The sequence below is a fragment of the Urocampus carinirostris genome, chromosome 11 (assembly GCF_059441175.1).
Source record: "Urocampus carinirostris isolate Australia breed hairy pipefish chromosome 11, RoL_Ucar_1.0, whole genome shotgun sequence".
NCBI classification, from domain to species: domain Eukaryota; kingdom Metazoa; phylum Chordata; class Actinopteri; order Syngnathiformes; family Syngnathidae; genus Urocampus; species Urocampus carinirostris.
Genome location: NC_142359.1, coordinates 39,783,578 through 39,907,937, shown reverse-complemented (window position 1 = coordinate 39,907,937; position 124,360 = coordinate 39,783,578). Strand labels below are relative to the sequence as shown.

At 39.7% G+C, this 124,360-nt stretch overlaps 5 protein-coding genes and 1 long non-coding RNA gene across 18 annotated transcripts; 3 read left to right on the top strand and 3 right to left on the bottom strand.

Moving 5' to 3' along the window:
• The first annotated feature begins 8,372 nt into the window (after positions 1-8,372).
• On the top strand, positions 8,373-45,260 carry fbh1 (F-box DNA helicase 1). Of its 3 annotated transcripts, XM_088347238.1 has the most exons (21): positions 8,373-8,550; positions 8,619-8,768; positions 9,938-10,344; positions 11,185-11,321; positions 11,402-11,549; positions 11,632-11,813; positions 17,867-17,941; positions 18,047-18,138; positions 22,800-22,968; positions 23,042-23,255; positions 23,339-23,426; positions 26,212-26,307; positions 26,381-26,517; positions 28,545-28,641; positions 30,022-30,188; positions 32,052-32,124; positions 32,190-32,384; positions 39,665-39,790; positions 43,824-43,930; positions 44,488-44,622; positions 44,688-45,260. In XM_088347238.1, the coding sequence occupies exons 1-21, from the start codon at positions 8,532-8,534 to the stop codon at positions 44,847-44,849; spliced, it is 2,976 nt and encodes a 991-aa protein (XP_088203364.1). In that variant the 5' UTR covers positions 8,373-8,531; the 3' UTR covers positions 44,850-45,260. The 3 variants fall into 3 exon arrangements, with proteins under 3 accessions (XP_088203364.1, XP_088203365.1, XP_088203366.1); XM_088347239.1 differs by lacking the exon at positions 39,665-39,790; XM_088347240.1 differs by lacking the exons at positions 8,373-8,550; positions 8,619-8,768; positions 9,938-10,344 and adding an exon at positions 10,510-10,608.
• Positions 22,749-45,001, bottom strand: LOC148357355 (uncharacterized). Of its 3 annotated transcripts, XR_015851989.1 has the most exons (5): positions 44,760-45,001; positions 44,446-44,618; positions 41,578-41,829; positions 23,060-23,213; positions 22,749-22,947 (listed from the first exon to the last, which is right to left on the bottom strand). It is a non-coding gene; the product is annotated as an uncharacterized LOC148357355 (long non-coding RNA). The 3 variants fall into 3 exon arrangements; XR_015851990.1 differs by lacking the exons at positions 22,749-22,947; positions 23,060-23,213 and adding an exon at positions 32,722-33,242 and having other exon boundaries at positions 44,760-44,992; XR_015851988.1 differs by lacking the exons at positions 22,749-22,947; positions 23,060-23,213 and having other exon boundaries at positions 41,291-41,829; positions 44,760-44,984.
• A 5,472-nt stretch (positions 45,261-50,732) lies between the features above and the next one.
• On the bottom strand, positions 50,733-65,326 carry il15ra (interleukin 15 receptor subunit alpha). 6 transcript variants are annotated; one of them, XM_088347230.1, is made up of 7 exons: positions 64,946-65,326; positions 63,220-63,414; positions 63,056-63,145; positions 61,007-61,093; positions 58,725-58,809; positions 55,333-55,438; positions 50,733-53,598 (listed from the first exon to the last, which is right to left on the bottom strand). In XM_088347230.1, the coding sequence occupies exons 1-6, from the start codon at positions 65,022-65,024 to the stop codon at positions 55,369-55,371; spliced, it is 606 nt and encodes a 201-aa protein (XP_088203356.1). In that variant the 5' UTR covers positions 65,025-65,326; the 3' UTR covers positions 50,733-53,598; positions 55,333-55,368. The 6 variants fall into 6 exon arrangements, with proteins under 6 accessions (XP_088203356.1, XP_088203357.1, XP_088203358.1 ...); XM_088347231.1 differs by having other exon boundaries at positions 55,341-55,438; XM_088347232.1 differs by lacking the exon at positions 58,725-58,809.
• rbm17 (RNA binding motif protein 17) lies at positions 65,303-83,106 on the top strand. Its single transcript, XM_088347229.1, has 13 exons — positions 65,303-65,465; positions 74,250-74,380; positions 74,449-74,565; positions 76,874-77,040; positions 77,116-77,225; positions 77,294-77,344; positions 79,546-79,684; positions 79,744-79,895; positions 79,981-80,025; positions 80,313-80,386; positions 80,473-80,571; positions 80,651-80,723; positions 82,884-83,106. The coding sequence occupies exons 2-13, from the start codon at positions 74,258-74,260 to the stop codon at positions 82,979-82,981; spliced, it is 1,248 nt and encodes a 415-aa protein (XP_088203355.1). The 5' UTR covers positions 65,303-65,465; positions 74,250-74,257; the 3' UTR covers positions 82,982-83,106.
• A 2,788-nt stretch (positions 83,107-85,894) lies between these two features.
• LOC148357351 (isovaleryl-CoA dehydrogenase, mitochondrial-like) lies at positions 85,895-87,313 on the bottom strand. The gene has a single exon (XM_088348467.1). The coding sequence runs from the start codon at positions 87,311-87,313 to the stop codon at positions 86,372-86,374; it is 942 nt and encodes a 313-aa protein (XP_088204593.1). The 3' UTR covers positions 85,895-86,371.
• A 1,433-nt stretch (positions 87,314-88,746) lies between these two features.
• pfkfb3 (6-phosphofructo-2-kinase/fructose-2,6-biphosphatase 3) lies at positions 88,747-115,101 on the top strand. 4 transcript variants are annotated; one of them, XR_015851965.1, is made up of 16 exons: positions 88,747-91,894; positions 98,717-98,845; positions 99,491-99,587; positions 101,316-101,382; positions 102,919-102,993; positions 103,063-103,119; positions 103,718-103,842; positions 106,095-106,302; positions 106,369-106,515; positions 106,589-106,693; positions 108,168-108,297; positions 109,515-109,642; positions 110,729-110,917; positions 111,044-111,066; positions 112,050-112,422; positions 113,608-115,101. XR_015851965.1 is itself a non-coding variant. In XM_088346860.1 (16 exons), the coding sequence occupies exons 2-16, from the start codon at positions 91,816-91,818 to the stop codon at positions 112,054-112,056; spliced, it is 1,566 nt and encodes a 521-aa protein (XP_088202986.1). In that variant the 5' UTR covers positions 88,747-89,021; positions 89,163-91,815; the 3' UTR covers positions 112,057-115,101. The 4 variants fall into 4 exon arrangements, 3 of the variants coding, with proteins under 3 accessions (XP_088202986.1, XP_088202987.1, XP_088202985.1); XM_088346860.1 differs by having other exon boundaries at positions 88,747-89,021; positions 89,163-91,894; positions 112,050-115,101; XM_088346861.1 differs by having other exon boundaries at positions 98,720-98,845; positions 112,050-115,101.
• Positions 115,102-124,360: the final 9,259 nt, after the last annotated feature.

Below are 124,360 nucleotides of genomic sequence, written 5' to 3'. Positions count from 1 at the left end.
TCTCCTGTCGCGGGAGCGCGCACACGTCACTCCTGTTACTACAACCACTTTTACCTCGTTTTATCTCACTTTTACATCACTTTTCGCGAACCTATATCCAAGACCACTTCGTATTGCATTTTTTGAGCAGGTAACGTGTTTATTTTGCCTTTTCCGACTCAAATCGCTCGTATTTAAACTGTTATGCACGCTACCATAAAGCTGATTATGCTGAAACGAAGTGTCAAACCAGGATAAGCGGTGTAGCTAATGAGATAGGAACTGTCAAACCATCAACAGATAAACGGGAGACGAACGTGTTTGATTTCTTCTCACAGTCAAACAAAGACGTAACACGTCGATAATTGTATTTTGTGTTTGACCTAAATGAATAGATCATCGTGTGCCTAATATTGTCACAGCAACCGTGTCATTTATTTTTTTCTAGTACAAATGATTCAACGTCAACCCAACAAATGTAAACAATGCTGGTGGGAGGGACCAGCCTGGCTGCAACAGCCTGGCTGCCGAGAAATGCACCCCCCATCTATCTCTGGCTATGAAGGTCGCAGGTCCATGAAATTTACCCTGGTTACTAATGGTGGGCCCATATTCTCACAGTGAAAAGCACACCTTGCTGGATGCAACTGAACCTGTTTTAGAGGGGGTGCGTTTTTGGTCGCATAAAACCCCTCAAGCAAGAATTATAATGTTGATTAATCAGGGAGGAATCATGTATATCTTTAATAACCAAATGGTCGAAGCATTTTTACTTAAATTATTTTATGACATTAAAAGGGACATTTAATACAAGAAAAAAACATGTGATCGTCTTCGTTAAAAGACTGCAAATAGGCAAGGAAAAAATAAGCAGTGTGAGAATAGTAATGTTTATTTGAAGAAATAAACTATGTAAACTCTTTTCTGAAGGAACCAAAACATAAATACTTTGTCTGGCAAAAAAGAAAGAGGAGGAATTTAAGCCATTAGTGTATTACAAATTAACAAATAATGTAGGCTATGTTTTGATACTGCAATCAATGTACAGTAATTAGTGATACATTTATAAAAAATAAAAGGTCTGAATTTTGATAACATTTTGAATCTCAAAATTAAAATAATGACATACACAATGAGGACAACTTCAAAGTCATGAACAGTATTTAAATTAAATGTTGACCTGTGGGCCTGTTGTCATGAGATTTCGGATGTTCATGACATGTACCTAAATTGGGATTTTATAAGGATGCCCTCTGACCATCAAGATGCTCATGTCAAAAAATGTCATATCAAATTGGTTATGTAATAACATGGATCTTGCCATCTTCATGGGTTGTGTATTAACTTTTAATTCCTAAAATACTAATCAAACTCTTTAGTTTGCAGAGAAGGTATTAAAAAGAGAAGATATCCCCATCAAAACCACCAAAAATGAAGTCAACAAGTTGAGACTAGATATAGCGACTTATCTACTTCAAGAATCAGGTGAGTGGCTTTTTTACAATATCCCAAAATGAAACTCTGTAGCTATTATTCCAGGTCACTGTGTATGCTGAATGGTTTAGTGTGCTAGCTTTCTTACTCTTGACCCACAACCCATAGCCTTGTTATTTTCTCCAATGCTATGTATTTTCTCGCTGCTGTCATGCACTTTACGGACAAATTTTCAACATGTTACCTAGTGTTTACTATGTTTGTGTACTTTAATGCTAAATGTAATTCACCCTGGTCATCCTGGAAGGGGGATAACCACTTATGAGGCCCCTTCTCAAGGTTTCTCTTTTTCCTCACGCTGAGGTTTTGAGTTCCTTGCCCGCATGTTGGTTTAAGATCAGGTACCGTAATTGTGTCATTGTAATCCTGTGCAGTCCTTTGAGACATTTTTTTGTGATTAAGGGCTAGATAAATAAATGTGACTTGACTGTTATTTGTTGTGTTATGTGTCAGAAAAGGTTTGGACCAGGGTGTGGACATTTCATTATTTTGTAGTCATTCTTGACCCTCCATTGGAGTGCTTTGTTGACTACTTCCAGTTATTGTTATATCAGTCGTCACTTTATATTCCAAAAGGCAAAACTTTAGCATACAGCTCTACAGTCTTACATGACAAATGCCCTGCATGTTCACCGGACATACAACATGGCGGCGCATGGATACATGCTTGCGGCTCGTTCTCCAGCTAATCTTCTATTTATTGCCGTTCTCTTGTCTTTTTTGCTTTCACTTTTGGACACATGTGTGGCCAAAAATACTTACAGTAGGGACGAACTTATTCGGTTGGGTGGGCGTCTAAATTTCGACTTTTCGGGCACTTTTTATACCGCCTATGATATACCGAGCGAACTTCAAAGAGACCCGGCATCCTTGTGGACGGCTATTCCGCTTAATAAACGACGTCAACGGCGCCGTAAGGACAGAAAACAGAAGCGTGGTTGCCGTGCAGGTAGATGTGTGAAGCGTGCAAAGTCTAAGCAGCAAGATGGACGCGAGGAAGGACGCGAGGATGTAACTAATTCCACCATTCATCCCTCGCCGGACAACCCACACGAAAAGCCACAAGAGCGGCAGCTTTTGAAGATTTCGACAAAGACTACAAAGAGTTCAGCTAAGTCAAATGATTCAGCAAAGCTGAAATTTGGTCTGTTAAATATTAGATCGCTTGCTCCAAAAGCTTTACTTGTTGATAACATTATTCGTGATTATAAACTTAACTGTATGGGTCTGTGTGAAACTTGGTTATGCCCGGATGAGTACTTAGCGCTAAATTATGCTTCTCCCCCAGACTACGAGAGTAGCCATATAGCACGCACGTTGAAAAGGGGTGGTGGTGTTGCGCTAATTTCTGAAAAATCGCTCAAATTTAATCCACGTACCTCTAATAATTACAAGGCGTTTGAGGCTCTTGTGATGCGGTCCTCTCTATTGTCAATTTATGTAATAACTATCTATCGTGCACCTGGGCCATACACAACTTTCTTAGACGAATTTGCTGAACTTTTGTCTGAACTAGTAACCTATGCAGACAAAATTATAATTATGGGAGACTTTAACATTCATATGAACTCCCCACTCAATTCACTTACTATTGCGTTTAGGTCTCTAATTGATGCATTTGGCTTTAATCAACTGGTTGATTTGCCAACCCATAAAAATGGGAACACGCTAGACTTGATTCTGACTCGAGGAGTTTTAACCTCAAACATTATGGTGTTACCGTGTACTACCGTTATCTCGGATCATTATCTAGTTACATTTGAGGTGCTAGCTAAGAGTAGTGTTAAAAAAGCTGAAGTATTTAGCGGACGCAATATAAGCACTGGCACAGTTTCTGAGCTCTTTGAACTCCTTCCTGGAGCAGTTGCGTCCTTTCCTACATACAATGGCTCGATTGACTCACTCATGAATGAGTTCAATACCACCTTGACTAGTGTGCTGGATTCAATAGCGCCCATAAAACTAAAATCACGTCCTAAAAGACGCACGCCTTGGTTTACTGATGAAACTAGAACCCTTAAACAAGAATGCAGGAAATTGGAAAGAAAATGGCGCGCTACCAAGCTTGAGGTTTTCCATCAAACCTGGTGTGACAGCTTGTTAAAGTATAAAGCGGCCCTTGCCTCTGCAAAATCGGCCTACCTTTCGAAGGTGATTGCGTCTCAAAAGAACAACCCCAAAGCCCTTTTTGACACTGTAGCATCGCTTACAAGGCAACAGACTATGGCAGATAGTTCGACACACTCTGCTCAGGACCTAATGGTCTTCTTTACTAAGAAGATTCAATGCATACAGGAAGAAATTGCTAAAGAAATTATTAATACCACACATATTAAAGGACTGAAATTTACAGATGCACGACAGGGTGGCTGCCTTGGGAAAATGGCCGGTTTTAGTGAACTGTCACTTGATGATCTCAAACAGGTGGTAAATGCGGCCAAACCGACAACTTGCCAGTTCGACCCGCTCCCAGGTTCACTTATTAAAAGTCTTTTTGGCGTCCTTGGACCTTCAGTTCTAAATATTATAAACATATCACTCTCCTCAGGTGTAGTTCCAGCAGCTTTTAAGTCCGCCGTTATTAAACCCACACTGAAACGACCCAACCTTGATCCAGAAATATTAAGTAATTACAGACCTGTGTCAAACCTACCTTTCCTCTCTAAAGTACTCGAAAAAGTAGTGGCACAGCAGCTGAATGCTTTCATATCCGAGAATAACCTTTTTGAATCCATGCAATCAGGATTCAGGGCTAACCACTCTACTGAGACAGTTCTGATCAAGGTAACAAATGATCTCCTAATGTCAATGGATTCTGGCGCTTCATCACTTTTGCTGCTGCTGGATCTTAGTGCTGCTTTTGACACAGTGCACCACAATATCCTACTAGAACGGTTGGAAAAATGGATTGGTCTCTCAGGAACCGTCCTCTCGTGGTTCAGATCCTACCTCTCAGATAGGATGCACTGTGTTAAATATGGTGAAATGACATCTGAGCCCTTTAATGTTACCTGCGGTGTTCCGCAGGGTTCAGTGCTTGGCCCCCTTCTTTTCAACATTTACATGCTTCCATTAGGTGACATTATTCGCAAGTACAATATCAGCTTCCACTGCTACGCAGACGACACTCAACTCTATCTTCCGTTGGAGGAATCTTCCACACTAAACTGTGGAAATTTGGAGGCCTGCCTCACTGAGATAAAAGAGTGGATGTCACTCAATTTCTTGCGTCTTAACTCTGAAAAGACCGAAATGTTAGTCATTGGTCCATCTAAATGCCGTGACTTATTCTCAAAAACTGCTGTGAACATAGACAAATGTCACATCACACAGAGTGACTCAGTTAAAAATTTAGGTGTCATATTTGACCCTGATCTAACCTTTGAGATGCATGTAAAGAAAATTACTAGAACCGCTTTCTTCCATCTTCGTAACATTGCCAAAATCCGTTCAATACTGTCTCAGTCTGATGCGGAAACTATAATTCATGCATTTGTTACCTCCAGTCTCGATTACTGTAATGCACTACTCTCCGGTCTCCCGAAGTCCAGAATCAAGTCTCTTCAGCTAGTACAAAATGCCGCAGCGAGGCTTTTAACTAGGACAAAAAAGTACGATCACATAACACCGATTTTGGCTAACTTGCACTGGCTCCCAGTTAGCCAAAGATGTGACTTCAAGGTTCTCTTAGTATTGTACAAAATCATACATGGACTTGCTCCCTCTTATCTTTCAGATCTGATCTGCCCCTATGTCCCGGTCCGAAGCCTACGATCTGAGAGTGCCGGTCTTCTGGTGATCCCGAGAGCAAAGAAGTGTTCTGCTGGTTCGAGAGCGTTCTCCATTCGGGCACCGGTGCTGTGGAATGCTCTTCCCCCTGAGATCCGATCTGCAACCTCAGTGGAAATGTTTAAATCTAAACTTAAAACTCACTTCTACTCCATTGCATATGAATAATAACCTACTCTTCTTGTCGGCTGAAAAATAGTCTGTGTAACATAGTGTACTAATCTGTGAAGCCCTTAGAGACTTATTGTGATTAAGGGCTATACAAATAAAAATGACTTGACTTGACATTTCAAGTGTTGATGTTTTGCAGACAGTGACATCTGTTTTTCTCCGGATATAAGATCTGCAACCTCAGGGTTAAAATAGTTTCGCACTTATTACATTACATGTACAAATGTTGCATTTTATATTGTAGATATTTTTTTAATTGTTCTTAAGCCTGCTTATTTGATTTTTTTTTTTTTGCCTATTTATCGGGATAGTCTTTTTTTTTCTCTTTGAGGTCATTATTACATGTTTTACCCTGGAGTGCCATGTCCAATCTCGTTGCATACCATGTTTCCCAACGTCTATTCTATTGATGTCTTTGGATATCTACCTTAAAGCGACATCTGATGCTTTTTTTTTTTCATGTTCAAGTTTGTGTTTTGGTTCCTCCAGAAAAGAGTTTAATAGTTTATTCCTTCAAATAAACATTACTATTCTCACACTGCTTATTTCTTCCTTGCCTATTTGCAGTCTTTTAACGAAGACTATCACATGTTTTTTTCTTGTATTAAATGTCCCTTTTAATGTCATAAATTAATTTAAGTAAAAATGATTCGACCATTTGGTTATTAAAGATATACATGATTCCTCCCTGATTAATCAACATTATAATTCTTGCTTGAGGGGTTTTATGCGACCAAAAACGCACCCCCTCTTAAAACAGGTTCAGTTGCATCCAGCAAGGTGTGCTTTTCACTGTGAGGATATGGGCCCACCACTAGTAACCAGGGTAAATTTCATGGACCTGTGACCTTCATAGCCAAAGATAGTTGGGGGGTGCATTTCTCGGCAGCCAGGCTGTTGCAGCCAGGCTGGTCCCTCCCACCAGCATTGTTTACATTTGTTAGGTTGACGTTGGATCATTTGTACTAGAAAAAAAAATAAATGTCACCGTTGCTGTGACAATGTTAGGCACACGATGATCTGTTTATTCAAGTCAAACACAAAATACAATTATCGACGTGTTACGTCTTCGTTTGACTATGAGAAGAAATCAAACACGTTCGTCTCCCGTTTATCTGTTGATGGTTTGACAGTTCCCATCTCATTAGCTACACCGCTTATCCTGGTTTGACACTTCGTTTCAGCATAATCAGCTTTATGGTAGCGTGCATAACAGTTTAAATACGAGCAATTTTAGTCGAAAAGGCAAAATAAACACGTTACCTGCTCAAAAGTGGTTTATATACAGTGTGCATTACCGTTCGATTACGTTCACAACAAATACAAAGAAGAAATGGTTTAAGTTGTATTACATTCCCAACAAATGCAAGACGAAGTGGTCTTGGATATATGTTCGCCCTTACATACCCGAAAAGTGATGTAAAAGTGAGATAAAACGAGGTAAAAGTGGATGCAATTCTCGGCGGGGGATGCAATTCTCGGCATAACACCTGTGGTGTGGATGGTGTGGTAGCTGTGATGGTGACCAGCTCTTCCACGGGACGTTCTACAGTGGCCTTTAGGTTGGGTGGAAAAAACAAGAATTACTTAATGCTGGTGTATTGTACAAAAACAACTGTGTATAGGATGCTCAACAAGTTGATGTGAGACAGGAAATTATAGGATGTGTTCTGGATAATTATTTGATAGTGAATAGATAGATAAAATTGACATGTTATTCTTATGGCTGTAAGAGCCTTCTATTGGCCAGCATCACATATGCTTTAGAAATGTCTCCACATTTGGACAACATTTTGAGAAGGTAATTAGTTTACTTAATATGTGTTTACAGAGAAGGCAGTGGACTATGTGATAGTAATTTGTTTCAATTGTATTTCCACGTGAAATTCGGAGACATTACTCATGATGCATGATGAAAACTGATCTCACATGAAAAGAATCATATTGTAAATAAAACACGACACCCGAAATTGTGTGCAGTAAACAAGCACATATATCCAGAATGTTATTCTGACTATGCTCCTTTAGCGACTGGCCATGTAGATGTAAAAGCACTCGTTTAAGATAAAAACAGGAATGTGCTGAACCGCGATTTTCTGCACAGTTATCCTACTTTACAGTTTGTAGCGTGAAGCGTTTTTTTTTTGGCAGCTCCCTCGGTAGATTTGTGCACTTCGTAAAGTGGCGATTTTGCAATGTTCATGTTTTAACGCGAAAATACGATTTTCTATTGCATTTACGTCTAACTAAGATATCTCAATATATTTCGTTGCAAATACATGCGTAGTTGTGGAAAACTACTTACATTTGTGCGGTTCCTTTCCAGGCATGTTTGTTGAAATTGAGAATTCGCAAAGCCTTCTGGGTAGTCACTTCGCTGCCATGTGAGGTAGACAGCTCCCTCGGCCTTATCACTTTTGAGAACTGTTATGCACTCTACCATAAAGCTTATTTCAGTATAAATAAATTTTAATACGAGCGATTTGAGTAGAAAAAGGCAAAATAAACATGTTACCTGCTCAAAAGTTATTTATATACGGTGTGCATTATCGTTCGATTACATTCACAACAAAAACAAAGACAGAATGGTTTAAATTGTATTACATTCCCAACAAATGCAAGACGAAGTGGTTTTGGTCATGTGTTCGCCATTACATTCGCGAAAAGTGATATAAAAGTGAGATAAAACGAGGTAAAAGTGGTTGTAGTAGCTCGGGGATGCAAATCTCGGCAGGAATGCATTTCTCGGCATAACACCGGCAGAATTAAAAAAGGAACTTAACCCAGAATTCATTCCCATACCTTTTAAAAAGTCCCCCTAGGAACTCGCTCACTGAACAATGGTTCCATGGGTGAATTATGTAAAACCCACTTACACCCCTTTGTTTATTAAATCATCCCTCCACATGGGGGCAGTATAGTTACTCGACGTCGATAAAGTATAAATAACTTTCTGTGGAGTCACATCCGTCAAAACAATAGCATGGTTTAATCTTGAAAAATATATCTTTCTTTTATATTCAAACATTTATTTGCAGTTTTCCATTAAATTTGGTTGTCAGGGTGATTAAACATTACTAAACATATGAAACACGATTATGGAAGTGGCTGTAAAAGGTAATTCACCAAATAAAGTATAATCCACTGTTTTGTGGTACATTTAATTGAATTGTTTGTTTTCTAAGGGAGGGCCAAAAGGAGGCATTTAAATGTGCAAGAACTGCAAAACTGCGAGTCAGGTCTTGAAGCTCTCACCAACCCCCAAAACTTAAGCAGAAGCCCAAGAAACGCTTCTAGTCTCATCCCGAGATCATCCACTAAACGACCGAAATGTGGTAAGGAAAGTACTGTATAATTTTTCACTATTTTTCTCACATTTTCCAATACTTGAATGGACGCACCATTAAAAAAATAACGAAAAAGATACACATGTCTAATTTATTTCAGGGTCAAGTTCCTACAGGTAATGAACGCTGCTTTTATGTATGAATCAGTGATGTGTGAGGATCGTACCTGATGAGGCACAGTCAAATGTACAATTAATTGAACATACATCGTATTCAGTATTTAATTGGCAGAGCAAGACAGCTTTATGTAAATTTTTGCACAGAAAAACATGGGTTATTGTTTTACCTTAACGTAGAAAAGAAGTCTATGCTCTAATCATTTTTATTAAAAGCACGAAAAAAGTCCATGCAATAAGAAAAATTTACTGGATAGCTTAACTTGCTTCTAACTTGCCTATACTATAGCTTGTTCTATTCTTAGGGCTAAGTTGTACACCAGATCACAATCCATTGCCTCTATTTCGGCCTCTGCCATCAGGCAAGATAATTCAATTAACGTACTCTTTTTGTCTATTTAAAGTTAAAAATATTTTATTAAGCATAATTTTATTTGGGCGGCGCAGTGGTTAGCGCGTGTGCGGCACAGTTCTAAGGTGTTGGGAACCTCTTGTGTGGGTTCAAATCCAGCTACCTGACTTACTGTGCGGAGTTTGTATGTTCTCCCCGTGCTTGCATGGGTTTCCTCCGGCACTCCGGTTTCCTCCCACATTCCAAAGACATGCTTTTCAGGTGGATTGACTAGTCCAAATTGTCCCTAGGTGTGAATGAGCGAGCGAGTTGTCTGTCCCTGTGTGCCCTGCGATTGGCTGGCAACCAGTTCAGGGTGTCCACTGCCCGATGATTATTGGGGTGGGCTCCAACACCCCCGTGACCCTACTGAGGATAAGCGGTGCAGCTAATGAGATGAGATGAGATTTTATTTGGCCATTTTAATAAAATCTCGTGAATAAAACATTTAGCTAGACCTCTACAGTTTAATCACTCTGTGACTAAAGAAAATAAAAAAACGTTTTTTATGGTAACAATCTTTTTTAGCTTAATCCATACACATTTTAGTCTCTCACAGAGTTGACAGGTATGAAAAAGGTGTGTAAAATCTACTCTGTAAATGAACATCTCTAACAAGTCACCTTACTCCAATCTTATAACAATAACAGGCCCCTGCGGTGCAGAAAGCAACTTGGCCACGTGCTCAAATGGACTCAATGGCCGACAAAGTTTTAGTTTTGATGAGGACTATGAGGAGGCATTTACCTCAGACTTTGAGGATGAACTGACAAACGAAGACATGGACTACTTTGAGGGAATAACGGCCAAAATGTTCGAAGACGAGTTCGACTGCAGTGAAAAGTTAGTAGACGAGGAGCCAGAAGTGGAAGTGATGCCTGATGCTGCTTACGGGCTCCTGGGAAGCAGCAGGGAACTTCTGCAGCCTCAGGGTTCTGTTGATGGCCTCCCGGAGGAGGTGCTTAGCCAGATCCTCAGTCTCCTTCCTGCTCGGGATCTTTACAGGAGTGCTGGACTTGTGTGCCATCGGTGGCGCAACATGATTGAGAATGCAAAGGTAAATTTAGTCCAACAAAACTTTTTAATAGTCTGGACATTGTATGTTTAAAGAGGACTCGCTCGGTTTTCACAGTTAATGGTGCCCAGAATCACCTGCGAAAAGTGAAACTCCGCGGAGTAGTGTTGCACCTTTGTTGGTGTGTTTTTTTTTTTTTTTTTTTTTTTTTTTTTTTGGGTGTTGGAGCTTCATTTGAGCGGACTTGCCGGCTTACTGACTGAGAATGGCAGGGAGAGAGACAGCGAGAGAACAAGTTGAAACTTAGTAGGTATTTTGAATTAGTTGGTGTTTTTTTAATGGATAAAATATTAAAACAAACATAAATAATTTATAATAAATCAAAAAATAAGAATACTGGGTGTTTCAAAAAAAAAATGTATCCTTTGAGATGTAAATATCACTTACAAGATAAAGGCAAATTAAATTAAAAATTATTGATGTTGAAGAACATACGATTTGTTCTTCCAAATCTGAATGAGAAATTCAAAAGCAAGTGGATAATGTGAACAATTTCACAAATGTTCAATATGTGCACAGCCTGAAACATGGCATAAGCCAAGTTGGTAATTCAGCTCCTACCAAACACGCTGAAGCATATCTTAACTGTAATAGTCTCCAGTGCCAAATAGATTCTCTACAATAGTTCTTCCAATTTTTTCATAAAGATGCTATTATTTGAAGTCATTTAAAGGAGATCAAGCCAAGTTATTAGACTGTGAAATTATATCGCATTTTACGAAACACCCCATTTATAGAAATTAATATAATGCAAAAAAATGGAAAGATGCAATTTTTAAAAATGCAAAAGAAAAAAACTGACAGCCCACTCACTATTTGCAGTTCATGCCCTTCAAGAAACAGTACTATCGCTACATGATGTTTGAAGACGTTACAGTGGCAGAGGTGACTGCTTCATTGATAAGGGGCGCCGTCATAAAGCCAAAAATGTCACAGCACGGTATCCGAAACATCGTGGTGTAAGTTTATTTTTCTGCTGAGTAAAGTTAATTTGGCCTGTTCTGCAAAAATTCAATCGAGGTTTTGTGTCCAAGCACAGGTTAATGGCGCAGCATAAGTTCAGCCAGAGGGTGAATCCGAGGGAAGTTCTGGAGCAGCTGAAGAAACATCGCTTTTTCCCTCATGCGGATGCCTCCATTCGGTCACACATTCGGAATGTACCCAAGTGCCCATCTCTGGAGATAGAGGTTCCTCTGACAAATTCCTACAATGTATTCATTATGCCCACTGTTTTCGAGCGTAACCGTAGCATGTGCCTGACTGCCAAAGGACCTAAACCCGTTTGCAGCTATGGCGGTGATATTACTCCTCAGCGAGAGTGTAGAAGACGTGCAGGTTTTGGTGATGCTGCTCAACAAGTGCATGTCGCACACTGCCCTCACCGAGTACCTCAGCCACATGGGCATGGTGCTGCTTGCCGCCACGAGAAACCACGTTAAGATCAGCGAGAGGTTTGGCATCCACCCAAAAGAAAATTATGCTGTAAAAAAGAAACCCGGGATACGACGACGCCCGTCTCTTACGCCTCAAAAAAGGCCTGTCTATTATTAGTCGATGTTATACAAAATGCTCGTATGCTTTTGATTTGCGTCATAAAATGCGAGTATGCTATTGGCTGAATTACCCCCCACTATCCCTTTCTCGTTCTTCATTCAGTTCAAAATCTTGTTTGCTTTGTAAATACGGAGCGTGGGCGCTGAAAAAAATGCAGAGGTCCCTGACTTTTTCTGTTCTACGGTTCGATTAAATGTCTGAAAATATTCTCGCGGCACGGCCCAATAATAACATGAACATTAATCGATCTATCTCTCTACCCTGGTCATATCCCTCGAGAGGGGTGACCGACAGATAGACAAACACATATACAAAAACAAAGAAAATAAGAAGGGAAAAAGTAGCAAAAAACACACACACAAATGCGTGAACACCCAAACAAGTTAAGCACCTTGGCACCTAAGTTGGTCATGCTTTCCTGCAGTGCACTCATAACACCATACATCCACGTCAATTGCGCCCTTCCTCTTGTTCTCTTTCAATTTACTTCTGCTCTGTAAATCCTCTTCAACATTTGCTCCTCATCCATCCTCTCCATGTGTTCAAACCAACCGAGTACTCTATTATCCACACGCTTGCTCAGTTCCACTATTACTCCAGTTCTGTCTCTCACAATTTCATTTCTCAATCCATCCAATCTTGTCACTCCTAACATACTGCTTAAACACTTCATCTCAACAACATTAAATTTCCTTCTCAAATCTGCGTTCAGGCTCCAAGTCTGTCAGTAAAATAACACTCTCATACAGTCCCCACTAATCATACATACTCATTCTCTTGTTGCTAATCACTCTCCTCAGAACACCCCAAACCTTGTTTTCTAGATTCACTCCACCAACTGCAGCCACATCACAACCCAAGTACCTAAAGCTTTTAACTTCTTCCAGCACCTTTCCATGCAACCTTATTTCCAACGACATGCCCACTCCATCACGTGAACACTTCATCACCTTACTCTTCCCAACATTCACACATAACATACGCCTATCACACACTCTTCCAAACTCCATTATCAACCTTCTCAATGTTTCCTCAGAATCAGCCACAAGCGCTGTGTCATCTGCAAACAACAACTGAGGCGTGTTCAGGAGAGTGAGTGATTGCTATCGCGAGCTATCGCTAGCTTCTGAACGGCCAGTGATTATTGAGCGCTCGCGTGCCCGAGTAATCACGGGAGAAAGACCGCTTACTTTGATTTCCAACATGGCGTCGACAGTGCAGAAGATGGAGGATCTCACCCTGACGAGTGCTGTTGGCGATGTAATATATTGTCTTACATTGCCTGGTAATGTTTGTGAACAATGCAAGACAGGTATGACCCTTCTACTGCGTTTAGGATAACCTTAACTGTGTCAATATGCGAATTGTCGCTCATATCAGCCAACTCGCTCAAAGCAAGCTGTAGAACGAAATCCATTGTACTGTCGTCGGCCATTTTGGATCAGTAAGGCAATCACAGTGAGCGATTACAAAACGTTCAGCAGTGCGCGGCAAGCGATTATCAAGAGACTACATGTCTGATCACTCTCCTGACTTACCTGCCACACCGTTCCACTTTTATCCATCATCTCTACACCTCTGCCAAATACTCTTGCATTCACTTCTCTCACCACACCATCCATGTACACATCAAACAGCCATGGTGACATAACACACCCCTGTCTCACACCAGTCAACACAGGGAACCACTCACTTGTCTCACTCCCTACTCTTACACATGCTCTGTTGTTCACATAAAAACTCTTCAATGCTTCCAACAACCTTCCACCCACTCCATACATTACCATCATCTGCCACAACACCTCTCTTTCAACTCTTGTCATATGCCTTTTCCGATCCATGAAAGCCAAATAAACATCCTTACCTTTTGCAAAATATTTCTCACAGAACTGCAAACACCTGATCCACACATCCTCCTCCTTTCCTGAAACCACTCTGCTCCTCCATCACCACCTCATCCATTCTTCCTCTCACTCTCTTAATCAAGACTCTTCCATACAGCTTACCAGCACGGACACGAAACTGATACCTCTCGAATTGCTACATTCATACTTATCACCTTTACCCCTATACTATGGGACCACACATGCACTACACCAATCAACAGGAATCACACCTCTTAAAAAGCATACATTCAACAAGAGTACTAACCAGTCAATCATAGCTGTGCCACCTTTCTTCAGGCATTCAGCAGTACAATCATCCAACCCAGGCGCCTTCCCTACTTTCATTTCTTTTCCGTGCCTCTTGCACCTCCCATATTTTCACAGATTTAAATCACCCTTATTCTCCCCAAAGCACCGATTCAAGTCAAGTCAAATTTATTTATATAGCCCTTAATCACTAAAATGTCTCAAAGGACTGCACAGCATTACAATGATACAATTACCTGATCTTAAACCAACATGCGGGCAAGGAACAACTCAAAACCTCAGCGTGAGGAAAAAGAGAAACCTTGAGAAGGGACCTCACAAGTTGTATCCCCCTTCCTGCACTACCGCCAACCAGCAATCTTCCGTCCTTTTCTTTCACTTTCTCTTCCTTTCCAGACTCGCTCTTTCTTACTCTTTTCACTTCTTTCCAGAACACTTTTCTCCTTTCCTCAAAGTTCACTCCTATCTTTCGACACCATTCATGCTGCTTCCACTACCACTTTTACCAACCTTTTCTTCACTTTATACTGTTCATACGCATCACCACTCTTATCTTGCAGCCACTCCTCAAAGGCACGTCTCTTCTTCTTTCTTCCTTTCCTAATACCTCGACCAACTTTTTTCATTCCACACATTTCTTTCGCACTCCTCAACAGTGCCTCTTTAACCCATTTCCATTCCATTTCCACACTCTCCACTTCTCTTTTAGTAATCCGTTCATACTCTTCCCCTATCCTCTCTTTAAACTCTTTCCTTTTCTGCCTTATTAAACTCTGACATTTTCACCTCTTCCCTCACACTCTTCTTATAACTAGCTCCCCCCGCCCCCGATCTATCTATTCTATTCTTCCACATGATGATCAAACATACCACTCATTTATCCTCGGTAAACATGCACATCCAACAATCTACTTAACATTCCTTTGCTAACCACTACATAATCCATCAGTGCTCTGTCCACCATCTCACCACCATCCACTCTGACAAAGGTATACTTCATGTCCCTCTTTTTAAACAATGTATTTGCAATCACCAACTCATTTTCCACACATAACTTAATCAATTTCTTCCCACTCTCATTTTGTCCTGGTACTCCATATCTACAAACGACATTTTTAACCATTCCGTCACCCACTCTTGCATTCAGGTCACCTAGTATTGCGCCTCGGCCGAGTCATACCTAATTGGTAAAATGGCGGCGCCCTCTGTTGGCTGCGGCTGCATCGGCTCGCTACAACGGGTCAGGTGTATCGACATTTCGTTCTGTGTACATTGTTACAAAGAATGACAATACAAAGGAAATTATTATTATAATTATTATTATTATTATTACCACTTTCTACTCTTCTTTCGCACTTGCAACACATTCGGAAAAATCCTTCCAGGACTCCTCACTTTCCTCAGCACTTCTTTCTAAACCAGGTCCATATGCACTTATAATCATCCATACTTCTACACCCCACTTTAACCTCACCCACATGAATCCAGAAGATATCTCTTTCCACTCCACCAGTTTTTCCTTTGCTTTCTGACTCACAAGCACAGCCACTCCTTCTCTAGCATGTCCACCCGTAACTCCAGACTTTCTACTATACATACCTCCAAGCTGTAATACACACTTTCCTTTCATCTTTTTTTCACTCAAGGCTAACACATCAAGCTTCTTTTTAGTCATCATCCTTCCGATTTCCTCTTTCTTCCACACAGTCGCTTTACTTCAGAATCCTCTCTTACATTTAGTGACCCTATAAGTAGTGATTGCGAGACTTTTTGGTCTCCTGCCCCCTTTCCTTTGCCTTGCTGTCTCTTAGGGAGTAGAGATCGAGAGGAGAGTCCCCTCGCTCCCTCCACTTTAGTCGCCTCGTACGACACGCAGCGGACCACGGTGGGAGAATTCTCACACCTCCCAGAGGGAGAGGGCCCCTCACCACAGTAATAATAAACATAAACCCCCCGGGTAATCTTTCGAAGTCAATTTTATTTGTCAATTTCCCTAGCATTACTAAATTACATTTCAACCTCTCCCATGTTCAGTTCTAACCCAAGATAATACTAAATAAAAAAAATACCTTTTGGCTAACACTGGAGTAATACAACTGGCATTTTAGACACGATATACAGTATAGTTTTCCAAGCAGCAGCAGTAATAGAAATAATATAAATAAATTAGGGTAAAATATAAAACATAAAATAGGTAAAAAAATAATAATACAATTAACAGGTGTGTGTAAATGAATATCCAGTCATGACTGTTCATTCCTTAGAGTTCAATAGTCTCCCTGCCTAAAAGGAAGTAAATTACGTAGGAAAAGGCATTTGATTTTGTCTCTCATATCACACTATTTTTACTTATGGTACTGGCTAGACAAATGTTGCAGATATACTGTATAGTCAAGAGGGTGTTTTCCCATCCAGTTTCATATACTCCACTTTTAATTCTACATCAAGGTTTGAATAAGCAGTGACAGAGGTCTGTAAAAACAATTTAAATTGAATTTATTACATGAACTTCAGAAACTTTTTGAAAAAAAATAATTCACAAATAAAATTACTTACTTCCGTTACATATTACAGCTAGGGTTAGCTGTTTCCTTTACTTATTTAGAGAGCATAGCATGAAATTGAATAAAAAAAGAAAGTTGTCCAGAAAGATGTAAATAAAGGCAAAACACACAACGAGGAAACAACTTTTTGATGAGTGTTCATCGTTTAAATTGTCGATAAATTATTTTAATCATGGCCCCACATATTCAACAACGTAGCATTCTGAGTAAAAATAGTGTGGTCATGAGATTCTAATGCCTTTTTCTTCTAATCTTCATCCCTGGTGGTCTAACTGTTTGGATTCAGTGTTCTCACTGCTGCAATAAGGGTTTGATTCCCATTGAACAAATGCTGTGAGCGATATTTTTCAATCATTGCTCAAATACTGTAATATACTACTGTAAAACCTAGCGTATAACCTGCAGCCATACATTGAGTTTGGGACAGCTTTACCTCAGGAGGTAAATAGCTCGTCTTGGGATCAAGAGGTCACAGGTTTGAATCCCGGCTCTTCTGTGATATATGTCAAAGTGTTTGTTGTATACGGGTTAATCAAAAAAAATGAGGCAACTCTTTTTTTCTTTTAAATAAGGAAACATTTTTTTTATTTCTGTGCATACCTGTACGTGTCCGAACACCGCAATACCCTTTTTCTCAATGAGTCCCAAAGCTTGCAGTGATTATAAAGGGGAAGAAAAAAACATAACCATTGAAACCAAACTTGCGATTATTAAGAAATTTGATGAAAGCACTTAAATCACTACCCTCGCTAAGTTGCATGGCCGTAACCCATCGACAATTAGGATTATTATTTAAAATAAGATGACTAAAGCAAGGAAATCATATGACAATTATCGCAAGTGCAAGTTTTAGAATCAAATTAATTTTTACTCTTCCGTTGGCGTCAAATCCCTCCTCCCCACTCGACCATCTCAAGTCACGTGACACCAAAGGTAAACAAATTACATGTACATTTTACTTGTACATACATGTTTATTTAATTATATATGCATAGATTATGGAGAAGTAGTAGATACTATATATGATTTTGTTATTTAAATGTTTTTAGATGTGGCATTGGCGTTGAGAACGCATTAGCTACGCATTACCATTTGTTTTTATCGCTCACACTATGGCAGTTTCACTTTGCAATCCCCACCTCAGAATAAATTCATGTTCTATCCCGGGATCTACTCTACAGTGTTTGCCTTTTATAGTCACTTTTACTAACACATTTGGAGTGTGCTTTCTAGGTTGCATTACAACATTTACTATGTTCTTCACCTGAGGGAGAATGGGCCCTTTTCTGTAAGCTGCCCAGTAAAAAGGTAAGACTAGGTTTTAATTTTTTTGTACTTAGTTGTGGGGGAGAATTTCTCAAGAGTCAATCAATGTTATTTTTGTTAGAGGCATTATTGATGTATCCCTTCCAGGGGCTCACGCATAAGTATGACCTCGGAACAGTTGCAAATCCTCAGCCACGACATTCAGAAAGACCAGTTGATGAAGATTGTTGCTTTTGCTGGTATGTTAACGATTCAGCATTTGAGGAAAAAACAAATCTGATAACTGTTGGGCAGACAGACGAGGTGAATAGTTAACGCACCAGTTTCCAAAGCAGGCACTGGTACTAGGCCTTGATTTTTCTAAATAAATCTTTACAATAAAAATTAATATCATATTTAAAATACAGAATAGTATTTTATACTTATTTGTACTAAATTTCAACTTTTGGGAATTTTTAAAACCTAATATTAGACGATAAAATGAAAACTAGCAATTATTTGTACATGCGTGTAGTAAATAAGAACTTTTCTGGATATTAAAAAAAACTACAAGTTTTTAAACTATGCTAGCCTAGCGCTAATGCTAATCATCAGAGTGCCCATCAAATGCTAAATGGAAATTATCTATTCTACTTTGTTTTTTTGAATTTTTGTCTTTATTGTCATTGATATTAATGTTCTGAGACATAGTATGCATTGAGATTAAGCATGGCACTCCAGGGTGAAACATGTAATGAAGACTTTAAAGAGAAAAAAGAGAAAAGGCTATCCAGGATTAAACACACAAACAAATATTTACAATGCTTAGAAAACTGGCCCAAGTTATAATAATATTAAAATGAAATAGAATACTGCATCGTAACAATTGTGCAATGAAAGGAAGTTTGTTTGTTTATGTTTATTTGTATTGCCCTTAATCACAAGGAGTCTCTAAGGGCTGCACAGACCACATACTATTATTACACCATCTCCTGATGTAAAACCTACATGAGGGCAAGGAAAAACTCAAAATCCTTATCATGAGGAAATCTTGAGAAGGGACTGCACATGAGGTAATCCCCCTTCCAGGATGACCAGGCTGCAATGGATGTTGTAATAGAAATAAATAATTAATACAATTAAGAAGTGCAATAACATTGAGCAGCAACAATGAAAAGAAAAAAAAAAAAAAAGTCACAAGGTATATCTTTTGAGTTCCGTGCAATAGTTTATATTTTCACAATTACTTTAAAAAAAAAAAAGTATTTATCTCTATTGTTTTTTTAATGATTAATTAATTATTGATTAAAAATAACAAAAGCCAAACCATTTTCATATAATAAATAATATTCAACGCAAAAACTGTGAAAAAGAAATTATTTTAATAACCGAAGCTTTGTTTCAATTTTGTGGGTGTACATCCTGTATGCACAGGACCACACTGCCCCTCAGAAGCCAATATGTGCAACAACCGGCAGAAGTTGTTTTCACCTGCTTAGTGGTATTAAGTAATCTCTTTTTGAATCATGGTTTACTTATCGCTGTTTCCCTACTTTTTTCGCTACAGATTTTCATTGTCTATTGTGTTCTGCATTCTGATTGGCTAAACAGTTTACCCACCCCTTTTCTGCCTGTGCCTGCCTTTGCGTCAATGACTTTGGGGCCTAAGTTGTACATGTACCTAAAACAGCTTGACGCACCTACATAACGTATGTGCGAATCTTTTTCAATTTAAAGTTTCTCTAAAATGCGTCATGTGAACAAAATGCTAAGGACCCACAAAAGTAACAAAAAACCAACAAAGTTGGACTTCTCCACCTGCTAAACTTGCTCTGGAGCAATTGGCTCTTTTGTGCTGCCTATCGGCTCCAATGGCGCTTTTTCAAAAATGTTTTCCGGTAATTTATATATACAGTACCGTATTTTCTAGAGGATAAGTCGCTCCAGAGTCTATGTTGCACCAGCCAAAAAATGCACTCAGAAGAAAAAAACATACACGTCGCACCTGGAGTACAAGTCACATTTTTGGGAAGATTTTTTTGGGAGAAATCCAACACAAAGACAGGTCATCTTGAAATGAAGTTTAAAATCCCTAATGCCCCTCATTAGCAGGTCGGCGCCTTGCATGGCTATTGGTGTGTGAGTGTGTGTGTGAATGGGTAAGTGTAAATTTCATTGTAAAGCGCTTTGGAAGGTCTTCATTGACTTGAAAATCGCTATATACTGGACTGTCTCAGAAAATTAGAATATTGTGATAAAGTTCTTTATTTTCTGTAATGCAATTAAAAAAACAAAAATGTCATACATTCTGGATTCATTACACATCAACTGAACTATTTCAAGCCTTTTATTATTTGAATATTGCTGATTTTGGCTTACAGCTGAAAAAAACTCAAAAATCCTATCTCAAAATATTAGAATACTTCCTCAGACCAAGTAAAAAAATAATTTTATAACAGCAAAACTAAATCAAACATTTGAAAATGTCCATTGATGCACTCAGTACTTGGTTGGGAATCCTTTTGCACGGATTACTGCATCAATCCGGCGTGGCATGGAGGCAATCAGCCTGTGGCATTGCTGAGGTGTTATTGATGCCCAGGATGCTTCGATAGCGGCCTTCAGCTCATTTGCATTTGTAGGTCTGGTGTCTTTCATCTTCTTCTTAACTATACCCCACAAATTCTCGATGGGGTTCAGGTCAGGGGAATTAGCAGGCCAATCAAGGACAGTGATGCCATGGTCAGTGCACCAGTTACTGGTGGTTTTGGCACTGTGGGCAGGTGCCAGATCATGCTGGAAAATGAAATACTCATCTCCATAGAGCTTTTCAGCAGATGGAAGCATGTAGTGCTCTAAAATCTCTTGGTACACAGTTGCATTTACTCTGGACTTGATGAAACACAGTGGACCAACACCAGCAGCTGACATGGCTCCCCAAACCATTGCTGACTGTGGGAACTTCACACTGGATTTCAAGCAACTTGGATTTTGCTCTTCTCCAGCCTGTCTCCAGACTCTGGCGCCTTGACTTCCAAATGAAATGCAAAACTTGCTTTCGTCTGAAAAGAGGACTTTGGACCACTCTGCAACTGTCCAGTGCTTCTTCTCCATAGCCCAAGTCAGACGCTTCTTCCGTTGTCTTGAGTTCAGAAGTGGCTTGACCATGGGAATACGGCTATTGTAGCCCATTTTCACGGACACGTCTGTGAACTGTGGCTTTTGATACCTGGACTCCAGCTTCAGCCCACTGTCTTTGAAGCTCCCTCAAATTCTGGAAGCGGCTCTTCTTCACAATTTTGTTAAGGCTGCGGTCATCTCTCTTGGTTGTGCAGCGTTTCCGGCCACATTTTTCCCTTCCAACAGACTTTTTGTGGATATGCTTTGAAACTGCACTCTGTGAACAGCCTGCTCTTTGAGAAATGTCTTTTTGTGTCTTACCCTCCTGATGGAGGGTATCAATGATGGTCCTCTGGACAGCAGTCAGATCAGCAGTCTTCCCCATACTTGTGATTTAGTTTACTGAACCAAGCTGAGTGTTTTTAAGGCTCAGGAAACCCTCGCAAGGTGTTTCGAGTTAATTAGATGATTCAGGTGATTAGTTGAATAGCCTACTTGTATACTTTTTCATGATATTCTAATATTTTGAGATAGGATTTTTGAGTTTTCTTAAGCTGTAAGCCAAATTCAGCAATATTAAAATAATAAAAGGCTTGAAATAGTTCAGTTGATGTGTAATGAATCCAGAATGTATGACATTTGTTTTTTAAATTGCATTACAGAAAATAAAGAACTTTATCACAATATTCTAATTTTCTGAGACAGTCCAGTATATGCAGACCATTTACCATTTAAAATAAAATATAAAAATTGTCCGCCTTCTTCAAATGACAACCCCCCCCCCCCTTAGCGTATATTTCACGCTGGGACTTTTTTAGCAACAACGAGGCAAGGTTCAAATGATCAACATGCGCCTAGTCCTCCCTCCTGCAATTTAATATGACTCTTTCAACATTTTGAGTTGTAGACCCTTGCCTAAAGAAAGGTAAAAGCAGTTTTCCATAACGTCCACATGATGGCGGTAAAATATAATGTGAAGTAAAAACATAGTGTCCTGAGATAATTTCAGGCTTTTAGTGCATTACATGCAGTATTTGTAAAAACATGTTCATAAAGTACTGTACTTTTATTTGTTAAAAAAATGCTTGAGCCTGTAACTTGGGTTTTTTCTTTGGTTTCATCTGCTGCTGCTTGCTCTCCGGGCTGCCTTTGACATGGTGGACCACAATATCTTACTAGATTTGCGGGAAAAATGGATTGTTCTCTCTGAAATTGTCCTCTCATATTTTAGATCATACTTCTCAGACAGGACCCATTGTGTTAGATACTGTAATATGATCTCTGAGCAGGTCTCAGTACTTGCTCCCCTTCTTTTCAGTATTTGTATGCTTTTGTTAGGTGGATATTATTATATATTATGCAGATGCCATTCAACTGTATTTGCCAATCGAAGAAACTGCTCCGTTAAGTTGTGAAAATTTAGAGGCCTGCCTCACTGAATTTTTGAGTTTTTCCTTGCCCTCATGTAGGTTTTACATCAGGAGATGTTTTAACTGTAGTCTTTAGTCTATACAGTCCTTTGAGACTTCTTGTGATTAAGGGCTATACAAATAAATGTGACTTAATTTGATATAGTATTTAATAAATATATATAGGTTTTTACTTTGTGGGTTTTGATATTGCAAGACCTTTCAAAAACAAGAGGTTACTGGAATGTCTTTTATTTTTATGTTTTTTTGAAAATCCCTCCTAAATTTACTGGATAGTTAATAAATGGGATTTGAAGTCACATTTAAAAGTAAGATGATGATTCAATCAATATTCAAGGCTTTATTATTTTCCATACTATTGTACATTGAAGGTACAGGAAAAACAACCACGCTAATCAAGTACGCGGAGCAGCGTCCGCACCTTCGCTTCCTGTACGTGGCCTTCAACAAATCTGTGGCCAGCGAAGCGTCGCAACGTTTCCCCATCAACGTGGCCTGCAAAACGGTCCACTCGCTGGCCTATGGAGATGTCGGAAAAACGTGAGAAAACCAAACGTTTTGAGAAGCCGTGTGTGGGCTCACATACTAACTCCTTTTTTTCTGTCTGACACAGGTATAAAAGGAAGCTCACCTTTAACCTGAATTCATTCTCAATCAGTATGGTCCTGCCCGAAGGCCGACGCGGCTTTGCCAAAGCCAAAGTGGTTGTTATGACCCTCAACAACTTCATGGCCTCCACTGATGACAGCATCAACGTGGGCCATGTGCCAGACGCACAAGTGAGTCTTCAGGGCCTCAGGACGGTTGTACAGAGAGATGAAAAACCGGTAAGAAACGCAGGACAAAAGGTCAGCTAGTTGAAGATAAAATGAAAATGACAGACATACCAAAAGTTTTTATGTATTTATAGTTGTATGTCCAAGATGCACAGAAAATTTGGACCAAAATGAAGGACCCCAATCAGACAGGCAAAAATGGTTACCTCATGACTCATGATGGTAAGTCAGTAAATATTTTATTTTTACAGGCTGATTTATTTTTATTTTCTGTTTTATATTCAATCACCATCTAACAATCATCCCAAGATGATCGGTCAACGAACAAAAGCTGTACACAAGTATGAAATCAAATTTAGGACAAGGGTAAAGGAGCCCTTTTCCTATCCCCATGTGGGTGGTTGGAATGTGATGCCGAGTGAGTGGGTGCAAGGGGTTTGGTGAGTCTCTGTGTTTAGAGCTGTTGAACAGGCCTTCCAAGAAGACAAAGACATTCTTGATCTTTAGCCAATGCTGTGAATACAGTATGCTCGTCTGCGTGACCCTGGCATGTGAACATGGACCCAGTAAAACAGCTGAGGATAATGACTGATTGGATGGCAGACTGGCGCCACTAAATCTTGCTTCAAAGCCAAGATATCTCGGCCCAGAACCTCGCCAAACAAACAACCACAACATCTTGATCAAGCTGATGTCATCTGAGCTGCAAAAAAGCAATATATGTGGGGGCTGGGCTCAGGCTCCAACCTGCTCTTTTGGTACACGTCCAATCTTATTCCACAAATCATGAGAACATGTAAAATTGTTTCAGGTTTCACGCTTTATAGGTTTTCGTTCGCATTAGACAATGCAGTGCCATCTAGTGGTCAAATATTACACACTGGGGCTTTAATATCCGATTGCAGTTAATTGGTACTTTACAACTGTAAGGATGAAAATTTATTGGATATACGTTAATTATCTTGCTAGCAAATGTCACATGAAGGATATGTAGTACCTGTGCTGTTAGGCAGACGGAAGCTATTGGATTACGTTAAGTTCTCGGTTTGCTGAGTGGTAAAATCAATAGAGAAAAATCCAGAGTCAAAATTAATTTGAACAAAAGCCATCAATTTAATGAACAATGTAGAAGACATCAGTAAAAGAACTCCCGTTTATGGTTTAAGGTATTAGATGAGAAATCATAGGACTGTTTGAGCTAGGTTTAGTAACCCTGCTTTATTTCTATTTCAGTTAAATGACCGGTCATCTACTCTAATTTCGGTTAATAACTTATTATTTGTCGCAAAATGTACATTTATGTGCACTGATTTAGAATCAATTTCAATCGAACTTGTGTTCAGAATTTTAAGGCACACACCTATGCACTTTAAATTTGAATGACAAATTAAATGAATGACAAGAAGGTTCATGAAATGAGCAAAAAAAAAACAAAAAACGAAATACCACTGTTTTTCCTATTTTTGAAATTCCAAACTCATGGGTATCGCTGGTTTCTCAAAGTTTATGAGTTCACAGTCAAAATCAAAGGAATAATCCAATTTTTACCGCAACCTCAATGCAGAGCTCTTTGATTAATCGGATCCTTGCTGGTATCTCGCCACTCGGATCACCAAGATTTCCAATCGTCCAAAGGCTCAAGGAATTTGTTGGAAGGCGAAAAGAACCCGAGTTTCAAAATTGGCCAACAAAAGAAATATAAGTATTTTCTTAAAGAAAAAATTTTGACAACATCAAGCCGTCAGCCGGCTATACATCAAGGGGCGACTACTTGTAGGCAGAGCTAGTTGTAAATTTACATAGAAACTAGTAAATCAAGTAACATTAAAATCAATCAACAGAGACAGCAAATATTAAAAGGAGACCTCAAATTTGATTTAAATGTTATAATCTGTTACCACAAGCAATGTCTTCTTTGTACATCATAAAGAAACGAAAACAAAACTCCCCAAAAGTAATCTATTTTGGGTTTTTGTTCTTATTGTCTCACACGGTCATCTGGTGGAGGAATTTTTTTTCTCCTAGCATTGTTTTGTTAACAATTGCAGATCCTGTCTGTTGTCTACATTTGGGTGCATGTTCTGCCCAGCGAGCAATGACGAACGACACTCTATTGGTTCTTGCTATGATGTCCATGATATTTTTAACATATTTCCTTACAAAACTCTGTTGAAACAGGGAATAAAAAAAATCATTGTTCGTGAATTAAAATGATTTATTGGATTTGTTGATTTAGTTATATGATCAGATAGATATTTACTGCAATGTGTTTCCTATTAAATTTTAATATTATATTTAAATGTTAAATTATCCTTTTTTTAATTCTATTCATCCATCCATCCATTATCTGCAACACTTATCCACAATAGGGAGGGTCGCGGGGGGCTGCACCCCATCCCAGCTGTCTTTGGGCAGTGGGCAGGGAACAGTCTGAACTGGTTGCCAGCCAATCACAGGGCACACAGTCAGACAACTCACTCGCTCATTCACACCTAGGGACAATTTGGACCGGCAAATAAACCTGATATGCGTGTTTTGGGAATGTGGGAGGAATCTGGAGTGCCCGGGAGAACATGCAAACCCCGCACAGGAAGGCCGGTAGCTGGATTTGATCCCATGACCTCAGAACCGTGCCGCGGAGGTGCTAACTACTCAGCCGCTTATTTATATCTAAATCGCCTTTTAAAGGGGTCATTGATTCTAACATAATCCTGTGTTGTGATGACCAATACCTTAAAACGAATCTGGTGTCGATCTCTAATATGGGTACAGTAGCCACTCTAGATACGAAATTGATTTGTTCCAGGATCAAGCTCGCATCTAGAACTTCTCAAATCTTGAACAAACTTTCCCTATAAGCAATAACTGATTAAAAAAAAGTTACCAGTAATCTCTACTGGTTTCCAGAAGCTGACTGTTTTGGGTACCAGTAAAAAAAAAAATGTTCCTCCTGAATATATGACCAACCTTTGCTTATTCTAGCACAAATCCGTATTTTCTTCTCCAGGTTACCTGAAGTTATGGCAGCTCCAAAAGCAAAATGTTCGCCTCTCCGATCAATACGACGTCATCCTCATCGACGAAGCCCAGGACTGCACCCCGAGTGTGTGCCTCTATCTCACACAATCATTTTCACCTTTTTATTTCTGATTATAGCTTCCTTCTAACTTTTTTAGCTGTCATGGACGTGCTGTTGATGCAGAGGTGTGGCAAAATCCTGGTTGGGGATCCCCACCAACAGATTTACACCTTTAAAGGGGCCATCAATGCTTTGCAGGCGGTAGAGCACACACATATCTTCTACCTAACACAGGTTTGATTATTTCATATTGATCAAATCGGATGTAATGTCAGGATGTCAAGGCAATAGGAGAAAGCAAAGAAAAAGTAAAAGAAAGAAAGAACAAACAAGAGAAAAGAGAAATAGTAAAGTCATTTGTATAGCTCTTAATGAGAAAAAAAACTCAAAGGGCTGCTATCGGTTAGTTAGTGTGTAAAAAGGGAAAAAGTGTGAAGCACATTATAGAGGGCTTTGGGAGGTCTTCATTGACTTGAAAAGCGCTGTATAAATGCAGACGATTTACATTCACAGACTACCATTACACCATCCCATAATCTGAAACCTACCTACATGAGTGCAAGGAAAACCTTAAAAATCTCAGCATGCGGAAGATGAAACAGTGGTTGGCAACACGCAGTGGTTGGCGTTTTTCCAAAAGTTTTTATACATTGAAAAAGATTGGGGAAGAGAATATATTTTTATTTTTATTGTTTGTGTAAGAGAATAAAAATGACACAAACACTTGTAACGTTTCCAGTTGTATAAAAATATATGGAATAGATATCACGTTTCAACAAGGTGCTGGTACAAGTTCACAAGCTCCGAGCTGAACTTATTGCTCCTCCTCTTTTCTTTCTGTCTCCACTGCCCTGAGCTCGGTGGCCCAAGCTTCGCCCCTTTTAAAAGGGAAGCATCACCTGGCAAGGCAGGTGGCTGTTTTCAACAAATGGACCCCAAAGAGAAATATAAATAAGGAGAACATGGGATTCAACGTTTCAAAGACCCGATTATTTGCATTCATTGCTATTGCGGATGGATTGCCTGAATGCTTGCTCTGTAAAGAGAAGTTATAAAGTAAAAAAAGTTAATGTAAATGGTAAATGGTCTGCATTTATATAGCACTTTCTAAGTCAATGAAGACCTCCCAAAGCGCTTTACAATGTGCTTCACACTTACCGATCACACACACACTCGCACACCAATAGGGAGTCAGCCATGCAAGGCGCCTAGAAAGAACTTTCCTGGGAAAGCATGTTATGCATTTTCCGGCAGAGTACCCAGTTGGAAGTGAGAGAAAAAGTGTGATTGCATCCCTTGTGGAGAAATTAAATAAGCACAAATATAGATTTAAAGAAGTGGATTGCATCTCCAAACTACACTACTGCCGCAAGTTTTGTTGCAACCCAGGAGATAAAAAAGCGGAGAAAACCATTCACTGGTGGTGACTTCACAAAGGAGTTATTCAATCAATAACAGAACTCCTATTTGCAGACATCAAGAACAAAAGTGAAACAATGCAGAAGACATGCCGCTCTTCACTGAGACAGTGAAGGAAAAAGCCATTAAAATGGCAAGCAACATCACCAAACAGTATATCATTCTGTGCAATAATACTCAATTCCCATTGATGTTTCCTGTGATGTAAGGTGTTTCTTTGTTGCATTTCTTTAATTTTTCAAAGCAATGAGACATACTTATAATTCAATAGGGCGGCATTAGCTTAGGAGGTAGAGTGCTCGTCTTGGGATCAAGAGATCGCAGGTTCGATTCCCGGCTCCTCCGTGTTATATGTCAAAGTGTCCTTGGGCAAGACACTGAATCCCTAATGCCTCCAATAAGCAGGTCGGCACCTTCCATGGCTGCATGGTCGCTATTAGTGTGTGAGTGTGTGTGTGAATGTGGAAGTGTGAAGCACATTGTAAAGCGCTTTGGGAGGTCATTGACTTGAATAAATGCAGACCATTTACATTAATATTGTAATGAAGTTAATCTTGAGGCGGTATCCTACAACAGAAAAATCACGTTCTGATTCATTATCCAGAGGATGGGCTGCATCCAAACTAGTCATTTTGATAGTAGGCTAACATAGCTAATATAGATACATAAATCATGCATTACATACTTTATGAGGTTCATAAAAGCCCTTTAGTTGTTGGCGTTCCTGACAAATTTGTTTGTTTTTTTTTGGTGCAATTTGCCTCTTTCAACATTTTGGGTTACCTACCACTTGGCCAGTTAGATGAACGTTACTAAATATCTAAGGCTTTTTTTGTACGCAGAGTTTTCGCTTTGGTGCTGAAATTGCCTACGTTGGGGCCAGCATTCTCACAGTATGCAAGGGAGTCCATAAAATTTTAGTCGGAGGCAGGCAGAAAGGTAAACATCACTTTTTCTCTCTTGTATACTGCATGTTTAATGTTTTTTTTTTATCTGCACAAGTGTCAAATGCATGGCCCTTTGGTAAAATGTGTCCCGCCACATCATTTTATGTGGCCTGCGAGAACAAGAGAAGAATGAGCTGTATCGCGTCAAACTATGACTATGTTTTTAATATCTCCACTGCATGTTGCCAAATCAAGGCGCCGCTGTAACTGTATTTGCTGACTACCATTAACAGGGTTCTTTGAAATCCTTGAAAATGCTTGAATTTTAATGCTAAGTTTTTAGGTTTGAAAATGGCTTGAATTATGCGTGCAGTGCTTGTAAATGCTTGAAATTGTTGGCATGTTTCTCGGCACTCTGACTCGATAGACCACGCATCAAATGAAGAATAATAAAACAATGCTGCTTATAAATGACATTGACACACCTTAGTTCAAACATAAGTTAAACTTAAGAAGAATTGACATTTTTTCCTCTACATAGTCATCCAGTGCAGTCAAAAAGAAAAGGAACAATAAAATTTGATACAACTTAATAGAGAGGCAGAAAACAAGAATGAAAATGGGGCACATAAACTCAGTTTCATTTTCAATGCCCCATTCAACGAATGATAGCTGCAGGTTTAATAATTGGCTTAGGATTTGTCAAATTTTCTGGTTCTTTTTCCTATAGGCAGCACTCAGTGACCTTAAACAACAGTGCTATCGATTGATTCACATTGGAATTTTTTATTTAATGGTACTGGAGGAATTGGAAAATTGGCTTTGAAAGTCTTTAAAAAGTACTTGAATTTGGCCATTAAAATTGTTTATGAACCCTCAATCAAAGAACATTTAGGAAACCCATCAGGATGTTATTTTATCTTAAATGAAAGTCGCATGCGTGTTGTTTGAGGAGGTATAAAAATAAAAAAAATAGCACCTGGATGTCTTTGCAAATATTTAAAGAAGCTTTAGCTCCTTTCAATTATAGACATGGCAAACATATTCATAGAAATATAAAAATAAAAAGCAGAAAGACTTTTAAATAACTTTATTAATCATTTAAATTCGTGTTTGTATGCTATTTTGTCACTTCGCAGTTTGCATGAGTGATTTTAAATTTTGCTTTGCTTTTTTCAACATCCACAATTGGTAAGCAATACAAGAGATTAAATCTTAGTAAAGGAAAAAATATTCAGGAACAAAACATCTCATTGTTTTCTAAACAAATATTTCAACTCTGAGTCATGATTTAATTCCGAAAAGCCTCCCAGCCCTTCACCTAAGGCACACTTTTTAATGCCATTTAATTTAATAGCCCAGCTCCAGTGAGAATGTTTTTTTTTACCATGTGGCCCCTGAGCTAAAAATAAGTTTGACACATGTGTGCTAGGTGGTGTATTTGATGAAAAATCAAGCCAGGCTCAACAGGATGTTTCTTCTGGCAAGAGCCCTAGCAAGGGAAATACGGCCCTCTTGTTCAGGTGCAATTACGGCCTCTTCAAGGAAGCTGTTCGGCTGATCGAAATGAACAAAGAGTGCAGCATCCACTTTGTGGGCGTGAGTCTCGTCTTTAATTGCATTAGAGTGAACTCTCACTTTTCCCAGTGTATCACTGGATTGCATTGTGCATGGTGTTCTGCATTCTTATTGGCAAAAGAGTCTCCTTTCTACCTTTTGTGTTAATTATTTTGTGGTTCAATTTGCCATATAACGGGATATAGAAACCTATAGCAATTAGCTAATGTATTCCAAAACCACAATACTCCAGATAAAAATATTCAATGAAATATAGTGAGTACTATGTATGTGTTATGGGTGGGTGAGTGGATCCGTTAACCACTAGGATCGTAGGGGCCCCATTTCTGTGGTGTGTCCTGGGCAAGTGCAGCCTGGTGGCACGATTCCCTCTCTAGGCCAACAAATGTTTCCACCCGGTCTCGATGTTTATATTATTAAATAACATTGTAAATATGCAATAATCCCTTAATTATTATGGTTAATGGGGGGTGGGGGGAGAACCTCCGTGATAAGTGAACATCCACAAGGTAGAAACCTGTTTTTTTTTTAAATTAAACAAACGCAATTTACAGGCTCAAGTATTTGTTTACTCAACAAAAGTTATATACATTTTCAACTTTTTTTAAACAACTTCTGTACTGTCAAAGTATAGTTTCAAAAATAATTTTGCAATTCTATTGGAAAACTTTATGAATTAGGGACCTGGTCCACTTCACATGATACATTATGTGAAGATGATGGAAAACTGCATTTAATTTATGGTTGTGTCCTACAAAAACCATATATCTTTTCATCATCAAACCTTCTTTTACAGTGCCAGGGAGCCACTAAACGCGCCAAAGAGCCGCATATGGCCCCTGAGCAGGTTTAGCGGGTGGAGAGGTCGAACTTTTTTTGCGATGGAAAGCTTCTTCCTTTGTTTAGCCAATCAGAATGACGGGCACAATACAGTGAACCAGCAATAACCGAAGTACAAAATACCAAGGTGTCTCTGTACACGTGTAACGGAATAAATTAAATTGTGTTTACCTTTTGTGTGACATGACTTGAGCTTGTCGAGTGGAAAAGCGGGTGGGAGCATGGGGGGAGACAAAAAATTAAAACTTCCGAGGTTCGCCCTTAGAATATTTCCTTGCTTTAATTGTTTCCTTATTTTTAATAATAGCCGTGATTGTCGATTGGTTAGGGCCATGCGATTTAGCAAGTGTAGTTATTTTTGTGCCCTTTTAGTGTTTTTGCTAATTTCATGGTTCTTTTCCGTGATTATCTTTTTTTTTGTTGTTTCTCCTTTAGCATCGCTGTAAGTCTTGGGATCCTTAGCGAATAAATACAGTATTAAAATACAGTCTTGTATTGCATACCGAACGAGATTCTGAACTGAATGAAGGAACAGAATGGCATTGTGGGAGGTAGTTCAGCCAAAAGGATCTGTTTTCCCTTAATGTTGTGACGCATCAATTATATTGCTGAATCGCAAAGACTTTACTAAGTACGTGCAATTCTGAACTTGAATAAGGAGAAAGGAATTGTGGGAGTTGGTTCAGCCGATAGCATTCCGGCGTTTCATGATGATTTGACGCAAACCAGTCGTAGACCAGCATTTTATACGAGCAGACTGGCCTGCTAGAACCTTAGACACTGCAAAGTTTGAATTTTACACATACTTAATGCACGCAAATAATAGTTGTTCATGTCATATAAAGAGGAAAATGCCGTAAAGAGATGGTGAAAAATCATCTTATTCTACACTGCAAAGTGAAAACATTAGGCGAAGTCGTCATATCCGGAGGTCTACTGCATAATAATATTTACAAAATTCAACCATTCTGGATGAACATTCTGAATGTGACAGACCTTATTTGGGGCTATATGAAGCAACGTAATATTTTTGAAACTTCACAGGGCTTGCAAAAAATCGGTCTGAACAAGATCGAGGACATTTGGTACCTCATGAAGGGCAAAGATAACCACAAATGTAAGGCTCAAATATTTGATTTTCTCCAAGAATCATTTTGCCATGACCACCATTCTCCGTTTCAGTAATCAAGGACCGACTCATCGCATCATTTGCCAAATTGAATCAAAAGTCTGTAGATGCCCTCAAGAACTACGCCCTGAACACCCCGGACCGTGACCTGGAAGCCAAGCTCACCATCGTAGCCAAATTCAAAAGTCGAATACCCGATCTGGTCATGCGCCTCAGGAGGCAGTCGGAGGAAAATGCTAAAAAAGCAGGTGTGAATTTTTTAGAATTGTTGGGGGGAGGAAAACGTACCATATTTTCTGCACTGTAAGGAACAGCATATTATAAGAGGCAGCCTGAAAACAATGTTCATATATATTTTGTTATACATAGGTTGACTGTACTATAGGGCGCATGAAATTGGGACTACAGTCATAGCTACCTTGTGTACGGTTGAGAAATCTTCCTATGCCTTAATACGCGTCGGAACCAGACCCGAGTAGCAGTAGTAAAGATGCCGACAGTTTACCAGGTTTAAAATAAAGTGTAACAGAAATAACTCAAAACAGAAAAATGGGAGTCTAAGTGCGCCGGAGCAAGGAATGGAGTCAAACAAAATTGTGCAACAAAATAGGTTGAGTAACAGAACTTATACAAAACTCAGAACCAGGCCTGGGAACTAGCGTAAGTATGCCATAAAAGATAACTTGATAAAATGCTTGAGAAGGGAATCTGCCAAACCACCTAACTGATTTCCCCCAGTAACAGAAAGTTGCAAACTATACTGTTCTAATCCAAAAACAGTGCAAGGGTGGCCATACACCATCTAACCTGGTGTGAATAACAAAGTAAATCCTAAAGTATGTATGTGTAGTAGTATCCATCTAATCTACCCCAGGGCCTGAGCTGGCCGTACCCACTCTACTGATTTGTGTATCTGATGGCTGAAAAAAAAGTCGACAAAAGAGAGGAGTGAACAAAAGAGAAGAGAGTGAACAACCTAATACAGGAAGCCATTACAGTATACCAAAAAGCTCATTGGTTACAGGTATAGGCAGGCAGTGGTGATTAATGGGTCAAACCAGGAAGTGAGGTTAAATGAGGTAGCAGCAAACTGAAGTCTTTAATATCTGAAAAATAAAAGCAGAGAAAACACATGCCATTCCAACCATTATCTGACTATTTACTCATGGTGCTAGCAACACTGATTTGCATAGTGCATTCTGAACAGTTAAACTGACTCTCCACTTCTTTACCTTTGCATCAATAACCTCTCGGTTCAATATGTATATATATGTATATATATATATATATATATATATATATACTGGACTGTCTCAGAAAATTAGAATATTGTGATAAAGTTCTTTATTTTCTGTAATGCAATTAAAAAAACAAAAATGTCATACATTCTGGATTCATTACACATCAACTGAACTATTTCAAGCCTTTTATGATTTGAATATTGCTGATTTTGGCTTACAGCTGAAAAAAACTCAAAAATCCTATCTCAAAATATTAGAATACTTCCTCAGACCAAGTAAAAAAAATAATTTTATAACAGCAAAACTAAATCAAACATTTGAAAATGTCCATTGATGCACTCAGTACTTGGTTGGGAATCCTTTTGCACGGATTACTGCATCAATCCGGCGTGGCATGGAGGCAATCAGCCTGTGGCATTGCTGAGGTGTTGTTGATGCCCAGGATGCTTCGATAGCGGCCTTCAGCTCATTTGCATTTGTAGGTCTGGTGTCTTTCATCTTCTTCTTAACTATACCCCACAAATTCTCGATGGGGTTCAGGTCAGGGGAATTAGCAGGCCAATCAAGGACAGTGATGCCATGGTCAGTGCACCAGTACTGGTGGTTTTGGCACTGTGGGCAGGTGCCAGATCATGCTGGAAAATGAAATACTCATCTCCATAGAGCTTTTCAGCAGATGGAAGCATGTAGTGCTCTAAAATCTCTTGGTACACAGTTGCATTTACTCTGGACTTGATGAAACACAGTGGACCAACACCAGCAGCTGACATGGCTCCCCAAACCATTGCTGACTGTGGTAACTTCACACTGGATTTCAAGCATCTTGGATTTTGCTCTTCTCCAGCCTTTCTCCAGACTCTGGCGCCTTGACTTCCAAATGAAATGCAAAACTTGCTTTCGTCTGAAAAGAGGACTTTGGACCACTGCAACTGTCCAGTGCTTCTTCTCCATAGCCCAAGTCAGACGCTTCTTCCGTTGTCTTGAGTTCAGAAGTGGCTTGACCATGGGAATACGGCTATTGTAGCCCATTTCCCGGACACGTCTGAACTGTGGCTTTTGATACCTGGACTCCAGCTTCAGCCCACTGTCTTTGAAGCTCCCTCAAATTCTGGAAGCGGCTCTTCTTCACAATTTTGTTAAAGCTGCGGTCATCTCTCTTGGTTGTGCAGCGTTTCCGGCCACATTTTTCCCTTCCAACAGACTTTTTGTGGATATGCTTTGAAACTGCACTCTGTGAACAGCCTGCTCTTTGAGAAATTTCTTTTTGTGTCTTACCCTCCTGATGGAGGGTATCAATGATGGTCCTCTGGACAGCAGTCAGATCAGCAGTCTTCCCCATACTTGTGATTTAGTTTACTGAACCAAGCTGAGTGCTTTTAAGGCTCAGGGAACCCTCGCAAGGTGTTTCGAGTTAATTAGATGATTCAGGTGATTAGTTGAATAGCCTACTTGTATACTTTTTCATGATATTCTAATATTTTGAGATAGGATTTTGGAGTTGTTTTTTTAATTGCATTACAGAAAATAAAGAACTTTATCACAATATTCTAATTTTCTGAGACAGTCCTGTATATATACTGGACTGTCTCAGAAAATTAGAATATTGTGATAAAGTTCTTTATTTTCTGTAATGCAATTAAAAAAACATTACAGGACTGTCTCAGAAAATTAGAATATTGTGATAAAGTTCTTTATTTTCTGTAATGCAATTAAAAAAACAAATGTCATACATTCTGGATTCATTACACATCAATTGAACTATTTCAAGCCTTTTATTATTTTAATATTGCTGAATTTGGCTTACAGCTTAAGAAAACTCAAAAATCCTAAGTATATATACAGGACTGTCTCAGAAAATTAGAATATTGTGATAAAGTTCTTTATTTTCTGTAATGCAATTAAAAAAACAACTCCAAAATCCTATCTCAAAATATTAGAATATCATGAAAAAGTATACAAGTAGGCTATTCAACTAATCACCTGAATCATCTAATTAACTCGAAACACCTTGCGAGGGTTTCCTGAGCCTTAAAAACACTCAGCTTGGTTCAGTAAACTAAATCACAAGTATGGGGAAGACTGCTGATCTGACTGCTGTCCAGAGGACCATCATTGATACCCTCCATCAGGAGGGTAAGACACAAAAAGAAATTTCTCAAAGAGCAGGCTTTTGACAGAGTGCAGTTTCAAAGCATATCCACAAAAAGTCTGTTGGAAGGGAAAAATGTGGCCGGAAACGCTGCACAACCAAGAGAGATGACCGCAGCCTTAACAAAATTGTGAAGAAGAGCCGCTTCCAGAATTTGGGGGAGCTTCAAAGACAGTGGGCTGAAGCTGGAGTCCAGGTATCAAAAGCCACAGTTCACAGACGTGTCCGGGAAATGGGCTACAATAGCCGTATTCCCATGGTCAAGCCACTTCTGAACTCAAGACAACGGAAGAAGCGTCTGACTTGGGCTATGGAGAAGAAGCACTGGACAGTTGCAGAGTGGTCCAAAGTCCTCTTTTCAGACGAAAGCAAGTTTTGCATTTCATTTGGAAGTCAAGGCGCCAGAGTCTGGAGAAAGGCTGGAGAGGAGCAAAATCCAAGTTGCTTGAAATCCAGTGTGAAGTTCCTACAGTCAGCAATGGTTTGGGGAGCCATGTCAGCTGCTGGTGTTGGTCCACTGTGTTTCATCAAGTCCAGAGTAAATGCAACTGTGTACCAAGAGATTTTAGAGCACTACATTCTTCCATCTGCTGAAAAGCTCTATGGAGATGAGGATTTCATTTTCCAGCATGATCTGGCACCTGCCCACAGTGCCAAAACCACCAGTAACTGGTGCACTGACCATGGCATCACTGTCCTTGATTGGCCTGCTAATTCCCCTGACCTGAACCCCATCGAGAATTTGTGGGGTATAGTTAAGAAGAAGATGAAAGACACCAGACCTAAAAATGCAAATGAGCTTGAAGGCCGCTATCGAAGCATCCTGGGCATCAATAACACCTCAGCAATGCCACAGGCTGATTGCCTCCATGCCACGCCGGATTGATGCCGTAATCCGTGCAAAAGGATTCCCAAACAAGTACTGAGTGCATCAATGGACATTTTTAAATGTTTGATTTAGTTTTGCTGTTATAAAATTATTTTATTACTTGGTCTGAGGAAGTATTCTAATATTTTGAGATAGGATTTTTGAGTTTTTTTTCAGCTGTAAGCAAAAATCAGCAATATTCAAATAATAAAATGCTTGAAATAGTTCAGTTGATGTGTAATAAATCCAGAATGTATGACATTTGTTTTTTTAATTGCATTACAGAAAATAAAGAACTTTATCACAATATTCTAATTTTCTGAGACAGTCCTGTATATATATATATATATATATATATATATACACACACAGGGCGGCACAGTGGTTGGCGCCTGTGCGGCACAGTTCTAAGGTCTTGGGAACCTCCTGTGTGGGTTCAAATCCAGCTACCGGCCTACCTGTGCGGAGTTTGTATGTTCTCCCGTGCTTGCGTGGGTTTCCTCCGGGCACTCCGGTTTCCTCCCACATTCCAAAGACATGTATTTCAGGTGGATTGGCCGGTCCAAATTGTCCCTAGGTGTGAATGAGCGAGCGAGTTGTCTGTCCCTGTGTGCCCTGCGATTGGCTGGCAACCAGTTCAGGGTGTCCCCTGCCCAGCGCCCGATGATTGCTGGGATGGGCTACAGCACCCCCACGACCCTACTGAGGATAAGCGGTGCAGCTAATGAGATGATATATATACACACACACACATACGTATCAATCTTCCCTCTAATTTTCCACGGGTCTGAGCGTTCACACAAATTCGGTGAGCAACGCTTGAAACAACAGTGAGCAACCATAATCCCAAGTGTGGCAAGATAATTAATTATCAAACACGTCCAAAACTTGACATCAAGTTACATTTTGCTGAGTTTCCGGCAATGCAAAATTATTTTTCTCTTGAATTAATTGACTCATGTACTATTGCAAAGGTTGTACGGCCTACAAACGTTGTTTGTTCTTACAATTCTTTCACAAGATATCCATTTCTTTTTATTTCCTGACATATTTTGTCGCATAATATTAACATTTTTGGGGGCTTATTTAGTCGGTTTTAAGATACAGAACTGTACTTAATCACATTTTTTAGTGGAAGTACAATGTTTGCAACAAGATTCACTTGATAAAATTGGAAATTATTTGAATGCAACAATCTTTTTCTTCCTTTTTCTGTGTTTTTTTTAAATTCCTTTAAAAAAAATCTCATTGTGTTTATTTTTTCCGAGCTGTTACTTTTTTCTTTTTGTTCTCTATTTACTTTTTTCCTACATTTTTTTCTGGCTTTTTTTCTAAATTTTTCCTTCTTTTTTCTCTTCCTTTTGTTTCCTTTTTTCTCAGCTTTTCACTAATTTTTCATTTTGATATTTTTTTCTTTTTTGTTCTATTCCCCCATTCATTTAAGTCATTTTGTGCATAATTTTACATAATATTTGGTCATGTTGGGATTAAAGAAGAAAAAACAACCCAAAGAGCCGTTTAGGACCCGAAAGAGCCGGTTCCTTTTAGTGAGCCGAGCCAAAGAAGCCGGTCCTTGACAAACTCTACTAACTTTACTCAACCTCGTTCTACTTCGACTTGACTTCAAAATACATGCATTTAGGACACAACGTCAGGGGAACCCGTGTATTTTTACCTTCATGTACTGTAACTTTGACTTAAGTTGCTTCTTAGTCATTTTGAGCCCTCATTTTTGTGCGCTGGCTAGATTTTCTTGTGCGCTGAGAATGTGCGAGCAGTGCGCAATTGCGCACGCGCGCAGCTTAGAGGGAACACTGATACGTATGTAAAATAACTTGTGTAGTATTTTTTGAAAGACTTTCTGTTTCCCCATTCTCAAACATTTATTGGTGAAGAAGTGGAGAGACATTTTAATCTGTCAGAATGCACTATGGAAACCAGTGTTCCTCTGGCACCTGGACTAAAAATAGCATGACAATGAGATAAGCTCTAATGCAGTGGTCATACCAGCTCGGTAGCCTAGATGGTAGGGCGCCCGCTCCGAGACTGGGAGGTCGCTGGTTCATGCCTCGGCCGAGTCATACCTAAGACTTACAACATTGGTACTCATTGCCTACCTGCTTGGTGCTTGGCATTAAGGGTTGGAATTGGGTGGTTTGGTCACCTAATCACTCCCAATACAGCAGTTGGGTCTAAAATGGCGGCGCACTGTTTGGCTGCGGCTGCATCGGCTCGGCTACAGTTTAACTGTACGGGTCAGGTGTATCGACATTTCGTTCTGTGTGCATGGTTACAAAGAATGACAATAAAAGTAAAAAAAAAAAAGGACAATTTTTGACCCAAAGAGCTATAATAGCAAAAATGTTTGGATTTTGGGGGGGGAAGAGAGCCGCACCATGACAAAAAAGCTGCCAAACCCGCTCTAAAGACAAATTCCTCAGCACATTTTATCTCACTGTGTGATGTTTGATGATTTTATAAAATTTAGGAAATAATTTAATGCCAGAGCCTGTGTACTATATCAATATACCGCAGTCACTTAAGAGGGTTGAGGCTCATTTTGACTGTCATTTTTGTCCTCAATAATGATTTCAAAACGAAGTGCGAGCAAAGTTCTTTTGTAAAAATGTCATAAAATACTTCAAACCAGAAACCCAAACCCTCTAGGTGCTTTGCGAGACCCTTGGGTATTTTAAGTTTAAAGTTTATTTTGTGGCTTTTCATCATAAAGTGTCTCAACAATGAACATAAATTGTTTCATGAGCGTCCATATAAAGGATTATTTCGCAATTTAAAGCCAAAACGGTGTTTGTCGGTGTGACACCATGACTGTAAACTGTCTTATATAGCCTGGACCGAACACTTTGAGCATCCAGTATTGTCACGGCTTTGCACGTGCGACTAATGGCTCCGTATTAAAAATGACAATAAATAATTGCGCATGTTATCTCTGAGAATTTTGAACTAATGAAGAGAGCCATAGGTTCCCGAGCCGTGGTCTACCCTGTCGTTTGTCATTTGTACCACTGGTGTCTAGTGGTAAAGGGGCGGCTCTCCCAATCAATCGTTGAACAATCATAGCTCAATTGTGTTATAGTATCGGAAAACCTTGAATGTTAACGCATACCAGTGATTACTGTATGTATTTCCAATCTTGTCCGCCATACTCGGCGGTATTTAAGGCACACAAGGCGCAAATTTCTGGCCGAATTGGTGTTTTTAGATGCGCCGTAATACATGGTGTTAATATTTTTGTTCTTTTTTTCCAAGACTTCATACTCTGTACGGTCCATAAAGCTAAAGGTCTGGAATTTGACATTGTGATGGTTGGTGACGACTTTGTCAACGTTCCAAGCTCAAGGCACAAAATCCACTACTACACTGACTTTGGATTTTGTAAGTTTTTGCTTCTGTTTTCAATATTTGAAAATTTTTGCATCTGACCATCGCTTGGTCGATTTTATTTCAAAGATGTGAGTTGAAATTTGAATAACAAATTATCGGTTTTGGAGGGCTGTATGTATTTGTGGCCAGGGAGACGGAAAACCGATACTTTAAGTTGATATTAATAACCAATAAGCAGGTAGGTGCCTTGCATGGCTGACTCCCTATTGGTGTGTGAGTGTGTGTGTGAATGGGAAAGTGTGAAGCACATTGTAAAGCGCTTTGGGAGGTCTTCATTGACTTCAAAAGTGCTCTATGAATGCAGACCATTTACCATTTATTACATTGTGGTGAAAAATACTGGCATAGAAAACCCATCACTTGACAGCATGTAGATACCAATATTTTAGATTTGATTAACCTAAAGCAATGGTTAGGTTTTTTTCCTTTTAATTTAAAACTATAGAAATATCCATCCATTATCTGCACCGCTTATCCTCGGTAGGGTCGCGGGTGTGCTGGAGCCCATCCCAGCTATCTCCGGGCAGTGGACACCCTGAACTGGTTGCCAGCCAGTCGCAGGGCACACAGAGACAGACAACTCACTCGCTCAGTCACACCTGAGGCAATTTGGACTGGCCAATTTACCTGACGTGCATGTTTTTGGAATGTGGGAGGAAACCGGAGTGCCCGGAGGAAACACATCCAAGCACGGGGAGAACATGCAAACTCCTCACAGGAGGGCAGGTAGCTGGATAGAAAGTTTTAATTTAAAAAAAGGACCATGCTCGCAGTGTAGGGAGTGATACTGTCATTTTATCAAGTAGAACCTTTTTGAGAAATGAAATTGTGAGAGACAGAACTGGAGTAGTCGTGGAACTGAGCAAGCGTGTTGATAAGAGAATACTCGGTTGGTTTGGACACATGGAGAGGATGGATGAGGAGCGAATGTTGAAGAGGATCTACAGAGCAAGTCAATGGAAGGAGACCAAGAGGAAGGCCGCGATTGACGTGGATGGATGGTGTTATGAGTGCACTGCAGGAAAAAGGTCTAAATATAATCGAAGCTAGAGCTCTTGTTGGTGATAGAAAGGAGTTGAGAGGTGATGTGAAAGGATAGTGGGATTGTGGACGCGTTCTTAAGGATGGGCTGGGCACCCGTATGATGCGGCAGGGGTAAACCAGTGAAAGCTGTCGGGCCCTGCTGTTGAACAAAAGAGTGTGTTGTGTCTCCCTGACCCGAGTGACATGGCCGCTCTCTGGTGTCCCATTCCATCTGGAGGGACGAAAGCATGACCAACTTGGGTGCTGAGGTGCCTAACTTGTTTGGGTGTTTGGGCTATTGGGTTGGCCATGGTCCCAAAAATTTTGTGTGGTTTTTTTGCTATTTATTTCCCTTTTATTTCCTTTGTTATTGTATGTGTGTGTCTTGCTGTCGGTCACCCCTCTTTAGGTATATGACCAAGGTAGATTGATAGATAGAACCTTTTTGAAAAGTTTTATTTTGTGCAAATCTGAAATCAAGAATCTCAAACGAAACTGAAGTAACAAAAATAGAGGCTTTTTTCCCCACATGTGTAAGAGTTCCAACTGCTTTTGTGGTCTATGAACGCACCGCACAAAATTGAGCAGTTTTTAATACTGATTGGCCGTCATATTAATTAAAAGTAACATACTGATATCTGCTTATATTCAATATCGGTACATATTGTATCATAAGGCTGATTATCGGTCAATCTGTAATTGTAACCTCCAGTTTCATTTTATTTTTTTAAATTCCCTGAGCTGGAATTCCCCACCTGATTCTTGTATCTGCCAATATGAGACCTTCTCTTAGTGTTCTTCTACTTTCATATCGATAAATGCACTATAACTGAATGCAGAGGCCAGCCTGGTACGGTGAGAGGTGTAGTCTGGGCTGACGGCCGGGGTCGGATGAGGAGGTCCGTCTCCCTTAACATGGAGGCGCAGCCATCTTTTTTTCCTTTGTGTGTCTCCAATCGGGCTGCGTGTGCGTCCTCAATCTGCGGCCATCCACCCAGAAAAAAAACCTGCCGGGATTTTCGGCACCAATAAATGTCAAGTCCAAAAATAAAATATTAGACTTGGCCCATTCGGTTGACCAAAGAAAACAGGCAAACGCAGGAAATACAGTTTGGAGGGACTACTGCAGAAGGAGAATGACCCGTCAGCGAATACAACGTGGCACCTCTGGCTGTCCGGATCTTTCTGACCACTTCCGGTTCAGTAGTGCGTATTCATTGAAAAGTCACGCATGCGCATTACATTACATACAATGGAAAAATACTTAAATGCGTGGAACTTTGAATGAGACTATAAATGTGTGTGTGTGCGCGTGTGTGTCTGAATGATTACTTGTGTATTAAAATAGAATAGAATAGAATATACTATTGTCATTGTTACAAAATGGGTTAACATATTGTGACAACGAAATTGGGCATGACACTCCAGTTTTACACATTCACAGTGAGGTATGAGCCAAGAAGATAAAGGAACAGAGAAGATAAGGTTATAAAACAAGGGGGATAAGGCTATAGTTATAATTTACATGGTATTTACACAAGAAATGTCGGCATGTGGGATGTTACATACAGTGTTATCGGGATACCATTGGTATCGTAAGGGTTGTGCAATATTGCATTTGGTGCAAAAGTCATCATAGTGCAAAAAAATAGCATGTGCCTTGGTGCAAACATAGTCATCATAGTGCAGAAAAAATAAATGGTCAGACATTGTGCAAGGTGAGCAGTAAACAAAGTGCAGTCGACATGTGCAAGAACATAGACATGAGTACCATTATATTCGTATGAGGTAGTGTTGGCAAGAGTTTAATATAAAAACGTGTGAATTTTATAGCAAGTTAATTTGTAACATGGGAGTCTGGGAAATACACAATAACTAAAAGTAGCTTACTTTACTACTGGTCATTCTGTAATTGGAAGTGAAGGTCCTATTCGCTTTTTTTTTCTAATTATTTGAGTTCTATTCCCTTAATCAGGGATGTCCAGCTCAGTTTGGCTCTAGGGCTGGATCAAGACTTTCTGTTCTGAGGCGGGCTGGAACAGTTCAAGATTGTCAACTTAAAATTTCAAACTTACGTAGTTTTTCAGTCTTCTGCTTTATCATTCAGACTACTTTAGTAGCTTACCCTACATTTCATATTCATGAATGCCAAGGGATTTTTTCCTAAGCAGAACACTTTTATTCAGAAATAATGGGGGAATAAACGACTTTTAGGTTTGGCATTGGATGTGTTAACTGGATTTTTACAATTGAGTGAATGCAGTTTTGCATCTGCACCATTGTATACAAGCTCAAGTGTAAGGTATGAAAAAATATAACTGTCAGACTGGTTTGAATTGAATAGCATACAAAATAAAAATTTTAGAACTGCATGGGCAATAAGATTTCACTACATCAAACTACTAGGCTGTGCATACTAAAACGGAGATTATGCCCTTTACTGTCCTCTAGCGGCCAGAGCCAGCATTTGTTTTCAATTTTCTTTACAAATAATAACTCAATAGAAATGTAGAGATTAGCTTTTTTTGACGCACTGTACTCTGAGGTTTATGGCGCATTAAATCATCCAGCAGGCCGGTCCTGCGAGCCTTATTTTTGATATGCCCGCCTTAGATGGAAAAGCTGATATCTACCAATTAGTTGTATCTAGGCGCCGTTTATCAACCTGGGTTGATAATCGGGCAATCTTTGATTGTACTTCAGGATTTTTTCATTCTTTTTATATTCTAAGGTAGTTTTTCCACGATTAAAAAGCTGAGACTGATATTCAAATATGTTGAGTTATCTGCACCGATTATCAACCCAGGCTGATTCTTGGTTGATCTTTAATTGTAACTCAAGATAAAAAATGTTTTCAATAATTCTCTGAGGTAGAGAACCCCACAGTGAAAAAAATACTGATAACTGTCAATAAGATGGATATCGGCACCAATTTTCGAACTGGGCTGAATATCAGTTGATTCTTAATTGTAACACAAGATCTTGTTTATTTAATTCTCAGCCCGAATCCCCGATGATGAGTGGAACCTGCTCTACGTGGCCGTGACACGTGCCAAAACAACACTAATCATCACAAAGAGCATCCGCCGCATTATCACCCAAACTGGTGTAAGAGAACATTACCTGCTGGATTCAAATAATCAAATTGGTTACCTTCTTGCAGGGTTCCTGCGGATCCTTGAAAAGTCTTAGAAGGCATTAAGAATAGAATATAATTTTTTATAGAATAGAATTAAATACATTATTCTAAAAATAAATCCTTATTTGGAATCAGAATGCCTGGAATCCAATTTAAGAAAGTCTTGAAAATGTTAACACATAAGATTTATATTTGTTTAAACTAAAAAGAGTTAGTAAAAAAAAAATCATTTTTGATTGAGGATCTATGATGTACTGCAAACATCCTTTTTAATGATTGTTTTCAAGGTCTAAAACCTAAGAAAGTGCTGTTTTTTACACGGAAAGTTTACAACTGGACCAAAACCGGATTTAAAAAATAAATATTTGTTTTATATTGCCTCAAATTGATGTTTATTTGGTTTTGTTTGTTTCAATTGCTTTTTATTCCATATGGTATTAAATTTGATTTCAAAAAGCATTAAAAAGTCTTGACTGTAACTTGCCTTAAGCTGTAGGAACCCTGTTCTTTCTTGTTTTGTCAACAGGAATACTTCTTGAAGTCGGTGATGGTGCCCGCACCGCTGAAAGCAGGAGAGACTCCGCCGTGTCTACTTTCCGCCTGTCCTAACTGTCTCACGCCTGGCGCTGCTTTCATGATGTGCAAGAGAAAGTTGACCTATGTGAGGATGTTCAAAAAGGATCCCGAGTAAAATTTGTTTTGAGATGGTATTTCTATTTAATGCAGACGACCGGCCGGTCCCAAGAGGGGGCGCTCTGCGAAAGGTGCGTGTGGACCCGCGTGGGCCCGATTGCTTACCTCATGACCGACGACGTGCTCTCTATGGCTGAAATTCCGGAGCGCTTCAACCAGCATTTATTCCATGTCCTTTTCCACGCTCCGTTCTGAATGGAGCGGCCTTTTATGTTTTTTTTTTTGTGAAATGAAATGATCTGTGAGTTTTCATTATTTCAGAACAAGATAGTTTTCCCCCGTATCAGTTCTTGGGGTCTAGCGCGCCTCTGTCAACCTGAGGGTGCCTTATCAGTTTGTAATAGGGACAGGTGTGTCCAAACACCCCACACCAGTCTCTAATTAGTCTGACCCTTCATAGGGACACTCTAAACCGAGCCTTTTGTTAGGGTGATCTTATTTTTTGTATTCATTTTCCACCGTCAAGATCCCCATCATCAATTTTGAAGATAATCATTTTTTTTCCAGTACCTTCTGCTTTCTAAGGTTTGTTTTTGGTTTGACAGTTTTTACCGTTTGTATGTTACTTTGTTGGGGATTTTGTTATTAAATGCCATCTGTTTTTGAGCACCTTGTCTTTTCCCTGTGCCTGGGTTTGGGTCCACTGCAAAATCACAATATCAGTGTTGTCACAAGACGCTGCATGTCAATGCTGAGGTCCCGCTCTTCAGAGTTGATAGATGAATACATATTAATAAAGCATGCAACAACATTTACCTGTCACATACATGTCAACTTGTACGTTTCCTCCGTAGATGTCCGGTTTTTGAGCATTTCAAATTGTGTTCGCCGTATCACAATTGCTGTAGAGGAAAAAAAATATGGGGTTTTTTTTTAACTGTTTTTTTTTCTGTTGGACCAGTCTCGTCTTACCCATTTCGGCTCTAATCTGGATCATCTCGGTCACTGATAGCAGATGACAACGTCAAAACGTTATCCTATAATAAGCAACACTAAATTTATTAGATGTGGGGAAAGAGCTAAGAAAGATGCTGAAATAATTGTTTATTTTGTAAATATAATAAACTTGTTTACAAAATTGATTATTGTTTTCATTCGACATCATGGATCACGACCCGGGAGCCAATTGTAGCCCACAGAATAAAAGAGTGAGACTGTCCTGTTCGATCACTGAAAATGAGAGCAAAAAGCACAACGGAAGAAGTCAAAATACGTAGGCTTACGTGACCAAAATGAACATTATTATTTTTAAAAGGAGGGGCAACAAAATTCTTACGAATTCGAAGAAAAAGGGGTCAAAAAAGAATAGAAAAAGGTAAAAGTAAAACTCAACAAAAAAAAAAAATATTAAATGAAAAGATAAAAAGAAATTATTATTTTTTTTAGTTATTTTTGTCTCTTATTCCGTTTTTTTCTTATGTTTACTTCTCCCCATGTTCCTTGTTTGCCTCTTTTTCTTATTTCTTCCCTATTTTTATAATTTAAAAATACCTTGTGCTTTCATTTTGCCTTTTTTGGTGAAATGCTGAGTAAAATATGAATAAAAAGGGGTGCTTTTTCCTCACTTTCAGTCTCCAAAGTTTGTAGTCTTCCAGGGTCTCATTTTTGGTTGCACTAAACATTACATCAACATCTAGTAGGAAAATATCAGACACTGTCTCTTTAAGGGCAGCCGAATATTTTTATCAGCGCTTTTTGTATGGAAAACCCAACCTCACCGGGACCCTAGCTTCAGCGGGTCAATTAAGTTTGAGACCCCTGTTTCACATGGTCTGTCTTGTGGAAAGACCGGTGCTTCTTGTTTTTGTAAGGATTCTTATCACTTTTAAGGGAAACTACAATAATTAATAAGGGGAGGTAAGGCTTAGGTTGACAGGTACATGTATGTAGTTTAAAAATATTAAAGTTTTACTTGAAACGTAATAAGAATTTGAAGAGTTTAAATGAATTGATATATACATACGTACACACACACACATATATATATATATATATATATATATATATATATATATACTGGACTGTCTCAGAAAATTAGAATATTGTGATAAAGTTCTTTATTTTCTGTAATGCAATTAAAAAAACAAAAATGTCATACATTCTGGATTCATTACACATCAACTGAACTATTTCAAGCCTTTTATTATTTGAATATTGCTGAATTTGGCTTACAGCTTAAGAAAACTCAAAAATCCTATCTCAAAATATTAGAATATCATGAAAAAGTATACAAGTAGGCTATTCAACTAATCACCTGAATCATCTAATTAACTCGAAACACCTTGCGAGGGTTTCCTGAGCCTTAAAAACACTCAGCTTGGTTCAGTAAACTAAATCACAAGTATGGGGAAGACTGCTGATCTGACTGCTGTCCAGAGGACCATCATTGATACCCTCCATCAGGAGGGTAAGACACAAAAAGAAATTTCTCAAAGAGCAGGCTGTTGACAGAGTGCAGTTTCAAAGCATATCCACAAAAAGTCTGTTGGAAGGGAAAAATGTGGCCGGAAACGCTGCACAACCAAGAGAGATGACCGCAGCCTTAACAAAATTGTGAAGAAGAGCCGCTTCCAGAATTTGGGGGAGCTTCAAAGACAGTGGGCTGAAGCTGGAGTCCAGGTATCAAAAGCCACAGTTCACAGACGTGTCCGGGAAATGGGCTACAATAGCCGTATTCCCATGGTCAAGCCACTTCTGAACTCAAGACAACGGAAGAAGCGTCTGACTTGGGCTATGGAGAAGAAGCACTGGACAGTTGCAGAGTGGTCCAAAGTCCTCTTTTCAGACGAAAGCAAGTTTTGCATTTCATTTGGAAGTCAAGGCGCCAGAGTCTGGAGAAAGGCTGGAGAGGAGCAAAATCCAAGTTGCTTGAAATCCAGTGTGAAGTTCCCACAGTCAGCAATGGTTTGGGGAGCCATGCCAGCTGCTGGTGTTGGTCCACTGTGTTTCATCAAGTCCAGAGTAAATGCAACTGTGTACCAAGAGATTTTAGAGCACTACATGCTTCCATCTGCTGAAAAGCTCTATGGAGATGAGGATTTCATTTTCCAGCATGATCTGGCACCTGCCCACAGTGCCAAAACCACCAGTAACTGGTGCACTGACCATGGCATCACTGTTCTTGATTGGCCTGCTAATTCCCCTGACCTGAACCCCATCGAGAATTTGTGGGGTATAGTTAAGAAGAAGATGAAAGACACCAGACCTACAAATGCAAATGAGCTGAAGGCCGCTATCGAAGCATCCTGGGCATCAATAAAACCTCAGCAATGCCACAGGCTGATTGCCTCCATGCCACGCCGGATTGATGCAGTAATCCGTGCAAAAGGATTCCCAACCAAGTACTGAGTGCATCAATGGACATTTTCAAATGTTTGATTTAGTTTTGCTGTTATAAAATTATTTTTTTACTTGGTCTGAGGAAGTATTCTAATATTTTGAGATAGGATTTTTGAGTTTTTTTCAGCTGTAAGCCAAAATCAGCAATACTCAAATAATAAAAGGCTTGAAATAGTTCAGTTGATGTGTAATGAATCCAGAATGTATGACATTTTTGTTTTTTTAATTGCATTACAGAAAATAAAGAACTTTATCACAATATTCTAATTTTCTTAGACAGTCCAGTATATATATATACACATGCATCCTGGAGGTGGGGTCCGCTGGCGAGCGCCTGGCCGGACCTTTGCTTACTGAGTCCGGCCGGGCACAGCCCGAAGGGACGACGTGGAACCCTCTTCCCATGGGCTTGCCTCCTGTAGATGGGGCCAAAGGGGTCGAGTGCGCAGAGAGCTGAGTAGCGGCCAAGGGAGGGGTCCTTGGCGCGACGATCCACGGCTACAGAAACTGGCTTTTGGGAGATAGAATGGAAGGAGCCCGAGTTGGTGTGTGTGGTTGAGTAATTCCAACTAGATATAGTCGGACTCACCTCCACGCACGGCTTGGGCTCGGGTACCCGTCCTCTCGAGAGGGGTTGGACTCTCTTCCACTCTGAGTTGCCCGTGGTGAGAGGCGCAGAGCCGGTGTGGGCATATTAGTTGCTCCACGGCTCAGCGCCTGTACGTTGGGATTCACCCCGGTAGACGAGAGGGTAGCCTCCCTCCGCCTTCGGGTGGGGGGACGGGTCCTGACTGTTGTTTGTGCTTGTACACCAAATAGCAGTTCAGAGTACCCACCCTTCTTGGAGTCCTTGAAGGGTGTGCTTGAGAACGCGCCCCCTGGGGACTCCGTCGTACTGCTGGGAGACTTCAACGCTTACGTGGGCAATGACAGTGAGACCTGGAGGGGCGTGATTGGGAAGAACGGCCCCCCTGACCTGAACTCCAGTGGTGTTTCGTCATTGGACTTCTGTGCCCGTCATGGTTTTTCCATAACAAACACCATGTTCGGACATAAGGGTGTCCATATGTGCACTTGGCACCAGGATACCCTAGGGCGTAGTTCGATGATCGACTTTGTCGTTGTTTCGTCGGACCTGCGGCCGCATGTTCTGGACACTTGGGTGAAGAGAGGGGCGGAGCTGTCAACTGATCACCACCTGGTGGTGAGTTGGCTCTGATGGTGGGGGAAGATGCCCGGCAGACCCAAGCGTGTTGAGAGTCTGTTGGGAACGGCTGGCAGAATCTCCTGTCAGAAGAAGTTTCATTTCATGCATCTGCCTCCAGAAGGTCAAGAAGTCATGGAACCCACGGATCAAGTTTGACTTTGAGTAACCTAAAAACCCATAGGTGGTCGAGAGCTTCCAGGCCTTTGTCGGCGGGAAGTTTCCTCTATTGCTCGCACTGGACGAAGATGTTGAAACCCTGACCACTAAATTATCAGAGACAATGAGTAAAACAGCCAAAGAAATTGTCGGAAGACACTGGAAGAAAATAAAGCTCTGGGTTAGGAAATTATCCAACAGTGCAACATGAGGCGAGAACTAAATAAGAAAAGAAACAGCCCTGGAGGAGCAGCCAACCAAGAAAATTAGAAAAAGCTTAACAGAAGTAAAGGAAAAATGGATCAAAGACCAATGCTTTGAGTTAGAAGAGTGCCTCAACAAGAACAATTCAAAGAAAACCTTCCAGAGTGTAAAATACCTCAAAAAAGACCTCACACAAACAAAACAGGAAAAAGTCAGCAGCATTCAGGATGGGGCAAGGAATAAGCCAACTGAAAAAAGAGATCATGAATAGACAGAACCCTGCTCCAAACTCTCCAACCACCTGACACAAGGAGTCTCTAAGGTCCTTAAGAATTCCGGCTAAGGGCAAAGTACAGTAACGACTTCCCTATCCTCAGAAGTAGAGGCAGCAATTAACTCACCAAAGAACAGAAAGTCTCCAGGAATCAACAACATTGCATCCGAACTCACACGAAATGGTGGTGAGCTAACTATAGACATCTTGACAAAGCTTTGCAGAAATATTTCTGGCATACAGGACGGTGGTCATCTGCATGGACAAAATCACTAGTAACTATGCTACCAAAGTAAGGAAACATTTAACTATGCTCCAACTACAGAACCATCAGTCTCATCAGTCATGCAAGAAAGGTTATGCTAAAGGTCCTTCTGAACAGACTGAAACCACCGGATGAAAACATCCTGGCCGAAGAACAGGGAGGTTTTAGGGAGGGAAGAAGCATCACAGTACAAATGTTTAATCCCTGCATCCCATGAGAGTGGCAAGCTGCTTCATGGGCCATTATGTGGAAGCAAATGGGCCAGAAAAAAAGCTGCATGCCAATGCAAACAGTGCAGTACTGATCAATGGTACCATTGGAGCGTGGTTTCGAATCACAGTTGGTGTGAGGCAAGGCTCCATTCTCTCTTCAGCTTTATTCAGCATCTCCCTGTCAGAAGCTCTGGAGTCAGATGAAAGTACAGTACAGTCAGTGTTTGGGGACACAACATCACTAACTTTCAATTTTCTGATGATATTGCCGGATTGGCAGCAGACGAACAGGAACTCAGAGATCTGGTCAATCGCTTGCGCCCTGTTTGGCTGCGGCTGCATCGGCTCGCTACAGTTTAACTGTACGGGTCAGGTGTATCGACATTTCGTTCTGTGTGCATTGTTACAAAGAATGACAATAAAAGTAAATTCTATTTTATTTCAAAGTATCAAGCCAGTATGGTATGGAAATCAGCACAGAAAAAACAAAAGTAACAACCAACAGTCCCCAAAGTATCAACACAAACAGACAGCTAGAACTGTCGTGATTGCCTAAGTGAAGTCACCTGGGGCAATCCTTTGGCGCGCTGGAGCGCACTTCCTGATTGGCTGACGTTCTCCACTTAAGCGGTCTGCGTCCAGAGATGGATGTCTGGGTATACTCTTTGTATCCCTGAGTGCTTCGCCAGACTTCAACGTACCCACGACTCCTCTTGCCTGATTCATGCCTGCTTTCCGTTTTTTGACCTGTTTTCCGTTCCACGTTTTGCGTCCTACTCTCCTGTCCCGGCCATCGACTTACCGCTTAGCTGTACTTTCTGTCCACCCGTCACGGAGCTGCCATTCCGCCCGAAGAGGCTGACGACCGACAAGCGTCGACGTCCCAAGCCAGCCCCAACTACTCTTTTCAATAAAAGCACTTTTGAAACTGACGCTATGGGATCCGAGAGTCCGTTCTGGTTCATGACAAGAACCTGTCACCAAATTTAAATATCTTGGATCATAAGAGGGGTCAGAACCAGAAATCATGGCCTGGAAAGCTAAAAGCTTGCAAAAAATGGACTCTCACAGCAAAACTGTAAAAGAAAATCCAGGACATGGAGATGCTCCAGGAAACGTCTCGGCATCAGTTACTAAGCCCAAGTGACAAACGAAATGGAGCACAACACATTAAAACCTACAAAGAACTGTTGTCGACTGTGCGCGGACAGAAACTTCAGTAGTATGGTCACGTCACAGGATCATCAGGACTGACCAAGATAATTTTCCAGGGCACAGTCCAGGGGGGAAGGAGACCAAAAACAAAATGGGCTGACAACATTAAGGAATGGACTGTTGCCAACTTTGCCACAACCCAAGACAGGCCAGGCACCATCAACAGTGGATAAGGCTGTCCAGAGTTGCTTCCTCATCAATGCCCTGGCGACCCATGCGGTTAAGAAAACCATGAATCATAATTGCATAATTTGAGTATGGGCCGCTAAACGTTATTCAATTAAACTACAACATTAGTACAATTTTATTTCGGTTTTTGTAGTTGTGAGTAGATCATTTTGACTTGGTCATTTTGTTTGTAGCTCACATGCAAAAGTGTGAGAACCCCTGTCCTAGTGTTTGTTTGTTTTTTGTTAACATTGTACATATTATGTCCTCATTAGGTAGTACAAAGAAATGTTTCAAATAACTTATTTTGTTTGATGAAGCTTTTTAAGATTGCATTGCAAAATAAATAATTGTCACAGACCAGAAACAGGACCCAATAGCGCTTGTTTACTCAGTTTTTATTAATAAAGAGGAAGAGTAAGGCTTGCTTCCACGATACGATGGTTGACGGACAAGAGTAGGTGGCTGGAGACGCGGAAGTAGCAATTCCGTGTCGAGCGAGGATGGTCGAAGATTGGCAGGAAATACAAGTCATTAGCTGGGACGGGAGAGCAAGGGCGGTATCAAGTTCGGAAACAAGGTCAGCAACAGGTGTCAGGCAGGTAGCGGGGCAAAACAGGTCGGATATCGGGAGGGCAGAACTGGGCAGAGTCAGGTCCGGAAACAGGTTGGCAACGGGTATCAGGCAGAGAAAAACAGGGCAGCAAAAGTGTCTGAACGTAAGAGCTTGCCCAGCTGGGAGCAACGGTTCGCAACGATCTGACAGGGATCTCTTGAAAGCCGGGGGTTTAAAAAGAGTCCATTGGCCAATCAGCTCGCAGGGCTGTTGGCGCCAATTGAGCAGTCACAGGTGCCCTGAATCGGCAATCATGACAATAATAAAATTAATCATAGTAAAAACCTTGCTTATAATTTAACAGATTTGTTGTTTTTTTTTATTTAAAAGAAACACAGAAAAGGGTAAAGAAAAAAAGGATTATTTTTATTCTAGAAAAATAAGATAAAAATGTTGTAATATCAAAAATGACGGTAAGATTATTAACCAAAATAAGTACCCTGTCTTACCTCGAGATCCACGGTGACCACAGACGATAAAAACTTTACGCTGTCAATTTGGGCAACGAGATAGTTTAGGCTTTGAAAATAAAAACATGAAACTGGTGCTTGGAATTCATTTCTAAACGTTTTCAACAGAAAATGTTCCCTCTCGATTTGTTTCAACTAAAAAGTGTGCCTTGGCTTTAAAAAGGTTGGTTAGGTTAGGTCCTACAGGAATAGTTCTATTGCCCTCACTAAAGGAGTGGAAGGGGGATGCGAAAGATGAAGTGGGTAGGATAACTAATTGGATTCTGCCTTATTTGAGAACACTAATACTCCACATGAGGGTATTAAGCTACAATGCAAGTTTTGTAATGTGGGAGAAAAAAACCCTAAGTACTTTGGGATAACCCCAAACAGACCATGCTAGATGTGTTGCTGCAGTCATGCATTCCACTGAGATGTTATCATCTGTCATTGCATAACAGCTAGAAAGAAAAAGCTCCTGCTAGAGGCCAAACTAAGATAGACATGTTAAAATTCCACAATTTAACAAACAAAATAACCACAAAACATAAAGAATATGTGTTTTAAAATATGTGATTTCTCAAATATAGGAATTCAATGGATGTTCTTGCTGTGGACATTAACAACCAAGAAGCACCTAATGACATGAGGCAAACTTGTAGGCCATTGGTCATTTTCACTTGCCAGCACATCGGGCTGTTGCTTATCTTGCGTCGGCCTCGTTGCCGCCTGGAAAACTGCATGGCATCTTTGGCATCCTGGGTGCATCATCATAGGACATTTTGAAAATGTTCTATTGACTCTTCCAACCGAAACCCACCAGGTCAACAATCCTTTTTCTGTATATGAAATGGAAAATGAAAACCTTAACATAAGCATACTTCTATATCTTTCAGGGTCAATTCAAAATTTAAAAAAAGTCCAAAGAGGTGATCAGAAGGTTGGAAAAAAAATATTTCATTGTTGACTAGGAGTAGTTTAAGCCCAAGCCTTCATAACATAGTAATAATAACATGTTAACAAATGGCATTTAAAAATTTAAAGAGTGGTTCCGGTAATGACAGTTGCAGTCCACACTTCCACACCCCAAAACTGTTATACAGTACATAAAGATGCTCCCTCAAACAAGAATAAGTCTCTCTAGGTATAAAATGATAATCTCGACATCAAATAGATGTAAAACAGAACTATATCATATAAGGCAGTTTGAGGATTTGGTTTGATAAATAAGCTGCAGCAGTCGCGAGTTTGTAATTCAAAGGATGCACTCGGCACAGTCTGAAGAACATTGCTGACATTATTATCAAGGACTCCTCTCACCCTGGGCGACCCTGTGGGGTGGCAATAGCTAAGGAGGTCTCGGGTTCGATTCCCGGCTCTTCCTATTAAAGTGTCGAAGTGTCCTTGGGGAAGACACTGCCCTCTATAAAGCGCTGATTTGTTATCAGTGTGCGAGTGTGTGTGAAGAGTAAAGTGCATTGTAGTTAAAGAGTGAAGTGCATTGTAAAGCCTTTTGGAGGTCCTCAATGACTGGTTGAAGTGCTATAAAAATGCAGTCCGTTTAACTTGTACCACCTCTGCTATAGCAGCAAATATCTTAAAGTCTCCAAATAGGGATATTTGATGTCTGACTAGGATGATATTTTTGAGCCTATTTTAACTCTACAACTAATAGTAATAACTTGCTAATAACACATTAGCAACATAGTAATAACATAAGTTGTTATTGGTAGCACTTTGGGCCAAACAGTTTCAAAAAGTATCTCTCAGCTTCAAAAAGGTTCATAACCTCTGCCTTAAAAGAAGGACTAACAGGCTCAGTTTCTTCATCACTGCCCTAAACAAGCAGGCAAGATTGTGAGAAAAAGAAATCTTACTTATGCATTATGCAAAATGTTTATTCAAATAATAACCTTTCTTCTGATTTTTGCACAATGTTGCTGCTAAATGTCATTGCACTATTTTTATTGCAATATTTTCTGATGCACTTACAGATCTGATTCACTTGTTTATCTATTCCAATATTCTTTTGTATCTTCATCTTTTCTTAAAGTCTATTACATTTTTATCCTGAAGAATCACGTCTAACCCTGCTGTAGACACCGTTTACTATTTTATATCAATGAAAAAAAAAAAACAATTCTAATCGCCAAGTGCCCCCCCCCTTCCAGGAAATTGTTTTAATGGTTGTCCTGAGACTAATCGTTCCCCAATAGTAGTAATAACCTAGTAATAACATAACATAGTACGGTAACAACATGATAACAAAAACATGCACCCTAAGTCACAAAAAACAGCTATCAGCTTCCAAAAGCTTTCGGAATGCTCAGCCAGCAAACAAATTCTGAAGACACGCTAACTATAAAAACTAGTAAACACAAGAAAGTATTTCATCACCTTGGACAACTTTCAGTAAATGTTTGGAGACATAACGCTTAAATTTGCTCGGTATGTGACCCGGTTGCTGTGTCTTGATGGCCTGCAGGTGTTCTACTGTGCGCGAAATACTGGGAATCATCTTCCTTGTGGTGATTTCACAAGGAAATGTTTTCTTTATTCACACATAAAACTACCTGCTTACACTTGTTGGTGCCTGCCTTTCAACAGTATCACATAGCTTCGTTAAGAGGAAAGACTTCTGCTGCTGTCTGCTGTAGATTGCTGGCTTGACGTCTTCTCCTGCAAGAAATAAATAAATCAATAAATGAGTGTGATTGCACAATTTCAAAACTAAACACACACACAAATAACCAAACTAAGTTAAAATTATATATACATATATATATATATATATATATATATATATATACACACACATATATATATATACATACACACACAGTGGAGAAAATAAGTATTTGAACACCCCGCTATTTTTCCATTTTTTCCACTTAGAAATCTTGGGGATGGCAGCACGGCGGCGCAGTGGTTAGCGCTTGTGCGGCACAGTTCATGTCATGGGAACCTGTCGTGGGTTCAAATCCAGCTCCAGACTTTCTGTGCGGAGTTTGTATGTTCTCCCCGTGCTTGCGTGGGTTTCCTCCGGGCACTCCGGTTTCCTCCCACGTTCCAAAAACATGCATTTCAGGTGAATTGGCTGGTCCAAATTGTCCCTAGGTGTGAAGGAGCGAATGAGTTGTCTGTCCCCGTGTGCCCTGCGATTGGCTGGCAACCAGTTCAGGGTGTCCCCTGCCCACTGCCCGAAGATGGCTGGGATGGGCTCCAGCCCCCCCGCGACCCTAATGAGGATAAGCGGTACGGCTAATGAGATGAGATGAGATGAGAAATCTTGGGGGGCGTCTGGAATTTTCATCGTAGGTGCATGTCCACTGTGACAGAGATAAACTAAAGAAAGAAATCCAGAAATCACAATGCATGATTTTTCTAATGATTCATTTGTGTGATATAGCTGCAAATAAGTAATGAACACCTGATAAAATGAATGTTAATGTTTGGTACGGTAGCCTTTGTTTGCTATTACAGAGGTCAAACATTTCCTGTAGTCTTTCACCAGGTTTGCGCACAATGCAGGGGGGATCTTGGCCCACTCCTCCACACAGATCTTCTCTAGATCAGTCAGGTTTCTGGGCTGTCGCTGAGAAACACGGAGTTTGAGCTCCTTCCAAAGATTTTCGATTGGGTTCAGGTATGGAGATTGGCTGGGCAGTGCTAGAACCTTGATATGCTTGTTACAGAGCCACTCCTTGGTTTTCCTCTCTGAGTGCTTCGGGTCATTGTCGCGTTGGAAGACCCAGCCACGACCCATCATCAATGCTCTGACTGAAGGAAGCAGGTTGTTCCCCAAAATCTTGCAATACACGGCTCCAGTCATTTTCTCTTCAAGGCAGTGGACTTGTCCTGTCCTGTGTGCAGTAAAACACCCCCAGGCATGATTCTACCAACCCCATGATTCACAAGGGATGGTGTTCTTCGGATTATACTCTTCATTATTCTTCCTCCAAACAGTGGAATTATGACCAAAAAGTTCTATTTTGGTCTCATCTGACCACGAAACCTTCTCCCATGTCTCCTCTGTATCATCCAAATGGTCATATGCAAACTTAAGATGGGCCTTAACATGTGCTGGTTTAAGCAGGGGAATCTTTCGTGCCATGCAAGATTTCAAACCATGACGTCTTAGTGCATTACCAACAGTAACCTTGGAAACGGTGGTCCCAGCTCTTTTTAGATCATTGACCAACTTCTTGTTGTGTAATTCCGGGCTGATTCCTCACCTTTCTTAGAACCATTGAGACCCCGAGAGGTTATATCTTGCATTGGGATCCACTGCGATTGAGATTGAACGTCATGTTTCGCTTCTTCCATTTCTAATGATTGCTCCAACATTGGACCTTTTTTCACCAAGCTGTTTGGCAAATGCTCCGTAGCACTTTCCAGCCTTGTAGAGGTGTACAATTTTGTCTGTGGTGTCTTTAGACAGCTCTTTGGTCTTCACCATGTTACAAGTTAAAGTCTCACTGATTGTATGGGGTGGACAGGTGTCTTTATACAGCTAACGACCGCAAACAGGGTTAGGGCAGACTAACAGGTCTTTCAGGGTCAGATTTCTAGATGATACACAGGCGTTCAAATACTTATTTGCAGCTGTATCACACAAATAAATTGTTAAAAAAAAATCATGCATTGTGATTTCTGCATTTTTTCTTTTAGTTTATCTCTCACACCTACGATGAAAATTTCACACCCCTCCACGAGTTTTATGTGGGAGAAATAGCAAAATAGTATGGTGTTCAAATACTTATTTTCTTCACTAAATATTTAAGTTAAGTAACTGTAACCTAAAACTGAAATGTGAAAAGGTTTTTTTAAACATTTTTGATTTATCTTGTAACAGTTTCAGTCTTAAATATGGAAATTTTAAGGAATTTCAAATTCATTCTGGGTTTGAAAAATGTAGGCTCTCCTCATTTCTACAGGTAACAGGGACAACTTCCCCTGTCATACAAAGCGTGTCTATCTTACGCTAGTGATATTTTTTAATGGTTGAAGTATGCTGAGTGTGGGTAAAGTGAGCAATTATTTTTACCATTATTATTACTTGTATAATTTCAGGGTGTCTTTTTGCAATATGACATTTGCTTTTTTTCAACCCAGTTTTGGGATGTTGTTTAAAACAAATTGCCTCAATTTGGGAGCTTGGTATGTTGCTTTTTTTCCTGTACTATTTTGTGTGGGTTTTAAACAGAACAACTACATTATTATGTGTAGTTTTAAATAAAATGATCTCATTGTGAGAGGATGATTTAAATTATTTAAAAAAAAAAAAATTGTATTTCACTAATTTTCTATTCAATTTATTTATTATTTGTATTCATATTCTATACTTTCTGTATTTTATACTATTTTATAATTTTCTTTTATCATTCACTCTTATACATGAAGAACACCTTTTTTTTTTGTTTACGGCTCCATTCAAATAAATGCATTAAAAAAAGGGTGTCCGATGAAATTTATTTGAAAATATTTTAATTTATTTTACCAGAGGACTAATCCTTTATATTATTTGTATTCACTTTTCTATATTACATTTCAGAGCAACTGACTATTTTTAGCAAATTAAAATGATCAATATTTAAGATTATGTTTTGCTATTATTCTATTTATTATGTATTATTTTTTAATGTTGATCCATATCATATTTATGTTTTGCATTGAAGGAATAAAACCAACCATTTCTTTTATCTTATGCTGAAAAAAAACACATCGCGACATATCTTAAAAAAAATGTGAGATTTTTCTTATCTTAAAAGCTTTTGAACTTTTTTACTCGATGCATAATCCCTCAACATTCATCATTGTCATCATACATGTTTATTAATAAATAACTGAGCAATATCTGCAAAAAACAAAAACAATTCTTGTTCCGAAAATATTTTCTTCAGCGAATATATTACATTTCATCATAATTCTGTTTTATTCAGCTAATGATCAACAATGTGATTACATTTTTCGAAGGAATCCGATTCCGATGAGCCCCGCAACGGCTACCGAGACGCTAGCGACAACCGCTATCGTGGTGACTCCAGGACCTGCCAGTGACAAAAACTAAAAATGAGGAAAAATATAGTGAAAGGGACAGTGTATATTATTTAGCTCCACCTAGTGGTAAGAAAAATCGTTATTGATTTAAATAATAAGCAAAAATATATGAACTAATATATAAACGCGCTTTTGTGAAAATAATCGTAGGTAAAGATCTTTTTTTTTAGCATGAACCTCATCTGGATAGAGCGGACATAATTGTGCGCCATCTTGCTTGTACAGGTAACCGCAAAACCAAAAACCTCATGATTGTTTTGGGTTGTGCAACAAAATACAGCGACACTTACAGGGTTCACACACCTTTTTCATGGCCTAATTCAAGCACTTTCAAGGACTTTCAAAGCTGCTTTTTAAGTCTGTCCAATACCAGGAAAGAAGAAATATGATGTAAATCATGTACTTTGCAGCTCCACAAATGTTCTGCAATTTACATATGCAATTTTTAGTCTTTTGTGTGCATTTATAGACATTGGGTTCTTTTAGATCTTGAGTGAATTGCAAATATATTTGTGGATCTGAACAATACGTGTGTAAATAGTTTTGAGACAAATCTCTCTCCAGAGAAGAGTTGGGTAAATGACAGTAAATGTACTGTAGCTTACATTTGCAGGAAGTTCCTCCCATTATATTGTATTAATGGGAAACGCTACCTTACCTAGCCAATTATAAAGATCAATAATTGATTCGTAATCCTTGCACAAATACACATTTCACAGTGTCCTGTAGAGGTGTAGGATGCACTTGACGCTTCATAGGACCATGCCATACAAACTAATGCCAACTACCGTTACTCATCAGGAAATAAATGCAATGGCAAAGCAAAGTCACCAGAGAGCAGTTTCGCCATCATTTTAAAGCAGACTTATTGTAAACATGGTAAGAATTTTAAGCATTTACAAGCGCCAAAACCAAGGAAACCAAACATCAAAGTTCAAGCATTTTTATGAATTTCAAGCACATTTACGAACTACACACTCTCCCTTTATGCTAAATTTTCTAATAGATGACTAGCATAATTATCCACAAACTAGTTTTTCATTAACTTACCGTACTTTGGAATGGCGGCACCAAGATATTTATTTTGTGTAGAGCAGGGGTCTGCAACCTGTGACACGCGTGCCAGCAGTGGTACGCAAGGGGTTAACCAGTGGCACGCGAGCGCACGGCAAAAATAATACAAATAATAATGATTTTTTTTAAGCGCATTTTTACCTGAAATTTAGACATTTTCAGTTGCGCGCTGTGTTTACGGTAGCACCCCTCCTCCTCTGCTTCGTGAGTGCGTGTCTGCGCCGCGCCTTGCAGAGGAGGAAAGATCTGTGTTTTAACGCAGCCACAGAAACACTGGCGCGAAAAAAATGAACGAAGCATGACGGCTCCTGCAGCGAAAAAATCTTGTTCTTTTCAGCCAGCGTGAACAAATGACTGGGGCTTTGTGCAAAAAAATGACCGTGCTGTTTGTGCATTATGCCTCGAAAGCGTTGTATCTCGCACATCAAGTGTTAGACGTGGCGAAACATGAACATGAATTCAAGGATAAGTATGACAAGGCGCAGACATTAAAACACGCTGTGTCCAGGTACGGCCAACAAACACAGACCCTAAATATCTCTGTCACTGCTAGAATCACCACCACTGAAGCAAGTTATCACATTGCTCACTGCATTGCAAAGTACAGAAAACAATTTATATCTGTGACCAAATCAGCTGTTATTTCTGTTGCACTTATTTTCAAGTAGCTTTCTGACTTGCTGCTGTTATTTCAAGTTTTGATATTTCCATTGATGAGTGGTATGGTAACTGTCCATATCACATGTTTCTGATTGTAGTTCATTGTTGATGAAGAATCGTTGATTCTGGTTAATTCTTGGGGTAAAAGATTGAAGTCATGGATGGCTACAGGCCTTTCCACATGTTGCTCACATCCATTTTTTAGTTTATTGATGAACAAGAATAGTGGAAGATTGGTCAGTTATACAATTTAAATGTATATCCATGTTGTATATCCGGACTGGTGTTATATTACAGCTCTGTTGGATATAAAAAAAAATGTTGTGCGAGCCATTGATCTTGATGTGGCACACTGATTTAGAAGAGAATTTGAAAGTGGCACTCCACACCGAAAAGATTGCTGACCCCTGGTGTAGAGGAAGATGTGGTAAGAATAATAGAAATCAAACTCACTGATTTGTGCAAGCGAATCTTTGTTTATTGGTGATTGTGCAAGATCCGACGTAGTTCCGTCATTCTCTACAATGGTGGTGACGGCAGCTACAGAATGAAAACGTTGATCGTCAGGGACACGAAGGGTAATAATAGTCAAGTCAAGTCATGTTTATTTGTATAGCCCTTAATCACAAAGAGTCTCAAAGGGCTGCACAGACCACAGATTGTCGCAAACCACAGACTATTATGACATCATCCCCCAATCTAAATCCTACATGAGGGCAAATAATACACAAATATTGTCAACATTTCTATTCTATAGCATATGAATAACCTATATTTTATTATTATATTTTTTATTAAATATATATATATATATATATATATATATATATATATATATATATATATATATGTATATATATGCATATATATATAAATATACACACACACACACATCGGAGATAAAAATTGGAAAACAAATAACAATGACTTGAAGAATCTTGAAATAATACCATCTTTATTGCTCAACAGTTTAAGGACATTTTGTTGTGTCTATACTATTCTACTACAACACATTTTCATGAAATGGATAAGGGATTCTAACACAAAACCTGTATTTTTCCGAAAATACACTGATCAAAATTAGAGAACACTTGAAGGTGCCTCCCGCTTAAAGATGTTTATCTACTACATGGTGATAATTTCCTTGATTACTTGTCAACCCCTATTTAACTGACATTCTAACTGCCATTTTCACTGACTTTGCCAAATGGTGGGCCATTCTAAAGTGACTGAAAGCCTCCGGCAGCAGGTTGTCCGGAAGAAAACCAGAGGAATGACCCTCTCAGCCACAGCATGACAAGTTGATTGTTCTGAATCTGTGATTTTAAGAATATTAAAACTGTACAAAACTTCAAAATCATCCAAGTCGCCCAAGAAGGCTGGTCATCCACAAAAGACAATGCAAGAGAGGACAGGTCACTGCGAAGGATGTCAATGTGTAATCATATATGCTCGCCAGTTTAATGTTGAACATGAGAGCATTTCAATTGAAGGCCCACACTGCAGTGACCAAACATCTCGTTAGCAAAATAAATAAAAAATAAAAAGTTAGACTGAGCTTTGTTGATAAGCATGTTGGTCTAGTGTTCACCTTAGTGATGAAGAAATTTTAATTTATTTGTGTCTGAAGGGAAGCAATGTTTGGCGACACATTGGAAAAAACCCAAAGTGTGTAAAAAAAAAAATAAGTCAGCGAAACGTGGAGGAGGAAGTGTCATGGTTTGCAGTATGTTTTTTCGGCACAAGTTAAGCCTCTCTTAAGTCTACATGGCCGAGTGAATGCAAATGTGTATCAGAGCTATCTTTAACAGTACATGGCCCCTTACTTGCGTTTTTTACAGGACAATGCTCCATGTCACATAGCAAAACGGATAAAGAATTTTCTTGAAGATGAAAATATTGAATTAATGGCATGGGCTGCTAGAGTCCTGATCTCAACCCAATAGAGAACCGCTGGAAAATCTTCAGTGACAAAGTAATGGTCAAGAAACCCACTACATCACCAAACTCTGAGGGAGGCTGGAAGAAGAATGGACCAAAATCACACTAGAGCAGACTGAGAGACTAGCGCCATCCTGTGGCCGCAGATGTGCTGAAGTCATTTACAGCAGAAGCCAGTACACTTCTTACTAATTGCTGACTGTTGTAACCTTTAGAATTTTTTTCCCAAGACATAGTCATTGTTGTTCTCTAAATTTGATCAGAGTGTTCTCTAAATTTGATCAGTGCACTTTTGTGTTGAAATGCCCTATCCATTTTGTGAAAAAGTGTTATAGGTGCATGGCATAGACACGATAAAATGTCCTGAAACTGTTGGGGAGTGAAAATTGTATTATTTCAAAATGTTCATTTTTTGTAAGTTGTCTAATTTTGATCTCCAGTATATATCCATCAATTATCTGCACCGCTTATCCTTATTAGGGTCGCAGGGGTGCTGGAGAACATCACAGCTATCTTCGGCAGTGGGAAGGGGACACCCTGAACTGGTTTTCAGCCGCTTACCTGTCTTTGGCCCGTTCCTCTTGGGTGTCTGGGTAGGCTCGCCCGGCCTGGTTCCATTGGAGGTGGGCACGGTGCCCCTGCTTGGGTCGGCTGTCAACACAATTATAAACATTTGTTGATTGTTTTGTGGTTTGAGCAGCTACTGGAGATCCTTTGACACTTACGTATACATTTGAGTTTGGGATCGGACCACTGCCAACTGCCGGGTTGGCATTTAATAAGGTTTGAGGTGCCCGCTTTCCTCACAAAACCTTTGAGGCAGGTGTAGCGATAAGTGTTGTTGGGCCTTTTGCAATCTTCCGGGGGAGAATCAGTCAGATCAACTTGAGGGATTCTGGAGCACGGGCATTCACTTTGGCCTAGGGAAGCACAATAACTTTTTTTCCCTACTGATAACCAATAAAATCCTGCTTCTGGAGCCCAATAGTGATTTTTCCAAAGGTTGCTGTCAATCTTAACCAGGGTTGGGTAGGGTTACTTTAACTTGATTACTTTCAATTACTTTTGGATTGCTCCAATACCAAATATGGTAATAAAAGACAAAAGAAACTAAATATGAATAAAATTATGACTCACAACAGCTTTCTCTCCCGGCTTTGATCTCTTTGATCTCCGGCAAAACTAACATAAAATGCGACAGTAACAAAATAAAAATAAATCCAAACAGCTTGCCAACATCATTTTTGCCGTTCCATGTATTCCGTTACTCCCCAAGCCTGCACAAAATTTAGTAATTGTATTCATATTTAGTTTCTTTTGTCTTTTATTAGCATATTTGGTATTGGAGTAATCCAAAAGTAATTGAAAGTAATAAAGTTAAAGTAACCCTACCCAACCCTGATCTTAACAAAATCAGTATTCATGCACAATCACGCACACCAGTGCAACACAAAAAGATAAAACACAACTCAATGTATTCGCTAAAATTCAGATACTTTTACAATCACCAAAGCCATACTGCATGCTCATTATAAAGAGGCAGAGAGAAGACACGACCAATTTCCCCTCTAAGCTGTGGATATTGCGCACTGCCCAGACCTTCCTCAGCGCACAATGAAATCTATCCTGCGCATTAAAACCAGGGCTTGAAATTGTAAAATTAATTCGCTAGAAAATTATATAATAGAGGCTTTTTACAAAAAATATAATTATTTTTGTATTTATTCTCATCTCATCTTATTAGCCGTACCGCTTATCCTCATTTTTTAATTTGTTTTCATCACTGAGCTATTAGAATATAGAGAGACAAGTGTGATTTTCTTTATCGCCTGCAACGTAGCTACGAGCCCTAACGTATTACGTCAATTTTGCCATGCAAGTTTCCGTCTTTTTTTAGAGAAGTGGCTTTTTCGGCTTGGGTCACTAAGAAGTCAACTCTTTCGGCTCCCAAACGACTATTTTTGTTGCGTTTATATTACCAAATACTATGTAACATTATACATGAAAAGACTTAAAAGAATGTTTTATTTTTTCTTGTTTTGTTTCATTTTTCTGGCATCCACTTTTCTTTGGGTGGCCAGATTGTATCTGTGGGTGGGCAGTGCCCACCCCTGCACCCCTCTGGTAACACCCCTGCCCATGCCTGAATGGCAATGGAACTGTACTGTAGGCCTCTAACAATGAGTCCAAATGGCAAAAATGTGGCTAGCGCCCACACTTCCCATTTAGGAGAAACGTCTGGCATTGAATGGGTGTTAATAACGTGTACGCCTGTTCACCGGTTTCTTTCAGGACTACACGTTTTACAGAATGCAACAGTCAAACACAGACAACATCTGTAATAGCTTAATAAATAAAATCAAACATTGCAGATTGAATTGCACTAAGAAAAAAAGGAACAAAAACATAAGAGGCACGTGGGAGCGAAGCGAATTCATGCCGGGTGCTTACCTACTTGGGGGCAGCGTACAGCGCCCAGCACGCACGTCACGGTCACAAACACTTGAAGGCAATATGAGCCCGAAGCCATCTGACAGCTCCAGCTGCAGATCGACTAGAATTTGCAACCGAATTTCCCTGCCTGCAAGCTCCCATCCTCCTCCTCGATGTCTTTACTTTCACTTTACTTACCTGCCACAAGAGAGATCCTCCTAAATTTCAAAAAAGTTAATCGTGTGCCTTTTGTAGTACCATATCTACAAAAATCTGTAATTTAAAGTTGAAGGGAAACGCGCAGTTCCTAAAAACAAAACGAAAACCAACAATTGTAAACATTGAAACTGTCTGATTGGGGAATCTTGAAGTCATCCGGCCTCTAGAGGGCGCAGCAAATTGAACCACGAGGTTGTCGCTCTATGTCGTTGACTGTCGTTTTTTTATCCTTCTGGGTTGCTGGAAAATGGCTTTTTGTCCAATGACCGGCTAACAAAACACTTTTCTCTTGTTTATAAAGTCTTATCTCTTAAACCTGGTAAGTCAAGTATTTATCTACACATTTCATTTTGATGTTTTATTCGAAACTTTGCGGGGAAGGGCCATGGTTGCATAATGTGTATAGATAACGTTCGTTAGCGATTAGCTTGTAGCCTGATGGTTACCTTTAATTATTTGAGATTTATTTATTAATCTCTTAGATTGATACACTATTTATACAAATGAAAGGCAAGGAAGGAAGAAAAGTGTAAATGAATGACAGGGTTTGTGCGGGTGCTCAAATCCCTGATAAATGCTTGTATTTTTTAAGGACTGAAAACTGCTTGGAGTTTGGATGAATTCCTTGTAAATGCTTGAAATTATTACAGTTTTTTTTCCAACAAGTCTGTTGGAAGATGACGCTGAACCCGCTCTCTTGTGGCTTCGCTTTGCCATTACATATCTTCTTCACTCGTGATTAATGGCAGCTGGCATTAGTTCGTACGGCATTGTCCTATTAAGCGTCATCATTCCCATTGGGCCACATCCAAAATGATGGGTGAATGCTACACCTTACGAGGCACTACAAATGGTGTATGAGTGCAACGATTATGTATTGATTATGGGCATTTCTGGGTTATACTAAAAATAAGGTAGCGTTTCCCAGCAGTAATTAATGATGGAAATACCTTCTTGCAACTGAAAATGTTAGCTGCATATTACTGTCATTTCTACCCAACACCTACATATGAGGGATTGTCTCCAAAATAAATATGTTTGTGATTTAACAGTACTCATGCTCTAAAAGTTATAGTTCTTAATAAATGCACACACACACACACACAAAATCAAAAATTGCCTATGTCAAGTCAAGTCATTTTTATTTGTATAGCCCTAAATCACGAAGAGTCTCAAAGGGCTTCACAGATTATTACACTATATTACACAGACTATTTTTTCAGCCGACGAGAAGAGTAGGTTATTCATATGCTATGGAGTAGAAGTGAGTTTTAAGTTTAGATTTAAACATTTCCACTGAGGTTGCAGATCGGATCTCAGGGGGAAGAGCATTCCACAGCACCGGTGCCCGGATGGAGAACGCTCTCGAACCAGCAGAACACTTCTTTGCTCTTGGGATCACCAGAAGACCGGCACTCTCAGATCGTAGGCTTCGGACCGGGACGTAGGGGCAAATCAGATCTGAAAGATAAGAGGGAGCAAGTCCATGTATGATTTTGTACAATACTAAGAGAACCTTGAAATCACATCTATGGCTAACTGGGAGCCAATGCAGGTTAGCCAAAATCGGTGTTATGTGATCGTACTTTTTTGTCCTAGTTAAAAGCCTCGCTGCGGCATTTTGTACCAGCTGAAGTGACTTGATTCTAGACTTCGGGAGACCAGAGAGTAGTGCATTACAGTAATCGAGACGGGAGGTGACAAACGCATGAATTATAATTTCCGCATCAGACTGAGACAGTATTGAACGGATTTTAGCAATGTTACGAAGATGAAAGAAAGCGGTTCTAGTAGTTTTCTTTACATGCATTTCAAAGGATAGATCAGGGTCAAATATGACACCTAAATTTTTAACTGAGTCACTCTGTGTGATGTGACATTTGTCAATGTTCACAGCAGTTTTTGAGAATATATCACGGCATTTAGATGGACCAATGACTAACATTTCGGTCTTTTCAGAGTTAAGACGCAAGAAATTGAGTGACATCCACTCTTTTATCTCAATGAGGCAGGCCTCCAAATTTCCACAGTTTAGTGTGTGAGATTCCTCCAACGGAAGATATAGTTGAGTGTCGTCTGCGTAGCAGTGGAAGCTGATATTGTACTTGCGAATAATATCACCTAATGGAAGCATGTAAATACTGAAAAGAAGGGGGCCAAGCACTGAACCCTGCGGAACACCGCAGGTAACATTAAAGGGCTCAGATGTCATTTCACCATATTTAACACAGTGCGTCCTATCTGAGAGGTAGGATCTGAACCACGAGAGGACGGTTCCTGAGAGACCAATCCATTTTTCCAACCGTTCTAGTAGGAAATTGTGGCGCACTGTGTCAAAAGCAGCACTAAGATCCAGCAGCAGCAAAAGTGATGAAGCGCCAGAATCCATTGCCAGTAGGAGATCATTTGTTACCTTGATCAGAGCTGTCTCAGTAGAGTGGTTAGCCCTGAATCCTGATTGCATGGATTCAAAAAGGTTATTCTCGGATATGAAAACATTTAGCTGCTGTGCCACTACTTTTTCAAGTACTTTAGAGAGGAAAGGTAGGTTTGACACAGGTCTATAATTACTTAAGATTTCTGGATCAAGGTTGGGTCTTTTCAGTGTGGGTTTAATAACGGCGGACTTAAAAGCTGCTGGAACTACACCTGAGTGATATGTTTATAATATTTAGAACTGAAGGTCCAAGGACGCCAAAAAGACTTTTAATAAGTGAACCTGGGAGCGGGTCGAACTGGCAAGTTGTCGGTTTGGCCGCATTCACCACCTGTTTGAGATCATCAAGTGACAGTTCACTAAAACGGGACAATTTCCCAGGACAGCCACCCTGTCGTGCATCTGTAGATTTCAGCCCTTTAGTATGTGTGGTATTAATAATTTCTTTAGCAATTTCTTCCTGTATGCATTGAATCTTCTTAGTAAAGAAGACCATTAAGTCATGAGCAGAGTGCATCGAACTATCTGCAGTAGTCTGTTGCCTTGTAAGCGATGCTACAGTTTCAAAAAGTGCTTTGGGATTGTTCTTTTGAGACGCAATCACCTTCGAAAGATAGGCCGATTTTGCAGAGGCAAGGGCCGCTTTATACTTTAACAAGCTGTCACACCATGTTTGATGGAAAACCTCAAGCTTGGTAGTGCGCCATTTTCTTTCCAATTTCCTGCATTCTTGTTTAAGGGTTCTAGTTTCATCAGTAAACCAAGGCGTGCGTCTTTTAGGACGTGATTTTAGCTTCATGGGCGCTATTGAATCCAGGACACTAGTCAGGGTGGTATTGAAATCATTTATGAGTGGTCTATCGGGCCATTGTATGAAGGAAAGGACGCAACTGCTCCAGGAAGTAGTTCAGATTCAGATTCAGATCTACTTTATTGTCATTCTAGTACACGTGTATACAGAACGAAATGTCGATGCATCTGACCCCCACAGTTTCCTTGAATGTACATATAGAAATAATGTTGTATTGTATTTTGGCTACGTATAGTATTTTACCATAGTGCCGATAGTGCAAGAAGAGTAGCTAACCAGATGTGCAAAATGGGCAGTCAGGTTAACAAGTCAGGTACACAGTAACATTAACACTGTAACAATAACGCTGTAATTACAATAGTGCAGAGAGCAATGTGCAAGGAGTGGCAAGCTATAAAAAAAACTGCCAGTAGTGCAAAAAGTCAGATTAGCAGCCGTTTAGATTTAAGTTAACTATATGTTAGATTGACCATTTAACAGTCTAATGGCCAGGGGGACTAGACTATTGCGGAGCCTGGTGGTCCTGCACCGCACACTGCAGTACCTCTTCCCAGAGGCTAGCAGAGTGAACAGTCCATGATGGGGGTGAGAGGGGTCCCCGGTAATGTTTTTAGCATGGGATAGGCAGTGCTTCTGGCCAATGTCCTGAATGGAGGGAAGTGTAGTCCCGATTATTTTCTCTGCTGTCCTCGTTACCCTCCTCACACTACCCCAGTCGGTAGCGCTGCAGCCTCCACACCACACAGAGATACAGCTGGTCAGGATACTCTCTATGGTGCCCCTGTAGAATGTAATGAGGGAGGGTGGGGGCAGGTGGGCTCTCCTCATCCTCCGCAGGAAGTACAGGCGCTGCTGTGCCCTCTTAACCAGTGATGCAGTGTTCACGGACCAGGTGAGTTTGTTTGTAATGTGCACCCCTAGGAACTTGATACTGCTGACAACCTCCACAGCCTTGTTGTTGATGCAAAGTGGGGCATGGTTGGGCTGGTTTTTCCTAAAGTCGACAATGATCTCTTTAGTTTTGTCGACATTCAGGACCAGGCTGTTGTCCCTGCACCAGCCCACCAACTGCTCCACCTCCTCTCTGTAGGCCAGGTCGTTGTCATCCCTGATGAGGCCCACCACTGTTGTGTCGTCAGCATACTTCACGATGTGGTTTGTGGCGGACCTAGGGACGCAGTCGTGTGTCATCAAGGTGAACAGCAAGGGGCTTAGGACGCAGCCTTGGGGGGAGCCCGTGCTGAGGTAGATGACATCTGAACTGTTCTGATCTATCCGCACTGATTGGGGTCTGTCACAGAGGAAGTCCAGCAGCCAGTTCCGCAGGGGGGTGTTGAAACCCAGGAGTCTCATTTTCAAAGAGCTCAGAAACTGTGCCAGTGCTTATATTGCGTCCGCTAAATCCTTCAGCTTTTTTAACACTACTTTTAGCTAGCACCTCAAATGTAACTAAATAATGATCCGAGATAACGATAGTACACGGTTAAAACTCGAGTCAGAATCAAGTCTAGCGTGTTCCCATCTTTATGGGTTGGCAAATCAACCAGTATGTCATTCGTAGAGAAATTTCTGCCTCTACAAAATACATGATTAATAATGCATAATAATAATAATAATAATAATAATAATAATGCATTTTATTTAAAAGCGCCTTTCAGGCCACCCAAGGACACTGTACAGACAATGAAAAAATACAATTTAAAAAGTTGTAAGCGAAATAATAAATAAAAACAAGACATAAAATCATAAAAACATAGAAAATGGAGAAGCTATGTGTTGTAGGCAGTCCTGAACAGGTGTGTTTTTAGACGGGACTTAAAAGTGGAGAGAGGTGTGCAGTTTTGGAGGTCCGGAGGTAGATTGTTCCAAAGCTTGGGAGCAGCGCAACTGAAGGCTCTGGCTCCCATGGTGCTCAGGTGGGCAGGGGGCACTGACAGTCGGAGGGAGGACGAGGATCTGAGGGAGTGAGTGGGGACATGCACCTGGAGAAGGTCGGACAGGTAAGGAGGAGCCAGGTTGTGAATGGCCATATATGTATATAGGATCAGTTTGTATCTGATGCGATGCTGAACAGGAAGCCAGTGTAGCTGTTGGAGAACGGGGGTGATGTGCTGCTGGGAAGATGTTTTTGTGATGATGCGAGCAGAGGCGTTTTGAACCAGCTGAATTTTATGGAGGGACTTTTGAGGCCGAAGAGGAGAGCATTGCAGTAGTCAAGGCGGGATGTGACAAGACTGTGGACGAGAATAGCAGTGGTGCGGGGGGTGAGGGAAGGGCGGAGTCTGGTGATATTGCGGAGGTGGAAATAAGCAGTGCGGGTGATGGTGTTGATATGTGAGTGGAAGGTAAGCATGCTATCCAGGATGACACCCAGACTCTTGACCTGGGGGGAGGGGGACACTAAGGAGCTGTCGATGTTGAGAGAGAAATGGTTTACTTTGGATAAAGTGGATTTGGTGCCAAGAAGGAGGAATTCTGTTTTATTGGCATTTAATTTAAGAAAGTTTGTTGTGAACCATGATTTGAGTTCGGAAAGGCAAGAGGTGAGGGAGGGAGGTGGGAGTATGGAGTTTGGTTTGCAGGAGAGGTAGAGTTGGGTGTCATCAGCAAAGCAGTGAAAGTGGATATTAAATTTGCGGAGGATATGACCAAGAGGCAAGAGGTAGACGATGAAGAGAAGAGGACCTAAGACAGATCCCTGGGGTACACCTGTGGTGACTAGGGAGGGCTTTGAGGTGAAGGATTTCAACTGGACAAACTGAGTGCGGCCAGTGGGGTAGGAATGGAACCAACTGAGGGGAGTATGGGTGAGACCAATGGAGAAGAGTCTATTGAGGAGGATAGGGTGAGAGATTGTGTCGAAGGCGGCGCTCAGGTCTAGGAGGATGAGGATGGAGACTAGACCAGAGTCAGATGCTATGAGGAGATCATTTACAATACGGATTAGGGCAGTCTCTGTGCTGTGGCGGGGGCGGAAACCAGACTGAAAGGGCTCATAGAGAGAGTGGAGGGACAGGTGCGAGTGGAGTTGAGCAGCAACAGTTTTTTCAAGGATTTTCGAAATAAATGGAAGGTTGGAGATGGGGCGGAGGTTGTCAAAGTTGTTGGGGTCAGCACCATGTTTTTTCAGTGTAGGGTTAACAGCAGCAGTTTTGAAAAGTGATGGGACAATACCAGAAGAGAGTGAGGAGTGGATAATGGCAGATATGAGAGGAAGCAGGGAAGGGAGGCAGGATTTAACAAGGGATGAAGGGAGGGGATTGAGCTGGCAAGTGGTGGGCTTGGATTTGAGTATGAGGTTGGATAATTCAGCAGTCGTGGGTGGAGCAAAACTGGAGAAGAAGTGACAAGGAGAAGGAAATTCAGATGGGGAGGGAGCAGACAGGTTTTGATGGAGTTGGTGATGAATCTTAAGGATTTTGTGATTGAAGTACTCCATTATGGAGTTGCAGGTTGCTGTGGAGTACAGGTGGAGGGGGAGAGAATTTGGTGGCTGGAGGATTTTGCTCATGACAAAGAAGAGAGTTCTTGAATTTCCTTTGTTGGAAAGGATGAGGCCGGAGTAGTAGCTGGATTTGGTTTGTACAATTTGGTCCTTGTATTTAGCAGTATGGGTAATGTACATGTCCTTATGGATGGTGAGGCCGGTTTTCTTATAGAGTCGCTCGAGTTGGCGGTTCTTTGATTTCATTGACTGAAGAGCGGGTGTAAACCAGGGGGCAGATGTGGAGAATGAGGCAGTCCTGGTTATCACTGGATTTCTTTAATGGTAACTGGTAATAAAAATGAAAATTTGGCTTTGTAAGTCCTTATAAAGTGCTTATTGGAAATTTCGCTTTGAAAGTTTTTGAAAAGTTGTTGATTTTGGCCCTAAAAAAGCCAAAAAAGGTGAACGAACCCCTGACAGCAGTCAACATCACCGAATGTTCCACGTAATTATGATTTATCAAACAAATAACAGTGAAATAAAAATTACAATTGTTTTTTTTCTCAAAGTCGTGCAGCTTTACTCCTGGGTAAACATCTAATAAAGTATTTAAAGAGAAAAATAAGATAAAAGACTGTCCTGATAAATTGGCAAAAATATTTACAAAGTCTTGCTTTAAGACTGGCCTGGGTTGTTATAAGAATAGTGCATTGTAACAGTAGTGCTATAAAATGTACTGCAATCAGGGTTCCAGCGGGCTCTTAAAAACATGAAAAAAGTCTTAAATTTTACATCGCAAATCAAGGCCTTGAATAGGTCTTAAATATTGTATTTACAAGTTTCAAATCTTCTGAATTTTTCCTGATCATATCTGCCCGATATTGCAAAATCTGTAGAATAAGTAAGCTAACAAAAGTACGGAATATTTTGTCGCAAAATGATTTTCCATTTTCTCGGACTTTTTATGGACAGCCAGTCATTAACTTGCTGTCCGCGCCGGAGTACTGTAACTTTGTAATGGGATCTGTTGTCCCTCTTGCAGTTAGTAGTTATACTGACGGAATTTTTTTGCATTTTTTCATAACTGTATGCCAAAATAGGTACAAGCCTGATCTTAGATTTCATGGCATGTGGTCTTGAAAAGGTCTTAAAAAGTCTTAAATTTGAATGACAAAATTCTGGAGGGAACCCTGTGCCATGTTTCAGCATAAAAAAATATTTAGCAGCAACAATAGAAAAATCACAAATAAGTTGCAAGATAGATATTCTCAGTTTTGCGTGTTTATTTAGGGTGGTGATAGTCCTGCGGAAAAAAACTGTTTGTATTTACTTTATGGTAGATGCAAACACAATGAGAATCATATTTTTTTAAAAAAGTACCTATACCTGTATTGGTAGCATATTTGCTTGTTTTAAATATATTTTTCTTTTGCTGGTTTAAAGTATTTTTGTCCTTTTACAATACTTTCGTGTACTTGTTTAACCAGTCTAAAAAAAATACTGCTGGCAAAATTGTTCAGTATGGCAGACGTTTGACAACTTTACATATTCTTCCACCTTTGTGGCCTGTACCTTCTAAAATCTGAATAGTCATTTGTCATATAATGTATATAGAGTGAAGAAAATAAACATTTGGACACCATGCTATTTTGCTAGTTCTCCCACTGAGAAATCATGGAGTGGTCTGAAATATTCATCGTAGGTGCATGACTACTGTGAGAGAGATAAACAAAAAAAAAATCCAGAAATCACAATGCATGATTTTTTAACAATTTTTTTGTGTGATACAGCTGCAAATAAGTATTTCAACACCTGTGTATCGTCTAGAATTCTGACCCTGAAAGACATGTTAGTCCGCCTATTAGTCAACCTGCATTCCATGTGTCATCCTGAATCAGATGCACCTGTTTGCGGTCGTTAGCTGCATAAAGACACCCTTTCACCCCATACAACCAGTAAGACTTGTAACTTTTTACATGGTGAAGACCAAAAAGCTGTCCAAAGACACCAGAGACAAAATTGTACACCTCCACAAGGCTGGAAAGGGCTACGGAGCAATTGCCAAGCAGATTCGTGAAAAAAGTCCACTATTGGAGCAATCATTAGAAAATGGAAGAAGCTAAACATGATGGTCAATCTCAATCACAGTGGAGCCCCATGCAAGATATTACCTATCGGGGTCCCAATGGCACATTTTTGCAATTTAATGTGTATTTTTTTCATTATGTGATTTGTTTGTTTTTTCAAATGTACTATATATAGAAGCTTGTCGTCATAAAACTACTTCATAATGTTTTCTAACTTGTTCTTTTTTTCGTCAAGAAAAAAATCCTTGCTTGTTAGTTGTAAGCGACTTTCTGTGTATCGTGCATTGGGAGAAAGAAAATAGGTCTGAACAGACTGAATAAATTGAAAATTTGCTTTGCAGGAAAAGCAATGTCGCTGTACGATGACCTTGGCGTAGGTGCAAGTGACACAAAGACCGAGGGATGGTCCAAAAATTTTAAACTGTTACAATCCCAACTTAAGGTGAAGAAGGCAGCTCTAACCCAAGCCAAGGTATGAGTAGAAATAAAGCGCAGGTAGACAATGTGAATGTTTTCTAGTAAATGTGTTTTTGTGTGCAGACCCATCGGACAAAACAAACAACTGTTTTGGCTCCTGTCATTGATTTAAAGCGAGGAGGCCCATGTGAAGACAGACAAATCCCAGACACTCCTCCACATGTTGCCCCTGCAATCATGGTCTGCATCATAAGGCATTTAATCGATTTCAAAGTGGAGTAGACCCCCGACATATGTCAATTATCTGTTCTGAATTAGGGATCACAAATTGAAATTGCTGTATAGTAGGTGATAGAAATCTAAGTCACGAGCAAGGAAATGTGGTACCCCAGATAAAAACATTGGTTTACCTTGAATGTTTAACGTACCGGTAAACATAAAGCTAACCCAGGCTAATCGTACGTTCGCGTTATCGTAATCTTCCGTACGAAAGATTACGCTAACATGAATGTGTAAAAATAAAAAAAAGGATAAAGAAAAGAATTATGAATAGGATTTCTTACCTTTGTGGTGGTCAGCTGAAGGCGCTCGCACACCTCCTTCATATTTTGCTATTATTTCTTTCTTAAATGCAATAGTTGTACGCACTACTTTTCTTTTTTTACCTGTAGCAACTTTGCTGCTTGCACTGACTTTTTTCGGAGGCATAATTAGGGGCTAAAACACTTCGTACACCTATATTAAAAGCGAAAGCAAAACGAAGCACGTCCGCACGCGATAACAGTTGGTCACAAAAAGAGCAATCTACACCCATACGCCGCTCAGCATCGCATCCTAGCGTACGCACTCGCGCATTACCGGCGTTCGAACTCCGATTTTTTTGACCAAGCAGCGAAGCAAGAATTTCTCAAAATTTTTGGTCGGACTCCGATTTGTTCGAACTGAGAGACGTTCGAGAACCGAGGTTCCACTATTATATATATATATATATATATATATATTAAGAGCCATGGCATATATTTGAAGAAAAAATTCAACAAAACCGCCAAACCGCCTCTCGAGACAAAATCTTATTCTTCAGCACATTTTATTTCGCTGTGATGTTTGTTTGATGATTAGATAAAATCCATGAAATAATACTAATATATCACTCAAAACTTATCTCCCTACCGCAGTTGCTTAAGATTAGTGAGGCTCATTTTGTCATTTCTTTCCTTAATAATGGTTTCAAAATGAGGTGCGAGCAAAGTTCTTTAGTAAAAATGTCACGAAATAATGCAAACAAGGATACCGACAAATTTGCCTCCATTGCAGACAGGCAAGGAGGAGTGATGTGCCCTTTGTATAGCTCCGCCCATTTCTATTACTCACCCAATCAAATTGCTCTAGGTACTTTGCAAGAACTTCTGGGTATTTTTTGGTCTTTAACTTTTTATCATCAAATGTCTCAACAATTAACATAAATTGTTTAATGAGCTTTCATATACAGGATTATTTAGTGATTTACAGCCAAAATGGGGTCTGTTGGTGTGACACCTTGACTGTAAAATGTAGTCAAAATGATGTCCGGAACCCATGTAGAATCATTATTGTCTCTGCTTTGGATGTGCGACAATTGGCTCCATTTGAAACGCTAAATTAAATATTAGCACATGCTCGATTGTATCGCCGAGAAAATGTTGTCACGAAAAGAGCCATATATGGCTTGTGAGCCCTAGGTTTCCAATCCCTGCTCTAATATATTTATATTCTACTCGGTGCAAGTAGTGTAAATTCATAGCCAAATTGGCGCTGACATTCCTATGGGTTTTGTCCTGTATACTAAGGGCACAGCTTCTACTACAGTTTTCAAAGTCATGGTGTCACACAAAGAGATCCCATTTTGGCTGTACGTCGCTAATGAATACTTTTATTATTATTATTATAATTAAATAATGTTTGTTTACTGTTGAGACACTTTAAAAAACCCACTGAACATGTAAACTGTAAACATCCAAAACACCAGCATAGCACACAGAGCAATTTGACTGAGTGAGCAGTAGGGGTGGGCGTATCCCTGCACACATAGCACGCTCCCTTTTTTCACAAGTACCCACTGCGCTGAATTGAAATACCTTCGTGAACTGTTTATTTGCATTTTTTTGCAATTTTTGATTACATGTTTACAAAAAAAGAATTGTTTTGAAACCTTTATTCACGAAAAAATGTTGAGGTCAAATGACCCTCAACGATCTTAAGTAACCGTGGGAGGGATACAAGTTTAAACATGTATACAGTATTGGTTGACACAGGCCCTGACATTAATATTATTTAATGAATTTTATCCAATCATTTAACGTCACTCATTAGAATAAAATGTTTTGTTTTCATTTTTTCGTGGATTTGCATTTGATTTTTTTCTTACACTATATGGTATGGCTCTCTTAAAAACAAAAACAAAAAAAAAACAAAATATGTTGCTATTATGGCTCTGGGTCAAAAAGGTTCCCGACCCCGGAACCCAGGGTTTCTATTGTATCTCCATTGAACCTTTACGTAAACTTGACAGGAGACCACTCCCAGTGGCTTCTCCTCCGGGGATGTTCTCATCCCGTTGGCCGACGAGTACGACCCTATGTTCCCCAATGACTACGAGAAGGTGATGAAGCGGCACAGAGAGGAGAGACAGCGGCAGAGGGATCAGGAGCGCCAGAAGGAGATTGAGGACAGAGAAAAGTACTCAAATCTTCACTAGTGATAATAAGTCCCTTTTTGTCTTATTTTATCACCTGACACTTATATTCACCTCAGAAAAAGAAAAGAGAGACATGAAGGAGGTGCACCAAGCGGCTTCTCGAGATTCCCAGCCGAAGAGGATTCTGACGAGGAAGAAGATTTTGAGAAGGAGCGACGAAAGCGAAGTAAGACTTTTTTTTTTGTCTGTCTTACCTCATGTTTCCAACGAAAAGCGTTTCTCCGTTTCCCTAAGGTATGGGCGGCGCTGCGATTGCTCCGCCTTCATCACTCATGGACAAAGACGGTAAGTGATTATTACGGTGAATCGGAATTCACACTCATGACTGATTCTCACATTTCCATGTAAAGTACTCACTTAACACTAAAATACTCGTATGCTAAACTGATTTGTATATTCAACACATTATGAGTGCATTTCAATCAAGTGTTCAAACATATCTGTAAAATGTACAAAAAGAGGATATTGAGAATGTGTAAGAAAGAAACAGGACCTATTGTTTCAATAAGTAAATAATATAATGATGCATAGCTCTTAAAATATTACAAAAATTTAGCAGTGCATGAACATTTATGTGAAATGTATTTATGCATTTTGACAGTTTTAATATTTTGAATTGAGAAAAAACTGTGGTTGTTCAGCAGAGGGAGAGATTGTACATATTTTACAATCTTTTTTCCCCCCCTCCTTTTTTTTAAATACCTTGGATCATCCATTTTTTTCTGGAGAAAATATATGTATTGAAAGTTTATCAATTATTTTTTGGGGTCGTTTTTTTTTTTTCTTAGATTTTCATTTTTTTTCCTACAAACGACTTTTATATTCGGACAATAGAGCTAACCTGATTATAAGCCTCGTGCCCGCATTTAAACATGAGATATTTACAAAGAATGTTCACAGAAATATTTTTTGAAAATATATGGTACCTTAACCCTTTAACGTTCACCGGACTTTTTATAAACAAATACATGTCTGTACCTATCACCAGTCACTGAAATATGTTATGCCACATTGGAAAGCTTCAACTCTTTCTAAAACAAAATACCCGAAAACTATAAAGCTGGCGTAACTCACCATTGCGCCCCCTGGCCATCTTCAACTTCTTTGAATGTCTGCTAAAATGGGTTCGTTACATTAAGGACAATCCATAGAATCCAATCGTGCAAAATATTTACTCCAGAACACACAATAATGCAGACAAAGAAATGGGAATCCGCCCAAAACATTTCTGATCTGTTGGACGCTGCCTCTTTTAATCAGTTAGTTTCGCCACATTATTTCCGTTTACAAATAAACAGACTCGTAAAACTATCCCTAATATGGTAGTTAGCGCACCCCTTTCGATAGACACCTTTTTCATGATGATGCTCTGTTCGTGATAATTCTATTCATGCACAAAGTTGCATTAAACTTGCGCCTTCCTCGGCACATATATTTCACACGTCTCACTTTTATTGTTACTGTTCGGGTGCCCCTGGCGGCTGTTAGAAAAAAAGCATAAATTAGTCTCATCATTGCATAAGCCGCAGGGTTGAAAGCTTGGGGGAAAGTTGCATCTTAAAGTCCGAATTTTACGGTGTATATAAAAAATGTTGTTTTTTTTTAGGTGCTATTAGTCTGTTTTTCTGGTTATTATTTATTTTTTTCATTATTTTCTTGAAAACAAAATGGGTCATTGGAAGTTTTCTGCAACGTTTTTTGTTTTAGTTGTTTTTTGCCAATTGCACTAAAACATTAAAGCACAGAGAATTTTCACTTTGTATATTAATCACTTTTGAGCAAGTTGAAAATATTTACTGACACCAACTTTTTTTCACTAATTGGGACACAAACATTTAGAAGATAAATATTTTTAAGTTGCTCAAAAGGGATTCCTTATTTATAAAAACAACAGAACTAGATGGCAACAAAAAGAAAATCATATTCTGCAGATTCAAAATTGAAAATGGTGAAATATTCAGCGGAAAAGCAGCAAAGCGGAAGTGACTACGAGTCTGACCTAATCCACGTAGAAGCAGAAGGCGGACGCATTCGGATAATCGAATTTGACTGTGACCCCCAAAGCTGAAAATCTCTTTTGATTTACTGATTTGGAGTAAAAATGATAGTTTAGTAAGAATGTTCTTTGTGCTAGAGTTATCTGAATAACTTAATATGTTATGTCAATACTGAAATTAACAGGCATGTCCATCATTTAACGTTCGTAATTAGTACAAACTTACTCAGCCCGTTGTTCTTTTATGTTAAATTGCCTTAAAAGATGACATGTATGTTTTTGGTGTTGGGTTTTATAAAATACATTTCCCTCAAAAATATGACTTATACTTTGTTGCGACTTATTTATGGTTTTTCCTTCTTAATTATGCATTTTTTGTCCGGTACAATTTATACCCCATAGCGGCTTATAGTCTTGGTGGGATGGTCGCTCGTGAAGTCAGACCAGTTTAGAACCACTGATTTAAACTGTCCATCCCTAATTCAACAAGCCACATCGGGATACCCGTACGAGGACGAAGGTCGTCCTGGCAGAGGCTCGAAAGCCGCCATCCCTCCTCCCATGTACGAGGATTCGGACCGGCCGCGTTCCCCACCCTTGCCGACCAGTTCTTTCCTGGCTAACATGGGGTGAGTCCAAAGCACTCAAAACTAAGTTTCGACATACCTAAATGTGCCTGTTCCTGCAGAGGTACGGTGGCTCACAAAATCATGCAGAAATACGGATTTAAGGAGGGCCAGGGCCTGGGCAAACACGAGCAAGGCCTGAGCACTGCGCTCTCTGTAGAGAAGACCAGCAAAAGAGGCGGCAAGATCATCATCGGGGATCTAGCAGAAAAGCGTAAGCAAACAAAATGCCATCATTCTGATAGTTTTGAGTGCATTTTTTAAATATTTCTCTCAATTCTTTTGCATTTTTTGAGTAGCAGGGGCCCTGCAGCAAGTTGCTCCTGAGACTTCTGGAGGAGCAGGTTGGCCTCCCATGTTTTTGTTTATCTTAAATTTGAGACTCATCAGAATTTCTATTAATGAATGAGCCTATCCTAATCACACTAGTATTCTTTTTGTAAGCTGACCCCAAGAGGAACTGCTGCTTTTGTGCAATGTTATTCTTTGGAAAGAAAAGAAATTGCAAAACATGGAGAACAAATTGATAGTGCACAAACTCCACAGAAATGTCTTTTGATTGAATTACACTTGGATAATACAGTTTCATACCACCATGGATGTATTGGCCAATCATTTATTGTCCTTTCAGTGGATTCCAAGAAGTCTGATGCCAACCCGCTTACTCAAATTCTGAAAAATCCCACCAAAGTGGTCTTGCTGAGGGTACACGATTACAAAATTCCATTGCAATTCATGAAGTACAATTTCTTTGCTTTGTAATCGTTTCATCTTGTGGCCACTGCTTTCAGAACATGGTGGGCCGAGGCGAGGTGGATGAAGACTTAGAGGGCGAGACCAAAGAAGAATGCGAGAAGTACGGCAAAGTGATTAAATGTGTCATCTTTGAGGCAAGTGGCAAAAGGTTCTGTTGGACAGAGGAAAGTCAAACGTAAAATCTCACTAAAACCACTATTGTTTCCCCCAAAGATTGCCGAAGTGCCTGATGACGAAGCTGTCCGGATATTTTTGGAGTTTGAGAGGGTCGAGTCAGCTATTAAAGGTGTGGATTGTCCTTTCCATCATTGTACCTCAGATGATTTACATTTCCAATAGCAAGAATGCAATCACATTCACTTGTTTGTCATTAAGCAATGAATCACATGACTCTCTTAATGCAATTGCGTAACTGCTCTATTATTGTGGGTTGAAAGTATCTCTCTTTTTAATTGGGTTGGCCCAAATCAGAAACGAGGTGAGACTCTTGGCTCCCTAAGACGTTATATCAGATGTGGGCCAGCAACCTTGTCCGGTCTCCCTGCAGGACTGCACCAAATTGAGATTACATCATAATGTTGGCAGAAGACTGCTAAATTGAAATATATTAATGTATCATTAAGATTGTGGTAATTAGTAAGTAAAAGATTTATAAAGCATTTCTTCATAGTAAGTTAAGTGTTACAGGCTCCCTCTAGTGGTACGGAAAATTCTTTAATTATAATAATAATAATAATAATAATAATAATTTCCTTTGTATTGTCATTCTTTGTAACAATGTACACTTATTCTGAATAACCGCATCAACTTGGATATAAGCCAAATTTAAAGCTATAAATTAAAATAACAAAATATACCTTTATTGTCATTGTTGCAAAATGGGTTGAACATATTGTGACAACAAAATTGGACGTGGCACTCCAGTTCACATTTAACAGTGAGGATAAAAGAAAACAAAGAAGATAAAGGAACAAAGAAGATAAGGTTATAATTTACACAATATAAAGGAACAAAGAAGATCAAGGTTATAATTTACACAATATTTACACAAGAAATATGGGCTTTTAGGATGTTACATTCAGTTTTGGGATTGTATTAGTGCAATATGCTGTAGTGCAAAAATAGGCAACATTGTGCAAAGTGAGCATAGGCATGAAAATAAATCGTGGTGTCTGCTTATTACGCTTATTTGGTTGTGTGTCACCGGTAGCAACTGTAGGCAGCGTGTGGGATGGGGCGTGGCTCATAGAGAAAATAGCTAACCAACAGTAAACCAAACGGGTATGCAGCCATAGAATCAACTGTAAAAGTGCGTAATTTTGATAGTTTTATTTGTAAAATTATTTTTGCTATACACTGTGCCTGAAGAAAAAACAACCTAAGGTCAAACTTGTAAACGGGTTCAAAACATAGATGTACCCTTCCTTAAGGGCACTACATTAAATATAAATACAAATGTTATATGTTGTAATATTTTATAAATATATGTGATAAAATAATTTCCTTAAGAATGGATATTGATATGTTTCTGGAAAGGGGGATACCACATGTGCGGTCCCTTCTCAAGGTTTCTTCATTTTCCTCATGTTGAGGTTTTTAAGTTTTTCCTTGCCCTCATGTAGGTTTTAGATCAGGGAATGGTGTAATAATAGTCTGAAATAATAGTCTGTGCAATAACCTGTGCAGCCCTTTGAGACGTTGTGATTAAGGGCTATACAAATAAAAATGACTTGACTAGAGTTCCATTTTTTCCATTCCTTGTGAGAATTTTAGCCCATTTCCGACATGGCGACTGTAAATAAAAAAAGCAAAGTTGACTGTGAGGGCTGCCGCTACCAGGACAAGTGGAAACAGGAGTATTTTTTCCACCAAAATCAAAAACAACTGGGTCTGCATAGTTTGCCAAGAGACTGTCGCTGTTTTCAAAGAATATAATATCAAATGTCACTGCCAGACGAAACATGCTGGCTACAAAAAGCTAACTGGAAACAAATGCTGTGAAAAGGTGAAGACACTGGAAGCTGTTTTAAGTGTACATCAGCACTTTTTCACAAGACCCGGTGATTTAAATGAAAATGCTACAAAGGTGAGCTAGGAGGTTGTGACCTTTCACAGAAGGTAAATTTAATATAGACCGTTCAAAGAACACACAACTTGAGCTTACCAAAGCTGGCCCGCTTTTTGAAAAGTCTGGAAACCCTTTGCTTAAAGACAAAAAATGCACACCAAACTAGTTTTTGCAAGTGTCCAGCAGATGGCACTGATGCACTATATGTAACCTACGGTTAAGTATTTGGCTATTTTAAAACAGTTTTAACGATGTAGGCTTTATACACATGTATAAATAATAATAAGAAGCACCTACTGTAATTGTAAATCATCAATGATTTAAAACTGAATGAATTTACCTGGAAACGTTTTGACTATTGTGTTTTCTTTTCTGCAGCCGTGGTGGATCTGAATGGACGATATTTTGGCGGGCGTGTCGTCAAGGCATGTTTCTATGATCAAGACAAATTTCGGGTTTTTAACCTGGGAGAATAGTCAAAAGGCAAAATTCTACCGTCATGTACATACATCCTTTTTTTGTTTCCTTCTATGTGTACGAATTCATGTTTTGGTTGGAAAAAAAACATTTCCCCCAAAAATAAAGGCTTGAAAGAAACGCATTCTTCTTGTATCAGCAAACTGGATGCTTTCCAAGAAACCTACTTTAGTACCACAATCACGTCTCGAAAGGGAAGATCATTTTTACTTCACCCCAGCCTCATTCAGAACTTGCATAACTGCTCCATTGGGTGTTTTGTGTGGCAAGATGTCAGAAGGAACACGCTAGGATAGTTTTAATAATTCAGAAATAAATTAGATAAAGAAATGAGGAATTTTCTCTTTGGGACACCTTAAACGCATGTTGTCAAATCTGTTAATATGCCATTATTTTCTTGGATATTTGATCAAAAAGAAATCCTTGGAAACCACATTTGGGACACATTGCTTAAAAGGCTCTATGCAAAAAAATATGATACTTTTCCAGTCCAAACCGGTTAACATGGTCCAACAGACGTTTTTATTATGAAAGGCCAAGCTACACCCAAAATATTTGGATAGAAAATTGACTGTATCAAAGTTTGTCATACGAACTATGCAAGGATTTCAGTTTGTTTCTTACTGTAAAAATGTTTATCTTTTAAGCTAGCAAGGAACCTCTATATATGGGTCTCAAACTTGCGGACCCCAGGTTGATAGTTTGAGGCCCCTTCTTTAATATGAAAGTTAAAAGGACAGTGTGTATTATTTTCCCCCTACATGTCGCTGTATTTTGTCGTGCCACAGAAAAGGAGTGCTAAAAGCACAACAGAAGGAGACAAAATACGGAGACTCAAAGTGACCAAAAGGCACCTTTTTATGTTCTAAAAGACAAGGAAAAAAAGACAAAAACAAAAGAGAAAAAGGAAACAAAGAAATAAAATGAAAAGTGAAACTCAAGGAAAATAAAAATGAAGAGAAAAATACAAAAAAATAAATTATTTTTGTCATATTTTTCTTTTCTTTCTTCATTTGCCATTTTTTGCGTTCTTTTACCCTACTTTTTATTGTATTCCCGTTTTCTTTTTTTGCCTCTTTAATTTCCTATTCCCTACTTTTCATTCCTTTAAAAATATATTTTTCCCTTGTTTTTGTCATTCTTTGAGCAAAACTGGGTAAACATTGAAGGAAAAAGAATGCTTTTTGCTCACTTTCTTTCTCCGTAGTTTGTAGTCTTCCTTGGACTCATGTTCGGTTGCACTTCTCAGTACAGCGACATCTAGTGTACAAATTTAAAATACTCCCTTTCAGAACAGCGGAATGTTTATATCAGCGCTGTTTTTGTGGAAAACCCCATTTGGCCCAACCTCACCCAGATCCTAACTTCAGCGTCCCCCAACTCAATTGAGTTTGAGAGCCCTGATCTAAATCAACACATTCTTAACCTTATTTATACTTTAAAAAAAGTGTTATGTTCCTGAGAGATTTTGTTACTGGAGCTGCCACAAATTGGTCCGCAATGGCTAAGACACTTGGGAAGCCCTAGATGATGAGAAATAACCTATACATAACCCCAAAAAGATAAGTGTGATAACGTAACAACAAAAGTGATTGTAATTGTCCTTACTCTCTCGTCTTAATAAACTGGTGAGAAAGGCGGGCTCTGTTGTGGGCACAGAGCTGGACAGCCTGACAACTGTAGCTGAGAGACGGGCACTGAACAAGCTGCGGTCAATCATGGACAATTCATTACATCCACCTCACAGCATCATCTCCAAACAGAAGAGCAGCTTCAGCGACAGACTGCTGTCACAGTGAGGAGATCATTTCTTCCTCGTGCCAGGAGGCTCTTTAACTCCACCCGATGGAGTAAAAGCCCAAATTAAACCCCACCCCCACATTTGCATATTACCCTTTTTTATTACAGTGTGTATTTTCCGTAGAACTATTTAAATACTCTAGCAAAACTTTATATTGATTATTTTTGTCTTCTCTATCTTTATTATTTTATCTTTCAACACAAGGATACTGCTGGAAGTGTGAATTTCCCTACGGGGATGAATAAAGTATCTATCTATCCATCTTCTGTGGTTCTGACAATTAGAGTTGTCTTTATTGTCATTGATAACAATGTAGTGGACATTGTTTACAATGACAAGTGATCCAATGTTTTTTGCACTTCACTTATAATTTGGTAAATAATGACAAACAAAGAATACCTGCTAACATAACAATCTACCGCGTTTCCAAATTTACAAAAAAAAAATCTTGAATGAGAATGCTGCATTTTAGTCTACAGTTGCTTTATTTTGTAGCAAAACTAGTTATTTTGTGTGTGAATAAACCATTCGAACGATCACATTCGATTTCTATTTCGGTAAATGTTGCCACTTCCGGTTTTAAATGAGCTCATGTGTTTTTTTTTTTAATATTCTGGAGACGGACTGTGTTCCGCACATAAAAATAGAATGTGCGGTAAAATCTACCATTTTTATTGTCAAAAGGTTGGCATGTATGGTCTTGTGCGCTTATTTAGGGTGGTAATGGCCCTGGGGAAAAGGTCCTTCCCTACCACAAACCAAATACCTGCAGGTTGAGCATCTCTATTCTGGTTATGCTATTGTTTTGCACCACTCTCATACATGCCAACAGTATGACATTAAAAAGCACTGGATTTTATTGCGCACTTTATTACTATGTGCAAAACACAATCCATCCATTCATCCATATTCTCCACCGCTTATCCTCAGTAGGGTCGCAGGGAAACACAATCCGTCTCAATAATATAAAAAAAAAACCAACATTTGCTTGTTTTACTCTGGTTAACCATTTTTGTTCTTTATTAAACAGCCTACATGAACATGTGAAAAAAACATTTCAATTTTCTACTGTTGGAACCAATCTTTTTTTTTTTATTTATTTATATTTTTTTTACAAACATTTCTCTTTAATTCACACAAAATGCTTAGACACAATAAAAATCTACATATTTTCAAAATCCAAGTACGACACTATAGACTATACACGATTACATTTCACGACGAAAGAAGCACTTTCATTTTGCCTTCGATTATTTGATCAACAATGTAAAATCACGAGCTGAAGACAATGGACAACTGGGGTGCTGGGGATAAAGTCAATATTGATGGTTGTGGTTTGATTCCAGCAGCAGGCCGAGGCCCCAAATGTCCTGGAGTGATACCAATGCTCAACCAGAGCCAAAATCATCTATGTGCTATTTCACTCTCTCAGTATACAGAAATGGTGTAACAAAACAAGAATGGAGATTCTTTAACATCATGTAGGTTAGCATCTCGTTATTAAGGCCTTAAGGGTGTGAAGACGCTCCGTTTATGTGAGCAAAATTGCACTTGTGCTCATGGAGATGAGTGATCCCGTCCCCGGTTTTCACTTGAACATTGCGTTGAAGGAACGTCCGATAATGAGGCGACGGATTTCGCTTGTCCCCGCTCCTATTTCGTACAGTTTTGCGTCTCGCAGGTAGCGTCCCATTGGGTAATCGTTAATGTAGCCGTTACCGCCCAGACATTGAATACCATCCAGTGCGACCTGGGTTGCATTTTCGGCGCAGTACAGAATGACTCCAGCACAATCCATGGCGCTGAAGTGTCCTTTATCACAGGCCCGTGCCACATTGTACAAATACTGTCGAGAGGAGCTCAGTCTGGTGTACATGTCAGCCATCTTGCCTTGCATCAGCTGAAAGTGTCCAATCCTCTCCCCAAAAGCTTCTCTGACATGCAAGTACGGGATTGCTGAGTCCAAAACTGACTGCATGATACCCACAGGTCCAGCTGCAAGGACCAGCCTCTCCAGATCCAGGCCACTCATCATCACGTAAACTCCTTTGTTTAATGGGCCAAGGATGTTCTCCTCTGGGATTTTGCAGTCCTCGAAAATCAGCTCGCAAGTGTTAGACCCCCTCATTCCCAGTTTGTCCAATTTTTGTGCAGTGGAAAAGCCCGGGGTCCCCTTCTCCACGATGAAAGCCGTGATGCCTCTCTGATGGGCTTCCCGGTCTGTCTTGGCGTACACAATCAGGACATCGGCGTCTGGTCCATTAGTAATCCAGAACTTGTTACCGTTCAGTATGTAGTAATCTCCTTTCTTCTTTGCATCGAGTTTCATCGACACGACATCCGAGCCAGCATTCGGCTCACTCATGGCCAAGGAGCCCACATGCTCACCTGTCAATAACTTGGGCATGTACTTTTCTTTCTGCTTTTCGCTGGCATGACGCACTAGTTGATTGACGCAGAGGTTGGAGTGAGCACCATAACTAAGAGGCTGCAGACACACGAGAGAATTCTTCCATAACCATATTAGCATATTACTCCTGTATTGGCCAACTTGCACTGGCTCCCAGTCCACTTAAGATGTGACTTTAAGGTTCTCTTATTAACATATAAATGTTTGCATGGGCTTGCACCCTCTTATCTCTCCGATTTGATTTCCCCCTATGTTCCTGCACGGAGTCTGCGCTCGGAAAATGCCGGTCTACTTGTGACTCCGAGAGCCAAGAAGTCTGCGGGCTCGAGAGCGTTCTCCATTCGGGCCCCGGTGTTATGGAACGCCCTGCCTCTGGAGATAAGATCTGCAACCTCAACGGAAGTTTTTAAATTGAGGCTTAAGACACACTTCTATTCCAAAGCATATGATTGATGCCCACCTCATATTCTGTTTTGTCCTGTCTTTTTCTGAGGCCTGCCTGGCTGATACGAAGGAGAAGGATGATTTGGGATGGGTCAGCGGACCAGCGTCTGACCTGCAGCATGTCAACCCCTGCATTTACCAGCTGGCGTCGTCATTGATGTCATGCACTTTCCGGACATTTTCAACATCTTACCTAATGTCCACTATTATGTGTACAGTAATGCTAATTGTAATTCACCCTGGTCAATCCTGGAAGGGGGATTACCACATGTGAGGTCCTTTCTCAAGGTTTCTCTTTTCTCCTCACACTGAGGTTTTTGAGTCGTTCCTTGCCCGCATGCTGGTTTAAGATCAGGTAATTGTGTAATTTTGTAACTGTAATCCTGTGCAGTCCTTTGAGACATTTTTGTGATTAAGGGCTATATAAATAAATTTGACTTGACTTGACTTAACCAGGATGTGATTCAACTGGTGCAGTGATTCCAAGTAGCCCCATCTCTCCCATGTCTTTCCAGAATTCCCGCATTCGTTTAAACTCATTCTTCTTGTCGATCTCGTCAGCATGGGGAGCAAGTTTTTCTGCACAGAATTTACGAACACTTTGCCTGAGCTGGATCTGTTCGTCCGTGAGTCCGTTGACCACGTCGTCCACCGGGATAGCCGTCCCCGCGCATCCTCGCCTTGCCAAAGCGGGCACAAACAACTTCGAACCCAAACGGAGAGAGTATCTGGGAAAAGTCTTGACATTTAATGTTAAATAAATATCATTCAAGGACCTTTTTGTGGGTTTTTAATGTAGTGGCGGGCCATTTTGACCCATAGGTTAAAACCAGAAGTGGCAAACTTACCAAAACTAAAATCTCATCTGATCGACGGAGCAGTTTATTCTCACACAGACTTGAACTCCCTCCAAAATAAAGCAGCCGTAGAATAAAATACAGAGGTGCCCTGTGGATTGTTATCCTGTTTGGGAAACGACTGAGGCAGCGTAGAGAGAGAAAGCATTAGCGCTGCTGCCTGTCTGACCTACTTCTTCGGCTACGTAATAAGCCAGCCCTGCTGAACCTGTATCTCACCAACTCCAAATTCATTACTCGTGACACAGATAACCAGGAGCTACAACCCTTCAGAAACTGCTTCATTCGAGACGGTTATATTTTGATCATTGCGGGGACCTGGAACAATTCGAGGATACCTGAGGCTATCATCCAATCAGTCGGCAGCCATTTCCATTGTACTTTTGTATAATGACAATGAACACTTTTATTCAACTGGAATTCGGTGTTCTGTTTTTTTCTCCTGTTTTCCCCTTTTTTTTCCTATAGTTTTTATTTTGTTACAGTTGTCATTTTATACTTTTAGTCTGTAAGGACGTCATCTCAAGGTAAGTTTGACCCTTGGTGGCTTTATGAAGGGGGTCACTACTTTGCAGATTCACTTTTCGTGAGTCCAGATTTTTTAAAATGGTTGTGTGGATTTTAAAATGCTGTAGAATTGACGCTTAATTTGATTTAAATTGTTTTAGTGTTCCGCAGGTTCGAGAGCGTTCAGGGTCCGGGCACCGGTGCTGTGGAATGCTCCTCCCCCTGAGATCCGATCTGCAACCTCAGTGGAAATGTTTAAATCTAAGCTTCAAACACACTTCTACTCTATAGCATACGAATAACCTATACTTTTTGTGGACAATACATCTGTATTATTTGTAATTGCAACATCCTTTGCTGTCTGGTAATCCTGAAAGGGGGATACCACATGCGCGGTCCCTTCTCAAGGTTTCTTCATTTTCCTCATGTTGAGGTTTTTGAGTTTTTCCTTGCCATCATGTTGGTTCCAGATCAGGGGATAGTGTAATAATAGTCTGATATAATAGTCTGTGCAAAAACCTGTGCAGCCCTTTGAGACTCTTTGTGATTAAGGGCTATACAAATAAAAATGACTTGACTGGACTTACATTGTTGAACCTTGAAAATGTCATGTTTTATCAAAAACTAAACTCTGAAGCTGACATTTTAGATTAGGGTCTTTAAGTTGGCAATCGACATTTGTGGTTTGAACAAATTTATTGACACTAATAACAAAAAACAAACATGACAATCACAACAGCAATCAAGCACATTCACAATATTATATTCCAATATGACGTTATTAACAGCAAACACAATGTGAGGTTTGAACAACCCTTCTCAAAAATCCTAGTAGCAATCAAGCATATTCACAATTTCATTATATAACATCTTTGTTAGTGTCAATAGATCTGTCCAGGCCAAAGTCAATTGTCTTCGGTCCGAACAAATCCGCCGACACCAACAGCAGCAAAACAAAAACGACAATTAGAGGTAAGATCGGGCCAAAAAAAAGCAGCCGAGCCCTACGCAGGCCCAAGGGGTATTAAACCCGACCCAGACCGAGCTCGACTAATTAACTGGATTTGCTGGCCCTAGCCCGAAAGGAGCCCGAAATTACATATTTTATTTATAAGGAGGGGTGATTTATGATAACAAATTAAACTCTGCCTTTTGTTACAACATCTAGGCCTAAGTTTAATAAAACTGTATAAACATTTACATCTTTTATATTTCTGTGTCTGCACTGCAGATGTTACATTAAGCGACAATCTGTCATTGACGGTTCTTTTTAGAGGCGGCGTAAACATTTAAGGGCGTCCGTCATTTTGACGACTTGATCATTGGGCCATAATCCACAGCAGCAGTACGTCCTTAAGATTCTAGCGTTGGCTTCGCTGAGTGTCAAATTGACACTCAGCGAAGCCAACGCAAGTCTCTGTATCATTTTCGACTATCAATTTGAAAGTGCTCCACACTTCACTCTTACCAGAGTGTGTTTTCCTTGTCAGTTCTCCTCTCTTTAGTTTATCCTTCACTTCTTGTTGGTCCATATCGGGGATACCAGGCCAAAATCATGCGAATTTGCGGAGGGGAAAATTATTAAGAGGACAGCATTCACGTGCACAGAGCATGCTCTGGCTCCGTTAAATAGCAATTACAGCTCCTTCTCCGTTTTATCCAAATTATTTATTTTATAACAAGTATTCCTTGGTATCCATACATAGTTTAAGTATATATTTTTTAATGAACATATATTTACAATTATTAATTAATTTATTTAAAAAAAAAAAAAAAAAAAAAAAAAACAGGATAGAGCAGGACCGGACCCAACCCGACCCGACCGTAATGACTGACATTTCAGGCCCGACCCGGCCCGAAATTGCCTCGGGTTCGGGTTAGGGCTTGGGCTCGGGCCATAAATCTTAGGTCTAACGACAATCTCAACAACCATCAAGCATAATCACAATTTTGTTATATCTGACAATATGACGTGACGATATGACGTTTTAACACTTCTTCCTGACATTTTCAACATCAATTGAACAATTTCAGAGTTATTATCTTTTAATAGTAATTAACCAAAGTGTAAAGGGCAAAACTATTGTGCAAGGACATAGCTCTGCCATCCCACCCTCCCAAGCAGCTTCCTCCATTCCTCTTTGTGGGTCCTCTCCCTTCTTACTTCTACTTTCCACAACCCAGGCCGTTGCTGCCGGGACCCCCACAGTGTAGCCCCGGTTCCCCACTCCGGGTGGGTGCAGACGATTCTTCTTTATGGCTGCGTCCTAGGCCCGCCGCTCACAGATTGTATGGTATCTGCAGCCATTTGGAGCACAGCCACTGGGGGGATCTGATTTTTTTATTTTTTATGGTTTGAACAAATTTATTGACACTAATAACAAAAAAAACAATCATGACAATTACAACAGCAATCAAGCACATTCACAATATTATATTCCAATCTGATGTTATTGTAAAGCGAGTGTTGGTACTTGGCTAACTAATGACAAAATCTTAAATATTCCCGTGCCTTTAATCGGTAGTAAGTACAGTGAACACCAGGTGACGCTGCCCTACCTTGTGACGTTATATTCTGTCGTCATGTCAGTCACGTTGCTTCTGAGCCAGCCGAGATTAAATAGCGGATGTGCGCCGCAGACCGGCAGATTAGCTCTACTCAAAGCTCAACCCGTCTCATTCGTTGCTAGTGGATTTAATTTTACAGGCTCGGGAAAAAAAATCACAATTTATTTCATTTTCATTTAGGTGTTTTAAAATACCGGGTGCTTCCTACCTACGGTGTGTGGTTTCCCCCCTTCAAGTCCTCAAGGAATGCCCAGAGAGCTGACCCAGAACCGGATCCAAAAGACTTGGGTTCCTACCAAGGATGACAAGCCGACCCCTCGTGGAGGTAGATTAAAATTCTATTCATTGGACAATTGTATGTATTTTTAAAAGATTAATTGTTTATTGACCTCTGCTGTACCGTGTGCTAACCGCACATTCGACAACCACGCCCCCGTTTGAAAAACTCCCCGTTTATTTTATTTTTTATCGTTTTAACATATTAATTTCAGATGTTTTCAATTTTTATGCTATATTTTGTTTAACTTTATATGTCTCGTTCTTGTCTGAGATTTGTATTTTATTATATCTCTTTTTATTTCATTTTGCAGTGCAGTTTGATAGTGCACTTGTCTTTCTTTTACCGGCGAGCACCACTACGTGATTCGACATCGGTCGCAATGGCAACCGTATTGCAAACGCAGACTGCTAATAGATGCTGTAAAAAACACAGTCAAACTCGCAGAAATCAATTATGGCCTAATAAGTTTGACTTTTGAATTAATGATTTGATTTTATCGAGCGTATTTTTTTTTCCAAAATAAAGATTACTCATTGGTAAAAAGAGCTAAACTTGTTTTAGATTTCACTCAACTTAAAAGTGGAGTGCGTCGTCTGTGGGGTCCTTAAAACGTGGAATATAAAATATTTTCTCTAATTAAATGTGTCTGTGTTAACAATGCCCCACTGAGTTTAAAAAGCCTTTATACACCCCCCCACCCGTTCCGTGGGTGGAACACAGAGAGTAAAAGTAAGATAAGGGCAGATTGGTGCGGTAGGAAAAATCAAATAAAGGCTCTTTGAACTCAGTTGAGCGTTGTTGACACATGCATATTAGAGATAATATTTTAGTTTAAACTTTTTAAAGACACATCAAACGCACCCCACTTTAGCTACAAATTCAACAACATTGGCAGTATTTATCGAAAATTGCCTTAAAATTGAACCTTTTCTTCTCCAACATGTCCATTTTGCTTTGTTTGATCTAAAAAAACAGTATTACTTGAATTCATGTAATTATTTACATAGTGGTTAGAAGTGAGGCTTAATTTGATTTGAATTTTTTTTCCCCCTGTTGAACCTTGAAAATTTCATTTTTTAATTAAAAACTAAACTCTGAAGCTGACACTTCAGACTACGGTCTTTAAGGTGGCAATCAACATTTGTGATGTTATTGTAAAACAAAGCTGAATACAGTACTATTCTTTTACAGTTTATGTAATTTTTAAGAATGATGACAATTTCAGTAATGTTACATGAACGAAATTTAAACCATTTTTTTTATTTTTTATTTTTTTTAATACCTTAATATTAGCTGTAGTTATTGGCCTCCACAATATGTATCCTTAAAATAACCCGTAAAATATCAGTCAAGTACCGACATTGTACACTGGCTACAATTTAGGTAAAACTGTTTTTTTCAAAAGGAACTTGTGTAATATTTGACCTAGTTGTCGCTGTATGGTGGAGTGCAGTCGAAAGCGAGTGCTTCAAAGCAAACAATTTTGTGTTAAAAGATGATGATACTATATATGCACCCAATAGCTCCTTTTGTTTGTTTTTTTTCTCAGCTTTTCACTACTTTTTCATTTTGGTATTTTTTTCTCATCTCATCAGCTGCACTGCTTATCCTCAGTAGGGTCGCGGGTGTGCTGGAGCCCATCCCAGCAATCATCAGGCAGTGGGCAGGGGACACCCTGAACTGGTTGCCAGCCAATTGCAGGGCACACAGGAACAGACAACTCACTCGCTCAGTCACACCTAGGGACAATTTGGACCGACCAATTCACCTGAAATGCATGTCTTTGGAATGTGGGAGGAAACCGGAGTGCCCGGAGGAAACCCACGCGAGCACGAGGAGAACATACAAACTCCGCACAGTAAGGCCGGGAGCTGGATTTTAACCCACGCAGGAGGTTCCCACGACCTCAGAACTGTGCCCCACACGCGCTAACCACTGCGCCGCTGTGCTGCCCGGTATTTTTTTCTTTTTTGTTCTATATACCTCTCTTCCTTTAAGTCATTTTGTGCACAATTTTACATAAAATTTCGTCGTGTAAGGATTAAATCGGCAAAAACAACCCGAAGAGCCGTTTGGGACCTGAAAGAGCCGGTTCTTTTTAGTGAGCCGAGCCGAAGAAGCTTGTTCTCGAAAAACTCTACTGACTTTACTCAACGTTCTACCTCATTTAGAACACAGCGTCAGGGAAACCCGTGTATTTTTACCTTCATGCACTGTAACTTTGACTTAATTCGCTTCTTAATTAGCAATTTTGAGCCCTGATTTTTGTGAGCTGGCTAGATTTTCTTGTGCGTGTAAAAGCTCTGGGTAGTGTGCAATTGTGCACACACGCAGCTTAGAGGGAACATTGCGCGGGATAGATTTTCTTGTGCGCGATTGCGCACGCGCGCAGTTTAGAGGGAACATTGCCGACGATCATGTAAAATTAATCAATTCTCATGTTCACTATTTAAAAAAAAAACAGGTTTGCATGAAAGTTCATATATATTTTAATGAGCAAAAATGTTTTCACCACTAGAAGGGGCTAAATAAATAAAAGCCCTTATGCTTTATTTTCCACTGCGCCTAGCCCAGGGTTGTCAAACTCATTTTAGCAGGGGGACACATGCTGGAAAAAAAAATCTCACTGGGGCCAGACTAATAGATTAAAGAGGGAGAAAAAAGGATGGATAAAAAAGATAAAACAAGGGAGACGACATAAAAGTGAAGGAGAATGGGGGAGAGGGAAGTCAAAAGAGAAAGTGAGAAAAGATGAGGAGAGGGAGAAAAAAATGCAAAAGTGAGAAAGTTAGAAAGACAGAAAGTTAAAAAGAGGGCGTAGGAAAAAAGTGAGAGAAAGGGGGCAAAAGAGAAAGCAAGAGCGAATGAGAGAGAGCAAAATGAATAGAGAAAGATGGAGAGAGGGGAAAGGAAAACGGACAAAGAAATACAGTGCCAGTAACTTTAAATGTGATGCTTGGCTTTGGCGTTATCAAGTGGACATATTTAAAACTACATCTCATTGGGTTTTTTGTGCTCTCAGTATTGTCTTTCGGGCCAGATTCAAACCTTTGGCGAGACTGATCTGGCCCGCAGGCAGCATGTTTAACACCTGTACCCTATGTGCTTTTCTCTTCGATATTGCATTTAAAATTGTTCATAAATGCCATGGTGTGCTTGCTTGCACTATTTTTTTTTTGTCCTCTCGTTTAGTTTTTTGGTAATTGGTAGCACGGCGGCGCAGTGGTTAGCGCGTGTGCGGCATAGTTCTGAGGTCGTGGCAACCTCCTGAGTGGGTTCAAATCCAGCTCCCAGCCTTACTGTGCGGAGTTAGTATGTTCTCCCCGTGCTTGCGTGGGTTTCCTCCGGGCACTCCGGTTTCCTCCCACATTCCAAAAACGTGCATTTCAGGTGTATTGGCCGGTCCAAATTGTCCCTAGGTGTGACTGAGCGAGTGAGTTGTCTGTCCCCGTGTGCCCTGCAATTGGCTGGCATCCAGTTCAGGGTGTCCCCTGCCCACTGCCTGATGATTGCTGGGATGGGCTCCAGCATCCCCGCGACCCTACTGAGGACAAGCGGTGCAGCTGATGACATGAGATGGGATGAGAGATGGTTGCATGTTTTTGTTTGCATAGCGGAGGAATTGTGAGGGGAGAAGCACATTGAATACAGGAACGGGTTGATTGTTTTTTCAGAGGTCCTTTGTTGTTTCTGTCTACATTGGTTAAACGTTAAAATGTAAATGGTTAAAACTTATGTAGTAGTTGTTTTTTATAGCGCATAAAGAGTTTATTTTTCTCATTTTTATTTGGTTGTGTAGTTCGTTTTCTATCGATACTGTGTTGCCTGACTTTAGAGTTGTTCAGTATAAAAGAGTTTTGATTACCGTATTTTCCGCACTATAGGGCGCACCTGGTTATAGGGCGCACCCCCAAAAAAGTTTTTGGTCCTATATCTTCCATAGATAAGGCGCACCGGATTATAAGGCGCTACAATGGGAACGTCGACATAACAGTCAGATGATTCAGTCAAACTGATTACCCCCTTAACATTCCCAAAGCTTGCAAAGAAGCAAATACGTGTCATAGACACGTGCGGATGCGGTGTCCGTACGATGTCACTTAAATGCGTCATTTTAAATATCATTCGGAAGGTTAAAGTCTTGGAATTCAAGAAATGGCAACCATTCCTTAGTTTCTATTTTCTTTTTCGCTCGCAACTTTACTGTGCATATGACAATAAACACTTGGAATTGAGTTTAATTCACTCAACTCATCACAGCAACATCAAGATCGTTCTAAAACAAAATACCGGTAAAATATAAAGCCGCATAACTCACCTAAGTTCTCACGTTCAATAATGATACGCAATCATGGTCTTCTTACAACCGTGAGTGTAGTAAATCCAGGAGAGTAAAATATCTACAGATACAGACTAATGAAACATGTTTCTTTATGGCGTTGTTTAGCAAGCGTGCTATTCAGTCATCTTTTTCGGCCAATTGCAGGGTGTGTTTTGGCCCTCTAGCGTATCCAAGGCTCCGAATAACTTCAGCCAATAGCGGTCGATGTAACGGATGATTGACACATCTTTTTCGGCCAATTGCAGGGTTTGTTTTGGCCCTCTAGCGTATCCGAGGCTCCGAATAACTTCAGCCAATAGCGATCGATGTAACGGATGATTGACACATCTTTTTCGGCCAATTGCAGGGTTTGTTTTGGCCCTCTAGCGTATCCGAGGCTCAGAATAACTTCAGCCAATAGCGATCGATTTAACGGATGATTGACACATCTTTTTCGGCCAATTGCAGGGTTTGTTTTGGCCCTCTAGCGTATCCAAGGCTCCGAATAACTTCAGCCAATAGCGATCGATTTAACGGATGATTGACACATCTTTTTCGGCCAATTGCAGGGTTTGTTTTGGCCCTCTAGCCAATCCGAGGCTCCGAATAACTTTAGCCAATAGCGATCGATTCAAATGATGATTGACACATTGGTTAGCCAATGAAACGCCGGTATATAAATCCCAGCATACACCGCGGACTACTCCACGTTCGAGGGAAAATCGAGTCGGCGGCTGTTGCGTAAGTTGCGAGACCTTGCGAATTTTTATATTGAGCCATATATAAGGCGCACTGTATTATAAGGCGCATGATCAGCTTTTGAAAAAAATTAAGACTTTTAGGTGCGCCTTATAGTGCGGAAAATACGGTAGTTAAAAGTTGTCGGGTCAAAAAATTAAGGATAATATAATATATTGGTATGATTATTATTCATTCATGCGTTTCATGCATACTGTTACATTATTGTAGGTACTATATCGGTTAAAGTAACGATTAAATCTTTATGAGATGTTTGGGAGCCGAAATGTCTCTCTGTAGTGAATTTAGCTGAAAAAGCCCGTTCTCTAAATGGAGCTGGAATTCCCATCACTAATAAGTTGCTCGTTACAATAACATACAAGCAGCGGTACTGACATTTAATACTGTCATTTACCAAATCACCAAAATGAGTTTTATCTTTAATTAAATTTGAAAGATTGATCGGTGATTTGGTCTGTATTGCCATCAGAACAACAGTAGTTAATATTAGTCAAATAAATGACAAGCAACCAGTTTGTGGGTGTGACTTTTTTTGCTGTGTCATTGCCTTTCTTAACTAGTGTATTTATGATTCAATAATTTACAAAAAGGCAGTACGGCGGAACAGTGGTTAGCGCGTGTGCGGCACAGTTCTGAGGTCATGAAATCTAACCTCCTGTGTGGAGTTTGCATGTTCTCCCCGTGCTTGCGTGGATTTCCTCCGGGCACTCCGGTTTCCTCCCACATTCCAAAAACATGCATTTCACGTGAATTGGCCGGTCCAAATTGTCCCTAGGTGTGACTGAGCGAGTGAGTTGTCTGTCCCTGTGTGCCCTGCGACTGGCTGGCAACCAGTCCAGGGTGTCCCCTGCCCACTGCCCGATGATTGCCCCCGCACCCTACTGAGGATAAGCGTGCAGATAATGGATGGGTGGATGGATAGTTTACAAGGGCACACATTCATTATAGATCAAGCTTCTTGAATTCTGCTCTAAAATTGTACCAGATCGATGCATTTTCTTTCGGGGGTCTTGTCCCTCGAGACCAGGAGTTTCGAGGCTTGTTCAAGCATCGACCTACTTTTTGTTTCTAATTGGCGCAAAGAGCACCCAGTTTTATTTAAATTTCTAAAATGGCAACTTAACAATATGGCTTGCTAAATACCTAAAAGGGTAGCTTAATAGTTAGCTAAAAGGTAAAGAGGTAAAAAACTAAAAGTGGTCTAGATAGCTAGCTAAAAAAGTAAAAAGCCGGATAGAAAGCTAAAAAAAACCTAGATAGCTAACTAGAAAGGACAAAATATACTTTGATAACTCGCATGCAAAAAATGTAAAAAGCTGGCTGGACAGCTTGCTAAACATCTTGAAAAATGTAGGAGGATGGCTAGCTACAAAGCTAAAGAAGTAGCCAGATAGCTGGCTAAGAAAACACATTTTGCTCATTCGCTTTATAAACCCCTTACATTGGAATTTAGTTTGTTGTATTTCCTGTAAAATAAATCTGTAAGATTAAACACATTTGTTTAATACATTAATAGATTCTCATTCATTCTCTTAATGGTTCAAAAATAACTATTAATACTTGAGTTGTTTTTTGTCCATGAAGCCCATGAAGAAAAAAACTTGACTAGAAAATCACAATGACCTAGCACTGATGAGCTATTTTCAGAAAAGGTCCGTGGGCCCCTCAACTGTCCTTAGGGGGTACTACGTTCGAGATCCCTGCCCTAGACTGTTCACAAAATTCTGAAGTGTGTCCTCGTAAAGCCGACGACGTTTTTTCAAACTGTGTTTTTTTTCTCCCTCCAGCAGGCGGCGTCCCCTACCTGGCCAATCCCCCCATGGTTATCGTAATGGTAGGCCTGCCAGCTCGGGGCAAGACATATATTTCCAGGAAACTCACCCGCTACCTCAACTGGATAGGCATGCCCACCAAAGGTTTGTACCGACTTAGTCATTGAGATGCAGGGGCGTTACGGGGGGTGGGCAGAATGGGGTGACTTGTAGTGGTGGGGGCAGTCTGAAACCGAGAAGAAAATTGTGTCATTGCCTTTCTTAACTAGTGTATTTATGATTCAATAAATTACAAAGAAGGCAGTACGGCGGCACAGTAGTTAGCGCGTGTTCTGAGGTCATGAAATCTAACCTGAAATCTAAAGGCAAAATTAAATAAAAAAAGGAAAAAAAAATAGAGCAGGAAAAAAGAATTAAAAAGATGGGGGGAGTAAGAAAGGAAGTGGGAAAAAGTGAGAAAATTAGAAAAGGCTAGAAAAAGAAAAAACAGATCAACCAAACTATATTAACGAGAGAGTAAAGGGAAGCTGGAGAAAAAAATAAGTAAAAAGCTAGAACAAAAAAGAATCAAAATAATAAAAGAAAGAAATGAAACAGACAGAAAAAAGAAAGCAAGCAGGAAAAATGGTGAAACACATCCCTGAAAATAACTGGAAAAAGTTCAAAAAATGGTGGGGGTAATAATGGTTGCGACCCCTTGTGCATTTGATATGACCCCCCATAACCCCTGAAACTTAAGCCCATTGAAATGAGTCAAATATTTTCTTACAATGACATTTTCTCCTGCAGTCTTTAATGTGGGAGAGTATCGCAGGGAGGCGGTCAAGAACTACAGCTCCTACGATTTCTTCAAGTCAGACAACGAGTGTGCTGTCAAGATCAGGGAGTAAGTGGAACAAATAGAGACAAAATACCGTAAATACCAGACTACAAGTCGCTACTTTTTTCTACATTTTTAACACTGCAGTTCACAATAAAACACACCTCAACGGCTTGTCCATTTTTGAATTCTTTTTTTTTTTTTTCACATTAACTGTCCTGAAGGTGTCTGAGGCGCCTACCTGCGCAATTCCCTATCTACGGTGCCCCCCGAGGCCCCGTCCATCATGTACGCAAGAGTGCAACAAAAACATTGCTGTACAGTACTGAATAAAATTCGGAAGCCAGAACAATCACAGTTGAGCAATGCGACTGATATTAAGCTCTCCCATACCTTGCAAACATTACAAAGTGATAGACCAAATATTGCTACTGCTACACAAAACTGTTCCCACGATCCTTAGTCTTAAAATGCAGTGAATGCATTATTCTAAAAATAAAAAAATATTGGCAATAAAATGTCTTTAGTCATTTTTTAAACGTCTTAAAAATCTTAACACAAAGATTATTAATTCTCCACATCCAGGAAGTACAATTTATTTTTTTTCCAAGCATGTCTTTTTAGAATGGTACACCCAAAATTGTTTATTGATACAGCAGTGTTATGTTTTTCCAAAAAGTTTACATTTGGCCAAAAAGTCATTTTTCATGCATCAGGATGAAAATGCTTCATGAATGTAGCAGAAGAGTTATTTGGAATTGGTAGTCATCTGCCAGTTTTTACTGTGGATCCATGAAGTACTGTAAATATCCTTTTTATTTACTATTTATCATGTCTAAAACTTTGGAAAGTGTTTTTTCAGATGGAATGCTTTCAACTACATCAAAATGTTATTTAAAAAAATAAACATTTGTTAAAAATGCCTCTAATTCATTTGGTGTTTTGTTAGTTTCAATTGAGTTTTTTTTTCAACATTTTAAATTTAATTTCAAAAGGCAAATAAAAAAGTCTTTAAGTCTTGAATTTAAGTTGTCTTAAACTGTAGAAACCCTGATAAAAAAATAATTATCGATGCCAACACTAGTTACTAACTTAGGAGGGGTATGCAATAATAATCTGACTGTTACTGGACTGGTGAAACAGCTTTGACGTCAGTTTTCAGCTTGTAAAATATACCTGATAATTAGTCCCCTGCCACCACACTAAAATATTCAATCAGTCGACACTATTTATAAGAAATATTTCAATTTATGTATATTTTTTTTATGTAGTGGTTACAATACTTGGTCCCCTCTCCTTCACTTTGTCATTTGCACAAGAGATGAGAGAGCTTAAGATCAGTCACATGGCTCCGCATGTGTACAGGCTGTTGTGATCAAGCAGCTTTTTGTAATTTTAATCGGTACAGTACGTTGAGTTTAGTTTTGAAAATGTGTTTGTAGTGCTCCTACTTATATGTTAAAGCTAATTTCATGAACTAGCATATAAACATTGATTGATTTATTTTATTTTTGTTTTTATACTATAGGTCGAGATATGTGTATTTTACATAACATGAGGGTCACCTAGAAGGAGCTGAATATATTGCTGCCATTACCCTGTGAAAATCCAGGCCAAAAACATGAGAAGAAAAATTGTGCGGTTTGGTCACTTTCAGTCTCCGTAGTTTGTTTTCTTCCTTGTGCTTTGTAGCACTCATTTTTGGCTTCACTACGCAATACAGCGACAACTGGTGGTCGGATATTAAAGTGTGTTTTTAATTATGAAAAACGACGTCCTGTCTTTGTTTTTCAGACAATGTGCCTTAGCAGCATTGAGGGATGTCAAGTCCTACTTGCATGAAGAGGGTGGCCAAGTAGCAGTGAGTTTCCCATCATGCATGAGCAGTTCCATAAACAGTTAGTTTTACCTAACAAAGCTAAAAGGGAAGTAGTGAAAAAAAACTGAAATAGGGGAAAAAAAATGTTTGTCCGTATGTTTGTTTAAAGTGAGAGTAACTTTAAGTGTACTGTAAGTGCTTTGTATCAGCAACCCTACGCACACACCTCCATTGTTTGGACTCGCTCAACTGTTTATTTATATATTTTCTTTCATAAAAATAATCTCATTAATCTATTTTTCATGTTTCATTACAATTTAAATGGGTTTTAGTGATCAAGTATGTTTTTTTTTTTTTTTAAGCTGTTTAGGGTTAACGCGGATACTTTAAGGAGATCTGGAACGAACCAATTAGTTTTTAACTACCGTAAATTCCGGACTATAGAGCGCAACTGATTATAAGCCGCACCCACCACATTTTAAGAGGATAACCGCTTTTGTACTTACACAAGCCGCACCTGTATATAAGCCGCATGCGCCCACATTAATACATGTAACATAATCACGAAATTAACCCAAACCCAACTTTGAGTTCGGGTCCCGTTGAAAATAATCCAAGGGAAAAAAAAGTATATTTCCAAAGGTAAGGGTGGGAAAAATATATATCCACTGTTGTCCGCTGCGTCCACAAACACGTCTCACCTTTACTCCACTTCCCATCAGCCCCCGTCGTATTTGCCCCTTCTTTTTGAGTCGCCCGTGGAAAACATATCAGAATAAGTCTCTAAAATACATTACAAAAATATACAGTTGCAAATACATATTATACATGGTCACACATATTTACAAAGAAAGACGGTACACCGAGAGTTTTCAAAGCTTTAATAATAATCTTATAACTTTCATCCCAAACCGTGTCTGTGAAGGGTAGCAAAACGCTTCTACGAACACGCTCGCAACACAAGGAAACGGGTCTGTTAAAAAAATATACGGTACTTGTCACTTCTTGGCTTTTAGGCTAGGATCTTGGCTTAGCATCTTGGCCAAAAGCAAGTGTCTCGGCCTGTTGGCTTTGAAGTGTATCATGATTTGTCTGATAATGGGTAATGAAAAATGGACAATAAACTTTATCCCCCCCTGCCCCCCTCAGGGTAAAGCGTGCTCATCTTCCTCCTTATAACTGACGTCATTAAAGTCGTCTTCCCCATTATGCTCCTTTATTCAAAAACACGCAAGCATCACACTGGCATATATTCCACCGGTCTAAATCCTACCTTTTGTACTCGACGCCGCAACAAAAATACATAAATTGACCGCATCACTGAATAAGATAGATAGATAGATAGATACTTTATTCATCCCCGTCGGGAAATTCACACTTCCAGCAGTCTACCCGTTGTTTATTAACAGATGAACATGATGCCCTAGGGGTGCTTGTAGCGAAGTAGCGGCTTATAGTCCGGAATTTACGGTATTTCATGTCCAGAAAAATTAATTGAGTGATTCGAGCACGGTTCTGGAAGGAATGAAGCTTGTATGAAGTGGTACCACCGTAATTCGATCTTATATTCTACGGCAGGTCTTCGATGCCACCAACACGACCAGGGCCAGGAGAAAACTGATCCTCCAGTTTGGCCGTGAGAATAGCTTCAGGGTAGGATGTCGCCATAGCAACCTCATCGCTCCTGGTTCTGCCGTAACAAAGTTTTTTTTTTCTCCTCAGATTTTTTTCATTGAGTCAGTTTGTGATGACCCTGGCGTCATTGCATCTAATATCATGGTGAGTTGCACCCTTCTAATAATCTCATAGATGATATATTCATTTAATACCCATACAATGATAAAATATCGCCTAACTCTCAGTATTTTTTTTTCAGGAGGAGGAAAAAACACTTATTCCTACCAAAATACATTTTGTTAAAAAAAAGAAAAGAAATTATATACATATACAATAAAAGGCACAGCTAAAAACAACTATTTGAAAAACTTACCTGAAAATTATGATCAATGAAATTTATTTTATTTTTGTGTTGGAACCAGTTTTCAAAATGTTTATGTTCAATTCACTAATATATTTTCCAAGCTTTTTTTTTTTTTTTTTAAAGCAACCATAAATCCGTCAGTATTTTTAATCCGTGCACATTATACTCCAGTCTGTCTTTTATATGAAAACATATTCTACGAAACACTAATTTTGAGAAGGCGCCTTTTACTCCGTTGGACCTTTAAAAATGAAAAACTATTTAACAAATAATAATTTTAAGGGGCCACTGAAAACAACATTAAATTAGGATTAAACTAACACGTTTTTTTTTCAGATAACAGCAATGGTATATTTGTGTTTGTGTATATAATTAAATATACACATTTTCTTCCAGGAAGTGAAGGTTTCTTGTCCAGATTACAAAGATTGCAACAAAACTGACGCCATGTTGGATTTTCAAAGGAGGATCGAATGCTACAAAGCGAGTTACCAGCCTCTGGACCCTGATCAACATGACAGGCAAGACTACATTCAAATCGAATGCTGTTAAAATTTGGGTTTTGCAAAATATGGGGCAACATTCTCTAAAATGGCCTTGAATGAGTTAGGTGCAAAATGCACACGTCTCGGCAGCTAGCATTAGCAAATAGCTGCGAAGGTGGTAATTTGGGTTGGCACAAGCAATGCTAATTCTAATAAGGCCAGCATTTTTGACACCACGTGCATTAGCTACTATTAACACCAAAGCAGGGGTCTCAAATTTTGCTGGCTGGCCATTTGCAGCCCCCAGGATGATGGTCTGAGCCCTCTGCCTTAATATAAAAGTTGAAGGGACACAGTTTATTATTTTCACTGTATTCTGTCGTGCCTACGAAAAAGAGTGCTAAAAGCACAGAGGAAAGGGTAAAATACAGAGACCGTGACCAAAATGCACCTTATTACTTTTGAAAAAAGGAGATAATAAAAATGAAGAAAAAAGTTAAGAGGAAAAGACAAAAATGGAAAGAACAAAGACAAAAAGTAAAACTCAAAAAAAAGGAAAGACAAAAAGTAAAAAATATAAATAAAAAGGAGAGAAAATTGCATTTAATTTTTTAAATTTTATTTTATTTAATTTTTCTCTTTAATTTATTTTTCTTTATTTCCTACCTTATTTGTCTCCATTTTCTGTCTTTTTCCTTTTCCCCTACTTTTTTGTATTCCCATTTTCTTTTGGCTTTCTTTTTTTCTTCTTTCCTATTTACCATTCTTTATATGAATGTTTTTTTCTTTTTTTTTTGTCTTTCTTTCTTTGTCTTTGTTAAAATGTGAAAAGAAGGGTGCTTTTTGTTTACTTTCAGTCTCCCTAGTTTGTTGTCTTCATTGGACAAATTTATGGTTGTACAGTACGACACGTTGCAGTGACCTCTGTGGACAAATACAAAACACCGTCCCTTAATGGACAGCAATTTTTTTTAAAATCAGCCCTGTTTTTGTGAAAAAACCCTTTTGGCCAAACCTTACCCAGACCCTAGCTTCAGCAGCTCCCACCTCAATTGCGTTTGAATTAGAATTAAAATTCAACAGCCATAAATGGGTTCAACTAATACTAATGCAGCTAGCGGTGGTCTAACTGTGCTCATATGCTAGAAAACTTGAAAATCGTTTCTTATTAGCTTTAGTTACCAATGCTAAGAAACCGTTAATTATTGTAAGAAATGTCACACATCAAAATGGCGGGAAATGAGTTAAGAGTAGAAAGCACATAATGCGGCAACTAGCATTAGTGACTAACAATGCTAGGTGTGAAGGTTGTTATTGTTATTAGCGCAAGCTATGCTAATGCTGCACATTAGCAGCCCTTGCATTAGTGATGAGCAACACTAAAGGTACAAGAGCCGTAAATGTGTTCAGCTAGCGGTAGCTTTTGGTTCTGTGCTGATTTGTTGGCAAAATTGCAAATCGCTCCTTATTGGATCTAGTTACAGAAGCTAAGAAACTGTTACTAATACATCTATTATTGTATGACAGCTATTATGGGTGAAGCTAATGCAGCTAGCGGCGACTAACATTTGTAATTAGAGTGATTAGTGCGTTTTTTTCGTAGGCAATATTGCTAATTATTGCTAATTAGATCTAATTACAAACTTTAAAAATCTTTAACCAATTATGTTATTGTACAAAAACAACAACAACAACTTGAGGGGTATGACCAAGATAGATAGATAGACAACAACCATAATTGGGTGCTAACGCAACTAACGTTGACAGTGCCGGTCTTCTGGTGATCCCAAGAGCAAAGAAGTGTTCTGCTGGTTCGAGAGCGTTCTCCATCCGGGCACCGGTGCTGTGGAATGCTCTTCCCCCTGAGATCCGATCTCCAACCTCAGTGGAAATGTTTAAATCTAAACTTAAAACTCACTTCTACTCCATAGCATATGAATAACCTACTCTTCTTGTCGGCTGAAAAATAGTCTGTGTAATATAGTGTAATAATCTGTGAAGCCCTTTGAGACTCTTCGTGATTTAGGGCTATACAAATAAAGATGACTTGACTTGACTTGACTAACACTGAGAGATAGTGGTTCTGAGCTTATTTGTTGACAAAACTGCAAATTGTTGCTTATTATATCTAGCTACAGATGTTAAGAAAAAAAAAATAATTGGTCTGTCACTATAAAAGGAGTCACAAATCACCGTCACGAGTCAAGTCCTAGTTATTTGTATAGCCCTTATTCACAAAATGTCTCAAAGAAGGCATAGGCCACAAATACCGTCGTTTTTCTGTGCAGGGACCTGTCCTTCATCAAGGTGATCGACGTGGGCCGCCGCTTCCTGGTCAACCGCATCCAGGATCACACTCAGAGCAAGATCGTGTACTACCTGATGAACATCCACGTCCAACCTCGCACCATTTACCTTTGTCGCCACGGCGAGACCACAGACAACCTGGAGGGGCGGCTGGGGGGCGATGCCAGCCTCTCGCTGAGGGGCAAACAGGTAAGAAAGCTAGAGCGCATCCTCTTCAGGAACATGGTGGCGAACATTTTGCATCATCTGCTGTAGTTCTCTGCTGCTTTGGCCCGATTTGTTGAGGAGCAACAAATTAAGGATTTGAAGGTTTGGAGCAGCCAGTTGTGCTGCAGTATCCAGACGGCAGAGCATTTGGGGGTCCCGTATGAGCAGTGGAAAGCCCTAAATGAAATTGACGCGGTTGGTGTCACTCTCTTAACACACTTTTTAAGATTATCTGTGCAAATACTCAACTTTTTTGTTGCTGTTTCAGGGAGTTTGCGAGGAGATGACATATGATGAGATCAAGGAGAAGTTCCCTGAGGAGTTTGCTTTGAGGGATGAGGATAAATACTACTATCGATATCCTGCTGGAGAGGTAGGACTCCAAATATTTAAATGCAATCCATCCTATACAATGAACAAGGTTCATACAGGTGCTTAAAGTCCTTGAAAATGTTTGAAAGTGCAGCGTAGTAGTTAGTGCGGCACAGTCCTAAGGTCGTGAGATCAAACCTCCCTGCGTGGAGTTTGTTTGTAATTGCGTGGGTTTCCTCCGGGCACTCCGGTTTCCTCCCACATTCCAAAAACATGCATGTCAGGTTAATCGGCCGCTCCAAATTGTCCATAGGTATGAATGAGCAAGTGAGTTGTCGGTCTCTGTGTGCCTTGCAACTGGCTGGCAACTAGTTCAGGGTGCCCACTGCCCGAAGATAGATGGGATTGGGCTCCAGCACCCCTGCGACCCTACTGAGGATAAGCGGTGTAGATAATGTATAGATGGATGTTTGAATGTCTATTTCGTGTTTACAAGGTCAGGGATTTGCTTGAAGTTGGGGTGAAGGGCTTGAGATTGTTGCCTTCGCCATGTTTCTTGGCAGTCTGACTGAATAGACCATGCAATAAATTAAGAAAAAAATGCCTAAAAATGACATTGACACACCTGCTCTGGTGGCTTGTCATTATGGCGTTGTCATGTGTTGTGTCACAGTCCCATAGTGGTCGTACCCATGAGGGCGTCTCTATTTAGAAAACCGGCTCATTGGCTGAGCTCTCTTTCGGCTCCCAAACCGCTCCTCAGATTTTTTTGTTTTTTCTAAATGAAATATTATCAATAATAATAAAACATTATGCACCAAATTATTTAGTCATTAGCAATTTCATATGTTTCGCACGTAATATAAGTTAAGATATTTACAGATCTAAAAAAAATTGTAAAATACAAAAATTTTTTGGGCCTTTTACAACACTGTACTAATTTCAAGTCGAACACAAAATCATCTTGTTTCAAAAGCAACTCCAATATATTTTTTTCAAATTAATCAAAACCGCCCAAAAAATCATATCCAATTTCCGTAAAGTGGGTCCTCTGTGGCCCTGCGACATGGCTGGCAACCAGTTTAGCGTGTCTTCTGCTTGAAGATAGCTGGGATGGGCTCCAGCACCCCACGACCATACTGAGGATAAGCGGTGCAGATAATGGATGGATGTGGTCTTATTGAACAAAACAACCCCCGACATTCTGTTTTAACCAACCCAAATAATTTAGATTTATACGAAAATACTTTTAGAAAACGTGTTTATTTTGTTTGAAACAATTGTTAAAATGGGGATGTAAAAAAGCACCTGAGGAAGTTAAAAATGTCACCAAATCTGGCCTGTTTGTTGCCCATGGGGTTTTCAGTGTATTACAGCATTTCTAGTCAAAATGTCTCACATCGCACTATTGAAATTGGAATAGACACAGGATTTACCACAATGCACTTAACAAAACAAAGTAAGCGTGTTCTAAATTTGCAATCATGACTTGCATCACCCCAAACAAAGTCCAGTAAGCATTATGTTGACTTTAGTCCTACCAGGACCTGGTCCAGAGGGTGGAGCCGGTCATCATGGAGCTGGAGCGGCAGGAGAACGTGCTGGTCATTTGCCACCAGGCTGTCATGCGCTGCCTCCTGGCTTATTTCTTGGATAAAAGCGCTGGTAGGTTAGAAGCCATCTCACCATCACTTAGTGCAGGGTCAGGAACCGATGGCTCGCGAGCCATATATGGCTCTTTTAATGGAATGAATATGGCTCAGAGACAATAGAGCGAGTAGAACTATTTAGTGTTTTCGCGAGCCTTATATGGCTCTTTTCATGAGTGTATATGGCTCATAGAGACAAAATAGAACTAGTAGAACTATTTAGTGTGGGGGGTTTTAAGGGTTATTGATCTATCTTCGTTATACATTATCCATTATCCGTTATCGGTCAGTTCATAATACGCTACAAAGCCTAGGAGCCGGGACACTTACTCTCAGCCAAAAGGCCAAGCTAAGGTCCTAGCCCTAAAGCCTTGCTGCGATCATTGCGAATGCACCGTTCCCGGAGGTACTGCAATACCGGGCCGATGCGTGGAATGGACAGAGCAAGCTCATATTCCTCTGGCCGTGAAGCAGATGCCGCTGTATTTAACCGCAGGGCCTGATTGTTGCACATGCGAAGCTGAGACAACGTTGACTGCCCAACAGCATATAAAGGGCACAGTCTTGACTAAAGTTTACCGTCAAGGTGTCACACCAACAAACCCTGTTTTTGCTGTGAATCGCTAATTAATCGCTATAAACAATCTATGTTCATAGTTGAGTTACTTTAAGATGCAAACCTCACAATAAACTTTAGCCCAAAACATACCTTTTACCCATAAGCTCTAGAAAAGCACAGAGAGCAACGGAACCATTTATTTGGGTGAGCAGTATAAATGGGACGAAGCTATACACAGGCCAGGACTCGCGCCCTCAATATTCTCGCCCAGTACTGTCTGCACTGAAGTAAATACCTTGGTATACTCGTTTGCAGTATTTTGTGACATTTTTAGCAAAGAATCCTGCTTACACCTTGTTTTGAAACCATTATTTAGGACAAAAATGGCAGTCAAAAAGAGCCTTTTTTATTCCTATTGATATGAGACATGGGCTCTGACATAATTACTTTATAGATTTGATCAAATCCTCAAACATCACTCTGTGAAAAAAAGTGTTCTGAAGAATTAAGAGAGCGGGTTTGGCCGATTTGTTGAATTTGGTCTTATAATAAACTGTGTGGCTCTCTCAAAAATCATGAAAATATTTTTGCTTTTATGACTCTTGGGTCAAAAAGTTCCTGACCCCGGACTTAATGTGAATTAATTTGACTTTTTTACATTTTTAATCTGGCAGTTGAGATGCCATACCTCAAATGTCCCCTGCACACGGTGCTGAAGCTCACCCCTGTGGCCTATGGATGCAAAGTGGAGTCTATCTCTTTGAACGTGGTCGCTGTGAACACTCACAGAGACAGACCGGAGGTAAAGCCTCATTCAAAATGTAAAGTTCGGCGGCCCAAGCTTACAACACTGTGGTGTGGAATAAGATGTTTTTCCGGCCCCTCTATATGGCATTTCTCCCACAAAAGAACATTAACAACAAATTATTTTGCATGTTCAAAACCTTATGAAATTCTAAGTTTGCAGTTTTTGTGTATATGATGTTACGATATGCCTATCTGCTATTGGTTAATGTCAAAACCGTAGCTGATCTATTATTGGTTTGCGTCACAGCATCATGAAGCTGTAAATAGATTATAGGCTGAACAACGCATTTTTTTTAGAATCTCGTCTAAACACACTTGAATCCGCTTAGCTACGGGTCCCACGACTCGCAGTAATGCTACAGGGAGAGGCAAAAGCATGATAACCTAGGAAATGAAGCTTACAATTATTAAGTAATACGAAGAGGGCTTGCGAGTATATTTTTCAACCTGTTTTTATAGTAAAATACAAATAATAATACTAAAAGAAAAAAAAATATTTATTGAAATAAAAAACAGTAAAATATATTTTCAAAACAACTACTTTTTTGAGTATTATTCTTGTATTTTTAACTGTTTTTGTTTTTTTTTTTGTAAATTATAATGATCGCTACCATTGCTAATTGGCGCTAATCAATCGACTGTTTGTACTATTAACGAGAAAATAAGATTGAAGCAAGCTAACATTCTAAGAGTTGTCGCTGTCTCCTCCGTGATCTGCGTTCACCTGCTACCATACCATACCAGCTCAAGACATGTGACACCGAAAACATTTTAAACCATTTTATTTACATTTAGATTTATTTGCGATGCTAATTAATCATAGACCTGTTAAATACACATAAGTGGTGCATAACATATTTTTTTATCTTATTGTTTTTTATCTGGAGTACTAAGGGTTTGAAATGCATTAGCTAATTACCACAGGTTTTTGAACCCTGCTATACGGTCCCTTCCCTTAGCAATTCCCTTCTCAAAACTGATTTGTGTCGCATCCCTGGGCTCTTGTGTACAGCATTTTTATTTTGTTACTTTTAATTCCACTTTTGTACAGTATTCATTGATGAATTATGATCCGGTGCAGGAGGTGAAGAAAAGTCCCGGCAGCTTAATCCGAAGGAACAGCGTTACTCCCCTTACCAGCCCAGAGAGCAACATCAAGAAACCTCGTGTAGAGGACTTGGACGAGGCCCCCATCCAGGAGCTTCCCCATTCTGTGGCTTCCTTAGCGCTTTGCAGCCCCTCGCACCTCCCACTCACGCTGGCAGGCCAGGTGGGTCACGTCGAGAACATTTCAACTTCAATTACATTTTTTAACATCACGTCTTGCATGATTCCTTACTCACTTATTACTCATGCTCTTTTCCTTTGCTGAATTTTCCTGCTCTGCACCTTCTAGCACTGGATGGGCAAAGTTTGCCTGTAAGTATTCACAGAGATACCAAGCTTCAGGGGATACATTTAATAAAACAATTATTGTATGTATCATATCATAGACACAATACTTGGTTTAATTTATATTTGAATTACATGAACTGAAAAAGGAAATTTATCCACATTTCAGTTATATCTTTCCTGACAGAAATGTTAATCAATAGTATCAATAGACAGCAGTATCCATAGAAAGTAGTATGAAAGTATTATTTTACTACGAAACAAGTTGAAATTGGAATATACATTGAATATTTGATGTATTTTTATTACATTCGTTTTACTACGACAAAATAGCGTAAATATTTTAAGACAGAATTTTGAGTATTGTTTTGATAAGAATGATTCCTAAAATTTGTTTATCTTGTTATTTCTATTGTTAAAAATTATTTTCCTTGATTATAGAAAAACAACTTGCAATAAAAAATGGGAGAAGCATATAGATAAAATATTTTAAATTTAAACGGATGTATCTTATTTGTTTCAACCTTTTTGTAGTAGAATAAGAGCAATAATACTCAAAATAAAAACACAATACTTGTCATTCTTATTTCACTGGAAACAGAGGAGCAATAAAAGTGGGGGGAAAGGGCTTTCAATTTTGAGTGTCATTTTTGTTACTTTTCCTTGTGTTTCTTAGTAGTAGAGTACTAAAAATAAAACACATTTAAATGTTGTTTTTAAAATCACCAATAGTTAACACCCTCCTCTAAAACTGTAAATATTAAATTTAACCCCCTCACCCCTTAAAACTATTGAACTAATGTTTTTTTGTGAAGGAAGATTATTTTGCAATGATTTTTTTTTGGACTATCACTTAAACCACTTGCAAAAATGAATGTTTCTTGAATGAAAACAAAACTTTAGCAAGATATTTTGTGTGGCAAATTATATATGAGAATGTTTATGTTGTATTATGTAGGTCTCTTATGCATATTGCTTATAGTTGGCGGTGTTTTTGTGCGTGTTTACAGAACCTGAGGAAACTCTACTAAGCCCAACCCAATGCAAAAGACTCGACAAAGGAAAGTTCTACAAAAAAGCTTTTTTTAAATCAAACGGATGATATCATCACATCACTCCCCTCTTTTTTCCACCTTTTTCTATCCAAAGATGTCACTTTGAAGCAAAATTCATCTTCACCTTCATGCCTTCTTCCATTACATCAGGGGTCTCAAACTCAATTTAGGTTGGGCCAAATGGGGTTTTCAAAAAAAAAACAGCACTGATAAATACATTACGTTATACTCAAAGGGACGGTGTTTTATATTTGTCTACTAGAGGTCGCTGCAATGTGTAGTGCAACCAAAAATGAATCCAAGGAAGACTACAAACTGGAGACTGAAAGTAAGTAAAAAGCAGCCATTTTCCTCACATTTTTACCCAAGACAAAAAAAAGCAAAATAGATTTTTTTTTTAAAGGAATGAAAAAATAGGGGATAAGAAATAAGGAAAGTAGGGGAAGGAAAGGGAAAATTCAATATTGAGGAAAAAGACAAAAAGAAAGAGGTGAAAAAAATGCAATGTTCTCCTTTTTTTCATTCATTTATCTTCTTTTGAAAAGTAATCGGGTGCGTTTTATTCACTTTGAAGTTTCCATATTCTGTCTCCTTCCACATTGTGCTCTTACACTCGTTTACTGTGGCACAACAGAACACAGCATTGTCTATTGAGCACTCTCCCGTTGACTTTTATATTAAGGCAGGGCTCTCGAATTATCATCCTGGGGTTTCAATCGGACCCCAGGCTGCGACTTGATACCCGTGCTTTACATGATTTCATTTTAAACTCAGTTTAGCTTCAATTGTTTTTGATCTGTTACCAGTATTTTTCTCGTTTTCACATTTGAATAATTTTGCACATTTGGGAGGCGTAGAGATAATTATTTTGTTTGAGTTGCTTGGATAAAAGTCCATTTATTTGAACGTGCCTGTTGTGCTTGTCTTTCTCACAAGGTGAATTATTAATTAATCATTCTAATTGAATTACTCCTTATTTTTTTCTCATTTACACTCATCATTAAATGAAACGGGGTTTTAGTTTCTTTGCTGTTGTCTGCTGCGCACAAATCGTAAGCTCTTCTATTTTTCTTATACAGTGGGACCTCGGTTATTGCGGTTAATGGGGACCAAAACCACCCGCGATAAGTGAAAATCCGCCAAGTAGGGACGCACCTAAAAAAAAAATATATATTTTAAAAAAAATATATATATTTTTTTTAATTCTAATTTTTTTAGACACGGTTAATGGGGACCAAAACCACCCGCGAAAAGTGAAAATCTGTAGCCTCGTCAAAAATGCTTAAAAAAAAACCCTATATATATATATATATATATATATATATATATATAATATAATATATGTTTTTTTTTTTTTTTATTATTTTATTCTATTATTATTATTATTTTTAGACCTGCGCAGCTCTGAACCCGCGAACGTGGAACCACGAAGTAGCGACGCCCCTTCAAAAATGCTTATATATATATTTTGTTTTTTGGGAAATTATTTTATTTTATTATTATTATTTTTTAGGCCCGCAAAGCTCTGAATCCACGAACGTCGAAGCGCGAAGTAGCGAGGTCCAACTGTAATACGTCTGTACATATGAATGCACGTACATGGAAGATGGAACTTCTGATTAATGAATGAAATTGTCACCTTGTTTTTTGTACTATTGTGGTGGGACATGAGAGCTGACAGGGTTTGTATACAGTGAACCCCCCCTTCAAATTTTCACTGATTTGCATCGCGCATTGTGTTCTGCATTCCAATTAGCTTTACAGTCTTCGCGTCATCTCTTTATGTGCGACAATTTAACGTTGCCCTTTAATATGTACACATATGTAAAACAGTTTGCCTAAAAAGCGGGCAAAGAGTATTTGTTATTTGGTTTAAATGTTTAATAGTTTAAATGGTCTAACAATTGTAAAAATCAATACGTTATTTTGCAGAGTACGGAACCCCGATTTTTGAAAATTTCCCATTACGTGAAGAATAAGATGTTTTTTTCGGACCCTTTTTACAGCCATTTTAACACTGTACCTTGTCAACAACTTATTTGGCGTACCCAAAATCTTTAAAAGGTTCAAAATTTGCGGCGTTCATGAAAATGTTGTGCGAGTTACGTCTTTAGGAAGCCTGTCTGCTATTCGACATCATGTAAACCACTAGTCTACTTGGGTTGCATCACAGGATGATAAAGCTGAAATGCTATGCTTGAGCTACCTACCAAAAGGCCTGTTTTTCTCACTCTTAGTTCAGATTCTCATGTAGCAATCCTGTTTTTGTTTTTAGTTATGAATCTGAAAGACTTGCAGTAATGCTAAGAGACAAGCAAAAACATGATAACCATGGAAACAAAGCATGTGACTCTCAAGAAATGCTAAGGCACACAAATGACTATCCTCACTTAGTTGCTTGGCTGCAAAAATTGACGATCTGGACTATTTTAAAAAATGAGGAGGCGATTAAAGCAGGGAATATTTTAAGTGTATTATAAAAGTGGTAGTTTGAAAGTCAGTTTCATTTACATTTCGCCATTGTTGACTCTTCTCTGCATCCATCCACTACTCCACTTGACCAGCTCAAATCACGTCATGTCTTTTATATTGTTGTTCAAATGCACGTATATTAGACTCATACTATTTTTTTGTTTTTATCTTGAGAACCAGGCTTTCTGAGCTAAGTACACAACGTTTCTATCCCCCACTATACAGCAATTTTACTTTGCGATTATCACCTCCGTACCAGATTTGTCTTTTTGAAATCGGTTAATGTACATTTGACCCTCTCGTCTATCACAAGTTGTTTTTAAAATGTAATCCACCCATCATAAATGTGTGTTCACTGTACACAAAAACTGCGCACATATTTTTGGCCATGTTAGTACGATATACTTGAAGTGTTTGCTTTTTTTGTTACTGTTTGATCATCATCATTTATTTTGATGTAGTTTTGGACACACAGATGTAATAACTTGAATGTTGCCTCTTTTTGGACCAATAAAACTGAAAGAAGTAAACTGTGTATTTGAGTTATATTGCTTTACTGCACTATCGCAACCTTCTATGGAATTTCCTCAACTGTTGATGGAGTAAATGTGAACCGAACCTGCGACCTTTTTGGTCCCAAGACAACTGCTCTACCTCCTGCTGCCCCATTAGATAATCATAACCTATTTAACCTCAAATTGTCTACAATAAAGATCTTGTAAAATGTAATTTCAGATTTTAAAATCAGTTAAAATATCAAATGCAACTAGGATTTTAAATTGAACCGTTTCCACTTTCTAGATAAGAACGTTTTTGGTCGCAAACTGAAACCTAAACGGCAAAGAAAAGGAAGTCTCATATTCACAAACATACCTTTGTTAAGACTGATCCCACCTGGATGTTCAAAGTTGTACGTTTTGTGTATGGTGCTGGGTAAGTACCCAATTAATGGAATCGCTGAAACAGTGAATACAAGAAGAGAAAACCTCATTCAAAAATGTGGATAAGCATGACAACGAAATTGATAATGTTATTGTCAATGTGCTGATTAAATAATAAAAATAATATATCTGAAAACTCGGGCAGCACGGCAGCGCAGTGGTTAGCGCATACGCGGCACAGTTCTTAGGTCATGAGATCAAACCTTCCTGTGTGGAGTTTGCATGTTCTCCCCGTGCTTGCGTTTCCTCCGGGCACTCTGGTTTCCTCCCACATTCCAAAAACAGGTTAATTGTCCGGTTTAAATTGTCCCGAGGTGTGAATGAGCAAGTGAATTGTCTGTCTCTGTGTGCCCTGCGACTGGCCGTCAACCGTTTCAGGGTGTCCCCTGCCTACTGGCCGAAAATAGCTGGGATGGGCTCCAGCAACCCAGCGACCCTACTGAGGATAAGCGGTGCAGATAATGGAGGAATGAATGAATGAATAGCTGAAAACCCATGTGATATTGACACCATACTCGGTGACACATTCGAATAATCTAACACAACATAAGTAAACAATTGGGCAGCACGGCGGCGCAGTGGTTAGCGCTTGTGCGGCACAGTTCATGTCATGGGAACCTGTTGTCGGTTCAAATCCAGCTCCAGACTTTCTGTGCGGAGTTTGTATGTTCTCCCCGTGCTTGCGTGGGTTTCCTCCGGGCACTCCGGTTTCCTCCCACATTCCAAAAACATGCATTTCAGGTGAATTGGCCGGTCCAAATTGTCCCTAGGTGTGAATGAGCGAATGAGTTGTCTGTCCCCGTGTGCCCTGCAATTGGCTGGCAACCAGTTCAGGGTGTCCCCTGCCCACTGCCCGAAGATGGCTGGGATGGGCTCCGCGACCCTAATGAGGATAAGCGGTACGGCTAATGAGATGGGATGAGATGAAGTAAACAATTAGAAACAAATAATTGTAATACATTACACCTTACACGGGCAAAATTTAGACTTCTCCAATTTGCTACTGCGGCTAGATAGATAGATACTTTATTCATCCCCGCACGGAAATTCACATTTCCAGCAGCATCCCTTCGCTGAGAACAATACAATAATTAAGCAAAAGGAGTACAATCTACAAATACCTAATGTGACATGCTAATAACCACTGTAGCATGTTGCGTAAAGTATTTAAATAGTGCTACATAAAATACACACTGCAATAAAGGTACGGTAATATGCAATGTAGGGGGTGTGGTTTAATGTGGGCCTTTACTCCGCCGGGTGGAGTTAAAGAGCCTCATGGCATGAGGAAGAAAAGATCTAAGCAACATTCATGTCTTTGCTGAAATTTTGCTTTTGACTGCTAACTTTTATTGATTTTTCTACATTTTTGTAAGTGGACTTTTTGGTTTTAAACACAAGTACATATCTGATTATGAGGCAGCCTGGCTAAAATAGATTTTTGATGTCTTTAGCCATGTATGGAATCCAAGTTCAAACGTACTTGGACCAGGGATGTGCAATTAGGGGAGGCAGGTTAGGCACAGCGGGCGGCACGGCAGCTGAGTGGTTAGCGCGTCCGCTGCACTGTTCTGAGGTCATTGGATCAAACCTTCTTGTATGGAGTTTGCATGTTCTCCCCGTGCTTGCCCGGGTTTCTTCTGGGCACTCCGATTTCCTCCCACATTCCAAAAACATGCATGGCAGGTTAATTGGCCGGTCCAAATTGTCCCTAGGTGTGAATGAGCGAGAGGATTGTCTGTGTCAGGAGGACCAGAACAGAGCAGGATACCCCAGAGCGTTCGTTACAAGTCTTTTATTTGGGAAAGTGTACAGGGTTAGCGGGAGACACGATGACCGTCGAACGTCAGCAGCAACGCCCTGAAGACAACTTCGGAACACGTAGCCAATCGTAGCGTGGGACAGAAGCAGGTCGTGTTTACCGGGACTGGAGAGAAGATTGTAGCATGGGACGGAAGCAGGTCGGATCGGAGGCGGGCAGGAAGGCAGAATCAGGTAAACAAGGCACCGGTAATCGGGAGAGTCATACGGGGTACAGAAGTAATCCTCCGACGAAGAGGTCTCCGCGTAGCGTGCTTAAAAAGGGAACATAAACCAATCAGGAAGCGCATTCCAGCGCGCCAGATGATTAATTACCCCAAGTGGCTCCACTTGGGTAATCATGAAACTCTGTGTGCCCTGCGACTGGCCGGCAACCAGTTCAGGGTGTCCACTGGCCAAGGACAGCTACAGCTACCCTTCTGAGGATAAGCGGCGCAGATAAAGGGTGGATCGAGGTTAGGCACAGCCTCATCTGTCATCATGGAAATATAAAATAACAAATATATATACAGTAATTGTTATACCTGTATATCTCTAGTGTTAAAGTTCTTTCTCATTTAACTTTACAATATTTCGTTTTTCAAAATCGCAGAAATTTCACATGATTATTGATACAATAATTATGTAAGGTAGTACTCTGCTGAGGCACACATTTCTCTTACCTCAAGTCAGAGGATGAGAATGAGACCAAGCTTGCTGTTTTAGTGCACACCTCAGCCCCAAATACTAAAATTAGTGATAATATTAGATAACTAAAATCATTTCAAGCCATCCTGGGATTATTTTCCCATTGCATAGCCTTTTTTTAATAGTGGAGAATAACCCATTTATTGATTCTTTTATTCAAAAGGAGCAGTGCATGGACTTCAAGTTAAGGTAAGACAATACAACGTTTGTTTCTATGCTATACTTTATATATTGCTATCTTGCTCTGCTATGAAAGTGATAAATAAGATGTAGGTTCATGTAGGTTTGTAAAGCTAGCTGTCCCTTACCAGACACCAACCTCACTGCACGTCAGGGACTTAAACACTTTTGTTGTCGTTTTTTTTTCTTTTGTCATTCCAGTAACTTTTTTTTTACAGGACATACTGCAGAATTTGCAATTTCCTTCACTTTCATCGTAACCACACAAAATGAAGAGGAGTGGACACACAAAAGTCAAAATGACTCACATGGCACGTAGGGTTACAGGCTTTTGTGTCTTTTGTGTTGCCGGCATAACTGCAGAGGAACGCTGTAATATGTCCTTTTAACAGTGAGCTGTGGTAATCGGGGATATCTAATCCCCTGAGCTCCATTCACGAAAGACTTAGCTAGGCCATTCATGAAAGAATCTCCATCAATAGCCCATTGGCACAAAGAACCAGAAATGTCAACAATTTGGGCAGGATGGGTGGCGGTATCACTTTTGTAAAACCTGCAAATAGAAACGTATAGTGATATCTCGGTACTCATCCATAAAGCATTTGGGAATTGTGGTCGGACACAGAATTGTTCCCGCACCAACCAATTTTTAGCAGCTATGCCCGGCATATCCAAAGTCCAGCCCAAGGACCAGTTACGGCTCGTGATCCAATTTTTACCGGTCCATTGCCTCTGTCATAAAGTTAATAATATGTGGCCTGTCAGTAATGTTGGCCACAGTGTAAAATTAATTCTTACCAAACCCACATTGTGAAAAGAGTTAAATCTTTGACTTCTCTTTCAAAAAGTCAATCACTGGTTGTGCACACTTGTGCGGGATAATAGCGCCTAAAAATGGATTTTCGGGTTGCAGTTATGCACGTTTATTTTTGGCTCTGGTTTGAATACTCATTGTAAATATAAATACATTTATATTGGGGATTTCATTGGCTAACCAATGTGTGATTCAACATTTGAATCGGTCACCATTTGGTAAAGATTTTTGAAGCTGAAGAAGGTCATGTCGTCTTATCAATACAGGCCCTTGTAGGTTGTCACAGGCTAAGGACCGGGAAAAAAGCTTGCAATTGGCCAATAGTCGTGTCAATCAAAAGGGCAGAGGCTAACAGCTATATTGGATATCCTCTGACAAATCGATTTTTTTTTAAAGGGAATGACAGAGTGTAACGAACTTATTGCGAATACAACCAGACTACATTTTTGAATAAATGTTTCACGAATGGAATATTACAAAACTTTTTGCCTGAGTTATACCGGTTTAACAGTTTTCAGTTATCTTGTTTCAGACTGATTGTGATGTTTCTGTGACGGGTATATTTTGGTCATCATATCTTGAATCCCAAGAGTTTAAGCTTTCCAATAATATATGCTATGAGGAATTTCTGGTGACTGGTGACATCGTGAAGACACGATCTTGTGGGCCGTCGGACTGTTAAGGGGTTGAGCAATAATAAACCTTACTAACACATCGCCGTATCGATTTCCTCACAGCAAGACAGACTCTGTAGTCAACTGCATAAAACAGTAGTGTAAGTCATTATGAATATTTTCAATTAAACGTCCCGAAATTGTGAAACCTCATGAAATATTTTTGTATCACCGTTTGCTCCTGTGACATTGTGTATTGGAACTAGGCCCAAAAGGTTCATTCATGGTGTGCGCAAGCAAATAAGATTACTTTAGTCTCAAATGGGACACAGAGGTCAAATGCTCTACTAATAAGGAAGGGCTAACGAGATAAGAGGCCAAGCCGCGGAGTCACGAAAAAGGGTAGCATGACTCGACCTAAATGACAGCGAAGCCTGCAAACCTTTTTGGGGAGTTTTGGTGGGATGCAAACTGAGTACGTTCGGAGGCTTCAAACTCATCTCGATGACTTGAACTCTTGGAGAGATTTAGAGAGCCGGCCTCTTGGTCAATGCGGCATGAAAGATCTATTCGTGCAGCTGATGTGTCGTGATGTGTAGTGCAAGCTAAAATTAGTCCAAGGAAGACTACAAACTTTGGAGACTGAAAGTAAGTACAGCACTCAGTTTTACCCAGCCTTTTCTCAAAGAAAGACAAAAAGAAGAGAAAACGCTGTTTATTAAAAATGAACAAAAATAGGGAAGAAGAAATAAGAAAAAGTGACAAAAAAAGAAAATGGTAATAAATAGAAAAGTAAGGGAAAAGAAAGAAAAAGGGAAAGAAAGAAAAGAAAGGAATTATAGAGAAAAAGGAAAAACATGCATTTTTCTCTTTTTGCTTTTCATTTTTTGTTTTTCTTTTTTTATTTTAACTTCTCTTTTTTTCTTGAGTTTTACTTTTTGTCCTTTCTTTTCATTTTTCTTTATCTTCTTTTTTTTTTCTTCTCACCAAAGCATGTATAACAGTACTTTTTTAAACAATCCAAATAAGGCGTTTCCTCTTCAATTGAAAAAAAAAAAACCCTGATTAAATATTAGCTCAATGACAAACGCTTGACAAATGGTTAACGTGAGCACAATGCCAAATTGCATCACTTCCTCCAGAAACTTTGAAAGACTTTAAGCAGCACAAAAAAGAACTGGACGGGAGGATCGGAATGAGAAGGAAAAATACTGGACAGAAGTGAATTTGCCTCCGGTGTGGATGCGGAAGGACAAATTGACGTTTCCTTGGGGCAGCGAAAGCTTACTGATTGAGCTGCAATTATGAGTTGCACAGATATCAGTTCCTAATTACTTTAGCAGACAGGGGAAATATAGGCCAGGGGATACATTAACTTTGTCATTGAAAAAACATAATAAAGATAGATAAAACGTAAGAGAAAATATAAATTCTAGTTCATGCTGGTACCTGATTCCTACACTTTTCCAAAGTTTCAGTTTCCTTTTAAATACAGCAACTAATTCCCATTTTACCAGTTCTCACTCCAGGTTACTTCTATGTTTCAAATTTTGTTTCAGCTCTAGCTCAGTACTTCCATTAATTAATCAATTTTCAGAAACGTACATTTAATTATTTTTCAAAAGTCTTTGTCTTAGATATTTCAAAATTAATTGAGTTATTTAACTTATTACTGCGTCTCTCACTTATCTTGAAAAATCCATCATCATTGATGCTGTTCGAGGTTATAGTATTGAGCATAAGTAGTTTGTGCCTGGTTTGAATTACAATTAAAACAAAGAAAGAAAATATTTGATTAGATAATTTTTGTTGTTGTGTGTGATTACACAACAACAAAAATGTCCAAATCCACTCGTAATCTGCGTCGCGGGGGTATTGGAGCCCATTCCAGCCATCTTTGGGCAGTGGGCAGGGGACACACTAAACTGGTTGCCAGCCAGTCGCAGGGCACACAGACAACTTGCTCGCTTATTCAGTTTTAGGGACAATTTGGACTGGCCAATTAACTTGACATGCATGTTTTAGGAAAGTGGGAGGAAAACCGGAGTGCCCAGAGGAAACCCACGCAAGCACGGGGAGGACATGCAAACTACACACAGGAAGGCTGGTAGCTGGATTTGATCCCATGACCTAAGAACTGAGCTGTGGACACATTTGCACATAATAGATGAATTATTGATTGATTGATTTTGTTGAAAATAAAAACTAATTCCCAGTTTCATATGAAAATATAATTTTGTATTTCATTTCTTTGCATCAATACTATGTAAGAATTGAAAAAACGACAATGAAAAAAATTTGATACATTTTCAAGATGTACAACAAATCTCACAAATATATTATTACCAGGATGGCTTTTTATATCCAGTAGTATAACGACATTTTTATTATATTTTATCTTATTTGATTTTGTTGTAATTTATTGTTTTTATTGTTTATTATTGTTAAGGTAGAAAAATACTTTTTTTCCTTTATTTTTATTTTAATAAGTTTATTTCCTTTACATTAAACTTCAAACTGATCCACTGGGTCTGGGCAGTACTGACTACCATATACAAATAAATTAGGACAGCCATGTCCAATTTCCGGTCTGGGGGCCAGTTACAGCCTGTGATCAAGTTTTACCTGGCCTGTGACCTCTGTCATAAAATAAATAACATGCGGCCCACCAGTAATGTTGACCGCACCCTAAAATAAATTTGCACCACCCAAATATTCACCATTTCAACCATTAATGGCTGTAGCCTTTTTGCCACCTTGCCTTTGGATTTCTGTGAGAATTTTAGCCCAACCCTATTTCTGACATGGTGACTGTAAATAAGAAATGGAAAGTTGACTCTGAGGGCTGCTGCTTCCAGGCCAAATGGAAGTTGGAGTTGTTTTCATTGAAATGTCATAATAGTCTGTAGTTTGCAATGATCTGTTGTATGTGCAGCCCTTTGAGACTCTTTGTGATTAAGGGCTATACAAACAAACATGACTTAATTTGACTTGATGAATCAGAGTTATGCTGAATTTGTTTCAGTTTCTCTTTGTTGCTTTAGAAGCTTGCTTTTAACAAGTGATGACCATAATGTGAAGTTTGTTTTATAGATTTTTCCTGATTTTTACAAGCCATTAGTTGACTTTGACGCACCAAGAAATTATTGCTCATCTGAAATTACAGTGGCTTGTGAAACTATTTGGCCCCCTTGAACTTTGTGACCGTTTGCCACATTTCGGACTTCAAACATAAGAATATAAAACTGTATTTTCTTGTGAAGCATCAACAATAAGTGGCACACAATCATAAGGTGGAACACACTTTATTGGATATTCAAAAATTTTTAACAAATAAAAAAACGAAAAAGTGGGTGTGCAAAATTATTCAACCCTATTGAGTTAATACTTTGTAGAGCCACCTTTTGCTGCGATTACAGCTGCAAGTCGCTCGGGGTATGTCTCTATCAGTTTTGCACATCGAGAAACTGATATTTTTACCCATTCCTCGCTGCAAAACAGCTCGAGCTCAGTGAGGTTGGATGGAAAGCGTTTGTGAACAGCAGTTTTCAGTTCTTTCCACATATTCTCAATTGGATTGAAGTCTGGACTTTGACTTGGTCATTCTAACACAATGATACAATGATATGTTTTTGGTGAACCATTCCATTGTAGCTTTTGCTTTATATTTTTAAACATTGTCTTGTTGGAAAACAGTCTTTGGTCTTTTGCAGACTCCATCTGTCAGGGAAGACCAGAACAGAGCAGGAGACCCCAGAGCGTTCGTACAATTCTTTATTTGGGGAAGCGTAAGGGTTAGCGGGAAACACGGTGACCGTCGAACGTCAGCAGCAACGTCGTGGCGTAGCGTGGGACGGAAGCAGGTCGAGTTTACCAGGAATGAAGAGAAGATCGTTGCGTCGGACGGAAGCAGGTAGGCAGGCAGACAAACAGAATCAGGTAAACAAGGCACAGGTAATCGGGAGAGTCTTACGGGGTACAGAAGGAATCCTCCGACACGGAGTTCTCAGCGTAACGCGTTTAAATAGGGAGCATTGACCAATCAGGAAGCACATTCCAGCGCACCCCATGATTACCCCAGGTGGCTCCACTTGGGTAATCATGACAGAACCCCCCCCTCAAGGAACAGCTCCAGAAGTTCCCCAGGAAAAAAATTAATAAATAAAAATAAACCCACAGCACGTCACAGAGTAACACAGGAAAATCAGGAGAGTCAACTCAGGACAGGAAGAATCAGACAGGACAGGCAGATTCAGAAGAGTCGGACTCAGGGGGGGATCAGATTCAGAAGAGTCGGACTCAGGGGGGGATCAGATTCAGAAGAGTCGGACTCAGGGGGGGATCAGATTCAGAAGAGTCGGACTCAGGGGGGGGATCAGATTCAGAAGAGTCGGACTCAGGGGGGGATCAGATTCAGAAGAGTCAGACTCAGGGGGGGGATCAGATTCAGAAGAGTCAGACTCCGGGGAGCGGAAAGGGAACAGACAAGACAGGAGAGGAAAGACGGGACAAAATCAGTACAGGCAGACTCAGGGCAGGCATGGGAGTCGAGCAGGCAGGCATGGGAGTCGAGCAGGCAGGCATGAGAGTCGAGCAGGCAGGCTTGGGAGTCGAACAGGCAGGCTTGGGAGTCGAACAGGCAGGCTTGGGAGTCGAACAGGCAGGCTTGGGAGTCGAACAGGCAGGCTTGGGAGTCGAACAGGCAGGCATGGGAGTCGAACAGGCAGGCATGGGAGT

Bases quoted from the DNA above. Each gene is read 5' to 3' on its own strand.
- fbh1 (XM_088347238.1), top strand. The intron at 30,189-32,051 runs GTGAGTCTCGTC...GAAACTTCACAG, and splicing joins GCAGCATCCACTTTGTGGGC to GGCTTGCAAAAAATCGGTCT. The intron at 44,623-44,687 runs GTGAGGATGTTC...TATTTAATGCAG, and splicing joins GCAAGAGAAAGTTGACCTAT to ACGACCGGCCGGTCCCAAGA.
- il15ra (XM_088347230.1), bottom strand. From the start codon at position 65,024: ATGGCTTCGGGCTCATATTGCCTTCAAGTGTTTGTGACCGTGACGTGC. The intron at 63,415-64,945 runs GTAAGCACCCGG...GTGCTTCCCTAG, and splicing joins TGTACGCTGCCCCCAAGTAG to GCCAAAGTGAATGCCCGTGC. The intron at 55,439-58,724 runs GTAATCACATTG...TATTTCTTGCAG, and splicing joins ATCGGATTCCTTCGAAAAAT to GAGAAGACGTCAAGCCAGCA.
- rbm17 (XM_088347229.1), top strand. From the start codon at position 74,258: ATGTCGCTGTACGATGACCTTGGCGTAGGTGCAAGTGACACAAAGACC. The intron at 77,041-77,115 runs GTACTCAAATCT...TATTCACCTCAG, and splicing joins GAGATTGAGGACAGAGAAAA to AAAAAGAAAAGAGAGACATG. The intron at 80,724-82,883 runs GTGTGGATTGTC...TCTTTTCTGCAG, and splicing joins GGTCGAGTCAGCTATTAAAG to CCGTGGTGGATCTGAATGGA.
- LOC148357351 (XM_088348467.1), bottom strand. From the start codon at position 87,313: ATGCTAATATGGTTATGGAAGAATTCTCTCGTGTGTCTGCAGCCTCTT.
- pfkfb3 (XM_088346860.1), top strand. From the start codon at position 91,816: ATGCCCAGAGAGCTGACCCAGAACCGGATCCAAAAGACTTGGGTTCCT. The intron at 106,516-106,588 runs GTTGGTGTCACT...TTGCTGTTTCAG, and splicing joins CCCTAAATGAAATTGACGCG to GGAGTTTGCGAGGAGATGAC. The intron at 108,298-109,514 runs GTAGGTTAGAAG...TTAATCTGGCAG, and splicing joins TTTCTTGGATAAAAGCGCTG to TTGAGATGCCATACCTCAAA.